At 43.9% G+C, this 116,376-nt stretch overlaps 1 protein-coding gene across 1 annotated transcript; it reads right to left on the reverse strand.

The window, feature by feature from the left end:
* Positions 1-2,286: 2,286 nt before the first annotated feature.
* Positions 2,287-108,350, reverse strand: PARD6G (par-6 family cell polarity regulator gamma). The gene is made up of 3 exons (XM_073331840.1): positions 108,059-108,350; positions 86,481-86,703; positions 2,287-4,579 (listed from the first exon to the last, which is right to left on the reverse strand). Exons 1-3 carry the CDS (start codon positions 108,128-108,130, stop codon positions 3,720-3,722), a joined length of 1,155 nt encoding a protein of 384 aa, XP_073187941.1. The 5' UTR covers positions 108,131-108,350; the 3' UTR covers positions 2,287-3,719.
* Between the last annotated feature and the right edge of the window lie 8,026 nt (positions 108,351-116,376).

The following is a 116,376-nucleotide window of genomic DNA, read 5'->3' on the forward strand; positions in this document are numbered from 1 at the left end:
ATAACTTCACATAGTCAGTTTCAGACTTCTTCTACACAGTCAAGAGATTTTCATTTGTGTGCATCTTTCCTGGACCAACAGTGGAAGAGAAAAGCTATTTTAAAAAGAGACCACGACAAACTACAGACATTGGTGATGGGGTGGAACTCTGAGTGGTAATACCTGAAACTGCTTTTAATTCCATTTTTGAAATGATTTCAAGCGGATAGTATCCCTCAGCTGTATGTGTTCACAGGCCAAAATGAGAATGACAGAGTCAGCTCCTAGAACCTTAATTTTAGCCCGTAATGAGGTAACATGGGCTAGGACTTTCCTTGTAAGAACTATGCACTACCTTCAACTAAGTTGATATGATTTTCCATCTGAGTCAATCTGGCTGGCTTCTGATACATCCAAATTTGTGGAAGCTTCTTTGAAGGAGAATGTAGTTATCTCTGTTACCTCAGTCACTCTTATTGTTAAATACTTCCATTTCAGAGGTAATATCCTTTAATGATGGAAGGCCACTTGCTGAAAAGTTTAAATTGAAACACACAGTCTTGGCTTGTCCACCTTCTCCACTTGCAGAAGTTTTTTCTGGAATCAGAACCATACCAACTCATTCATCTTGAAGTAGTATGTAAACGTAAGGTTTAGAGCAAATTGGGTACAATTAGTCCAAAGCTTTAGCACCATTCAGGGACAGGTGCCTAAAGTCCCATCTACACTAAAAATGCAAGAGTTTTGATCAAGTCAGAGAACACAGTGTCATATAATAACTGATGCAAATGAAGCACAGACCTGTAGATACTTCCCAGAAAAAAGAGTTAAGGTATCATTCATCTCATTGAGGTGTTTGCTTGAAAGCCTGATGACAATTTAGGTATCCATTGGTGCTAAGGATCCATTATAACAAAAGTATTCAGTTACTCTGCAGTTGTAACTGGACTTCAAATAAAAGTACCTCCACTCATGCCAATCACTCTGCATGGAAATGTGACTGAAGTTCCTGATGTAAGTTTTTATCTAATATATATTTTAACAAACAGAAATAATTGAGAGATTTGGGAAGATTTATCCTTTATTTTAGTATTTTGTAGACAGTGTAGTGAACTTTACTTATAGCATCATCTACCCGTGACAAAGTAGTGTTTTACTCAGAGGGGCTCCAAGACTCTTCAGATGTTTCTCCAAATGCACTTTATTTGTACTCTCATGAAGCAGTCTACACCATGGCATCATATAAGACATAAGTGTCGTAGGTGTTTTCTGGGAAGTCAGAGCAATCCCATTTCTCTAGGGAAAATATGTGACTTGAAAACAGACCTGTGGATGACAGAGCAAACTACTCTCCTTCCAGGGGAATCAGAACTGCAACAGTGGCATCCCTCAATAAAGGAAAGGTCATCTCTGAGGGAAAACCCAACCCAACAGAAATCAGAACAGTCTGCTGTGGACACATGAGCACAGAGGGTCCACTGAGGAACAGAGTAACAAACGTCCCCCCAACACAACACAAGTGTGACCAGAAACTAGAGTCCAACTGGTTTGACATGACTGAAGAGTCAAACTTTTCTACTGATAGATGTAGGAAGGGGGAGGAAAGAAGGGTGCAGTGCAAGTTACTAGAGTACGTGCCAGCCCCAGTGTTGATGACATTTAAATTGAAAGCCACGCAAAGAGCGATCCCAATTTGTAATCCATGACTAGTCACATTGCTCAACTTGCCATTATTCGCTGGAGAAAATAAAACTTCAGCCAGACAGAACCCTCTTACTCAGAGCACAGTATACCTTTAAATAAAACTACTTTTGTACTGATAAACTGGTCTGGTGACTGAAACATACAATGGTACAGTGAGGAAACTGTCTACTGCACCAATATCCGTCAGCTAAAATATGGCTACCTCTGCCAGCATACAAATAAAGTCATTGAAAGAGATGGTTGTCACAGGATCAATGTTCCATTCTTGCTGACCTGACCAAAATTGGTACACATCTCTCAAACTGACACAGCAAACAGGAGAGAATGTTAAAAAAAACATTAAAGAAGCTTTAAACTATCCAAAAAATTACAGATTTAATTCAATGTCCTCAAGCATATCTGGCAGAGAACAGTGTAACATTGTGTTAATAAAGTAACAGTTGCTCATTTGTATTTTTAAAAATTAGAGTGAGAATCCACATACACCTTCCAAGTCCAGAACTGCACCTTGTTAAAACCTAAGTGGTCCAAGTTTTCAAACCCAGTGTAATATTAAAAGAAATACCCATTCCACCACATTAAAAAAAAACAGAAAAGCTTTAATACACAATACTACAAAGTTAAAAAAAAAAGAAAATGACAGCTAAAAGTAGAAAAATACATTGTAAGATAATTATATTTGTTCCTTAAACTGTTGAAGATATCAAAAAATATTTTAGATTAGACCATTTTAACAATTTGTGGCATTTTCTGGAGATGAGAAACAATTGGGTGCAAAATGGTTTCCTTTGGGTAATAAGTCCAGGTATTGACTCCCAAGTTAGTAGCTCTTAAATCCCTACACAACATGGCAGATTCCGCTCTGATGCATCAGTGTCTGAAATATTGAACAAACTGTTCAGAGATAGGCTAGGAAGTCAGCCAGTATCCTTCAAATAGTGAACTGTAGACAGGCAGCCTTTTGCAGCTAAAGTCTTTGTGGATTCAAGTTGCCCCTAAAACACAGCAAAAAGCTCTTTCCATCAGTGATGTAGTCTAAGACATGGTGGTAATATGTATTTAAGTCATTCATATTTTGTTACCCTTCTGGCTTGTGTTCTCTAAATTCATACTACTTATGTTACCAAGAGATGGAGATGATGAAAACAGACAAGAAAATTACCAATTTTAGTGACTAATAAATATTTTTAAAAAATAATGCGCTTTTCACATGATGGTGCTGGAGTCAGTTAAAATTCCTCTAGGTAAATCTATTTTCCTTTTCACATACAGTAACCTAATATACAAAAATGTTATAATTCAGACAGTACTGCCACTGACCAGCAGGTGGTGCTGATCTAAAAGGAATGATGGTATCAACATCCTCCTCTATGACTCTTTCTTAGACTTTTTAAAAAAAATTACACATATATACACATCTCATCTCATTTGGTCAAAGTTTTGTTTGGAAAGTGTAAATGCAGCGCTTCCCCAACATTGCTACCACCAGAGTAGGAAATGGCTACTTTATATAGAGTTTGTCCAGATTAGACATAACACGGCAAATAATCTGTGTAAACAAAAGTTAATGGAAGACCAGTATGTAATAATAGGAGGACTGATCAATTGTCATGAACTTTTAATATTTTAAGAGAAAACTGTGTTTTTCTCTGACCAGTTTAAAAAAAAGACCCCACTCCAAACTGACATGTCCGTTACTATTCTCAAAATCCACGCGAACCCAAAAGAGCCGTTTCCTAGCCCGTGGGATTTTTTCTGAAGTTTGTGTCAACTGAAAGTAATTTTAGATTTGGTGCTTCCATTTGCTCTCTCATTTTAAAACTGGGACAAACTATACATTTATACTATTTTTCAGAATTTGCAGTAACAGTTTTATGTCTAATCCCCAAAACCATGTTTCCTAGAAAGTAACATTTTTCACACCCATGGGGTCTATACGAATGTAGCTTCTCTCATTCTGTGCGTCAGGGGTTGCAAGAGTCCAATTTGTTCCAATTGGCATTTAAGACTGAAAACACTAAGTACAGGAACTGCCACTAAAGTGTAATCACGGTTCCATCCTCTTCAATGCCTCCTCTGGGGATAACCAAACTATGTCGGGGATCAGTTTTTAAGGAGCTTAGTATTTTGTGGATGTTACCGTTGCTTTCTCGGCCAGAGTTACTGTTGAGAGCCAGGTCTCTCTGAAGTCTGTGGCTAAGACTGCTGCCATTGATTCGGGAGAGACTACTAGTGGGGAAGCTGTGCAATTTGGGAATGTGCTGCGGGTCCAGACCACCCTCAATGACAATGTCAGCTTCCTCATCACTCTCCATCTCATCAGGGTGGAAGTTTTGCAGCATGTGTGAAGAAGGCAAGCTGTGGTGACTAGCTGTGCTATCTGTGGACTGGCCTGAGCTGCCAGACATCCTACTGCTTCGGATAATATTGTTCCTTTGGTTTGCTGGCTTCACAGTGATAATAAGATTGTGGCTGTTGGCGATCATCATGTCCGTTACTTGGTCAAGAGTTTTCCCAGCCACTTCAATGCCATTAACTTCCAGGACCTCATCATTAACAGCCAGCAATCCTGTGCTCTCTGCTAAGCCACCAGGAACCATACGAGAGATGAAAATACCAGGTACTTTTTCCAGTCCATGAGGAGTTACTCTCACACTGGTCCCATCACGGATGTAAAATCCTAATGGTTTCTCACACCCGTGTCGATAGAGCCTCACTCTTCTGTGCGTTTCAGGAAGAATGTCCACATCAATGATGGAAGACACTGGTCTAAAATCATGAGGCATGCTGATATTAATGTGGGGACGCCTGCGAAGGTTGTCGTTGCGGAGAGTCACCAGAGCCTTCTTTTTCCTGGTTAGCGTGTTGGTCCCAAAGTTACTGTAGTCCACTTCATCTGGAAAAGAGAAGCTACTGTTATATATCAATTTTATGGATTATAGGTCAATCTGGAAGGTGCATCTAATAAGCAAATCTGGTTCAGTGAAGTGTCTCTCCCAATATATGAATGCCAATGAAGTCCGCTGCTTAGCTAAAAATCTCATTTAATTTTGTTTGTTACCACTTCACTCAGACAATTCACTGAATTACTATTAATACTTCCAATCACAATCATATTTTGCAAGATATCAGATGTTTGGTCTCATCTATTTTTTCTAACCTGAGAATACTTGCTATTGCAAGTCTGACACACGGTTCTACTCTTACGGACAGATTTTCAGTGATAGGGACTTGTATTTTATGCATACATCTCAGGTGTGCAAATACCAGACATCCATATGCAAATTATCCACACATGACTAACTCTGAAATCTTAATCTTGGAGTATTTTATGTCCAGGCTACAGATTTGTACGTTTGTGTTGGTACCTGGAATGAGTGTTCCTCTGTGTGAAGAGCGTGTTGTGTGTACATTTTAAAAAAGTGGTTAAATTCTCTTTGCAGAGTTTTATCCCAAGAATGCGTGTGACTGATTCCAATCAGCAATGAGATGCATAAACATGTGAGGTTATGGGAGTTATATATTCTATGAAAAGAGTTCATGTGGTGACTCTAAGAAATGCTCCAACCACCACAGAATAACAGATGTACCTAAAATTCTTATCCCTAGTTCCCAATACAAATATGGTATCATATATTAACATAAAACATACATTCATTGGAGAGATCTTTCATCAGAAGTTCAAGAGGGCTAGCACTTCAGACATAAGTATTAATAAAGTGTTGATTAATTCTACTGTTGGAAGACAAGCCTCTAAAGATACACAAGTGGTAAACAGTGAGACTAATATTTTCATTCTTTCCCTCCCACAGCACAAAGGGTTTGGGTGTATCAATGTGTATTTGAGAAGTGGTATCTCTCTCTGCTGGACTCCAAAAGTGTTGGAAAAAAACAAAGTTTAGACTCAAATGTTACAGAAATGCTTAATGCCTAATCCTTTTTGATCAGTTTTTCAAGAGGATTATGGAGATTTATATGATGAATAATTAGAAGATAATTTAAAATCATCCTGATAGTATAACTTGAAGACTAAGTTATCTAGCTGTTAAAGGAAAATGGAGTTCTTGGTCAGAGAAGCAGCATTTATGGTAATTTTCTTCTAGTTGCATAGAACACCCCATTAATGTCCAAATTCTCTGTTGCCCTACACCCCATTTGCACTGACTATGTTAGCACAAAGTGGCCACAAAGTAGCTGTAGGGTTCTCCCCCTCAAGAATATCTCCAGTGCAAGGGGCACCTCTTGGGCAGGTGTGCGAAATTTAAAGCTTGTCCCTGTTCTCTTTCATTACAGGTCCCTCAAAGCCACACCAGCTGCTCTGCTATATTACCTTAGCATGCACCATGCTGTGGCATCATAACTACTCCAGAGCCAACCCATACGATAGGCACAACCCTTCCCCCCCCCCCCAAATCAGTGTACACTGGCAAAGTTAATACTGAAATGTTTAAAATATCCAAATATAAAAGTCTGAAACATTGCCAGGAAGTGGCCACAGCCAGGATAATGCTAAAAGAAATTTTTGGTAGCAGAAATTAGACTTTTCTGCTTCCCTCATTGACAGAATTGTCAATTAAATTTCCATCACTGGTGAGCATTCATGAGCCAGAAAGACCTCAGATTGACTTCAGATCCCAGAAAGTTTCCAGGGCTCACTATAAACTTCTTGCAAACTGAAGAAATTTGATGTAGACCGTAATGACAAGCATAGACTCTCACTACCAAGCCCCACCTCAAAAGTCGACACTTGTCTCCCCCCAACTGCACCTTGCTGGTAAAATTGTTAGCAGTGCTTGAGGGAGAGGGGGTGGGTGGAAGAGATTTAAAATCAGAAGTTCTTCCTCAACCATAACTAAAGCATTGTGGTAGCAGCACTGTATTTTACTTTAATGAAAAACAATGAAAGCTTAAATGACTAAACTGTACAGATTTTGGTGAAACCCAAGATTAAATAGTAATGTTTTAATTTATATTTAAAATACATGAAAACCAGTTTAATTTAGAACTTCCCTCAGCAGTGTTAGAACCATCCCCGCATTATGCTAGTTCATGAGAACCAGAAAGAGATTCTGTTACACTTTGCCCATATTGCAATAAAACTACACTAGTCAGAGTCCCTAACCTTCCACTCACTCCCTCAAAATACCGACACAATATAAATGGTGAGAAGTAATGATTTGCGATGTGACGGAGAGACTGCCGAGACTCATCAAGCCCTCGGATCGCTACCCCTTCCTGCTTCTCCACGTGGGCACCAATGATACTGCCAAGAACGACCTTGAGCGGATCACTGTGGACTACGTGGCTCTGGGAAGAAGGATAAAGGAGTTTGAGGCGCAAGTGGTGTTCTCGTCCATCCTCCCCGTGGAAGGAAAAGGCCTGGGTAGGGACCATCGAATCATGGAAGTCAACGAATGGCTACGCAGGTGGTGTCGGAGAGAAGGCTTTGGATTCTTTGACCATGGGATGGTGTTCCATGAAGGAGGAGTGCTGGGCAGAGACGGGCTCCACCTTACGAAGAGAGGGAAGAGCATCTTTGCGAGCAGGCTGGCTAACCTAGTGAGGAGGGCTTTAAACTAGGTTCACCGGGGGAAGGAGACCAAAGCCCTGAGGTAAGTGGGAAAGCGGGATACCGGGAGGAAGCACAGGCAGCAATGTCTGTGAGGGGAGGGCTCCTGCCTCATACTGAGGATGAGGGGCGATCAGCAGGTTATCTCAAGTGCTTATATACGAATGCACAAAGCCTTGGAAACAAGCAGGGTGAACTGGAGGTCCTGGTGATGTCAAGGAATTATGACGTGATTGGAATAACAGAGACTTGGTGGGATAACTCACATGACTGGAGTACTGTCATGGATGGTTATAAACTGTTCAGGAAGGACAGGCAGGGCAGAAAAGGTGGGGGAGTAGCACTGTATGTAAAGGAGCAGTATGACTGCTCAGAGCTCCGGTACGAAACTGCAGAAAAACCTGAGTGTCTCTGGATTAAGTTTAGAAGTGTGAGCAACAAGAGTGATGTAGTGGTGGGAGTCTGCTATAGACCACCAGACCAGGGGGATGAGGTGGATGAGGCTTTCTTCCGGCAGCTCGCAGAAGCTACTAGATTGCACGCCCTGGTTCTCATGGGCGACTTTAATCATCCTGATATCTGCTGGGAGAGCAATACAGCGGTGCATAGACAATCCAGGAAGTTTTTGGAAAGCGTAGGGGACAATTTCCTGGTGCAAGTGCTAGAGGAGCCAACTAGGGGGGGAGCTTTTCTTGACCTGCTGCTCACAAACTGGGAAGAATCAGTGGGGGAAGCAAAAGTGGATGGGAATCTGGGAGGCAATGACCATGAGTTGGTTGAGTTCAGGATCCTGACACAGGGAAGAAAGGTAAGCAGCAGGATACGGACCCTGGACTTCAGGAAAGCAGACTTCGACTCCCTCAGGGAACAGATGGGTAGGATCCCCTGGGGGACTAACATGAAGGGGAAAGGAGTCCAGGAGAGCTGGCTGTATTTCAAGGAATCCCTGTTGAGGTTACAGGGACAAATCATCCTGATGTGTCGAAAGAATAGTAAATATGGCAGGCGACCAGCTTGGCTTAACGGTGAAATCCTAGCGGATCTTAAACATAAAAAAGAAGCTTACAAGAAGTGGAAGGTTGGACATATGACCAGGGAAGAGTATAAAAATATTGCTCGGGCATGTAGGAATGAAATCAGGAGGGCCAAATCGCACCTGGAGCTGCAGCTAGCAAGAGATGTCAAGAGTAACAAGAAGGGTTTCTTCAGGTATGTTGGCAACAAGAAGAAAGCCAAGGAAAGTGTGGGCCCCTTAATGAATGAGGGAGGCAACCTAGTGACAGAGGATGTGGAAAAAGCGAATGTGCTCAATGCTTTTTTTGCCTCTGACTTCACGAACAAGGTCAGCTCCCAGACTGCTGTGCTGAGCATCACAACATGCGGAATAGGTGGCCAGCCCTCTGTGGAGAAAGAGGTGGTTAGGGACTATTTAGAAAAGCTGGACATGCACAAGTCCATGGGGCCGGACGAGTTGCATCCGAGAGTGCTAAAGGAATTGGCGGCTGTGATTGCAGAGCCATTGGCCATTATCTCTGAAAACTCGTGGAGAACGGGGGAAGTCCCAGATGACTGGAAAAAGGCTAACATAGTGCTAATCTTTAAAAAAGGGAAGAAGGAGGATCCTGGGAACTACAGGCCAGTCAGCCTAACCTCAGTCCCCGGAAAAATCATGGAGCAGGTCCTCAAAGAATCAATCCTGAAGCACTTACATGAGAGGAAAGTGATCAGGAACAGTCAGCATGGATTCACCAAGGGAAGGTCATGCCTGACTAATCTAATCGCCTTCTATGATGAGATTACTGGTTTTGTGGATGAAGGGAAAGCAGTGGATGTATTGTTTCTTGACTTTAGCAAAGCTTTTGACACGGTCTCCCACAGTATTCTTGTCAGCAAGTTAAAGAAGTGTGGGCTGGATGAATGCACTGTAAGGTGGGTAGAAAGTTGGCTAGATTGTCGGGGTCAACGGGTAGTGATCAATGGCTCCATGTCTAGTTGGCAGCTGGTGTCAAGTGGAGTGCCCCAGGGGTCGGTCCTGGGGCCGGTTTTGTTCAATATCTTCATAAATGATCTGGAGGATGGTGTGGATTGCACTCTCAGCAAATTTGCAGATGATACTAAACTGGGAGGAGTGGTAGATACGCTGGAGGGCAGGGATAGGATACAGAGGGACCTAGACAAATTGGAGGATTGGACCAAAAGAAATCTGATGAGGTTCAATAAGGATAAGTGCAGGGTCCTGCACTCAGGATGGAAGAACCCAATGCACAGCTACAGACTAGGGACCGAATGGCTAGGCAGCAGTTCTGCGGAAAAGGACCTAGGGGTGACAGTGGACGAGAAGCTGGATATGAGTCAGCAGTGTGCCCTTGTTGCCAAGAAGGCCAATGGCATTTTGGGATGTATAAGTAGGGGCATAGCGAGCAGATCGAGGTACATGATCGTCCCCCTCTATTCGACATTGGTGAGGCCTCATCTGGAGTACTGTATCCAGTTTTGGGCCCCACACTACAAGAAGGATGTGGATAAATTGTAGAGAGTCCAGCGAAGGGCAACAAAAATGATTAGGGGTCTGGAACACATGACTTATGAGGAGAGGCTGAGGGAACTGAGATTGTTTAGTCTGCAGAAGAGAAGAATGAGGGGGGATTTGATAGCTGCTTTCAACTACCTGAGAGGTGGTTCCAGAGAGGATGGTTCTAGACTATTCTCAGTGGTAGAAGAGGACAGGACAAGGAGTAATGGTCTCAAGTTGCAATGGGGGAGGTTTAGGTTGGATATTAGGAAAAACTTTTTCACTAGGAGGGTGGTGAAACACTGAAATGGGTTACCTAGGGAGGTGGTAGAATCTCCTTCCTTGGAAGTTTTTAAGGTCAGGCTTGACAAAGCCCTGGCTGGGATGATTTAATTGGGGATTGGTCCTGCTTTGAGCAGGGGGTTGGACTAGATGACCTCCTGAGGTCCCTTCCAACCCTGATATTCTATGATTCTTTTCAAAATCACTCCGTTTTAATACTGCAAGGCAGACTTGCAAAATTCTACTCGTCCAGTTAGCTAAGAAGAGTCTGATACCTTAATTTTCTTTACACATCAGTGATTAGACCAGTGGTTCTCAACCTATTTATCTATATGTGGCCTGCATCCAGTATTACCTGTATGGCCATGAGGATGTCACATGGGCTGCAGTTCTGTGCTGACTGTGCCACAAGTGGCCCGTGGGCCACAGGCTGAGAACCACTGGAGTATACAGTGTATGGATTGATTAACATGACAATTTGCAAGATTGTTTTGAGGTAATATGAATGCCACAACTAAAGAAGAGTATACGAAGACACAGATATCCCAACATGTATAGTCATGATATCCATGCAACAAGTACCTTTAGTTCCACAACCATGGGGGAGGGGGAAGACAGAAACTTGAATTTGTTTTGCTCTTTTGACCTTCTCACATGCTCTCAGCCTACTAATCCATCTTCTGAGATGACTGCCCACATTCCTAACCTCTGAGCAGCTTTATACAGCTACCTTTTTTAATTAAAAGAGAACCTACCACAGAAATGGTTTTTCTTTTCCTCCAAACATGGATCAGACAGAAGTAGGCATTACATTGCAAATCACACAGGCTACATTCAGTGCAGGTCCACTGACTGTTTTAGGGGGTTAGTATTTCATGACCAGCTTGCACTAGAAACCAATCCAACGTCTCATCGACACAATGGGATTTCCATTTTTCTGGTAATGTCAAGCAGTAGTTTTAAGCCCTGGCCAGTCATGCAATATTAGTTTTTAAGACCATATCATTTTCATTTCTAGAGAACTCAAGTTTAATTTCTGGATGTTATTACCAAGTGTTGTCACTCCAAAGCCCCAGGAACTAAGGCAGCCACTTGACTTTGGAGAGAGAGAGAGAGATTAAAATTAAAGTTTTCTAGAAGAGCTCAAATACAAAATACATGATGGGTGATGACACAGCTTTTGCTGGGATGCCCTGCTCACTCGCCAACAACTATACATGCAACAATTGATCTCTGTACTGCAAAGAGGGAATATTCTTGCTTCATCCTACAGGGAAGTAGTTCCATTGAAATGTGACATCAGTTTCCATGACGACAGAATGAGGTAAATCACACAAGTGCAGGATGGAACAGAAACCCTGTGGTGAAGGTAGAGGAGGAGGAGAGTACTTATTGGCTAAGTAAGTTACTTTGCATATAAAAGTTCTCTCTTTTCCAGTTTGCCCTAGTGTGCAAGTCTCTGTCAAACTGTGGTTTATTACTGAAAGTCAGCAACAAAAACTGTTCAAAAGTCAAATTGTCTGTGACACTGCACTAATTACACAGGTACACAGTTAACAGGGGTTAATAATATAGTAGTGAATAAGTTCTTGGAGTTTCTTCATCATAAAATTTCAGGAAGTACAGTAATTCCATTTTACTTAATGGAGTGGATCATGTTTGATTACTGGTTCTTAATGGGGATGAACAATTACTGTGTGAAAACTTGTAATATTCCACACAAGGCAAGCTGGCAGAATTCTCCATCCTGCTTAATCATTCTGATGTGGAATAAAATTGATCCCTCTGTGGGTCAAAGATGTCAGTGTTTCTGCAAACTTCTGCACAATGCTGGGAACACTGTCCAGAGGTCCTGTATTTCAGTGAAAGTCAGATTACATAAATAAGAAAAAATGTGACCCCTGCCACAGTGTAAAGAATTAAAGTGTGACTGATGCTATTCACAGGTGACAGGAAGGAAGAACTAGACCAGCGGTTCTCAAACTGTGGGTTGTGACCCCAGGGCTGGCGTTAGATTGGCTGGGACCCAGAGCCAAACTGAAGCCCAAGCCCCACAACCGAGGGCAGCAGGGCTCAGTTTACAGGCCCCCCTGCCCAGGGATGAAGCCTTGGGGCTTTGGCTTTGGGACCCCCTGCTTGTGGTGGTGGGGCTCAGGCTTTGCCCGCCCCACCCCCACCTCGGAGCAGCAGGTTCATGCAGGCTCAGGCTTCAGTCCCCCTTCTTGAGGTCGTGTAGTAATTTTTTTAAAGATTTACAACCTATCCTGAAAAATGATCCCTCACTCTCACAGGTCCAGTCCTCACTTACAGACAGCCCCACAATCTGAAGCAAATACTCACCAGCAATCACCCACCACACAACAAAAACACTAACCTAGGAACCTATCCTTGCAACAAAGCCTGATACCAACGCTGTCCACATATTTATTCAAGTGACACCATCATAGGACCTAATCACATTAGCCACGCCATCAGGGGCTCGTTCACCTGCACATCTACTAATGTGATATATGCCATCATGTGCCAGCAATGCCCCTCTGCCACGTACATTGGTCAAACTGGACAGTCTCTACACAAAAGAATAAATGGACACAAATCTGACATCAGGAATCATAACATTCAAAAATCGGTAGGAGAACACTTCAACCTCTCTGGCCACTCAGTGAAAGATTAAGGGTGGCAATTTTGCAACAGAAAAGCTTCAAAAACAGACTCCAACGAGAAACTGCTGAGCTTGAATTAACATGCACACTAGATACCATTAACTTGGGTTTGAATAGAGACTGGGAGTGGCTGGGTCATTACACATATTGAATCTTATTTCCTTAAGTATCCTCACACCTTCTTGTCAACTGTCTAAATGGGCCATCTTGATTATCACTATAAAAGTTTTTTTTTCCTGCTGATAATAGCTCATCTTAACTAATTAGCCTCTCACAGTGTGTGTGGCAACTTCCAACTTATCTGTATGTATTGTGACAAAGTTCCTCCTCTGGTGGGTCCTGTGCTTATTGGCGGATTTGCTCGCCTCAGAGATTCACAGCAGCCCTCAGTTTGGCCACCTTCATGGCTCAAATCTGCCGTTCACTCAGTTAGCCTCATCACTGGCCAGCATGGGGAAAAAGAAGAAAAATAATCCCCGCAGTGTCTGCTGATCCACCTAGTGGATTGGGGAACAGGCCAGAGACCTTCCCTTCTGGTGGAACCCACAGTCCAGGTCAACTCCTCCAGTATCAAGTAGGGAGTCGGGAACCTGGACCTGCCCTCTACTTCGGGTTCCAGTCCAGGGCCCAGTGGATTGCAGCTGTCTACAGTGGCTCCTGTAACAGCTGTGTGACAGCTACAACTCCCTGGGCTACTTCCCCATGGCCTCCTCCCAACACCTTCTGTATCCTCACCACAGGACCTTCTTCCTGATGTCTGAGGATACTTGTACTTCTCAAAAAGAAAAGGAGTACTTGTGGCACCTTAGAGACTAACCAATTTATTTAAGCATAAGCTTTCGTGAGCTACAGCTCACTTCATCTTTTTGCGAATACAGACTAACACTGCTGTTACTCTGAAACCTGTCATTATGCAAAGCACTGCATTTAGCCGTATGGAGTGGAAATCTATCAACTGCATGAAAAAACTTGTACTTCTCAGTCTTCCAGCAGTACACCTTCTCACTCTCAGCTTCTTGCGCCTCCTGCTCCCAGCTCCTTGCATGCACCACAAACTGAAGTGAGCTCCTTTTTAAAACCCAGGTGCCCTGATTAGCCTGCCTGTCTTAATTGATTCTAGCAGCTTCTTGATTGGCTGCAGGTGTTCTAATCAGCCCATCTGCCTTAATTGTTTCCAGACAGTTCCTGGTTGTTCTGGAACCTTCCCTGTTACCTTACCCAGGGAAAAGGGACCTACTTAACCTGGGGCTAATATATCTGCCTATCACTCTCCTGTAGCGATCTGGCCTGACCCTGTTAGAGTGTGTGTGTGTGTGCGCGTGCAAGTGTGTGCGTATCTTCTTACTATACGTTCCATTCTATGTATCCGATGAAGTGGGCTGTAGCCCACGAAAGATTATGCTCTAATAAATTTGTTAGTCTCTAAGGTGCCACAAGTGCTCCTGTTTTTTTTTTTTTAGTAATTTGTTGTTGTCAGAAGGGCATTGCGGTGCAATGAATTTTGAGAGTCCCTGAACTAGACTTCTGGGTGCTGAATCTGAACACTGAATCGATTTCTTAATGAAGTATTACAAAGAGAATGCTTAAAGCTCTGTCAAGCATAAAATGCAGTGCTTACAGATTGTTAAGACAAGTGTCCATGATCTGACGGATCACACTGCTATCACTGAACTACAGAAGACTCAGACATGAGTTTTAAACTATGCTGACAATTTTATTTCCTGTAAAATTTTTAAATGTCAAAAAGAAGGGCTCCTGACCTTGTCAGTTCCATCCCATCTAACTTCCCAACATAATGCTGCACATACAGAAATACCTTCGAATTTTTTTTGTAGACACCTACTGTTACTGTTCCTCTTTCCCATAAGGCATTTACTTTTAGTGCATTTTGTGAAAAATTCCATTACTGAGCAGCCTGTTGGACAAACACTTGGAATATTTTTGTCTGCCTCCTCATTTAACAATATAGTGAGACCTTTTTTTTTAATAGTGAGACTTATCTCATTGTTAAAATGAAGACTTCTTTTTATTAGTGAAGAGAGAGCCTTGCACAGCAGCACCCTTCCTCAGGCATTTGAGATTACCAGGATTTGTTTACGTTGGTGGAACTACCTCTTCTTGTCCCACAATATTGAAACTTGGTAGGACAGCTCACTCCCAAGTCCGGAAACTTTTTCCGGCATAGCTTCTAAATTTCGTCAATGACTTCAAGCTAAAAATAAATTTTTAGCAAGGAAAGCATCATCCCAAAATACAGCAAGTGCGCAAATACCCGTGGTACCCATTAGTTACTCCTGTAACAAATTTGTATTCTGCCTCAGGCTGACTGCTTACAGAACATAAATATTTACCTTCCTAGTGGCCATTGGGAATATTACCCTGGAGTCATGTAATCAATTCACAAAAAAATAAATAAATGTATCACAGGGGAGCATATTTAAATAGCTATTTGTAAGGGAGAAGAAAACTGCTTAGAACATCTGGTTTTAGCCAAAAAAATATTGTATTTCCTTAATTTACATGAAACAAGAAATTACAGACCTTCTGAAGCAACACCAGGAGCACCACTCCCATTGCTTGGACAGCTGCTTTCCATAGGAACTGCCTGCCAGGCTGAATACCAAAGCTTAGCCAGATAAGATTATATAAACAAGCTGAATTCCACAGAGAAGCCGACTGCCAGTCTCCTATAGGAACAGTTCATTTTAGACTCTACATTTTCAGAGTGTGCATACTCTTGGCTTATTATTTCCTCTGGGAACTGTGGAACATTAGTTGACAGCTCTGGAAAGTACTTCAAAGACAAAATTACTTCCACTAGGGAGAGCAGCACTTCAAGCAGCTTGGGAATGAGGCCAATGACTCATTAATAGCAATGGGTTGCCCCTCAATCCAATAGATCTCCATTACTGAATGTTAAAATAAGCAGAGGTCCTAGAAGAGTTTGCGGGAGACATTATGTTTACCCCTTCAGCCCTCCTATACACCATCTACAAACACTAGTATATTTTACCATAATGTGGTTTATGTAAATACACTGACAATGTTGTTTTTAAACACATTTAGGTACACTTGCACCCTAAACTCTACAGAATGAGAGCAAGAGTACTGTGACATGATCAAGCAACACAGAGGTTGGCAGGAGAAACATCTTCAGCCAAATGAGATCTGGTACAGATAGCATTCAAAAGGATTAAAAGGAAACAGACATGAGGTGAAAGGGTTAGGTAAGTTCCTGGAACTAGATCAGTCATGAATGAGTAATTAGGGGGGAAAAAAGATTAAGCTAGTGTTCAAATGAACCTTTTAATTATTATGCTGAAGTTAAACATAAATAAATAAATAAATAAAAATCATTCCCCAGTAAGCCCCAGAGGAGCTGTTCTAAGTTTATGGTTTGATGAAGAACTGGTTGTACTTACTGTTCTATTTAAAGTAACTTCTCAATTTTTTCCCTTTGATAATACTGTACCAGGTGTTCAAAGAAACTGGACAGCATGGAGTCCTATTTTTCAGCTGAAGGAGTAACCTGGCTGTTTTAGCTGTGCCCCACACAGAGGAGTTTTCAAACAAAGAACAGGACAAAACACAAATACAATCTCATTAAGTTAATAAAACCGAAACAAATCACAGGAGAGTGTGTGGAAATTCTTGCGTTTCTCTTATACGCTCCCAATCTCAACACATCTTACATTTTATAGGATAAAAATTGAAAACCAATGTGTTTTAGTAGTAACAACAACTGCAAATCCTTCACTACGCATGTTCTACTGTGTAGAATGACAACAGAAAGGGGAAACTTTATACTTGAACAGTATGGCTGGTAGCCCCTACTGCTGATTCGGGTCAGCAGCAGTTTCTGTTAAAGACAACCTGTCATGGTGATGCAATATTAAAAAGGATTTATTCACCTTTCAAAACATGAAATGGACATTAACGTGTTTGTAGAGTTTAAAAATCTGACAAGCCACAAGTAGTGCATGTCTCTCTCCCCCACCCCCCCTCAAGCCCTGTGGAGCATTCTAGTCTTTCTTCAGCATGGCCATCATTTTGCTTCTTGGCCTACCAAGCTATAGAAGACAAAAATGTAACTATAACTCTGTTAGCCTCAAGGCTTCTCTTCCTTTTCAGCATCAGCAACAACTGTGATATTAATAATTTCACAAGACTGCTTGAGAATTTTCTTGGTTACAAGTTCTGGCTGGGCTGCCTGCTGTTGGTGCTGCTAGCCACCAGGTGCCACTCTTCTGCCTACTGAATAACCCTGTTTGCTGCTGCATGCAGGGCCCTGTGCTTCTTCAGACTTCTGGTCCCTGACTGCCCCTGTACACACCACTCCTCAGGGGCTGTTAAGAGTATGGCCACAGGCTGATTAAGTTGAATTAGCTTGCCCCATGAAATTGGAGGTTTGGGGACTATGAAAAGGATGCTGCCAGGTAGGTCCCTAGTCTTCGACTTCTCAAGCCTTCCTTACTTGCAGAGCCCAATGGCTGCAAACACTCCTCCAGCCCAGCAGTTTGGGACTCCCTAGGCAAGAGGAGGTATTTGATCCCTAATTTAAATTTGCTATCTGGAGAGGCAGGTGGCCAGCAGAGTGGACACTATGCAATACCTCCTCTCAATGAGTGCTCACACCCAGCTGTCAGAGGTGTGCAAAAAATGATTTTATGCAGTCTATTCTCTCCAGTTGTAAGAAGACATTTTCTCATTGGATAAATATTTGTCCAGAAAGCAGCTTCTGTTTAGGTTTCTCTCTCTTCTTGCAGTTTTTGCTATCTTTTTATGAAGCAAAGATACAAGAGTTGGTTGGTATTAATTTTGAATTCAAAGGGGTCTTTCCCTGGCCTGGATTCCACACTTCAATGATAAGTGCAAAGTAATGCACAGGGGAAAAAATAATCCCAACTACACATATACAATGATGGAGTCTAAATTAGCGGTTTCCATCCAAGAAGGAGATCTACGAGTCACTGTAGATAGTTCTCTGAAAACTTCCACTCAGTGAGCAGCAATAGTCAAAAAGAATGTTAGGAATTTTTTTTAATCCCTTTCCTAACAAGACAAAAAATCTTAATGCCACTTTCAAAATCCATGGTGCATCCAAACCTTGAATACTGTGTCCAATTCTGGTCACCCCATCTCAAAAAGGATATGGTGGAACTGGAAAAGTTTCAGAGGTGGGCAAAGATGATTAAATGTATGGAATGGCTTCCATACGAGGAGACATTAAAAAGATTAAGACTATTCAGTTTACAAAAGAGATGACTAAGGGAAGGTATTATAGAAGTCTATAAAATTATTTACCCTTTCCCACAACACCAGAACCAGGGATCACTTGATGAACTTAATAGGCAACAGGTTTAATACAAACAAGAGAAAGTACTTTTTCCAAACAAAGCACAACTAACATGTGGAACTCATTGCCATGGGATGTTGTGATGGTCAAAACTATAACTGGGTTCAAAAAAGAACTGGATAAGTTCATAGAGGATAGAGCCATCAATGACTATTAGCTAAGATGGTCAGGGATGCAACCCTATATTTGGAATGATCCTAACCCTCTACCAGAAGCTGGGTGTGAAAGATGGTTTCCTTAGAGGTTTTTAAGGCCTGGCTTGACAAAGCCTTGGCTAGGATGATTTAGTTGGTGTTGGTCCTGCTTTTGAGCAGGGGATTGGACTAGATGACCTCCTGAGGTCTCTTCCAACCCTAATCTTCTATGACAGGACAGATCATTCCATAATTGCCCTGCTCTGCACACACCCCCTGAAACTCTGGTATGGGCCACTGTCAGAGACAGGATACTGAGCAAGATGGGCCCTGGTCTAACCCAGTATGGCAGCTCCTACGTTCTCTGCTGATGTAAAATGTTTATTACAGTCAGTAACAACCATTCTCTTTTTATGGCTGTAAGATGGCCCATATAAGACCATTTTGTCAGACAACTCTAGGTTGCAACAACTGAAGCAGAGAAAGTATTTTCTAAATAAAAGCATTATTCCTGCCAGGAAAATGGAAAGTTTCAAGAGGTTATATTTCTCCTCACCTCTCCAAATACAGCCTTCACAAATTTGTTACTTCATTCACAACGGACACAGCCAGTGCAACAAGCTGATTGCTTTGGGGGAATCAGTCACCTGGTTAGCGAGAGCAGCAGGGTTCCCACACTCAGCAGCACGGAACTGACACCTGACTGGTACCAGTTGTAGGGCAGGGAGAATCACAGCTGCAGGCAGCTCTCCAGCTGGCCAGAGCCTGACAAATGAAATTCCATAGTACTCTGAATGCAGGCGGCCCACTGACATTCCAGAAGGAAAAAAAAAAATACATCCCACATAGTTGATGGAATTGAAGGGAGAGCAGGGTAGACTTGTAGTCATCAATTTCAAATCAAGGTGCATTAAAAAAACAAACCACCAGACCTATAATTAAGAGCAATCTCTTTTCAGTGTGTAAATAGTCAATATGGAAACTGTAGCTCTCATCTAGTCCCACCTTTAATTATTCTACGTCTCCCACTGAGTCTTGATCTGGAACACAAATATATGGTAAAAAACCCATCAACAGACGTACCATTTTATCTCCATCTGGACACATACAAGTGCTGCATTTCTATAAGAATCTACGCTTTTGAAGAAAAAGAGTGAGAGAGGATGGTATTACTATGCTGTGAAGCAAAGCTAAAGGAGGGATCAAACTTTAATGGTTCCCTACAACCAGCTCCAGTTGTAACAAAAATGTGAACCCTCTGTATTAATGACACAGTGAACTACATCAGTGTCCCTTTTGTGAACGAACATCCTGCATTACCTTTTGTTTTAAAAGCTACAATTAAGATTTTGTGAGAGGTAAATAATATTGTTTTCCCCAGTGTTTACAAACAGCAGCAAATACTTGTAACAACAATTCTGAAGTTTGGAAGATAACAATAAGAAGGGTAAACAGGATTGGTAGGTGCTGCCAGGGTACTGTTGGAATAATTAATTGTGATATCTGACATCATTCCATGATCTCGAGGGAAGGCATCTTTCTTAATTTATACTCAAACAGGGAACTTTTACTCCTTGGAGAAGGCTGATCTGGGAGAAAAACAAGATAATAGGATTTATTAATATCAGAGGGATTTTAAAGAAGCAATTCAAGATTTGCAAGGGGAGTAGAAGGGCATTGAACAGCATAGGAAGCAGGGAGAGGAAAAAAAGGTAGCTCATTTGAAGAGGATTTACAGTCCTCTGCAGAGGTTTAAACTGCCTCAAAGAGACAGTATTGGAATGAATCAGTACAATTTTTCTACAGACATCTACATGAAAAAGTTAAAAGTGGACCTTTTCCCCTTCTTTTAATCTTTTCAACTTTTCCCAGAACTGCAAAGGTTCATCTCAGTGAGAGCTGCCATTGTAGTGGTACTTGTCAGGAGGAAGAGCAGCATGCCAATATCAGGCCCAATCCTTCCAGATGGTGAGTCTCCCTCAATATCCATTCGCAACATGATCCATCTCAAGTAGATTTTTACTTTGTGGGACTGGGCTCCATAATTTGTCACAAAGTGCTAACCCATAGATAAATGGATGAGAAAAGTTATAGACTTTCACAGATGTTTTAAAGTTCTGTTATTTACTAGTAAAGTTTGTGTAGAATGTGATATTTACAAAGAAAGGCTGCTCCAGTGGGTAGGGCACTAACTTAGGTCTTGGGAGACCAAGATTAAGTCCTCTCCCTGCGTGACCTCAGGCAAGTCACTTGGCCCTTCTGTGCCTCAGCTCCTCATCCATAAAATGGACATAATAGTTCTTCCCTACCTAAAAAGGTGTTGTGAGGATTAAGGATTGTGAGGTGCTCAGATACCATGGTAGCGGGGCCCCACATAAGTACCAGAGACAGACACACTAAACCAGTGTTAAAGAGAGGTTCTGGTAAACAGTATTTCTCTTAGCACGGAAAGCTACCAGCCTCTCTGGTGCATTCCTCTACTGAGTAATGCTTCATTCATCATGAGCTAGTTCAGACAGGCAAGATCGCAGCTTCCTGTTCCTTCAGTAGTTACCGATTTAGAGAAAACACTATCTATACATTAAAAAATTGGACATTTGTATCTAACGAATCAATTAATACTTTAAAAAGATAAACTGCAGTTTTCCTTTTAAACATGCAAGATTACAGCTTCTAAAACCAAGCCTCACCTCTTTTCAGGATAAGACACATTTTCAGGTGGTTGTAAAAGACATCTTTAATGCCACATTTTACATTTTATTTTCTCTCTCTGTAAAGAATACCAACACTATAGAACAGATATGTTTCCAATAATGGTTTGGTCAATTTTAACTATTGTGCAAAGAAGCACCATATCTGAAAGAAACACCCAACATTTACATTGTTTACATACCCCTTATCTCAGAATTAAAAGGTTTCAAAATAAGTGTGGCATAAAACATTAATTACAGCATTCTTCTCTCAAGTCCTGACCTTTGGGAGCCTCCCAAACTTTGCCGGCTGAAATTAAATTAGTCACAAAATAAACACTTGTCATGGGTCAGCCTTCTAGCCTAATGGGTCTGCACAGCTGTATCGTCTCTCTAATCAGTTCTATGCCGTTGCTGTTCAGGATACTATAGGCCTTTTAAACTGGCAGGCTAACCCTTCCACCTGCACACCAGAGGATAAATAGCACTGCACTCCAAACTGGCAGAAAGGTTTTGATTCATTTATCATAAGCAAACAGGAACACACTGCAGTGACTTACAGGAGACAAATTCCATTTCCAATCCCTTGGCTCCCCGGATGACAGCATTACAAAGGCTGGTGGGAGTGCCCAGAATCATTCAAGAACAACCCCTCAGGCAGAATAAGGAGTGGCACTGATAAGTTCCAAGAGGGAGTCATACCCAGTCATCCGGAGTTAGGAGGATAGTTGGTAGGATCCAGTGCCTTGAAAACAGGTGTGTAGAGCGTGGGAAAACCAGCAGAGGAGGAAAGAATGCTGAGGACCAAAGAAACAGGGGGACTCCTGGGGGATGCCTGGAGGACTTAGGCGAAGTCCGAGGACCACAGAGAAGTTCTATTGCTGATCAATGCGCCACTTATTTAAACCGCAAGAGAAGCAGGAGTGCTTTCAGGAGGGGTATTAACATTTTTTGTAAAGTGGGTTTGGTGCCACCAAATCCAAGGCTAGTTCTCGTGGGTCTCTCCCCTGAAGAGGATGTGTATTCCTCTCACAGGCAGAAATTTCTTTTTTTGGGGTGCAACTTTTGTTTCACGCAGCAGAGGAAATCAGATGGTCCTGACTGACTTTACTGGTGTCATATTCTAAAGCTACTGAAGAACTCATTTACTTAATGAGAAATGAATCTCTTCCTGACTAAATACAGTCGTATAAAAATAGATTTTTTTATTTTCAGGGCTCAATTATTCCTCGAGAGGCACAGCCCTGTGATGGAGGCAGTGTGGAGCCCTCCCACTTCAGGGGGAGCACTGGATTGCACTCTCTTTAGTTCCTCAAATTGGAGGAGGACGAGGCAGGGCCATGACACCTCCACCATCACCCCCTTAGCCTAGAAGATCATGCTGCACCCAGTAAAGGGATGTAGCCGCAGGTACACGCTCCCTGTGTACTGGGGAGCTCCAGTAGGCATTCTGTCTCCAGAGACTGAAATGGTACCTAAACTTCATGAACAGTGCAGGGGACAGTTCGTTGCATGAGTACCTCTCACATCTCTGCATTAGGGACCAGGCACGACCTAGCCGTGTGTGTGTAAAATTGAAATCCTGCTGGATGTAGGTGGAAGCTGCATGATACACTCGTATGCCCATTTCAGAAGTGTTTTTCTTTAAACATGTTTAATAAAATATTTCCACACAGAAGCTGCTAGTGTCTCCCCATCCCTAAATGTATTTATGACTTGTCACCTCCTAAGGGATGTGACTGACAAGTTGCAAAGTACTACTCTTATCCTTTGCTATGACAACTGATGCATATGAGGGGTCTTGTGCATAAAGGGGAGGCATCAGAAACACACCCGTCTTTTCCTAAGGAGTTTCACAGAAGGCTCAAGTGCAATTTTTTCTCCTTTTAAATAAAGCAGCACTCCTCTTATAATGAACACTCCCTTGGGTCCTGGAGCTGGGAACAAAGTAAAAAATGTTTAACTACTTTCAAAACATTAGAATAGCAATATCCTTTCAGATTATTCACAAAAAGTTATTTCTTTACGTACAGAGAGCTTTCTAACTCCTCACCCAGTTCAGCTCTTTGGATTTTGTGTCATTTCTACATAAAATTTGTGCTAATCTAGCAGAATGATCAAATCTCATACTAGGTGGGTGAGATATGCCAATATTGTCTGAATGATTACTCTAAGATTTTGATACTGGAGATGAAAGGGTCTCTTTTAGAAAGCATCTGCAGCAGCATCATCTGCTTATGTTGGCACCCATCGTAGTATCTGAGCACTTTGAGGATAGATGACTGGTACTGCACATGCGAGACTATGATTTTTCGAACTCCCCACAACTGCTACAGTCACACTCATTGATCTGCGGTACAGCTGCTGTGGATATTTTGTGCTTAGAGCATATCCAGGCACTTCTCTTCATTCCCCACAACCTTCCGGTTTATCTTCCAAGGGACAACAGGCCATTTCAAAATTTGCCATCTAAACTGCTCTTTGCCCATCTTTCAGGAGTTCCACATACTTTAGGAAAATTTTTAGAAAACCCGAGATTACAGTTCTCCTGAACAACTCTCAGAGTAGTCCCACTGGCTACATGGCTCACCACTCACTTGTTTACATTTTCCACTTTTCTGGATGAGCAGACAAGTGGTCTTTTCAAGCTCTGATGTAGGCTCTCTAGAAAACGTTCAGAGCTTTATCTAAAGGCTGCAGAGTCAATACACTAGGCTAATGGAAAGGGTTCTGACCTGTCTCCAGTTTTATATGTATATTTTCCTTCGTTTTGTACAACAGACATTGCATTCATATATCTAGGCAAGGATCTAATGCTATCTCCTATTGTTAATCCAGAGCCTGAGCTTAGAAAAAGCATATTGGTCCAGAAAGTATAGACAGTTTTCTAATCAAGTGCTTCTATGTCCCGGCAAGTTGCAAACTATAGGTTTAAAAAGCATCTGTGTTTCCTAATTTAAGAACTGTTTCCATAGTATATATTCAATGATTCAGCAAGGATTGCTATGCAAAAGTTCAACAGTTTCACTAACAAATACTTGGTACCTCTACAGTAGTGCATTCTCCCCAAGAGTGAGAATCCATTGGAGCCCCAAGCTACTTGCTGTTGTTCAGGTCACTTGCTTATATCTATTGAGGTAGTACCTAGAATCCCCAGTCAAAGGTCAGGGATTCATTGAGCTAGGCTCTGTACCACAACAAAACAGTCCGTAACCAAGGGAGTCTAGGTGTCTGTCAAAAAGACATTGAGGGTGTATGTCTACACAGCAACTAGACACCCACAGCTGGCCTGTGCCAGCTGACTCGGGCTGTTTTATTGCTGTGGAGACTTCTGGGCTGGAGCTGGAGCCTGGACTCTGGGACCCTCCCATCTCACAGGGTTCAAGAGCTCAGGCTCCAGCTCAAACCCAGAAGTCCACACTGCAATGGAACAGCCCTGCAGCCCAAACCCCGCAAGCGTGAGTCAGCTGGCACAGGCCAGCGGCAGGTTTTTCTTTGCAGTGTAGACATACCCTAAGACGGCCTGACTGAGCCAAATGGAGAAACTGGACTTCACCCTTTCTCTAAATTTGATATTCGCTTTTGTCCAATGCACTGGGTTACTGTAGCTATGAAGAAAGAATAAAAAGGAGATCCCAGGGTTGCATGGCTTTGACAAGGGCTCAGGCATACCTGGAATTCTTGTCACCAGAAATTCTATTTCAGTCTTCATGCCTCTTCTATCCCAAGGGAGACAATACTTTAAGTCCCCAAAATTGGCTATAAATGAACTCTTTATGCTGGGGATCACCATACTGGTAAGGAAAAATATAATAACTTAAAAGTGTCTCCAAAGACTATATAATGCCCATTGACAAACAGATCCATCTATTCAAGGTAAGTACACAGACTATACGGAGACACTGCTGCCTCTTCATCACAATGGAGGGGGGTTGCGGGGGAAAGTCCAGCCAAACCACAAAATGTATAGATTTTGGGTGAAAAGTAAATGATTTATACTATGGTAAACTCTGTAAGGAGTCACTGTAAAGAAGCACAGCTGACACCAGGGGGATAATCATCTTATGTAGCGCTTTACATACGTAGATCTCCAAGTGCTGAAAAAAAAATTATTTACTGGGCACCAGGGATTAAGTTTGTATTGTAACAGATAAATTAGCTGAAAACTGAAGAATACACAAGTGACTGTCTGAGATCCAATAGCTTTGAATAATGGAGAGGACTGTGGGGTTTTAAAGGCAATGTAGTACTGAGGATATAGAATGTCACTGACAAATTTCCTGAATCCTCACAATCAAAGTATCTAAAATTAAAAAAAGGTAAGCACTACTGACAAAACTTAATTCAGACAAATTTCAGTATACAGTTACGTCCTGGTCTAAGGATATGGCTACAGAGCAATTAAACACCCGCAGCTGGCCCGTGTCAGCCTGGTCTGACTCAGGCTCACAGGACTTCAGCTGCGGGATTGTAAAATTGCTATATAGATGTTCGGGCTCAGGCTGGAGCCTAAGCTCTGGTACTCCATGAGCTGGGGAGGATCCCAGAGACCTGGCTCCAGCTCAGCCCAAATGTCTACACCACAATTTTACAGCACAGTACTCAAACCCTGTGAGCCTGAGTCAGCTGACACAGGCCAGCCACAAGTGTTTAATTGAAGCGTAGATATATCCCACAGGTCTTCAACTCCTATTGGTAATTTCAGGTCTTCACTACTTTCTCCCCTTCCTCTTCAACTTTCTACCTTGTGGGTCCTTCTGTGAACGTGTAAGTTTCTATCCTCCCATCCCTCTCCTCCCCCCCCACAAAAAAAAACCATCAACAAAAATTTTATTCCCTTCAGACAAAGCCAGTGTTCTTTGCCATGTCTGTCTTAACCTCACTTTCTAAATATTGTCTGACAATAATCAGGAACTGCAAAGATCTTTATTAAATAAGGCAGCATTACTAATTCCATGCTAAATTCCCCACAGTGGAAGCCAAATGGTGACAGATGCAAGATATTTTGTCTAATTACACACCTACCTTCAGCAAAATGAGCTTAAGAAACACCAAAGTTAGTGTATCCTGCAACTCATTTCTCCTTTTAAAATATTAAGAATATATATATGCTTGACTTTTTAGTGGTGTTTTAACATACATTACTTAACATATTAATTAACATGATAATATAGTCTAGTATGCCTGAGACAAACATTTGCTTCTGCGTGTCCGAGGAGAAGTATTTTGTGTAGTGTAGTTATCATATGTTAAAACACAACTAAAAATTGAAGTTTAGACACTCCCTTTGGGTGTCAGATGACTTTCAGAAATGAACTGGATTGTTCCAAGATGTGCAGAGGTTGCCCTACTCTGGGCACTTCCTCCCATCTTGAGCAACAGATGAAGACAGCATAAAAACCTGTAAAACCAGTCTCTTAAAAAGCTACCAAAACACTTGCCCTTGGCTGGGGGAGCCAACAACATGTAAATCCAGACAGCTGCAATGGGAAAAAGAAAGATAGGGAGAAGAGTTTTCTGGGCCTCCATTTGCTTGTAGATAAAATCCTTATTAATTTTTACACACTAATCCCCTGTAAATATCTGCATCTGTCCAGTTTTTCTTCTGGATGGGTACATCATAGCATCTAGAGCTTCCTGTTAAAGCTCCAATAGAAAAGTGTCTCTTTGTTCTGTCAGTTCATTTTAAATGGGTCTGGCCTTTGGCCAGGGCAATGCAAAAGCTGGGCTCAGTCGAAAGGAAACATTTTAAACTATTAACACTGCATTTACATGTCAAACACGAAGACTGCACTTTTAAATAAGAAAACAAAAAAGAAAAGGCTCCAGCTATGACTTATCTGCTTGTCTGGACAAGAAAGTTTTACAGAATGAATCTAGAAAATCCTGATTCTAGGAACTCCTGAAGTTTTTTGAACACCTGCATGGCTCTGCTTCACAGAGCATAGATTCTGAAAATATTTGGGGGGCATATTTACGCTGGGAGAAAACTCTTCAGTCCTTTGGAAAGCACTGATGTCCTGTTTTTATGCTTCTCCAGTCAGATCAGTCAAAGGCCACTGTAACATAAACATGCCAGACTTCACATCTACTACCTCCCCACATGACTTGGAAACTATTTTAGCTGAGCTCTGCTCTTTAGTTAATTTTGGATTTTTGCATTTGATTAAAACATGCCCTTGTATTACACAGCCCACAGGAAGTGAGGAGGAGATTCCTAGCCCTGTAATAATGTTAGTCAATAGCTCCCAGCACTCCCTCTCCAGTACTATGCACAGAATGAACATCACATTGTTAGTCTGACAAACTGTGGGAGGATACTGGGTTGGAGACTCCTCACATTGAGGAGTCAGCCATAATTCCTTCACAATGAGAGCTTTCTATAGCAGCTGGAGATCAAAAAACCCTCCCAAAAACTACAGAACAGAATAAGCAAGTTTCCTAAACAGAGGCCCAGCTCTGCCAACTCCATCGGATATAAAACACACACACAGGGGCTAGTGGCTAGAGTTACTGGAGATAGGTATGTCACCTTTAGTCTCTGCCCAGTTAGGACTCCTATCATAACCATCAAATGACACTTAAATGTTAGCATTGAGGTAAAATAGAAGGACTGCTATTTTGGAGGCATTATTTCAGAAGGCAAATGAATACAAGAAGATTTCAGAGTAGCAGCAGTGTTAGTCTGTATTCACAAAAAGAAAAAGGAGGACTTGTGGCACCTTAGAGACTAACACATTTATCTGAGCATAAGCTTTCGTGAGCTACAGCTCACCGATGAAGTGGGTTTTAGCTCACGAAAGCTTATGCTCAGATAAATGTGTTAGTCTCTAAGGTGCCACAAGTACTCCTTTTCTTTTTGCGAATACAAGAAGTGAGTCAATTTACCTATCTTGGTAGGAATGTGCAAGCCAATGGTGACGGCTAGAAGGAAATAATCACGAACAGGCAAAGTGGCAGCTCCATTTACCAGCTTAAACAAGTTTTGCTCATTGAAAATTTACAACTTAAAAGACCAGATTATGAAACTTCAACTCAAATGTTATTTCCACCCTAATATGTGGGTTAGAATGCTGGAAATCCACAGAAGTTGGACAGCAGACATCTAAATGCCTTTGAAAGCAAATGCCTTAGGAAAATACTAGATATTAAGTAGAACAAATTTATAACTACTGCAGAGTTCTGTCAGAGTTCAGCAACCCCTCACCTCTAAAGTTATCCAGAAAACATGGCAATATAATATTAATAGCTAGCTCTTACATTTTGCTCTTCATCAGTAGATCTCAAAGCACCGCACAGTCTTTAATATCCTCCCAACACCCCTATAAGGTAGGGAAGTATTATTACCTCTTTTTACAGATGGAGAACTGAGGCACAGAGAGGTTCAGTAACTGCCAAAGCTCACACATGAAGTGAGCAGAGCTGAAAAATGAACCCAGGTCTCCCAAGCCGCAGGCTTGAGCCATCCTTCCTCTAGGATGCGTGTTAAGAATGATGCTGATGTGTCTACCCTGGCAGGCATGTTACTGGGCAGCTAGAGGAACACACAAAAGGGGCTGACCAAAAGAATCTCTCCATTGCACGCTATTCCAAAAGGGAAAATTTATGGGTCTTGACACAGGACATGCCCAAAGTGGCCCCCTACAGAGAGGGATGGTGGAGTCTTGTTCGTGTGCTAAGCAATATCGGATGGTGAAGGCAGGATTCAGATTTGGAATGAGTATTGTCAAAAGCTCTTCATGCGAGGGCAAACTAAGTAAAACGAGACATTTTCTGGCAACAGTTACTCTTATCTACTGAATATAATGCAAATCAAACTGGGCTACTGGGAACATCATAGTAAACGGGACACTGAATAATTAACAGATATGCTGTACAACTATTTTGGGCAGATTCTGTGATCTGTTATACAGGAGATCAGCGGTTCTCGAACTGTGGGTCGGGACCCCAAAGTGGGTCACAACCCCCTTTGAATGGGGTCACCAGGGCTGACTTAGGCTTGCTGTAGCCTGCGGCTGAAGCCAGAGCCCCACTGCCCAGGGCTGAAGCCAAAGCCAGAGGGCTTCAGCCCTGGGTGGCAGGGCTCAGGTTGCAGGCCCCCTGCCTGCGGCTGAAGCCCTTGAGCTTCAGCTTTAGCGCCCCTGCCCAGAGCAGTGGGGCTTGGGCTTTGGCCCCACATCCAGGGCAGTGGGGCTCGGGCACGCTTCGGTCCCCCCTCCTGGCATTGTGAAGTAATTTTTTTGTCAGAAGGGGGTCGCGGTGCAATGAAGTTTGAGAATCCCTGGACTAGATGATCCCAGTGGTCCTTTCTGGCCTTAGAATCTATGCAAAAGAGGGGTAAACTGGTGGCAGTTCATATTGTACAAGAATAGCTAAAGCTGGGAACTATGAATCAGGAAATTTGGGTTCTATTCTCAGTGGAGTTAGGCTTACTATTTACCCTTGAGCAAGTCTCGTCCTCTGTACCTCACTTTTCCATCTGCAAAGCTTCTTATCTTTATGAAGAGCTTTGAGATCCTCTAATGAAAGGTGCTATAAAAGTACAAAACACATAAGGAGATTTTAACTGCTAGAAGAAACTTCACTTAGAAGAAAATTATGAAATAGTTGAGCTTAAAACATGTTTCCCATTTAAAGGAGCTCTAACAGAGTTGTGTAATATACAGTGAATCAAGAGTTAAAGGGACCAGCACAAAAATCAAAACAGTTGCATAGTGGGGTTAGTCTGAAGGTCCAAATTATATTTACAGGTGTGGACAAACTGTGGCTTTTACAGTTAAAGTGCGGTTCTCCAGCTGGGCAGCAGGGGAGCTCAGGGCTTCTGCTCTGCGGCAGGGTGGTGGGATTAGGGGCTTCTGCCCTGCGGGGGTGGGGGGCGGCATCAGGGCAGAAGCCCCGCACCCCATCAGGTACCACCCCGCAGGGCAGGTTGTGTATGTCTTTCAGCTCTCGAACTCCTGAAGATTATTGTATGCGGCTCGGAGGGTTGGTAAATTTGGTCACTCCTGTTATATTGGAAGCCGTGAGAATACTATAAAGCAGTTATTTAAGAGAAGCCTTGTTAATTAGATGTGGTCCTTCGGTTGAGTTTCACTCTGCTAATTTATGATGGATCTGTTATTCTGAGAGGATTTTAATATTTTTTGTACAGTTTGTGAAGTTCTTCGGAATCCTTCATTATAAAAGTGTAATATAAATGTAAATTCTGGGCAGTCTAACCAAGAAAAACGGTCTATGACAATTGCAGACTCCCGTAACAGATTTCCTAAAGGTGACATGCAAAGACAAGAGGGATTTTGTACCCTTTTTACTTCTTTGATGTATAAAAGAGACCCAATGTTCTTCCTCTTCTTCCCCATTCTAAAAAAGTTCTCCTCTCTCATATCCCGTTTGTTTTTACCTCAGGAATATCTGGGCTGGCCTTCCCTACCTGTATTGGAGAATTTGTTGGGAGTCTCTGATGTGGACTGGGAGTTCTCTCAGCCCTCCACTAAAGTGGAAGAGTTTATGAATCTTAACAAAGACTTCTCCGTTTTCTCCCCAAGCAGTCACAGAACTGAATTAAGTAGGTGTTAGAAACAAATTAGGGGATTAAACAGTCTTACTAAAAATCACTTTCTGTCTCAGTTAGGTTTTGATTCCTTAATAGCCTGATGTCTGAATTCTACCAGTGGCCCATAAAGTCATCCAAGGTAGATGAGACATACATTTCTAGTGCAGCAATCCAAGCACAATATATAGATCAAATTATCTCTCAGACTCTCTTTATAGATCAAAGATCAACACTAAGCTTTCCCACCCACTATACAAGTCACTTAATAAACACGCTTGATTCTCCAGGGAGCCAAAAAATCCTCCCTGTCATTCTCAATGCAAAGGAATTATTACAGTACTCCTTTTCTTTTTACAGAACCTGTGTTTACACTTCATAATCCTTTCTGGTCAGAGTTAACTAGTTGCCTGAAATTAGTTTAAAAATGCCAGGTTTTGAGGGGTCTGTGCATACAACTGCATGTAGAAAATGCGCTCATAATTGGTGTTTGCAATTACTGCAACTGTGCTAATTGATTTTACAAATACTCAGTTGCATAGCTATCTAGCTCTTTGTAGGCACAGTTATCCCAAAACACATGCAACTATTTGCCCAGATGCCCAAAAAAACCAACCCCAAAAAACAAAACAAAAACCCACACCTATCCTACTTTATTTGATAAAGAAAAATTCACCGTGCAAGAAGCTGTTCCCACTACAGTGGGAATAAAATGAATTTGAATTTAAATGTCTACCATTAGCGGTGGCCATCTTGCTAAAAAGTGACATTTACGAAAGCAGTACAAGATGGTAAGACTTAAGAACTTTCTTTACATCAAATGTTTACAGATGTTGTTCTTGGGATTATTAAACCAGCCTCAAGCCAGGGTGAAGATGTGAACTACACTTCCTCACAGTAGGCTCCAATACCACCAGTGTCAAATGGCACTTTTCAGCAACACAGCTCAGCAGCAGACCACTAAAAATAGCTTCCAGTTTGAAGATCTGCATCCAGGCCAGGAGTTTAGTGGCAGGGTAACAATGCGAGACAGAGGAACGGAGTTCAAATCCGTTTACCTTTACCAGGACTGGCTGTGCTACAGGAGTAAAGAAAGGAACATTTCTTATTTCTCTTTCTCCATTAATTTGCACTAATATAAGACTGCAGTAGGACCTTTTCCCTTATAATTATCTGTGAGGCCTCTGAGTTACTAAAATAAATCTATATTGTATCAACTGTTTCTTCGTGGACATGTATTTTTTCTTTCCATGTGTCTAATGGAGCCTGGAAGCAGAATGCTTCCATTTACTGTTTATTCATGCACCACCATCACAGCTGTCCCAGCAATACAAGAAATGGTTAACAGATTCTGCCTCTAGGATTTATACAGAGCTGCTCAGAGACCTGCTCTCTCCTCTAGATAATTTATCTCTGAGGAAACCATGCTGTTAGTTGGGTGGGGTTGACAGGGTGGGGGAGGAAATCATTCCTGTTTACTATTAAGCTCAGAAATTCAATTGGAAGTCCCCTCCCAACTAAAAGTAGCACCTGGATACCACAGTGATTGACACATCAAACGCCTAGACCGATAAATATGTTAAAGACTGGCCTAAAATTGGTTAAGAATAATTAAAGTATGTGCTAACGACCATTAATGTAAGAGGAATAGGATAGGTAGAAAATATTACCTAATATTCAGGCATATTTAAGGCAGGAAGAAACATGAGTCACCTAAATTGGTACTGGAAGATCAGCGTGTTTTTGTCTTGTTAACACCAACCTCCATCTTCCCAAATAAATCCACTTCGTGTCATATCCCACCAAAAACATCCTACAAAACATGACCCTACCAACCCCCAAACCCTCCTTCCACTCCCCAAAACCCCACATCCCTACCCCCCCGCCCCGCAAGCCCAATTCCTCAATTAACCCACCTCTTAAAACCTCCCCTACTCCCCACCACCCCCAAATCACTTCCCTTCCCCCAACCTGCCTCTTCACCCCTTTCCACTGCTGCAGCACCCCAAATCCATCTACCCTATAGATAAGCACAAATGGCCCCAACTCCTGGCTGTACCATCTCCCTCCCCACTTCTTCAGTTGTTCCAGTCCCCTGTCTCCCTCAGGGACTTCCCCACAGGACCTCTCACCCCTTTAAGCCTTGGTATTAACACTCCAAAATGGAGATGGGATGCTATGTGGGGCTGTGACCTTTTCCACCCTCCTCTCCACCTCATCTTCTTGGCGTAGTCAGACCACTAGTGCATCCCCCCATTCATTCGGAGGAGCTTGCCACATCAAATCTGTGAGTGGCAAGACCCAGCGGGCTGGAGTGGGGCCCAGGCCTGCAGAACAGGAACCACTGCTGTGGTAGAGTGCAGGGCAGTCTCACTCTCAAACTTTGAGTTGCAAACCACAACACAAGGTGGAAGAGAGTGGCCAAGAAAAGCCATAGCAAATGGGGGACTATGTTATAAACATATGTAAAAAAAAAAAAACCCAACCCTCCCTGTGGAACTAAGGGCTTGTCTACACTACAAAGTTAAGTCTACATAAGACAGCTTAGGTTGACATAACTGTGGAGGTGAACACAATGCAATGCTCCTCCTGCCGATTTAACTCTCCTGCTCTGCCCAGTATAATAAAACCACATTGTCGAGAGGCATCAAGCTTTTTGTGACGAAGTTAGAGAGACGCAGTATCGGCATAGACACCAAATTGCTTATGTCACCCAAAGTAGCCTCCAGGTGGTGTCCCACAATGCCCATCATTACTGCTCTGGTCACCAGTCTGAACTTCGCTGCCCTGCAGCCAGGTACACAGGCATGCACCCTTCCCCCTTTAAAGCCCCAGGAATTTTTGAAATTCTTCTTCCCATTTGCTCCGTGTGGGGAGCTCACATAGAAACTGCCCAGCTGACACTGCCGTCTCCCTGCCACAAATGCGCTCCTGCCTGGAGTACACTGGAGACGGCGGATCTGCTGGGACTGTGGGGAGAGGTCACAGCTCCACTGCAGCCGCAGGAATTTTGATACCTATGGGCAGATTGCACAGCACTGCTGCATGTCCCTATTGTACACCTTGCCCTCCATGCCATGAGCAAAAATCAAGGAGCCAAGGCAGGCGAAACAGAAGGCAAGGGAGGCCAATAGTCATTCTGTTGCGTAGCCAAAGGCATGCCACTTCTACAAGGAGCTGCATGCCATCCTTGGCAGCAACCCCACCTCTGCCACCAAGAGCCCCATGGATACTTCAGGAGAAGGGAAGGCTGGAGACAGCGACTAGTGATGTGAACCCGAAGGACGATGTGGTGGACAAGGAAGTAGAGTTGGAGGAGCATGGGGGACAAACGGGCATCTGGTGCCATGGTGGCACACCAGGACCTCTTTAATTCTGGAGGGGTTGAGCTAGTCCCAGCACTCCGGCTCTGGTGCGCTTGATGCAGGAGAGGAAAGCTCCGGTAAGCATTCATTGTGTTTTGATACTGCAAAGAGACATGAGGTAGTGCTCTTCTTTTTTTAAATCAGGGTAGAAGAAGGATTGAAATAACCAACACAGGCCGAGTTTGTATCTGCTTCTCATTCCCCTGTGCAGCTAGGCAGAGGGGGCCCTGCAGAAAAGTTTGTTTACGCACATCGGGATGTCCCGGGAATCATCCACAGAGATCTCTAGGAAACTTTCACGGAGGCACTCTACTATCCTCTGCTGCAGGTTTCTTGGGAGGGCTGCTTTGTTTCTTCCCCACAGTAGAAAACTTTGCCGTGCCAATCGGCAATTATCTCCTCACGGATTATAGCAGCACATAGGCAAGCAGCATATGGACCAGGTCTGCAGCAGCACGCATGCAGGAGCTGCACCCTTGCATCCTCAGTTACCCTCAGGAGTGAGGCATAAGCTGCTTATCACCCCACCTGTGGAAAATGGTGCCAATATTCAGAATAGTGGCCCTAGGCACTTAGTGATACCCCTCTGAAAACCCCCCACCCCTCATCCCATCTTGCCCTATTCCCCCCAGGGCCAAACTCACCATGGCAGAGGCTCTTGCCATGTTGCATGCTTGCCAATGGGAAGTGAGAAAGGGATATTTCTAACTTGTTTGGCTCAAGGTTACGAGTGCACTCACAACAGTGCCTCTATTGTTTCTTTAGCATCTGTAGATGTGTTCTTGAAGGTCTCCTCCCGCACAGCAGCTGACGAGGAGACAAAACAAGAGGAGTAAGGAAGACATGTTCCGGGACGTGCTGCAATCCTCTTGTGCTTCAGATTGCAAGCAGAGAGCATGGAGAGAGTTTCTCTATCAATGCGAAACTGCGAATGGATAGCCAGGATAAGAAACAGGCAGGAGTCAGTGAGACAGGATCAAACAGACATGCTGAAATCCCCAACTGAACTTCAAGCAGAACACATCCATGCTCGTCTCCCCCTGCAGCCCATGTAGAACTGCCTTCCATGCCCTCCCCACACTCCCCCGTCCACATTTCTCACATGTTTCCAGGCCGTCGCAGTACCCCATGCACTCCACCCAGAGGGACGTGTTTCATAATGGCAGCTGGACATACACCCAGCTCTGAGAACCTCATTGGCAAATGTGCTCTTCATTTTTATGTTCCTTCACAATAGAAATGTTTGCATCTGCATTTAATAAAAATGTACTTATGGAAAGAGACTGAATCTTTGTCTCCTTCATACGGTGGTTGTTGGTGAAATTCACAGACAATGGTAATCGGTGCATTTGTGTTGTAAAGTTAGCACTCACACACACAGCAATCATTGCAAGGTTCATACTACAATGCAAGAAAACAATGCCTGGCTCAATGCCTTACAGAAACCCACATTACTGTGGCTCATTGTCAAAATGCTCCTTTAAAGTCTCCCTGATTCAAATAGCTCCCCATTGAGCCCCTTTAACAGCCCTGGTATCTGGCTGCTCAAAAGCAGCAGCCACCCGATCCACCTCAACACTCCAACCCTTGAGGAAACATCTCCCCCTTAGTTTCACAAATGTTATGCAGAGCACTGCAGGCTTCTTTGACCATGGAAATATTTTCCTCACTGAGATCTAACCTGCCAAAAAGGCAGCACCCATGACCCTTTAGGTAGCAAAAGGCACATTCAACAGTTATTCTGCACGTGCTGAACAAGTTGAAGCACTCCTTGCTACAGTCAAGGTTGCCGGTGTAAGGCTTCATGACCCATTGGAGCAAGTGGTAGGCTGTGTCTCCAAAGATCACTATTGGCATTTCCATATCCCCCAGTTGGAATCTTCTGGTCTGGAAAGAAAGTCCCTGCTTAGAGCTTTTTGTACAGATCAGCGTTGCTGAAGATGCGTGCATCTTTCTTGACCACCTAGCATTTATGCTGGTGAAACAACCCCAGCGTTCCATCAGTACTTGCAATACCATCGGAAAACAGCCCTGTCTGTGGATGTCCTCTGTCCACCCTGTCACAAGGTGGTCTGGGGCCAAAAGGCGATATCCATTCTATGGCCCCACCGCAGTTAGGGAATCCCATGGCTGCAAAGCCATCCGCTATGACCTGCACATTTCCCAGTCACAGTTCTTCGTAGCAGGAGGCGATTAATGGCTCTGCATACTTGCATCACTGCAACCCCCATGGTGGGCTTCTACCCATCAGTCGAAACTAGTTTGGAGTGGGGAAGTCTGGAGTTGCCAACTTTCACACAGCGACTCCCACTTACTTCTCCACCAATTAGGACAGCTGTCACCAGAGGTACAACCAGAACTGACACGGTCACCTGGGTGCTCTTAGAATTGCTGTTGCTCTGTATTTCATGGAGAACGTGAGGTCCAAGGGAAATAGGAAGGAAGGCGTACATTAACAGTTCTGATCATGGGAGTAGGAAAGCATCCCCTCTGGAGTCTGGGCCCTGGCCATTACAAGAGCAAAAAGCTCGGCATTTCTTGGGGTTTTTGCATGGCAAAGAGATTGCAGAACAGGTACCTCCATCGTCATAAAATTGGTTGGACCACCGAAGAGTGGAGCTTCCATCATGGTCCTCTTGAATGCCTGCTACGCCTGTCTGCCAGGGAATTTATGACCCAGTGAAGATGTACTGCAGAGCGGGAAATATTGTAGGGGATGCACTAGTTCCATAGTCATATCATTCCCTGCATAGTGGTGTAGACCTTGCTCCCCTCTGCTTATTTACAGAACCAACAGAGGTCGGGGTGTCTGATCTGGACACGAGTGGATCAAATGATGGGTAGAAGTGTTTGCATGCCTTGGACAGCCTGTAAGAGACTAGCAGACTGATATGGGGATCCATGCGGCATCCATGAGCCTTATGCTATGTGTTCATCCAGGGGTGCTCTCCAACCTAAGAGAGATGCATGGGTAGTGAGTGGGTTTCTGGGGGGTGGGTATGGGATGCCTTCACATACACATGCATCTTTTCCCACCATGTGAGAGATGCTCAAATTTGAAGTGGGAAGGAGATTTTCTTCTCTAAGGATTCCATGTGTCCCACCAGCATCAGGCAGAAATGAACTGTGTCTGAGGTGGATTTGGGCAGAGGTCCCCGAAGGCTAGAAACCTGTCCAGTGGTAAGTATGCTCTGGCCAGGGTTGGGCCCAGAGCTGCTCCACTAAACTCTATATAGTCTGTGTAGGTGTGCATATTTCTTGGTGGCACCAACCAAGAGCCAGGCATACTCTCTGGGGGAGAGCTGGCTGGAGTCTGTGTCAGAATCGACAGTGGACGCTTAAGCGTGTGGTGTAATACTGCCGGCATGGAGGACGTGTGCATGTTACTGTCTTTGTGCCACTCAGGACTGTTTCAGAGCAACAGAAACTCCCGGTACCATCAGTGCTTGCTTGATCTCCTCATGAGCTTCATGTGAACCCTGTCCAGACTGTGGAGTCTCATCTGAATCTGAGGGAAGAGGCAAAGCCGCTCACTTCAAGGATTTATGAGCAGACTTCCGTGCCCTCTTGTACCTCTCCTTACTCTCATTGTGTATTCCATTTACTGGAGTAGCACTATTCAGTGGTTAAGGCCAATGAGTTGAGGAATGGGAGGGCCTTCATCTGATCTCAGTCTCATGGCTAGCTCCATAAGGTGTTGGCGGAGTCGGAACTTTCAAGCCTCCCTGGTGTGAGGGGGGAAACAAACAGCAAATCCCACACTTAAATGAAATCTGTGACACCGCTAACCAGCAGAGGCAGGTGTCATGAGGGTCACCCACCTGGAAGACCAGGAGTCAGATGAGGCATGGTTTGAAACCTGGAATCTTGGGCATAAGGTGCCAGAAAATCCCCCGAATTCCACAAACAGGACTTAAGTTAATTAACGATCTAAAAGTAAGAATGAAATAACTATTGACAATTATTTACAGGTAAACATTACGTGAAATATGAGAATACGGACACAGAAGAACAGGAAAATCCTGTCCCAGAGCCTGAGTGGTAGAAGAGGAACTGAAGAGGCGGTCGGTCCACACGACCATTTATGCCCTTGGATTGCTACACAAGGCGGCATAGCGCGCAGCCCGGCATGGACCAACAGACACTGCTATTGAAGAATTTCCGGTCCTGGGTGCCTGGAGCACATGTGCACCTAAAGCGAACACCCGTAGGGCGCGGGCACTCCAAGAACTAAAACACCCTAAAAAAAAAAATTGATAGATTTCTGTTGCAACCGAGCTCTAATTTGTGGCTGAATTTGTGCCAAGCTTTTCAGCTGGCTTCTCTGGCCTCCTGTGGCACAGCAGCAACCCATGCCCTGGCAAGCCCCTGCCTGATCCCAGCATGACAAGCAATGAAGCCAAGAAGCAGTCTAAAGGGAGACCTGGCTCCTCCTACATCTCTTCCTGGTGAGGATGATGGTTTTACGGCAAGCCCTTCCTGCCCACACCTGCTGAGTCAGGTGTAAACTGGGATGGAGAGCAGAGCAGGTGAAGTAGCAGTCCCAGGGTAGTTACTTCCCTCAAGGCACTAGCCTGAGCCTGGCCTTATCAGCCAATGCTGGCGACTGTGGCTCCAGCAGTGGATCCTTCTTTGTCGTCTAATGAAAAGCTACGATGGACAAAGATCCAGTGGATCAGTGAGGCGGTGGTGCCGAGCAACGTACCATTTACAGGGCTGGTCCCTCAAGCATTTCTCCGACTCCTTTGACAGCTCTGCTTCGATGAGATTGTAGCAAACCCTTTCCCTGGCTACCTTAGCATGGGATAGCACAAACTACTTTTAGTATGTAATTTCCCCACGAATACCCTCAACCAATACTGCAAGCCCTTTCTCCTCAGCACAGCCAGCAAGAATAAGAGGGTGTAGCATTTCCAGGCCAAGCCATTTTGGACATACGAGACCCCCCCGGCCCTTCTCCCCCAAATTAGAAAAGCTCTCCAGTGAAGCCAGGTACATTTCACAATACCATAACTTTAAAACTCCTTGTCCAATTTTCACCAATCTTCCTAGAAAAACGTTATGGGGTAAGAAGCAGCATGCACAAGTTTAAGAAAGATCTGTTTCTTTCAGGAAAATCTGGGGGTGGAAGCAGTTTGAAAGTCTGGCTGATAATGGAAAGTTAGCAAGTTAGGTTCAGCCTTATGTTTTGTAGCTAAGGTTGTAAATGGTATAAGAAGCTACTGTCACTCCAGAATACAAATCCCAAAAGGTAACAACATGGTAAAATATTTTGTGTGCTTGTCTTAACCCAATAACAAAGAATTCCAAAGGTCTGATCCTGCAGTCCTTTCATAATAAAGACTTCCTTAACCTGCAGTCCTGACTGGAGTTCAGTGGGAGGAGGATGTAGGGCTGCTCTGCATTAGTGTATGATTTCTATATATGCTTGCCTGACTGCTGTAAGGGATGTTACTGGCTAACTACACGGAGCTAAGCCAAAGGGGCTGTTAAGAAAAACAGGAAACAAAACTGTGATTAACAGTAAGATACCTTCATGGGTCGTACAGAAAACGATTGCTAGGCTATTATTGGGAAAGGCCCACCTGCCATGGCTCCAAAGTTTAAAGACTTAGGCCTGGTCTACACTAGAAAATTAGGTCAGTTTAATTATGTCAGTCAGGGGTGTGAAAAATCCACATCCCTTAAGTAGCATAGTTAAGCAGACCTAAGGCCCCATGGAGACAGTGCTATTCTTAGGATATATCTTCACTTAACCACTACAACAGCACAGTTGCAGTGCTTCAGTGTAGACACTACCTATGCCGACGGGAGGGGTTCTCCTGCCGGTGTAGTTAATCCACCTCCCTGAGAGGTGGTAGTTAGGCTGCTGAAAAAATTCTTCCATCAACCCAGCGTTGTCTACTTCATGGGTTAGGTCGGAATAGCTATGTCTCTCAGGGTTGTGGGTTTTTCACATGCTGATATAATTTCCTGGTATAGAGCAGCCCTTATTCTGCCAGGGTTGGGGTCCTAAAATCCAAAAGACCCTGAACTACTAAAAAGCTCCTGTCAGGTGAGGAAGGAAGGGAGGGGGTACAGTTGTCAGGGGAACAGGCTAAAACAGACATTTTGAAGAAGCTGAGCTACCTGGCTAACATCAGGGGGATGGTAAGCTCTAGGTAGATATGCCTACATATAAACTCTTGTGTTTTTCTTAAATCTTTGTTCTCTTACATCATACAGTGGTCCTACTGCTAATAAACAATATCTTGTTTAGGAAGGGCTGCATGCTTACAGTCTGTACCACTGGTCACAGCTCCCTGAGGGACAAGACTAGAAGTACTGAACCTGAAGTGGGCTCGTTGAAGTGATCACAGTTAGTACAAAAGGGGTCCGTAACCCAGGGACTAGTTTACAAGTGGAAGAATTGAAGGATTTCAAGCTTAGGGCTTGTCCTCTAGGGAGGTGCATTTGGAGAGATCCAGAGAGCACACAGCAGAGCAGCTTGCCTTGTAATTATGACGAAGATCCCATATCATTTTAAACCATATCCTCTGCAGATAGAAAGGACAACAGAGAGGTTCCAGAAGTCTGTCACTGGATGGATCAGTGCAACATACTGAAAAAAGGCAGGATATTTTGTGCTGCAGGCTTCTGTCCACTCAATCCTATTCCTCTATTGTTTCACAAAGTAGTTATCAGTTTGTTTCGGAGGGAGGAAAAAGACCTAAAATTTTTAAGAGATCTATACTTTCATTTGGCCAAGTTTCTGAATACATTTCACAAGTTTACACACAGAACTAGCCTGTGATGCTAGTTTAGTCTGTTAACAGGCATGTCTAAAAAATTCCTGATTTATTCATCTGAAAGTCATTTTGTTGTTTTTCATACCTCCCAAAAGCTTGGGAAAAAAGTGCCTCTCACTCCTCTTTTACATGGTCTGTTTTCATTTGGCTAACAGGGATTTTCTCCTGTAGTTTTGAGGGGAGCTCAAGTAAACAAATGGCTCTTTTGTTTAAGAGCTTCTCTAGACAAAACATCTTTGTGTTTCTGCACCAATATCATTGATTGATGCCAGCAGAGCGGAGGCAAGATAACTTTTGTCTTGTTCACACAGTAACTGCTACTGCAGATCCAGTAGAGGGAGCACAACGTTGGTTGACCCCACTAAGATAGTGGCTGTTTTTCAAACTCAAAGAACTTTCCCCTCGGATTTGAATGGTTAAAAAAAGTAGGTCAGGAAAGCTTGAATGATCCTCAGATTGGGCTCCACTACATAGCAGTGTCAAAAGCCCAAACACACAAGAATTCTTTGGAAGAACCCCTTCCTTCACTGCAGTAAATGTCTACACTACAGTGACAGCTGCAGTGCTGAGTCTGTGCCACTGTAGCATTTCCAGTGTAGACATACCCCGAGAAAGAGCTGAAGTCAAAGCATCACAGCACCCAAAAAAACAACCATTATTCCTCCAGACAGCGTGAACCTGCACAACACGAACAGGGGCCCGTGAATGATCATCTCCAATCGTGCAGACTTTGGCTCAAAGGATCTTTTTGTGCTGGTTGCCCAGTTCTATGTACTGATCAAGAGGGACTTAGTCTTGGCCTTTTCTTAGCTTTGCTATTACTTTGGCTTTAGCCTCTGCCACTTTCCCCTTTACAATCTTTTTACAAAGCGCATCTAGTATTGGACCCTAGTACTCAGCATCCAGGGTTAAGAAGCCGTAACAGCACAAAGGAGGACTGGTTGGATCACATGCCTTGATACTCAATTACAAGCATAAGCTAGAGAGAAAATTCCCTTTCTTGATATAGAATCTGCTAACATCCTCCAGCCACTCCACAGTTCAGCTCCTCTAGTTTCAGACAGCCATTCTCCACCGCCCACCTCTTCCTCCACAGTGCAGGGAGGCAGACACATCCTTCTCTCCACCCCAACCTTGCTGGCACTGAAAATCCCATTTCCTAGAAGACTGAAAACCTTAGCTTTCATCTTTAAATCAGTGTTCTCACCAGCCAACCGCTCTTACATGGTGTTTGGTTGCTGGGAAGTTGAAATGTTATCCATTTGTGAAAAAAATGGACTCGTCACAGTAACATATGTTAGTACTTTCTTTACGGTTTGTGGTGCCCAGCAAGACACTTGTGGATCTAGCTTTCGCTTCTGGACACATATCATCTCTCTGGTCTGACTGCAGTTACAGGGCCACATTCTCAGCTAGTGAAAGGTCACCAGAGCCCCACTGAAGTCAATTGAACTATACTGATTTACACCAGCTGAGGTTCTGGTTTGCAGACTTGCAGAGTTTTAATGTCAAAGTCAGATCTGCTGCCAAGTTGCTGAGCAATTTACTACCAGTATTTTAGAGATTTATCTACTTTTCACTAAGAAAAAGCTAATCCCGCTTTTTGCTTGTGTTAGAGTTCCAAATGTCAGAACCTGGTTTTTATCATCTCCTGCAATTGACTCCCTACTAACTCCACCCACAGCACATACCAAGGGAGTCCTTGGAGTTCCATTAGACTGTCCCCAAGCCACGGATTTCAGATCTCATCTGAAATTCTACTAATTCAGGGGTGTTTGGAGCAGAGCTCCATTGGCTCAGGCCAATGTCTTCCATGAAGTGACTTTATATGATAACTGGCCTGAGCAGGCTTCATAATGATCTTCCCACAAACTATAATCCCATGCTCACAAAAGTCACCAGCTACCTAGGTACAGAACAACAGGCTCACTCGCTCTGAGGTTAGGGTGCCAAGTCGTTTCTTAAAACCTCACCACCAGGCCATGAACAATAGCTTGAAGATGTGAAAAAAGCCTGCACTACCCCTACACTCAAACCTGCGTCTTGAGGAAGAGTACCTCATATCTGTGATGCTCCCTGCTGTCGCAGCCTAGGAAGTCTTAAAAAAAATGGGGTTCCCATCCCCTCTCAAAATAAAAAGTTTCACTCTCAAAGGAGGTTTGGAGCTAACTACCTCTTCCAGTTCTGCAAGGAAAAGGATTTTTAAGTTTCTGATGTCAGAGTTTGAATTAAGCCTTGGCAAGTGCAGCTTGCAATCACCACTGGGAAGTTATTTCCCTTCTTAGGGAAAGCACAACATCTAGACAATCCCTAGAGAGATGAATATCCCTCCATTGTTGGACAGGAAACATTCAGGTGGTAATTTACTACTCATACAGCAAGGCAAAAAGCAGACAGATTTTTTTGATGTAACAGAGGACTGTAGAATATCCTTTTCTAGTGGATCCACAACGCCACAGCCTGACTACATCCATGCACCAGGAAATGAGACCATACTGCTTCCACCTTTACAGACCTCAAAATAATTTGTGGACTCTTCATTCTTACTCCATAACCACTTATTGTCCATTCCCTATGCTCCTCCTGTCTCAACCACTTTACACTCCCTCTCTTGAGTATTTCTAGTTTTTGGTCATTTGTGTAGTACCCTAGTTTACATGAGCGAAAGGCATACCATAATGGGAATGATTCCTGGAAGAAACTGTGTGAAAGAGGAACTGAAGGATGACAAAAACAGGGGCTTGGTAGACGAGAAGAGGGAGACTGATCACCATGTAAGGGGTAACCCATGTGAAGGTACAAAGCAGAGAGAGTGGGAGAAGGAGAGGAAGACATGGCTTGGAGGAGAGGAAAGGAGAAGTGATGGCCAAGCACCACTCACTTATGCTGTGCCAGCTATGTGAGTTTTTTCTTGCTCCCCTTCCAGCTGAGCCATTGTCCCTTTAAGTCTCCCTTACACCTCACCTCACTCAAGTTTATGTCAACTCCTCTAAAGGCATCCATTTTCTATGATAGCACTTTCTTTTCAGGTTATGACAAAAAAAAAACAAGTAGTGTCCAATGGAAACCAGCACCCTTTTACCATTGGAATAGTTTTCTGTAAAAGTCTAATGAAGTCATACAACTCATCTGAAAAAAAAAAATGCCACAACACCTAACTCCTGACAGCCATGAAGAACAGTGGACCAAGTAAATTACTGGACATCAGTGTGTAATGCATATTGAGGTCAGCTTTATCTACACCAACCTGCGAGTCCTTGTTACCTTATTTTCTATAGGCAAGAGCAAGCATGCTCATTTCATGCTTGGTTACATATTTAATCCTACAAGATCAATACAGGTTTGCAAAAACATCTTCTAGCCTAAGCTTGTTTAAATCTAATTAAGTCAAAATATCTTACTGTAAAGATACAGTGGAAGATACTTCAGTAGACTGATACTCACCTGGCCTAAAACATGTCTGTTCAAGTTTGGAAACAAGATACAACCCACTCAAAGACAAAACAAAACCCTGCCATGTAATCTAAAAAAATAAAGTGCATGCCTTGTTAATAGTTACTAACCAGCTATTTTACCCCTCCTCCATCATCTTCATAGCCAAAGGCTGAAGCACGTCACTCTATAAATTAAGAGGCTTTCTTATTTGGTCACATGGATGTAACAGGTGAGTTTAACGATAACCCAAGATTCACACGAGGCTTGCACACAACAGTTAGCACAACTAGAACCACCAAACCCATGCAATTCAGGGGTACCTGAGAGGAGCTATATTTCTCTACAAACACAGATCCTACTATTTATTTGATGCAGAACTACTCCAGCCCCACATGAGCAGCACAGACAATCTCAACTGGTTATATTTCCAACACAGAATGGAGGCTTGTAAAATATTTCACACCTCCCAAAGAGAGACTGCCCGTCACCTGCTTGTGTGCAGAGACCCTGAACCAGTGGAACTAGTACGTTTCTGCTGTGGAATATTCCTTGTATGCAGGGGCTCTGGTCTACCAGCACTTCTTGCAACACAATGTCCAGGAAGCTTTGGGGGCCAGGCTGGTGGATCTGCAGTTAGCCAGATCAATGGACCATTTCCCCCTTGCAGAGATGGGGAGCACACCGGCCACCAGGGCTATTGCACTGCTAGGCTCCAGTAGCTATAGCAGAGCAGTCCTGCTCCCCTTGTCCCCAGAAACCAGCCCAGCCGACTGGATGGAACATAGGACTGGTGGGGTGTTTTGGTCAGAACTATTGTGACAAAAGATTAGGTTTTTGATTAAAAGCAAGTTTTTGAGTGAGGGGTCTTCTCTCAGCCAAAAACTTCTATGGAAAAAAGTTTTGGACCAGCTCAAGCAGTAAGCTAGTCAGACCGGTCTTTCTAGGACAATGGAAAGTCAACCTACGAACTCCAAAGTACACATGTTTTTAAAGCCGATTTAGTGTCCTTGATATGTGCTTGAATGAAATGCTTGCAACTGGTCCACAGGACAAGCAAGCATAGGCAGCGCAGCACAAGCCTTCCCCAGGATGACTCTCCCGTACATTAAAGAACCACCCCTAGAGGTGGGATATAAGCCACCAGACTGTTCTCTTTTTGACTTCTCACTGCGACAGCCAGTGAGAACGATCGGGACACCTGTCTGTATCTGCTAGGCACACCGGAAGGTGATCCAGCAAAGTGTTTTAGATTCTCAGTTCCATGATTCAACCTACATGGAAGCCAGAAGCTCACCACAATAGACTAAGAACCGGGGAACACATGTTTGGCCTATTTGGGTGTTTGAATGGGATGTTCTTCACAAAAGGGCAGTTGCGAGGTGAAATTATCAGGAATTCTCAGCCAGTTAGTTATCAAGAGAGCCAAAAATGGTGAGGATAGTGGGTTTAATCTCAATCCTCTACTTTCACGGAAGCAAGCTGAGCAAAATAAAAGCCTTTATTTACTATGCTTGTTTATGTTGATCAGCTCTTGGAAAATGGGCCTTTAATATCTGTTTTTGCTCCCCTTTGCTTGCCTGATGTTCTCTGGCATGTTGTTGGGCATGTCTACACTTATGGGTAGATTGTAACTGCTGCAATCGATGCAGCAAGTGTCGATTTAGCGGGTCTAGTAAAGACACGCTAAATCTACGGGAGAGCACTTTCCCATCGATTTGCGTACACTACCTCTGACCTCTTGTCTATACTACCTGCCAGATCGGCAGGCAGCGATTGATCCATTGCATCTAGCCTAGGCGCGATAAATCGACCCCCTCGACCGCTCTCCCATCAACTCCTGTACTCCACCGCTGCAAGGGGCGCAGGCAGAGTCGACGGGGGAGCAGCAGCACTCGACTCACCACAGTGAAGACACCGCGATAAGTAGGTCTAAGTACGTCGACTTCAGCTATGTTATTCATGTAGCTGAAGTTGCGTAACTTAGATCATTCCCTCCCCAGCGTACACCAGGCCTGAGAAGTGTAAGGAAAGTCGACAAGAGATGCTCTCCCATCGACACTGAGCAGCGTAGCCACTGAGGTAAGTGGATCCAACTACATCGACTTCAGAAACATTATTCACGTAACTGAAATTGTGTAACTTAAATTGATTTATCGCAGTCGTGTAGACCAGCCCTTAGAAGAGATAATGGAGAAGTCCAAAACACTGCTTCAGATGTTTTTAGTTGTGCTCAGTCAGCATTACCTCCCTCCTCACCACCAGCCAGCCACCTCCAACGGAGCTGTTTGCTGAACAAACAACAGCTGTCTAAGGCTTAGAGTTCATGCTTGCAACTGTCACGCTCTCTCCAATTAGAGAGCTTCATCTGCTCGTTTTTCAGGGTAGATTTGATTTAAATCAATTTGATTTAAAATCACTAGTCGGGAAGACTCAATATAATCATGGATTTCTACATAAAAGTGCATTCTTGTTGGTTGTTATAACCTTAATACATATTCTTCACAACTCAGAGATAGATGAGACCCAAACTGGGTATTTTATGGCCTGCTGCCATTATAGGTTTTCCCTTCTAGTGAGAGAATGGTACGGTAGATCTCAAATCAATGAAGGCTACACTCAGAAAGATCTCAAGACTTCTGGAATATGCTGCTCAAACAATTTCACTTTTGTTTCTTCTGCCTGTCCCTCCCTTCTCACATTTATCTCCAGACTTCTCCTTGTCCAGATCTATTCCGCCCCCAACCATCTTCTATTCACTGAACTTTTTGAAACTTTGCACTTTTAGAGAGAGAGAAGGGATTGACTGTGTACACAAATTTGCAGAGGGACAATAAGGTTGAGGTCTGTTATTTCTCACCTCTATACATTATTTATTTAAAAGCATTTTCGCTGTTAACAAGCATGTTACCTCTGGAGACACAAATCCACAGTTTGAGAACTGCAAAACTAAGCATCTTTGACGGTATCTTCTAGACTGAGCACTGAGTCCTATGGGGTAGATAGAAAGATTAACCTAAATAATCTATACAGAAGCCCCTGAAACTCCAGAAGATTGGGTTCCCTAATCCATGAACTATTGGAACTCATTTACAAAACTTTTTTTAAACATTACATGAATATATTGTCTCATATTATAGAATTAGAATTTATAATCCCTATTCCATGATGAGATATCTTTGAGCTATAATTTTTTTCCCCCTCAAAAAGCATTATATCAAAAACTATCTGATTTAAATAAAAAATCTGATTTTTGGACATCATTGTTTTGGTTTTTTTAAAATCATTAATTTTTTATCCACCCTATCGTTTTTATTTGCCAGAGACGCTCAATGCTGACATTCTTGTGAGACTGCAGGGAGGACCGGGACAACGGAGCTGCACAGCAGGGCCTCATCTCACTTCACTCACCTATCAGGACCAGCGTCTTGTTTGGGGATGGGGATTCACATGGATCCCTGCCATTAGCCTCATCTGGACTCCAGCTGGCTGCAATACTTCTGCAGCAAGGCCTGAATTTGTGCTTTCAATCCCCACCCCGCCTGACTTCTTTTCAGATAAACTCCAGTATTTCAGAAGACGTGCCCACATAATAGTTATTGTTAATATTTTACTCCACAAATCTTGACAGGATGACCAGTATCAAAGGCATTGTTCTAATGACACCTTTGACACGGATGCGCTTAGGGAAGGGGAGGAGAAGAGCAGTATGACCACACATACAGGGAGCAGCCACCCTCTAACAGCACTGGCAGAGCAAAAGAAACCCAACCATAACAGTTACCACAAAGGGAGTATCTCTCTGGGTGGGGCCAAGCTGGAGTGAGAAACCAATGGCAGAAACAGTGCAGCAAGTCCCACTGCTCAGCTTGCTCACACAGCACTTCTGCTCCTCTGAGCCCGTGTAAGTCAACGTGATTCCACTGAAGTCAATGGAGCTGCACTAATGCACATGGCTGAGAATCTGGCCCTTCAAGAAGTCTTAGCCATTTTCAACCTGTAGGTCTAGTCAATCCCTTAACCTGAACTAGATCAGAACTAGACCATTTGGACATTTTATAAGTGAAATAAAGAAGTTAAAACTTTAATCAAATTCCCTTCGCAGGTAAGAAAATGGATTATTTAAAGCTGTAAAGCATTTCTCTCTTTAGCTGGTAGATGTGGATAAGAAATACAGCTATAAAAAAAACAGTTTCAAAATAAGAGATCTAGAAAGGGTAGAGAGATTTCAGTGTCAGAAGACTTGTATGGAGAACTAAAGCAGAAGACTAAAAGCTATACACCAACACCTTTCCTAACCTGGATATCACCAGGCCTGTATAAACAGAAGCGTAGAAGAGATCACGGGACAAATTCAGCAGTGATGTAAGCACTGGTGTAAGGTTGAGGAAATGCTGCTCTTACACTCTCAGGTTATGTCTACGCTACCGCGGTAAGTCGACCTACGCTACGCAACTCCAGCTACGTGTACAACGTAGCTGGAGTCGACGCACCTTAGGTCGAGTTACCGTGGGGTCTACACTGCGGGGGGTCGACGGGAGAAACTCTCCTGTCGACTTACCTTACCTGTCTCATTGGGGATAGGAGTACAGAGGTCGACTGGAGAGTGATCTGCTGTCGATTTGGAGGGTCTTCACGAGACCTGCTAAATCGACCGCCGGTGGATCGATCTCAGAGCATTGATCCCAGCTGTAGTGTAGACATAGTTTTAGTTTTGTTTTTTTTGTGCATCCTATCTTTTGCCCCCTTGTTGTGTATGCTACACCTTTTGCACAGACCCTGGATGCCAATCCAATGCAAGTTTTACCTCTTTACTGCTTACACCATTTTTCTGACGGATTCGCATCTTCTTTCAAGCCATCATTTATATTAGCCCAGAGACTTCCACGGGAGTTGCACCCACTGACAGAGATAAGAAAGTAGCCCTTTGAATTTTGGTGACATCACAGACCTTATGAGGTTGCTGCGCAGAGAAACACACAAAAAACAAAACAATGATACTACCCAGCAACCTAAGGCAAAGAGAAACCAACAGTGGAAACCATGTGATAGCTTTCCACTTCCTTGCCACTTGGCAGGGGCGGCTCTACCAATTTTGCCGCCCCAAGCAGTTGCTGCTGAATTGCCACCGCCACAACAGCGGCGGAGCTGCTGCCGTGGCGGGAAAAGCAGCAGAGCTGCTGCTGAATTGCCACCGTGGGACACGGACTGCCGCCTCAAGCACCTGCTTGGAAGGCTGGTACCTGGAACCAGCCCTGCCACTTGATGGACTTTATATTAACACGATGTTCTATGGAAACTAAAACTGGGGCTGGAGAGTGGGCAATAGAACACGCCTTGTTGTACTGGGCTTGGTTAATCCTCAACAAGTTCCCCAGCCTGGAAGACTCCACTTTCCACTAACCAAGAACCTGGACGTAACATTAAAGGATCGAGAGTTTTTTTAGCCTGGGAAGCTCTTCCACCTTCCCAGCCTCAAAGTTTTCTGAACTCTTGCCTTTTCATCTACTGTGAAAGAGGAAAGTTACACTCTGGTTTCTGCATGGAAGGTCCCGGGTACGAAGGAGCATTGCAGCCCGGATCAGCAGCACAAAAACAACAGCAAAACTACTTGCTTGATCTCAATTTCCGCCGACCCGTGAAGCACAAGTAGTTGCAGCAGATGGGGAGGGAGGTGTACGACCACAGAACTAACTGAAATAGAGAAATGAACAGTTGGGCCAGGTTTGTTTTTTTTTATTATTATTATTAAAAGAGACTCATTAGTAGGAGACTACTAGACCTTGACCCCACTCCCCTTTCACTTCAAAAACATTCTTTAATAAAGTCACCTTGCAAGCGATTTCAGAGGGATTGGGAGGAGGGCATATTTAATAACAGGACATGCCTGGCGGGACTTTGTTCTAGCTATGTGGGGGGTGGGGAGAATCAATAGGGAGTACGTTTTCATTTAAAAAAACAAACCATAAAACCCCTTTTAGTTGTGGCTTTAATAAAACCTTATTCCTATTTATTTTGGAGAGAGGAAGGGAGGTGGTTCTCCTTTTACCCATTCCTGAATCCATTTTATTGCTCCCAGCACCACTGAATGGGGACTTTGCTGGTCTCTGAGCTGGTTTTGTTCCCAAAGACTGGTGGGGAACCAAGAAGTGCACTGGTTGAGGAGGGAAAACCCTCTTAATTTCTAGCAGTGTTTCAGAGATCAATCTTAACATCACAAAATTAAACTGAGAATGAGCAGAAACAGGTTTTTTTTTTTTTTTTTTCCCCCAGTAGCATTCAGACTCTCCCTCCTCCTCCATTTTCATTTCTTATGTTCCAGCTTTAAGAGAAACAGTTACCACATGCCTGACCTTTAGGAAAGGAAAAACCCACAAGCATTCTCCACCATGGTTTTTGATAGCAGATTTAAGAGAGAACAGCCATCCCAATAACACTAAATCCTGGTTTTGCATGGAAGGTTCACATTAATCCTTCAGATGCTTAGCCTCTCCAGGCGGTACCAGGCATCAGATCTCAACACTTCTGCTTTTTGTCAATTACCTAAAGTCTATTGGGACCTTAAGCAGAGATAACAATACCATATGCACTATGCGGGATTCTTTAGGAGAATGTACTGCTTTTAATAGGCTCCACACCACAATTATCTACAACTTGTATAAGATAGTTATACAATGCAACAGTCATTGTTTCTGCCCTCACTATGTTCACATCTTGGTATCAACATTTGTGTTCCCATTGTTCCAATGTGGATGGCAGTATTAGAGTGCACACAATTAAAAAAATGAACCAGAGGAAGCATGCTGTTGAATCTGTAGCCCAAAAGTGCAGCAACAAACCACCACTACCTCCTCTACTGATGAGCCAGACATCCAAAGAGAGTCTGGTTTTAAGAAACATTTAATGCCTTATCTTGAGAAAACCTGCCAGTGCAGAATTTATTGCAATTGCATTACCTGCTAGTTTAGATTGAGAGTGCTGCAGTGTGTTGTACTGAAACATGCTGCCATATGATTGTATCAGACATCAGAGATGGAAAAGATCCCCGAGGTCTGCTAGGCTACCCCTCTGCTAGACTGTCCAACAGCCATCCCCTTATATGCTGAACGGGAACCAGTGTGTATGTCACAAATGAGTTATGGAGCTAAATTAGTCCTATAAACTGCAAGCAGACCATCTGGTACACCTCAGATTCTAATTAGCAAGGCTGCATGTTTCTCATGTGCATGGCTTTTCAGTAATACGATTGTGAGACTCTCTTTTAAAGTAAGCAAAAACCCTGTGTCCTCCTGGCCAGTCCACAACAGAGCAAAATTCCATGACATTTTACGAGTTTGGCTCTATAGTATGTCCAGTGAATTGTGTGTTTTTAAAATGGTTTTTAAACTATAATTAAATAAAATTGTTTTTAAAAGTTTTATTATCCAAGTCTGAATTTCCACTGGTCACTAATACATAAAAAAAAAAAGCACACTACTGATTTTACAAGTAGCATATAGCTTGTATTTTACACGACACCATCACGGCAAAAAACCTCCCGCTAACACCCAAGCCTTACTAATCCTTTCATCCAGCTTGCTGGAACATGCATCTGCACCAAAGGCCACCTGCAACACTTGGTCCATGAGCTGAAAAGACATTTGTAGAGCAGGGTGAGCTACACTACTTTTCATCCCCTACCCACAAACAAACAGGCATCTCAGGCCAGATCCAACTGGCTCACGGATAAGGATTCATTTGTGGGTGAGAGGGAGATATATACATTTGTTTCTATACAAGGGGGGTGGCAGTGTAAAAGGGAAATGATGTACAGCCACCACAGGGATGTAAACACCAAAGCAATTTAAATGTGAGTATCCCATAGAGCATTGGTTCTCAACCTGCGGCCCAATCAGCACAGAGCTGACATCCTCAGGGCCATACAGGTAGTACTGGATGCGGCCCACAATAATAGGTTGAGAACCACTGCCATAGAATGACATACTGATGCTGAAGAGCTCTCCTGCTTAACCAAAGACGACTAAACAATCAGTCAAGAGAGTCTGCTTTGCATTTCTAAGGCCTTATGATCATTGATTTTGTTACACATGCCTAAGAGTTGAACTGCAGCTTCCACTATAGTCAAACTCCAGCACCATTCCCAAGTTAAAGAAATTGGACTGGACACCTAATATCTAAAACCAAGTACTATCAAGACAATCCTACGTTTCTGTGCTGCAACATGGCACATTTCAGTAGAATCAAGTTTATGTCTCTATCCAGGGAGATTTTCTTTCCCAGAACAGACCAATGTCCTGTTTCCCATTTGGAGATAAAGGCAGCAAAATTAAATCTTCTGAACTTAACTGGATCCAGCACTGCTGGCATCCAAGCACTGGTTAAAAGAGTTGGATGCAACAGGTTTCAATTGCATCTATGTTAGGTCTTAGGAAATGGATGATAGAAGTTTTATTATAAACTAGAGGGAAAATATTTTTCAGTTTGTGGATTGTTAAAGAAAGTACTCAAGATTTGCTGGAGATAAACCTGTCTCAGACATATTGCTTTATCAAAGGATGAAACCATCTCCGCTTGACAACCAGTCATGCCCCCAAAAGAGAGAAAGGCAGTCCCTCCTCCCACTCCATTTCATAGCAAAAACTTGCTCTCCTACTGGATCAAATCAGAGCAGAACCAACAAATAGTTGCCAAAATTACGGCAGGAGGCAAAACCCAAAGAAAACAAGAACTTGAAATGCTGAATTTACACTTGGTTTCCTTACGCAAGTGCCCTACAGCAGGCTAAGCTGCTGATCCAGGCAACCTTATCAGTTGCCACTGAGGCCAAAGCGTTGGAGAGCTGACACACACCAGTACAAGAGCTTCAAAACAGGAGGGTTTAAGTTACCCAAGAGCCACTAATGTATCACTCGCATGCTTTCAAGTTTAGTGTGCACATGTGTGGGTGAGGAGAGTTGAAATGTGGAGGTAAATGGACTGGCAGTAACATTCAGAATTGCTGGCTTCACTGTGATTCAAAATATACTAGGAAGGTGCTGAGCACTGTATAGGATTGAGAAAGACATGGCCCTGAACCTCATTAGACCTGACATTTTCAGACAAGTAATACACTTTGTATACAGAGAGACTGTTTAAAAAAAAAAAAAAAGTTTGGCAAAAGTGTAAACTCCTCAAATGAAACAACCTTCTTCCGCAAACGAATGCTGGCACAGTTCATACAAACCTATAAAACCCCAAATGCTCTAGGAAGTGACAGGGCTCTCGAGTGGCCCAACAAACCTACACTGAAAAAAGTAACAGTAAAAACACAAACCGAAAATATTGATACCCAAAGAAGTCGGAGCAAATTTGTTGGGTAATGGAAGATGGTAAAAACAGAGGGGTGGATTACATTATGGGCGTATACATGGTGACAAAATGGGCCGCATGCCACAGTTGTCACTGAGGACCTAATTTGCAGACAATGGTGTTGCATAAGTTACCTAGCATGATCTCCGAGAAAATAACACTGCTGGATTCAGAACCCAGAGCTGGAGTTTGCAGAGCTGGAAGTAACAATCTGCTTGTAGACTTAGGATCTCAATGCCATTCCCCATCCCTCAGAGTACAACAGCAGTGTAAACTCCACAAATTTCTGACAAAAGATACACGATGTGCCAGTACAGAACAAGTTACTCATCATGGGTAAATAAAGTGGAATCGGAGAGAAACCATTTGTCTGCCTGTGAGAGCCGTCACTGTTCTCCCCCAGGGATGGATTTTCCAGGTGTCAACGAATGGAGCAGAGAGAAGAGTCAATGCAGCTAAACACCTAACATGCTGCTCCCCAGTTACCAAGTGGGATAAATTTAACCATGCAGCCAACATCAAGGAAATCTGTGCACAGTCACACACAGCAATTGGCATATTCCTCCCCACCTCTGCAAACAACGAACTCAAATTAACAAATCTTCATGACCAAACTGATGCTTAACCATTAGTGGATCAAGCCCCTCCAGCAGAATGCACTCCAGTGATCTGAAAAGAAAGGCAACCAACTTTGTACAGTTAGGGCCCAATACTCCTCTGCCAATGCCCAGCATAGTCATTTACACCTGTGCAAAGTGAATGCAGAACAGTACAAAGACCGGAACAGTATCATTTTTACATGCTCTTTGTCTAAGTATGTGAGATTATGTAACAACACCACAAGCTGCAAAGCACTGGAGAATCAAGCCCCTAGTGTTTAAGACGGCACTAGCCAAATACCATTTTGCTAGTGACGAAAAATCAGTTTTGCCAACTCTCGTGAGTATATTGTGATTTGTGTGTGTGTTTTCTCTTAAAGCCTCAAATGTTGGTATCAACTGCATGAGAATATCAGCTTTCATTTAAAAAAAATGAATGATCTAGTCCTCATATTTGTGAAGAAAAACCTAAAAAGGCAATCCAAGTGCACCCTAAAGATAAAGTACCAAGAAAAGTCAAAGATAAGAACCCTATCTGATTTGGGGGCATGACTCATGATATATGAATGCTTGGGATGTGGCAGTGTTGAAATCAGAGAAAACCATCTGGTTAAAATACCCTGTGCTAAGAGCATGACACACACTTATCCAACTCTCACAAATTAAGATTTATTTTTCCCCAGGCTCCCTAAACACTAGATTTTTGGAAGTGTTAATTTTGGCAGGTACTGCATATCTTTGTCTTCCATAATATTTGCCCCAGTCACCCCAGTTTACAAAAAACACCGTTCCACTGGTTCTTAAATTTAAAAATAATTTCAATTCTAAATAAGATATTTAGTGAAACAAGTTACAACAGAAGCTACCTGAAAAGGTAGTTTACCATGGAGAGCCAACTCCATGGTGCCTTTTCAAATGCATTTTCAGTTGGGTATGATGAGATAAATACACCCTCTTTTCCTCTTATGAAAGAGATCCCCAAGAGTCTCTTGTATGACTTTAAATGGAAGGCTGGTTTTTGTACTCTTGTGAGGACTTCAAGAAAGTCATTCTCTCCCCCTAGAAAGCAGGAGCACTATTCTCTTACCTTCAGGTCCTACAGAAAGGCTTAAGATTTCCTTCAGATCTTTAGTAACTGTAAGACCCGTGTACAAGAAACCTTGCTCAAAGGCTGAGATTGTGTCCAGCCCCTGCATGTATGTACACAAGAGCACGGTGACAAGTGAGGTGGGGCTCACCTGAGCACAGCGACTGCTCCTGACTAGTGCTAAGGATGCTAGCCACCCCATGAGAACCAGGGAAAGGCCCTGTTGACCCTGTTCCCTCTCTTATTGTCCAGGAAAGCTAAGACGACTGAGAGCAGAGAGCACATTGCAGCTTCTGAAAGGGTGGGACATGAGGTGCAACACACCTCTCAGAGGTTTCAACACCTCAGAGCTCCAGCTGCGGATACATCCGGATACATGCGTCATGCACCATCTGACCAGAATTTCTCACTACCCCAACTTGGAGCAGGACAAGCATCTAAGTAAACCAGTAGGACCACCCCTGTGCTTAGTTAAAGTGCTTTGCTGATCAGGGTCTAAAAGTACAACTCAGGCCTTAATATTCTCTTTTCTTAAGAGAAAATTGCTATTTGATTAGAGGGAATTTTAACAAACATTTGTATTCCTTCCTCCCCTCCCCATCCACATTAATATGGCTTAGCCAAGAGTTCTGAAGTTTATTTAAAAGTTTTAAGGAGTTAGTCAAAATACTTCAAAGGTTTCAATTTCCAGCCTCAACCTTACATAGAAGCTTGTACTCTCTTTCCAAACCTCTGCTCCTTCACCTGGCAGACTTCACTAAAAAGGGACAACGATTGCCAGTTAGAGCAAGAACTCACTGCATTTCCCATTGCAGAGGGGCATTCTGAGAACAGATTAGATATAGTGTCTCACTATTTTATATTATATTATATAAATATAAAATCTAAAGAGACAATGTTTTTCCTTCTTAAGATTGTCTCCTAAAACAAAAATACTGAGTGGCAGGATCTTTGTGCATGTAGCAATTTCAAGAAAATATAAAAAAAAAGATTATTAGCCTACCATTAGGATTGTAATTCAGAAATCCTACATTTTTGTGCCAAAACAATGCAGAATGGATTACCACGCAAGGGATGTTATGTTGTATAATGTAATGGTGTAAACAGAAACATTCAGCAAGAAGCAATCCCTTTCTCCTCCACCCTCTCTTTATTGAATAGTTTTGTAGACACATTGGCATTTGACTTTCTCCCCCAAACATGCCCTACGATTCAGTCTCTGATACAGACAACCTGAAAGGACAATGATTGATTCTGTTGAGACACACTATGATAGATACACAATGAGCAACGACAATGGTTATTTGGTTTATATGCTATATAGGCAGATTGTTTGAATTACAGCTGCTGTGCACACAAATCTACCCGATTCTATTGAGGATTACTTTTCCCTTACTGAAACTAACTTCTGCACATGTAGAGGGTTAGATTTCAGGAACATCTCTGTATTGTTTTATTGGGAATTTCATCTCTAATTTTGGTCTCCATGTTCATGGAGTCATGATTAAGTACTGATGTTAGCCTACTGGAAACCATCAGTTTCTTCCTATAGGATATGCATGGTATGTCATTGAGTATTACGTTAAGCTTTATAGAGTTCTCCAGCACTGCAAGTCACATGCTTGTTAGCCAATCTTAAAGTAACAGAACCAGAGTCTTTGCTGTATAAATGACTGTATTAATATATAGTGGAAGAGTACGAGTGTGAATTTACAGTTTGCAACAAATGTGTAATACTGACAACCCCAAGTGTTCAAAAACAATCACTCCCCCCCCCCCCCAACAATTAGATGGCTTAAAAAAATTGAGATTTTGGGGTTCTGTTTGCCTTTTGTGTTTTAAGACACTGAAGATTCTCTGTTCATGTTTTCAAGTTTTCCCTCTGCACCCATGAAGGCCAGAAAAAACTTACTTTTTGTTTTTTTTAAATGAAAGCTGAAATTCTTCCAATCACAGGATTCCACAAGTTAGGGCTTTAAACAGAAGACACCCAGTATTGTGAGACTCAGAATCGTACTGCAAGTAGGTTATGCTTGATATATTTTCACTTTCTTGGGGAAACCTGCACTGTACCATTTCAATCTGCTGTTAGGAACAGCCAAAGGTCTGATGAATGGTGCATCTCCCTCCCTGTTCACTTCCTACTTCTTTGCGTTTCTTTCCTTGAAAGACTCCTCCACCTACATTCCACTCCCACCCCACCTCCCAAGCACTTACTTGGGACCAAATTAAGCTAAAAATTAAAGCCAGCTAATTATGTATTAGGTCTAAAGAACGTGCTTGACACTACAAGACAACATACAAGGGGTAACTGAAGAGCTTTACAATTTATTAAAACAAAGAATAGTTTAAATGTGAAAGTATTTCTCACACTTCAGAAGAGCACATTGAGTCCCTATGTTGGTTTAGCCCATCTTTCCCTAAAATGGGGTGGTGATTGGGGGTGTGGACTTGTAAAAGCTCTGAAAGCAAGCAATAGTAGCAAAACTCATAGGAGGCACCAGCTGTTATTATTGAGACTATTTGGGGTTCAAACTTCCCAGGGCTACACCACCCGAGTGCCACAAACCCCCTCTTTTCCCAATCAAGCATAGTTTTAACCAACTCACTCACTCCTGGTCAAGCCTGTCTCCTGCCTCTGTCCGCATGAGGAAGTGGCAAGAACAGGGGGAAAAGTCTGCTAAATTTCTGAAAGTTTCTATTGATGGGCCAAGTGCTGCATCAGGACACATCAGAAAAGGCCCATCTGGGCCATCCCTCATGTGCTGCAGATTTGATTTGTTCCTGTTTAAGTGAAAAAAGTCCACAGCCATCTAAATATAGAAAAGTCGAGTCACACAGTGTCTCAGGCAAATACTGGCCACTTAAGTCATCTCAGGGGAAGCTAACTGGAGAGCAGACTGAACTGGGTGCTCATGAACATATCAAATAAAATGGAATACAGTGATTTAACCCCCCCCCCCAGCCCCACCCATTGCAACTAATTGCATACATTCAAAAGCAACTCAAATCGTATTTGTTTTTATTAGAATCACACAAGACTGTAAAGAGAAGTCACATGAAAAAGTAAAGGCTAATTAGGTTCACAGATGGATACATATATCAATAATTAAGAGTTACTGAAAGAAGGATCTTAAACACTTGCAACAAGTTTGTTTTCTGTGAGATGGGAAACAGTTTAGTCTATCCCAAATGCAAGTCCATAATAAAATTGAATTAAGGAGTGTCAGTCATTTCTGGCTCAAACTGAAGTAGGACACTGAAAACAGTTGGCCATTCACAAGAGATGTATAAACATTCAGGCTGTCTCTATACTACAAATTACTTCGGTATAACTTATGTCACTTGGGGTGTGAATAATCTACACCCCAGAGCGACAAATTATACTGACCTAAATGCCAGTGTGGACAGCGCTGTGTCGGCAGGAGAGCTTCTCCTTCCGACATAGCTACTGCCTTTTGCGGAGGTGGAGTTATGAAGCTGACAGGAGAGCTCTCTCCTGTCGGCTTAGAGTGTCTTCACCAAAAGCAATATAGCGTAGACATAGCCTAAGTCTCATTGGAAGAGAAAGAACAAAATGGGGGCATGGAAGTTGTTCCTTACGGCAGGGGTTCCCAGTGGTCCACTGTTGCAACTGCATTCTCCAGTCAAGCCAGGGATGGAGATGGAGATTGGGGAGCAGGAGGCATGTGGAGAGTTGCCCCCCTCAACTATATCTTTCCACTCACCTCCCGACTTTGACCCCTCAGCACAGCTCCAGGGCACATAGCCCCGTCTACTTGCCCTGCCTGACAGAGCCTATGCAGGGAAAGCAGATGGGGCTGTGCTCAAGGGCTGGAATAAGCAAGGGGCTGAAAAGTGAATATGAGATCAGGTTGAGCCTCACTAACATATGTTCCCAGCTGGAAAAACTGTGCAAGTAGAAGCAGGCACTTCCATCCCATTAAGACGCCTCTTGGTAAGTTATTTTATATTTTTATTTACAATATTTGGTTCTTTTCTAATTATAAAGTGTAGGGTTGGGTCTTTACTTACATAGCACAGAAATAGATTTTTACACTAAAAAAACTGAACCCACAATAGAGTGTTCAAAGCTGGACAACTTTTTTCTTTTAAAAATCAAACACCGCAACGCTTTTTTGAATCAATTTTGTTAACGTTGTTGTGTTGCTTACTGTTCAGTTTTACACTTGTGTTTCCCCAGTTTGACCACCATATTTTGCTCACTTTTCTTAAAAAAAAAAAAAAAAAAGTAGTTTTACTAAAAGATCTTGAAGCATTTCTTTGAGTGCCTATTGCTAGGGATCTCTATCATTACAATTGTTTACATTAAAATGAAAAGAAAACATGTACATGCCTATTGCAGCTGCACAGGTGAGCCTTAGGGAAAAAAAGTTTGGGAGCCCCTGCCTTACAACGTACTAAATAAGTGCCTGAAAGCTCTTTTCCCTTCACCCATATACTTGCAGCCCATGCAATCTCTGTAGCTTCAGCAGACACTGATCACAGCTGGGTTCCAGCCATTCAAGAGTGCAGAACAAGGCAAATTCAGCATTAAATATGTTCATATTTTCCTTCTGAGACAAAGATTTAACCACCGTTCTGTCTCCTACACTGCATCTTCCAAGTTAAACTTCCTGTTACTGCTCTCAAGTTAAAACATCCCTAACCACTTCCCTGGATGTTTATATGAGGAAAGGATTCAGGGACATGGGGTGGGGGCGGGTGGGAGGGGGCAGAGACATCAAGAGAGGGGGAAGGAGAGAGAAAGCACACTGCTGTAGACGTGTCCACTCTTCAGATTTGGCTTATGTCTTCAGTGGCTTTCCTCCTGCGACTCAGTATACATTTACATGACACCAGTGTGGTTGCCAGAGAATGGAGGACTGTAATTGAAACCACCAAAAATAACCACTGGCAGAGACACCAGTTATTTAGCACAGACCCCCTTCAGCAGCTCTCATGGTCATGATTCAGCAGACACTCTGCCAGCACTCCAAAATAAGGGTTCTTTTTTCTCTCTTTCTCGAAAGGAAATCACAGAGCTGTACTTAACCTAGGAAAGGATCTCAGCACAGGGGCTTAACTGATTTACCACCACACTGCAGCCCAATGACAATAAAAATAAAGTGTAAGACAATGAACTGTTTGGTTATCAGTTAAATCTTAATAAAGCCTCTCCCAGAGAACACTTTCCCCATGGTGAAGATAATCTCAGTTCTTATTCCTATGAGTTGCTGAGTCAGGAGAACAGCTTAATAGTTACGAAATGCTTGCCTAAGTCATGCAGTTATTATTTGGGGCACGAGAGATGCCACCTCCTTAGGTAGCATGGTTTTAAAGGTTCTTGATAAAAATAAAACTTTTTCAAAAAATATTTTAAAGGTGATCTATGAAAGAGGGAAGAGTGTTCATGATTATTTTTGCTTCTTTATAATACACAAAGGTAATTTGAAAGTCTCCCTCCTCCCTATAAAGAGGGTGCTTTTGCCAATATATTTCTAGTGCAAAAACAGCGATATCAAGTTTCATCCTCTCTGCTTTGCTGGTGAACTCCTGGGAAGGCTGGAGAAGTAGGGTGGGATCTCTCTGCTCTAAACTGAAGCAGAATGGGTACAGTGCAGTCACAACTCTTTCGAAAACGTGTTTCTCAGGCATGGGAGTCAAAAAAGTGTTTAAAATTGCAGTTTTAAAAGCATTAGAATAAAAGTTGCTACCCCTCAATTGCTCAGGTTTAAGTTTGACACTTGTGATGTCAGAATCAAACTAGTTCTTCAGTTGATCGTAGATTCCTCCAGCAAAGACAGGTTTCTTTGTTGTTGCAGATGTCCTCAGACCTTCTTTGCAGCATCAAACAAACAAAGAAAAGAGAGGCACAAATAGCTTTCCCCCTTCATATGCGCTGACCTCAATCTATACACTAACAGTACGTGTTCTTTAAAGGGACTCTGAGTATTTGAATTTTTAAAAATTAATTTTTCACATAATTTCACATAATTTTCAGAAACCCCATCCTACAAATATTGTGGCTGGTGGGGTTTTTTTAAGTTTGGGGTTTTCTGCTTCTGTGCAATCTTGGTCAGAGTTTATTTGTATTGGGCCTGAGAGCACTACTTTTGAATCTGATTGGGCTAAACTTTTCCATAACCCCATCTGCTGCCTCCTCAGGTTGCTGTTCTTGCTAGAGCTCTGGAAGAGTGAGCACATGAGGTACCGCACAACAGTGCATGACAGCAACATCATTCATGCTAGTACATAAAGACAGGAAACCAACTGGTCATCAAAGCAGCAGTGAAATCAAGTACATGCAAAATGCTGTCAAAATGCACAAAGAAACCCAAATGAAAGAACAGTTTATTCTTAGGGGTTACTTATAACAGAAGTTAAATTGTCAGATGGCAATATGATTTCCAAGATGATGTACCTTTAAACATAGTGTTCACACTAGACAATGAACCAATGCAAAACAATTAAGTGACTTTCCCTCTCCATTACACCAACAAATAAAATATACAGTGCATTATAAAGCAGCTTTGCAGAACGGTCAAAAAAGTGCATCGCCCACCCTTTACTGGTATGCTAAAGAACTAGAGATTTAACTAGCATGTCACAAAAAGCTTACCTGCCTCAGGCAAATGAGAAAGTAAGATTTTGCAAGGCAGGTATAAAGTTTTTATAGGCATGGGTTTGAAATGATTGCATTACTCATAAGTTGCTAGTGGCAGTGGTTCTGTGCTTCCAGACTGGTGAATGTAGCATGCATGAAATGGAGACTGTGTGATAGGTTGTTTCTTTTTAAAAAGAAAACAGCAGTTGTTTGAAGCAGCTCAGCAACTCAGAGTATCAAAAGTTGTCCTCTGAGTAATGTTAGCAGGCAGATGAGGTGGCAAAAAGCTGCATGAGAAATGTAATTGTTCACATACATACCACCCCCACACATTGCAAAGTCCTGACCCCAAGCTCCCCCCTGGGGTGGGGTGGGGGGAGAGAAAGAGGGCAGCAGGATTTGGATTCAGGAGATAAGATCCAGGCCCAACTCACATGCATCCATCCACATTTTCATTCCTTCTTTTTCTTAGTTGCTGCTGATATAAGCACATGTAACAGTCAGTGATATCAACCAGTCAACTCAATTATTCATTGACAGAATTCCTCATCTAACCTCCCTGTTGTCTTTGACACTGGAGACAGGGGTTCACCTCAGAAAGTAGGTCCAACCAGGTGTCAGCCACAGTGCATGCCAATTTTCTGGGGATCTCATCACATAGCTGCTCAAAGAACAGTTTCCCTGTAAGGCTACTAAATTGCTTTAAGCATCACACAATCCTTGCACAATATTCTTCATGACAGCAGGCTGCCAAACGCTAAATGAAGTTTTTACTGAAAATAAGAAGTGATGCTTTTTATAAAGGGCTCAGCAGCAGGAAATAGCTACCAAACCTCACCTATGCAGTTCTGGAACGCCAGTCGCCATTGCATGTAGGCATCGGTCTTCAAAAAGCAGCAAGCGTAGAGTAAGAATGAGGAAGTACAACAGGAGATTTTGCTGGTTTCTCAATTCTCTCTCGCGCGCGCCCTCAATCCTCTCTGCCTCTCCCATGGGGCACCCACCAAGCTCTGTTCATTCTCTTTTCTTCCTCTAACTTCCTTATCAACCCTGAATTGTGCCAGCTCTCTTCCCAGACACAGAGATAGGTCAGTTCTGGAAGGAGCTATGTTGCTTTCAGTCCAGAGGGGCCACTTTTATCGAGGACTGACACACTGAGCTAGTTCGCAGCCTCAGCTAGGATGACCACCTAGCTTGCATTAGAAAGCAGTCCGTGCATGGATGAGGGATGGAGGAGGGTTACTTATGAGAAAGGTGCTGAAACACCACCGCTGGGAGATAAGAGTCTCCTTCTCCACTACATCCACGCGGATCGAATTGGCCCTGTCAACACCGGTTCTCCACTTGTAAGGTAACTCCCTTCTCTTCATGTGCCAGTATATTTATGTCTGCATCTGTAATTCATGTCACGCAGCTGAAGTGGGGTTTTTAACCATGAAAGCTTATGCTCAAATAAATCGGTTAGTCCTTATGGTGCCACCGGACTCCTTGTTATCCCTACCCAAAGGGGCAGTACAGCACAGTGAGCACCCATGCCCACACCCCCACACCACCCTAGCACCAGGGCTCTGCCCTGACATGTAAGTGCTGCCTCCCAGGGGGAAAATTATTCCACCTCCATGCTAACCAGTCCATGGCTTCTCTGCTAAGGCTGCAATATCCGCGCCAGTGGGTTTTTGTGAGGTGACACCTGATCACTGCTATCAGCAGCTGAACAGCCACAAGGTAGTAGTTACTGAAACTTACCAACCCAGGTGGTAACTGGGTAGCTACTAGCCTAAGCAGGACTTGAACCAACAGCCTAGAAGTAAAGAGGCTCTATTCCTCCTTACTGATCCCCTTGATCCATTCAGTCTCCTTAAGGTCTCTTAAATGGTGTTTTCTTCAGACTTTTTTTTGGGGGGGGGGTCCTTCAGTATCAAATGGACTTCCCAGGAAAACTAGAGGAAGGGCAGGGTGAGAGATGACACAGCTTTTGAACAAAGACAGTAGTTCCATCCCTCATCTGCTGTGGGAAGCAAACAAACCAGATGGGCAAGATTGAAGAGTAATCCTACCCACACATCATGTGATGCTCACCAGGCATTGGCCACCAGGGTAGGAAGGACAGTTGAGTGGATCCAGCACAGCGCTGGAACATGGGGCGTTGAGAGGATAAAACCCAAAAATGACCGAATTTGAGGTACTCAGATGCTAGAGTGAGGAGGCCCACTGAAGTACGGAGATAGGTGTCCTGATCTATCTAACTGGATCACTCTTTGCATGAGGACTTCTAAATCACCTCAAGCACATTGTCTGTAACTCGTGTAAATTCCAACTATTACCTGTGGCTAAGCATCCTAGTATGCACATTACACAGACTTAACAGCTTACCTCTATCAGAGTATGGAAGGCAAAGAGTCTTCAAAAAGGTACTAGACCAGCCAAGTTATCTCTGCACACTAGCCAGTGATTCACCACCTCTGGTGGATGCCCCTCTTGCAACATATTGGTGAACGCACGCTCTACATCCACAGCCCTTGCACTGCGTGTAAGCACCCAGTAGTTCTTTCCCTTCTGACTTCAGTTCTTCCCTCAACCCGTACTTCTCGCTGGTTTTCTTATTTGCTTTCAGTTTTGCTCTCATGGTTTGCTCCCCTCCTCTGGTTATTTCCTCTGCCTGCTCCCCCAAATATCTAACGCTGCTTGGTGAGAGCATGTGTTCCCCTCAAGGAGGCTCTGCGGTGCAGGGGCATGTGTTCTTGTAGCTGAGCTACCCATTGTCAGAGCAGAGATACAGAGTTTGCTTCGGTAAGCTGCTCCCTGTGTACCTGTATTTGGGAGCCACTGCTGTGGCTCAGCTGTATTAGGGATTGCTGTGGGGGGTGGGGTTGGGGGGAGATAGGTTTCAAGGAGGTGTCAAACCAGTTTACCCACAGCAGCATGTTTGCAATGGGGAATGAAAGTGGATCCACTTTGCAGCTTTCCTCACTGCTCCTTCTCTTCTCCTCCACTCCCCCAGACAAATCTAGCAAACCCTGGTATGGGAAACCCTGGCTTAATCTCTTCCCTCCATCCTTCAATTCTCTACCTCGGGACCTGCGGTCCATGAGTTTGTTGAAGTGTTGTAACAGAGCGGTCTGCCAGCCAACCAGCCAGCCCCTGTGCAGTGACATGACCTCTTTAAGGAAAGAGGTATTCAAGGGAGCAGCAGACAAGCTGGGAATGGGGCTGGATGTTAATCAGGTAGCTACCTCCTTAACATGATAAAACCCAGCTTTTTAGAGGACTGTGGGGTGAGTGGGGCAGTAAAGTCAGGAATGAGGCTAGTCGGCTGTGGAAGCCTGCTTGAATCACAGCCCCGCCCCAGGAAGGAGGGCTGTGCCAAAGAGAAGAAATTTGAGTCGAGGGACAAGGACCAGGAGGAGACCTGTGGGAAAAGCTCTCAAGAAAGGCCAGGGACTGTTCTGGGACTGGCAGAGCTCCCTGGCTCAGAGGGAACTGGAGGGAAACCAGAAATCTGAAGCGTTGTAACAAAGGGGAATTGGATCTGAAGCTACCTAGTGCCCAGAGACCCATTTTCAATGGAAAAAGACACCCTGCTAGATGGCTTTGTGCAAAGGAAAAGGAAGAATTGGTTGAACCGTCACATGATGGTGGACTCCAGCTCTCAAGTCCAGCAGAGTACGGCTCAGCAATGTTTGGCTGAGAAGGAGAGGAATTCAGCTTGTTATTGGACAGAGCTTTGAAATTTTTGATGCCCTTCAGAATAGTTTCTCTGCAACAATTGAATGATGATCAGGGCAGAAAAAACAAATAAAGTACAGGATGAACCTCAATGCAAAAACCAGTCTTTTGGTTGCAGGTCACCAATATCTCACCTGACAACGCTTCACAGAACATAGCTGCAAACAAACGCCTTCTCATTAATGGCCCTTTTAAAATTTTAAGAGCTCCCCCACCCAAAATTTAAAAAAAATAAAATAAAAAGCAAGCAAAGTGAAATTTGGCTCATGTTCAACAATAATCCATATATATTAGAAGGAACTTCAAATTTAAATAAAACCACTAAAAAGTCAAGCCACGTTCAGGGGCATACCACATATATATCAACATGTTGTGGATGACACTGAATTGTTTCCTGTAATTTGAGTAACAAGAGACATACATAATCACTGTTTCAACGCCTCCTTACACATTTGTTTTACTCGGAGTCTGGAAATACTTAAGCTAAGCCTATTAAGACCTAAAATAAATGTGCTTGAAAAGAGAAATCTGCATGTAGTACTTCAATTTTTTTTTTTTAAAGTGGAGGAATGCGAGCCAACTGTATTTGTACAGAGATACAAATACAGTACAGAGGTAGAAGAACTGAATCTGCACCACACTCTACAACCACTGAACTGTCACATGAAGCAACACCTGTCTGGCAATCTCCCCCTGCCCATTTCACCATGACACTTTATACACAATTGAAGCTTAGACACCTAAACAACACTCTTTGCTTAATATGCGATGCTGACAGCCGTTTCCCCCTTTTGCCGGCACACTGTACCTAAGCTGAGCTTTCACGTTTGTTTCCTTTACCCACGCCATCCGGTCTCAGGCCATCACACCCTGGACTGACAAGCTACTATCCTTGCACTGTCTATACTTGGGCTCCCACCTTTGCTACAGCTGGCATTACAACAGTGGGAAGCTGGAAGGAAACTGCTACTTTAGTTAAGGCCTGAAAATTAGCGCATTATCTCAAAAGCTTTCTGCTTGGCTTTCCACCCCCGTTTCGTTCTGCGCGCTGCTCCAACACAGAGGAAATCGTTCTGCTGACCTGGGGGACATGGAAAGCATTTCATGCCAACAACAGCATGTCGGTGCATTGAGAACCCCATCTGTTTCCTTTGAGCATGACTGTTAAACACACTATCCTCCACAGAACGCCGAGATTAGTAAAACATGTACAACATGTGATTTCCACTCAACCTGCAGCCCAGCTGTTTTCTCCTCATGTTAATGCTTCGTAGTGGACTCTCCTCATATTTACGATGTGTCCGTGTAAGGGCTCCGATCTTAAATATGTCACAAGAACAAAGTTCAGAAGCATTTTGGAGAAGTCAGTACATGAAAAGAAAGCTATTTCAGCTTGGTATCTCACACAGAGAGACACACCCTCCAAGATAGCATCAAAAGAAACAAATGTTTGCGTGTTAACAGAGTCAGCCCCAAAATCATGGGAACTAGGTGGTGATTAACCCAGACTGATCATACCAGTAATGATTTATCATCATCATCATCGGAGGAGACATCCAACAGTATAAAAGGGAGAGACGAAAGAAAATCCTGCTTAATCTTTTGCAAGAAGGAACAAGAAAGGGGGCATCGTAAGGAGACTCCGGCCAGTGCCTTTCTTCTAGATCAGAGCATCACAGCCGTTACACCTGTATAGTCCTTCTAACAGAAGTATTTCATTGACCTCAGATTTCATATTATGATGGGAGTCACCAGGTGGTGCAGTTACAAGTTCTTGTTGTCACAAGAAGACTGTTCAGCCTTTGAAGAAATGCTGCATGGTTAGCTTTGTGATACAGAGTTGATTTGTGGTGGAGCTGTTGCAAGCAGCAGGAGGGGTTTGCTCTCTGCCTAAATCTCTAGAGCCAATGCTTGGTTTTGAGCTGTACTCTGGAAAATGGCCATTGGCGTTTGGGCTGAGATTGCACATAGACTATTGTTATCTTTCTGCAGTTTGTGACCTCCTCTGTTCAAGGACAGAAGTATATATAGTGTAAAACCAACAAGATGTACTAAGAAGAAAAAAAACCCTGACTTCTTCTCCAGAAAGAAACTGCCCTGCAAGGCTTGAAATCTGCTACCACTTAGAGAGGCAACGGGATAGTTATTCAAACTGCTATATTGGGATTCATTGTAAAGGAGGGCCCGGATTCTGCAACTTCTTGTACTGCTTGATATCAGCAGAGATCCACATGGGCACAGCGGGTCAATCAGGATCAGGGGCTTATTATTTTATTTTATAGTCATACAAATCCCTTGGTATCCATTGGACAAACCCTGCAAGGAAAGCCATAAACCCTTTCTTCATAAGATCTGCATTTACAAGACTGCACATGTAGGAGCAGGCAGCGTCACAGCCCTCTCCTTAGAGATGAAAGGTAAAACACACCAACAAAGAACAAAACGGAGTATATGGTCCTTCCTACTTTTGAGGATTGCCTCTGCATTCAGGAGTCAACGGCAGAAGGGAACAAAAAACTGGAAACAGATTTCTTTAAGTTTCCTGTTTTTCCTATTTAGGACCAAGTGTGATGATAGATAAATTGAAGAGGTCACACAAAGCCAGGAGCCACACAGAATTATTAAGCTCATCAAAAACAAGAAAAAGTCAGACCAAGTGCCAGAGGCACATTTATTTATGCAAGAACAGATTAAGGGCAAAAAAAAAAGAGACAGACAATCCACTATGGTGACAAGTGTGACAGGAATTATTTCCAGTAATCACTGCAGATTCAGAGCCCACTAGTACACATCCGCACAGGGTTTTCACTGATTATTAACTGTGTAGGGGGAACCTTTAGGACATGCCCTTTCAGGTCCAATGAGCTGATCTGACAAAAGGAGACTTTGTGTGGTTAACCACATGAAAAAAAAGTCTCTCTCATGGAACTACTTAGCAGACGAAGAAGTGACCTTTCAACTATAGCATCATGGGATTCAAGTTCAGCATGACACTGGAAATTAAAGTCTGGCATTTCTGGTGAGCAGCTTAGGTCCATTAACTGTTCACTGTAATGTGTTATCTGTTTAGTTTTACAAGTAATGCCCACTCAGTTCTTGAATTAGAACTAAACAGTCATATTCCATGTCGTATACACAGTACAGCATTTCACCCCATTACTGAAATGCATCCACTTTTGCAGTGGTATGTAAAGTTAAACTAGGTTGTGTAGGTTTCCCAGGGCTAGCCTTGGAAAACGGCACCCTGGGAGAACTTTTATTTTGGGGTCCCCGCCCCATCACTCCTAGCCCCCACGGGCTCCCTGGGCTTCCCCCCCTCCATTACCTCTGAGCCCCACTGCCTCCCCCAGTATCTAAATTTGTATTGAAAGGAGATGCCAGAGGCTAGAGTTCAGCCCCTGCACAAATTAAGCACTGGCAGGGCGGCCTGACACTGGCGGGTGCTGGCCGGACATCCAGCTCTGAAGGCAACACCACTGCCAGGAGTAGCGCAGAAGTAAAGGTGGTACGGTATACGGTGTATTGCCACCTTCCTGCGCTGCTGCTGTGGCTTGTGGTGCCTGGTGCTCGGCATGTGGCTTCAGGCAGGCTTCGTGCTGTCACAAGGGGGCTGAACCTTGCCAGAGCCCACAGCCCTCCTGCAGCCACTGGCTCACCCAGGGCGCCATTTCAGATTTGGTGGGGAGGAAGGAAACTTTCACCATGATTCCAGGGACTACTTAGGCACTGAAAACTTGAAGGTTTTTGCAGAGAACTTAGGAATTAGCGGACAGGAGCACTGTATCTATTTGTTATATAAAGAAATTGAAATTATAATTATATATATATATACACACACACACACACACACTCCAATGAAAGCCATGTTTAAAGTTTATATGTAAATTTAGAACAATTAGGAGATTATACAGAAAATATTCCCAATCCCGAGCACTGAGATATCAGTTCTGGAGCTTTAACACAGATATCAGAAAGACACATTTGATATGTTGTACACTATCTTTAGTAGAGATAAATAAAAATAAATAAAATGTGCTTACCTTCTCTAACAGACACACTTACTGCCATTACCTACTTTATTTTAGTCAATTGTTTTTCACTAAAAACAATTTCAACATATGTGATTAAGGTTCTTCTTCTCTTATTAAGAAAGGGAATTTATTTTTCTAATTATTTTGGCATTTATGCTAACCAATCACAAACATGTATGTGATTCACAAACATCTGACTCCATCATTGCTATTGGTATCATAGTTGGAGCTGCATTTATTTTCATGCAAATTTTAAAGTTATTTTACAGATACAACTAAAAATAAAATTTGAAAATAAGCGACCGTCATCTGCCCGGTGTCTAAAGTTATATGTTAGCTAATGTTTTTAAACTGGCACTGCTAAGGTTAGTACACACTTAAGTTGCATTCTGGGAAGATACTATTATTTGATTGTACCACAATAATGAATTACAAAGCACAATATGATAAAAGCAATAATGATAATTACTCCAGCCAGGACAGGTTAGGCATTTTAGAACTCACTATTCAAAGAATTAAATGTCAGCATAAGAGAGAAATAAAATTATGAAATGCACAGACCAGTCAAAACCGAAAATAAATGCACTTTGAAAGAATAAAATTAGAGAATATATGTGCATTGCAGGAAGTACCAACAAGCGACAACAACAACAGAAGTATGTGTCAGGGGGTGAGCGTGAAAGAGACTGTGTGAGCTTAGGGAGTGTATGAGAGACCGCATGCTGCCCCTTTAAGAGAAGGCACTCACCAGTCTGAAGGAAAAGCTCCTTCAGACACAGCAGCAGCCACTACCAGCAGCTCCATCCCTTTCTCGGTGAGTCCTGTCCGCACCCCCAACCCTGCGGACTTGCAGTTCATTGGGGAAGCGGGGGGAACAGGGGACACCCTGACATCAGCGGCACCTCACTCCCCCACCCACAGCAGACAGGAAGCTCCAAGGAGCAGCTGCAGGGCCGGCTCCAAGGCAGCGGGCAGGAGCCACGGGGCTGCAGATGCCGGCAGAGCAGCAGCGGGAGGGGCACCCCTGCTCCAGACATGCCCCATTTATAACAGCGCTCCCAGCCTTGGCCCAGTTTGCCCCTATGTAAGGCCAGCCCTGAGGTTTCCTCTCAAGTAGCTAAAACTAATTACAGGAGTAGTTTAGGTAAACAGGATGCAGGTACACAAGCTGCTAACTTTATGAAGATGTTCCAGATTAGGGTGACCAGATGTCCCGATTTTAAAGGGACAGTCCCGATTTTTGGGTCTTTTTCTTATATAGGCTCCTATTACCCCCACCCTCTGTCCCACTTTTTCACACTCACTGTCTGGTCACCCCACTCCAGATTCTCCTCTGAAGGAGACCCATTCCAGCGGAACAGTGGCCTGGTATGCCAGGGGTTCTCAACCTTTTTCTTTCTGAGCCCACCCCCCTGCATGTAATAAAAATTCCATGGCCCACCTGTGCCACAACAACTCTTCTTCTCAATATAAAAACAAGGGGTAGCAAGCAGAGCAAAGCTAAGTTGCTCAGGCTTCAGCTTCAGCCCCAGGTTGCAGGGCTCAGGGCTTCAGCTTTCTGCCCTGAGCCCCCCGCAAGTCTAATGCAGGCCCTGCTTAGTGGCCCCCCTGAAACCTGCTTGCAGCCCCCCAGGGGGCCCCAGACTCCTGGTCGAGAACCACTGCTGTACGCTATGTAGCAGGCACTGGTTCAGTAGTGACTGAGAGGGAAGCACATCACCACCATCAGTTCCTGTAGTACACTCCACTTTCCTTTGGAGATCCCCATCCAAGTACTGACTAGACTGCAGTACTAGTCTGCAGACTGACTAGCCCTTCTTAGGCCTGGTCTACACTACGGGGTTAGGTCGAATTTAGCCATGTTAGGTTGATTTAAAAATGACTGCGTCCACACAACCAGCCCCATTCTGTCGACCTAAAGAGCTCTTAAAATCAACTTCTATACTCCTCCCCGATGAAGGGAGTAGTGCTAAAATCGACCTTGCTGGGTCGAATTTGGCGTAGTGCAGATGCAAATTGATGGTACTGGCCTCCAGGAGCTATCCCAGAGTGCTCCATTGGGACTGCTCTGGACAGCACTTTGAACTCCGATGCACTAGCCAGGTACACAGGAAAAGCCCCAGGAACTTTTGAATTTCATTTCCTGTTTGGTCAGCGTGGTGAACTCAGCAGCACAGATGACCATGCAGTCCCCCCAGAATTGTAGAGCGTAGAATGTTTCTACGCTTCCCCTATCATCTCCATCCCTGAGGTTATTGCAGATTAGAAGGTGGGGAAAAAAAAAACTGCACTTGCAATGACATGTTTTCTGAGCTCATGCAGTCCTCCCGCACTGACAGGGCACAGTCTAATGCATGGAGGCATTCAGTGGCAGAGGCCAGGAAAGAAGTGAGCACGAAGAGTGGAGGCAGGACGCGATGCTGAGGCTAATGGGGGAGCAAACGGAGATGATGAAGCGTCTGTTGGAGCTGTAGGAAAGCCCACAAGAGCTCAGCCCCCTGCTGCATCCACTGTATAACTGCCTACCCTCCTCCCCATGTTCCATAGCCTCCTCACCCAGATGCCCAAGAATGCTGGAGGTGAGGGATGGGGGAGTGGAAAGGCTCCAGGCACCCAGCCACTCCACTCCAGAGGATGATCCAAGCAACAGAAGGCTGTTATTCAAACAGTTTGATTTTTAGTGTGGCTACAATAAGCAATGTGGCCTTGTCCTTCCCTCCTCCCCCACCCCACCCAGTCTACCTTGTCCATTATCTCTCTCTCTCTCTTTTTTTTAACCACTTAATAAAGAAAGAATGCATGGTTTCAAAACAATAGTTACTTTATTTTGAAGGGGGGAGAGTAGTTGTCTTATAGGGAATTAAAATCAACAAAGGGGGTGGGTTTGCATCAAGGAGAAACACACACAACTGTCACACCTGGCCAGTCATGGCCAGTCACGAAGTCTGGCCAGTCATGAAGCTGGTTTTCAAACCTCTCTGATGTGCAGTGCACCTTGCTGTGCTCTAATCACCCTGGTGTCTGGCTGCTCAAAATCGGACGCCAGGCGATCTGCCTCAACCTCCCACCCCGCCATAAACGTCTCCCCCTTACTCTCAGATATTATGGAACACACAGCAAGCAGCAAGAACAGTGGGAATGTTGGCTGTGCTGAGTTCTGACCTAGTCAGCAAACAGCACCAGCGAGCTTTTAAACGTCCAAAGGCACATTCTGCCACCATTCTGCACTTGCTCAGCCTACAGTTGAACTGCTCCTTACTAGTGTCCAGGCTTCATGAGCCATGGGAGCAAGGGGTAGGCTGGGGTAGGTGCGACCGCACGGTGCTGCCAGCTGAGAGAGCAGCCTGAGGCAGAAGCCTCCAGCTCGCATGATATTCCAGGCAGGACTGAACCTCTGTGAGATGAAACTTAAAGAAGAGAATGACCTGGAGTCTCTGGCTACCATTTGGTGCTCTAAGAGGAGGATAGCCATGTCTGTCCAGGTGCCCCGATCAACCTCACCAAGGTCTGCCAGGAGACATATGACGGCTATCAATCCTACTGCACCATCTGCCGCAAAGGCAAGGAGCTGCTGCTGTGTAGCAATGCAGTACCGCATCTGCCAGCAGCACCCAGGAGACGTACAGTGATGGTAAGCTGAGCGGGCTCCATGCTTGCCATGGTATGGTGCCTGCACAGTAACCCAGGAAAAGAGGCGCAAAAAGATTGTCTGCCATTGCTTTTACCGGGGGGAAGAGGGAGGGAAAATGAGGTGACCGCATTGTTTTCAAGTTTTGATTTAAAGGTGCAGGATCAATACTACTGTAGACGGAGGGTAATATTTTTCAAAAATATGGAAATGACTTAAGTGCCTAAGTCACAATGGGATTTATGTGCTCATGGAAATTTTAAGATGAAATTTTATCTCTGTAAAATAAGTATAGTGGAAGCACCAGAAATGTCTCTACACTGCCTGACCTAGGTGCATTCATACCGAGTGAGAGAAACTCCTCAGAGGCACGACAATTCAGTGTCACTGTTCATTCAGTCCTTGACCTCTGCTAAAACTACCTACACAGATGCGGGTTTTGATAATGGCTTTTGGTGATACAAAATCCTGTCCATTGGGAACAGGGCCCCATCTCACAGTCATTAATAATTTTCCATTACAACTGTCTGACCTGATTTAGTTCTGAACTAGCAACTTAAAGGACTATCGATTCCACTAGCAGCCTCCCAAGCTAGCCAGTCCCTAAAGAGTGAACAAAGGAGGCAGCTCACTGCTACCCTGGAATCAGTCAGGACTAGGAACACTCTTTCCCCAGTACATCAGCTCCGTCACTGCTAAAAGTGCTATGCTACTGGAACCCAAGCCCCTTCCCAGTGACACAGCCAGGAACGCTCACTGGCTTTCACTGTGCAGGGGGTGCCTTGGAAAAGGAGCTTTTGCTCAGGGTGGTGGCAAAGAGTTTAACACAGCTTGTCAGCATGGTTCAAAGCTGCTTACAAGCAGCAGAAAGTAGAGACAGCCAAAATAGGGGAGAGAGGTTCTTAAGAGGAAAGAGATGCAGAGAAAACTGGAGGAGTAAGAGGAAAAGAAGGATGATCCATAAGCGTACTACACTTTGTTACAAAAACTGTTCCGCATGAGTTTTGTAGGTTACTAAGAAAGTTAATTTGTTCAAAGGGACAGAAAAGCAAGGAGGACAGAGAGGTTTTCTAGGTTAATGGTTTCCTTAATATTCCTGCTGGATTCTTTGCCCCTCTAAACATAGCACAGAGAAAAAAAAATAAAGATCCAGCTGGATCATCAGGAGCAGGTTCAAGAAACAGTTCTCTTGCCTCTCAATAGTTTTCGTTTTGGAACATATAAAGGGACACTGGACCCTTGCTGGTTATAACATTTAAACACTTATTTAAATCTGGAAAAATTAAATCCCTTCCAGTAATGTAGGCAGTTAGGAAGCAGAGTAGTAGTATTTGAGTCATTCAAAAATGTGGTTGTAAAAAAATCCAATGTGTAAATGCCTACTACTGATATACAATGCCTAGTACAAATATGCCTCACTGAGCATCCACTTTCAGTGACAGCTGTGTAGTGTGTCTATTAAGCTGTATTTCTTTCCGAATTTTGTTGAAGGTTAGCAGAGAGCCTGGAATCAGCGACAGCAGAACCTCGAGCTGCTGTATGCATCTGCTCCTCTCTAGTCTTCCCCATCACTACAGCAAGAGCTAATCTGAATTTGTGAGGACTCCTAGAAGCAAGTAGGAATGTGTTAGGAGTGATGTCTAGTGTTTCATTATGACCTGTATGCTGCATCACTTTCCATCAGTAAGAGAATGGAAATTGTAGCCATGCGGAACAGACAAAAGATAAATAACTAACTGTGAGGAGGAAGTAAATCCCTTGTTTTGATTGCTGGGAAAAAGGAAAAATAAATATTGTAGGAATGTTCTCTAATATTGGACCTTCATTAGGGTGGATTATTTGATAGATAAACCTTTCCCATTATCTGTTTTAAATGGACAGCATATTTGTTGGAGCTATTTCACCATCTTAATAAAAAGGGAAAAATGATCAGGTTTTGGGTTCCTCTTTCATTGCTAGTACTTTAAAAAAAAAAAAAGTCACGTCACTGTTGCCAAGATGTCCATACATTTGGGGGGAAAGAGAGGGGGAAAAAATGCAGAACAGTTGGGGGTGGAAGGACAACAGAAGTAGATTATTTTCTCCTTATTCTTATGTGGGTGTGAGTTATGCATAGATATTTTAAAATGGACTCATGGCATTGCAGTTGCAATTCCTTAATTCAAGCTGCAAGACTTTCCATCACAGCCAATTTTTAATGATATTTAGTTAGATTTCTAGCTGTAACACTAGACCTTTGTAATTTTTTTAAAGAGTGTATCTTGTGAACATCAATAAAGTAGTATTTTATAACACTGTTAAACTTAAAAATAAATCCTGGGTAACTGTAAAAAATCAAATCCACTCAAATCTTTTGCCCATGCAGAATAAGACATGACTTTTACATATGGTTACTTGAAAGTTTTGTTACAGGATCAAAAAAAAAAAAAAAAAAACAACCACAACAACAACAACGATAGTTTCAAAAAGTACCCAGTTCAGTAAGGCAGCCTCAGTGCACAAATATTAATTATAGACTTACATTAGTAATCTAGTTTGGTAACCGGCTCTTAATTTCCTCCTTCACTTAACATTTTAATTGGACCCATAACTGCTAGTAGTAAGAATGTAAACAAGAGTCCCAACTCTCCATACGGAAACACAAAATCCTTTCAGGGAGAAGGAGAAGAGAAGCAGCCCTCTCCTAGCTTTACTCTTCTGTTCTACTCAGCCACTAGAACAGAGGTATACCCTGAGCTATCCCAACCACAAAATCCAAAGCTGACCGACTGTTTTGTCTCTATGCCCGACAAGCAGCAAAGACAATGTTCTGTCTTCTACTGCTTAAAGACAATGATTATGTATTCCTTTTCTTTTACACAAGACCGGTAGAGCAAGGAAACTCACTGCAGTTTGTTGCCAGGTTTAAGACGAATGAACCGCCGTGTTATACCGATATCCAGCTCCCAACAGAGCTGAATGGTGCAAGGATTACTCACCTTGACAAACAAAGCAACCACCTGCTCAGTCACATGAAGACTTCGGATGAGAATTACTGTTGGTCTGGTGGCATATCTTAGCTCCTTAATTGTTATAGTAACCCCACACCTACCATCCTTGTCACAACTAAGGAAAAGGTGTTTCAGGGGGGTGGGGGAGGCTTTTTTGGAAACATGTTTTAAAACATGTATAGACAAGGCAAATTGTATTAGAACATGTTAGCTGGTAAAGTGAGCCCTAGTGAGCATAGGCACCAACTTCCACTGTTCCTGGTGGGTGCTTGACCCCACCCCCTGGCCCCACCCCTGCACTGCCCTCACCCCGCCCCCTTCTACGCTGTTTTGGGGAAGGGGTAGGGCAAAAAAAATTGGTCAGCTCTAGAACAGCCCTATTGCTCTCACCCTGAAGCTTTCTGTGAGAGCTCTTCTCAGCCACCTTGCTAGTATCCAATTCCAGTGCTCTACTCTCAGCCTCAAGTACACAGCACAAAGTCATTAGAAACGACCATATCAGATGATGCCTGGGGCCCAAGTAGCAAGGTACCTTTGTCTCAGACAGTGCCAGAGACAGCAATTCTAGCACCTTCCTTTTGAGTAGAGGTCGATTATTGACTGAACCTGCCCAGAGGGGGAAGTTTCACATGTTGTTAGTCTGCTCGTGCTCTGAATCATGAAGTTTTTAATCCTATCTGTTGTAACATTGGGTGCTCTCACTATCCAGAAAAAAAGAAAACACTAATTCTACAAAGCGCTTTGCCTCAATGATCATTTGTGGCAATGCGGTGCTACAAACTTATGCCATATAAAAATAGTGGGTTTTTGCATCAGTTAAAAGAAACGGAGTACTTGTGGCACCTTACAGACTAAGAGCTACAGCTCACGAAAGCTTATGCTCAAATAAATTGGTTAGTCTCTAAGGTGCCACAAGTACTCCTTTTCTTTTTGCGAACACAGACTAACACAGCTGCTACTCTGAAACCTTTGTATCAGTTCTAAGTTTGTTGCCTTTCAATTTGATTAACCATTTATTTCCCTGTTCTCGTATGAGAACAGATCGATGGAAGCATTCAATTTATCTTCTCTACACCATTAATCTTACCTCTATCCTATCCCTTCAAATTGCAAGAGAGCCCTTTTGAAATCTCCACAAAGCTCAATTCAGAAGCAGAATCTGAAGTAATTCAAGAGTAAAAAAGCCTATCAGCTGCTGCTATGGTATCAGGACTACAGTGTCCTTCATTACCCCATTAGGACCCTAACAATGCTCATCAAGGGAAATCACTCCTGCTTGCTCACTGCTCTGAAGCAGATCCATTTCAACTGCTATAGCCATTAAGCTACTAACACTGGTGGAGTTCTTAAATGTAGGGGGGGGTCACTCAGATGTCTGGAGGAACCACTGGCAGGACAAGCGACATTTCTCCCCTTAAACAGTTCCAGTTATACCTTATCTGCCCAGCTACCCAGTAAGCTAAATAACGCATTGGGTAGCTGGTTGTACATTTTACTTTGAAGCAGCAAGCAAAATTAAAGACCTGTTGTCTAACATATGGGGTTTGACCATTGCTGGGGATTATCTGCTTAAAACATGAAAGACTTTCAAAAGCCCACCAACAGTACTGTAGTCAGTCCTGGATTTATTTCCCATTAGATTTCTTACGTTATGAATCTGGGGATCATGCTAGCGAGATCATTTCAAAATAAAATAATGCTAAATACAGGAATTTGCTGTCAGGCACATTACAATGGCTAACATCGCAGAGGGTATGCGATAGCTTTTGTTGCAAGGCAGAGACAGCAGTTTAACACATTTTTCAATGTATATTGTTGCGGCAATGGAGTATTTTGAACAGTGTGTTAAATCAAGCCAATAATCCTGGACCTAGCCGAAAGCCTACTGAAGTCGTCAGAAGATGCTCATGGACATCAACTGAATTTGGATCAGGCCCCTAACCAACACTGATGTTGGATAGTACTCCAACCACTAAGTGAGGAAAACAACCAGTCATCTTTAGTGGATCAGTTTATCATTAGACCGGAGTGTTTTAAAAAAATAAATAAATAAAATTTGAAAGCTCTCTCAACTTTACAAAAAACAAAAATAAATGTGTATATATAAACAAAAATACAAATTGGTTTCTAACAATATGGTTTCACACATTAAGTACAAGTAGTTTTTCAGGTTCTTACAAAAATCCAAAACTAGTTGGCTGAAAGATAATGGTTCCAATACAGAGTCATTAACTTAAAAAATAAAACCTCCTAGTGTCAAGTTATGAAGTTATCTGAAGAGTCATCCAGTCATACTGCATCTCTGCAAACACACAGCAGCTGTGTCTTTGCAGCATTTCTCTTCGAAGGCTCCCTTGGGGCCCATTTCCCTGAAATTCATAGGGACTTGCGGCTGTTTGTTCTGATAGGATCTTCCTTGAATTTTTCCAGTGTCATTGCTTGCTCTCCCTGTGGGGAGTCTTTATAGGATGGATCAGAATTTGTTAACATTCTCCTCTCTCTGTTTCTCCCCACATCAACTGAGAGTGCAGCTCAGGGTGTACTCTTCAAGAGGAGTGGGACAAGTAAATGGTGGTTTTACAGAGAGCTGAAAGAAGTCTTATTAATTGATCCCAATGCTCGGTGCCTGGCACCATAATATTACTTGGAGAGGCTTCCATTACCCACACTTGCTGCCTTTTCAGCCCTTCCCCAAAGGCAATGCCTCTGGGGACAAACAATGTGTCTAGTTCCCAGCCAAGACAGTGGGAATGGGTGGAGCGCACATGGAGATGAAAGAGACAAAAAGGATACCGCCCCAGCAACCAGTATATCAAGCAAGAAGGGGACATCCCATTTTGGTCTCAGACATTTCACAGTGTCTCTGGTGTTTCTAAGGCACCTATCACCAGGCCAAATAACCTTATAGTTTAAAAGCTAAAATTACCAAGTGGGAAGATGATGAAATGTATCATGCTCCATACTTAAGGCTGTATGATAAGCCATTTGCCCCCACATATGATTCTTGACTCTCCTGTGCATATTGCTACTGAGCAACTCTCACCTCTTTTGTCTGCTTAATGGGGGTCTCAAGTGTATGTCAACCAGGCTACTCCACAACAGTTACATAGGTTTACCGCTCTTTTCCTGCCTTATTACATGGGCCAGGTTCCCTCACAGAGTTTCCGGAAGTCTTCTGTTGGAGGGAGCTTTCAGGGGAATGGGCCCTGGAACCCAAGATCCAGGCTGGATTGGAGATCTCTGCTGAAAGTCGGGCCCATCTACCCAAAGGTCCTGAGTCGTCAAACTGGCTGTAGGACATCCTGCTCTAACACAACTCCAATTCAGCTGTGACGCCAGGGACTCCCTCACGCAGGGATGGGCAAACTTTTTGGCCCAAGGGCCACATCTGTGTATAGAAATTGTATGGTGGGCAATGAATGCTCACGAAATTGGAGTTGGGGTCTGGGAGGGGGGTGAGGGCTCTGGCTGGGGTTGCAGGCTTTGGGGTGATGCCAGAAATGAGGAGTTCAGGGTGCGAGAGGGAGCTCTGGGCTGGGGCCAAGGGGTTCGGAGGGCGGGAAGGGGATCAGGGCTGGGTTAAGGGGTTGGGGCACAGGAGGGGCTCAGGGGTGCAGGCTCTGGGCGGCACTTACCTCAAGCGGCTCCCAGTAGCAGCAGCAGGTCCCGTCTGGCACTACGCAGAGGTGCAGCCAGGTGGCACTGCTGCACGTTGCCCCATCCACTGCCTCACAGATCCCATTGGCTGTGGTTCCAAGCCAATGGAAGCTGTGGGGGGCAGCACTTGGGGCAGGGATAGCATGCGGAGCAGAGCTCCCGGCTGCCCCTACGTGTAGGAGCCCAGAAGGGGGACATGCCGCTGCTTCTAGGAGCCACGCGGAACGGACCCTGACCCTGCTTCCCGGCTGGAGCGCCAGAGCAGGAGAAGCCCCAGACCCCGCTCCCCAGCAGGAGCTCAAGGGCCAGATTAAAATGGCCCATGGGCCAGATCTGGCCGGCAGATCATAGTTTGTCCACCCCACCTTAGCGCCTCTCTTCTTAAGGGGGTTCCTTAGTACAAAGGGGCTCTGTAGGAAAGTTAATTCAACCTCAAACTGAGACTGGAGCTGGAGGTAGGCTATTTGCATGCCACCCAGTCCTCCCCACATGACCCGTCCCTGAAAAGCGTTTTGTGCTAGCATAGGAACAAAAAGGGGGACTGCTTCAGAGGCAGCTGTTCCCCCTATCGCACCCAGGTCTCCTTTACGTATGGATAAGGCTATGTTTTAGTCACAGGTATTTTTAGTAAAAGTCACAGACAGGTCACGGGCAGTAAACAAAAATTCATGGCCCTTGACCTGCTCATGACTTTTCCTAAAAATACCCATGACTAAAACCTGAGGGGGGGTGGGCGACCTGGGGAAGCGCGGTTGGTGGGGCCAGAAGGCTCCCTACCTGGCTCCATGCTCCCCCACAGCAGCAGCAGAGTTTAGGTGTGGGAGGGGGCAGGGGCACAGACTGAGGGAGGCAGGCTCTGGGCAGTGCTTACCTAGGGGGCTCCCCGGAAGTGGCGACATCCCCCTCGCTCAGCTGCTAGGTGGCAGTGTAGCCAGGTAGCTCTGTGCGCTGCCTCCACTCTGGGCACCACCCCCACAGCTCCCATTGGCTCCCTCCCATACCCAAACTCTTCTGCCCCAGCAGTGGCCAGTGAGCCTGGTGCAGGGGCTGCCTGAGCTGCCTGAGTCAGGTACACTAGCTGCTGCAAAAGCCACAGAATCCGTGACTTCTGTGACAAACTCGCAGCCTTACGTATGGCTCACTGGGATCGGGAGAGATCTGGCCACCAGTTCTGAGTCTCACACACCCACAAAATCACAAGCACCTCCACTGAAGTCAATGGAATTACTCTGGATTTCCACTAGTTTAACAGTAGAATTAGGCCCAAGGTGCACTGAATTTACTGTGTTTTCATATAGTGTCTTGATTAAACAGATCATCCTGCACTCCCATGTTTATTTTATGCACTGTTTGTTCCAAGGATATATTTAGTGGGTGAATGATGTGGTAGTTGTCACTGCATTTCCTGTTTAGCATTTCTAATTGTAATTTCTTTGGTTAAAGAAAATCAGTGTATATTGCAACATCCCTAGCTACAGCTGCCTGCCAAGACATCCATTCAATCCCTGTGCCCCACTGAAAAAGTCAGGGAAGAGTTAGAGTGAGGCACTGGATTTATAACAGAGAAAATCCATAACTGCAGCTTCTTATTTATGGCATTATGTTAAATTTTAGGCGGCTGCCATTAGAGTAACAATGCAGCTTGTTCTTGTTTGAATATATAGTATATCAGCCAACTGTACCAAGCTATTTGCAGGGGCTGGTGTGTGGGCATGCGTATGTGGAAGACATAGTAACAAAACCTCATTTGAAAGTAATGTCCATTGTATTAATTTTTTTCTATGTTTGATCAAATGGAAGGGTAATATTTTTTAGAACAATTGAATAGTAATTGATGCACTTTTAAAAAGTTTTTACAGTGTCAACAAGATTGGTCTCTGCCTTACTTTGTAGCTTTATTCATTTTTATTGTATTCGAAAGTGTAACACAAACTACAGTATTTGGGATTTCAAATCACCCACACAATAGAGAAAGCTCTTATCTCTCACACATACCTCCTTTCAGGTATCTTTCTAGGGCAGAATAAGAGTTTATTTACTCTGCAATAATTGATGTCAAACATCTAAAACTCCCTGCATTGTTATATGATTGAGTTTTAGAGATATGTTTGACAATTATTGCTGAGTAAATAGACTCTTGGGACCAGATCCTCAGTTAGCAAAAAACAGCATCAAGCCACTGAAGTCAAGAGAGCTACATTGATTTACACCATCCTGAGGACCTGATTCTAATGCCTTCAGAAGGTAAGTCAAAAGAGAATTGATCAAGTTGTGTATTTGTAACAGTTTTCCAGTTTAAAACCTGCACTTGTATTAGTCAAGTACAAATCTTTTGTGGGTTGCTACAAAAAATCATACTAGTATCAAAATAAGATAAGTCTCAAGATAAGACTCGTCTAGGAACCTAGTGAACTAGAAGGAGGACTGGTACTGTCTGCCAGAATACATTACCCAAAGCCCTTTCTGCACTACTGTTCAAATCTTGAGTCCAATCCTGCATTCCGAATGCACCCCAAACTCCCTGTGACATGAGTGGGACCTTCAGCATGCCAAGAATGCTGACTGGGTGCCTTATTAGAAAGAATCTTTCTTGTTAACAAGGTGCTGACACTTGTTTCCCTGGTCAGGGACGAGCTATGTTAGCATGAGTTTGTAAAGTGACTGTAGAGCAAGTTGAGGGGGTGGAAAAGAATGAGCTGACGTAGCCTCAGCAGCCAAGTGAGAAGACTAACAATTACAACATATTTGTTTTTTTAATCTGACCTTATTCTTGCATTGAATTCTCATGGAAATCTAGTAGAGCTTGAAACTAGAATATTAGAAATATGAAGTCCCTCTGCCCACACAAATAATTAAGTTGTTTTCATGTATTAAACATCCACTTGTCAGGGGAATGGGGATAGCGGAGTTGTAAATGAGGAAAACAGATAAACACAAAAGAAAAAAAGCTGTGTGTCACTGATATAGTGTATTAAACTTTTCACTTGGCTAGAAAAGGAAGGATGCTGAGCTTCTAATGAATTAGGAAATCCAATTTGCTGTCATATGTCCCCCCCCCCCACCACTTCAGACTAATATTTTCTTCTCAGGCCTCAACCGAACAAACTTCTATCTCCCAGTCAATTAAGCAGAAGTAGTAGTGATCAGCACCAAGTGGAGTCCTGATGTGGGAAAGCTGAAGTGTGGGTCCTACACTGTTAGTGCAAAAGGGGAAGAAAAAGGACCGCCCCACTGCTCCCTCCTCCCCTCCCCCACCCCCCAAATCAAGTTTGGGTCCTGAGCTGGGAGTGCTGAAGAAGGAGCAGAAGGATGGAGGGGTTCTGCACTGCACTGCGGGCCTCCATCCGAAAAAGCAGCATTGCTCTAAAGATAAGCATATCCAGCCACTCCTCAGACAGAGTGAGGAAAGGCCACCAAAAGCAGGGTGTGAAAGACAGTAAGAGATAATTGAGGTAACCAAGAAAAACACCACCAAAAAGGGACCTGATGACAGTCTTCAGATACTTAAAGGCTGTTAAGAAGAGAGCAGCGATCAATTGTTCAAGTCCACTGAAGGTAGGACAAGAAGTAATGGGCTTCATCTGCAGCAAGGGAAATTTAGGTGACATATTAGGAAAAGTTTTCTAACTGTAATGATAATTAAGCTCTGGAACAGGCTTCCAAGGGAGGTTGTGGAATCCTGCCACTGGAGGTTTTTTAAGAATAGGCTGGACAAACACGTCAGGGATGGTCTAGGTATCATCCTTGGTCCTGCCTCAGCACAGGGGGTTGGATTAGAGGACCTCTCAGGGTCCCTTCCAAGCCTACATTTCTATGATTCTAGGATTAAGAGGTGGTGTCAAGAACAGTAAAAAGACATTTCAGGAGATGCCTTAAGTATTGGCTGACATAGGGTTTCTCAAGGCTCTATCCTGGGGGGAAAAAAAAAAGATAAACTGCTTACTTGCACACAAGCAAGTAGTAAATTTCCACAAATACCAAATATCTATTATTTTATTATTAAAATATCAATATTTTAAGGTTAAAATCCCTCTATATTACATTCTCATGTATGAAAAGGCTAAGCCAGAGTTCTCTGTGCTCACCTTAGCTTCAGTGAAAATGCACATAGAGCAAACTTTCAGGTGTGGCTAAATGGTAAGACCTTATAGTCAATTTCCTGTTTCCCCTGCAGAGTCAATTTCCTCTTTTGTTAAGTGTGGCTCTTTCACATAACAGGGGAGAGAAACACATTTAAACAAGAAAGTGCAACCGTAAAGCTACCAAAACTGGCAGAGGACTCAGAAGCAGGTGTAGAAACTGAAAGGACTTAATTCTTTACCAACTACACTTCCAGTTGATGGTGTCCCTTCAATAAAAGCACCCACTCACATCCCTTTGGAAGAGACAATTGACTAAGACAGGGGAGACAAACTGAGCCTGAGAAGGACACACAATATAACAATGTACATTGCCAAAGAGCCACAGTAATATATCAGCAGCCCCCCGCCTCCCCATCAGCTCCCCCACCCTGCTCCCAGCGACTCCCACCCACTGGCAGCCCCCCCAATCAGCACCTCCCCCTCTTTCCCTGCATCGCCTGATCAGCTGTTTCATGGTGTGCAGGAGGCAGGGCCTGGGGCAGAGCCAGGGGTTGAGCAGTGAGCACCCCCTTGCACATTGGAAAGGGGATGCCTGTAGCTCCAGGCCCGGAGTCGGTGCTTATACAAGGAGCCGCATATTAACTTCTGAAGAGCCGCATGTGGCTCCGGAGCCACAGGTTGGCCACCCCTGGACTAAGAGGTTAGCACAGCCGGAGACTTTGCTTTTACACTGAAGAGCAGAAGTTGAGGCATCATTTTCCCCACTTGACTACTTTTTTGATTAATAAATCACTGGAGCAGTGATGCCCTACAGATCTACTGATGCAATGACCAAGTTCAGTTAAACACAGTGCTTTCAGCAGCATATATCTAAGCTAAGCACGGACTGCTGCTCTTTGAACAGGACTGATCTAGAGATGTGTGAATAAACTTGAACTGACATAGGCATGACAAAGCCACAGAAGTGGTTTCTTATGACTTGGCCCACCAGTGGTGTTCACATGACCACACAGATCTAACAGCCTAGGAACCAAATGTGCATTGTAGAAGGAAGATGTAACAGATCTCCCGTCCAGCTTCAGTGATGGGGGGGGGGCAGGAGGGGGAGAGGGAAGGTAAGCAACAATCAAGAGCTTTCACACTCATCCCTTCCCCACACACTCTTATTTTACACATGTATGAACTGAAGAAACCACTCTGGGCTTGCCACTGCTTGGCTTCTAGTGTATTTATTTACATCCATGTGAGTGAGTGTAAGTGAATATACAAGATCCTAGGTAGTGGAGAATCTGGCCCAGAGTGACCTGAAGTCACAGAGCAAGTCAGCGACAAAGCCAGCAACAAGTCACAGAAGTTTTGACTTCCAACCTTGTGCTCTACACTACTACCTGCAATTAAACTATGGGGGAGGAGGGTGGCAGTCTGTTAAACTATTAAATTGCCAGATCTGAGCAAACAATGAAATCATGTGTTGCAGCTCACAACATTTAAAGCAAGATTTAAAACTGAAGTAGAGAAGAAGGGTTGAAGTCATACTGCTCTTGAGTTACTGGCAAAAACTGAATCTTTAAAGAACTGCTTTGATTTCAGTTATGCAATTCTCTTGTTTTCACTTAAAATACTGAAAACTTCAGTATTTTTAATATTCATTTCCCCATCAAAAAACTTGGATGAATAAAGTGCTGTGTCACATTAGACTAATCTTACTCAAACATATGAAAACCATTGAGAATAACCCTGACATCATCCCGATGTTTACGCATCTCTGCGTCCAGCTTGCTTGACCTCTAGTAAGAGGTTAGTAAAAACACCACATCTGAAGACACACAGCAGATCACCTTAATTCAGTGATCTGCCCTTAAAGCCACGCCTACACACTAAGCAAGCCTCCAATTAGCGTCAGAACTCAATCTTTCCAAAAAAGAGATTGATGCGCATGTACCCCTGTTCAATAAGGGCATGAAACAGTCGGCTACAGCTAAGTCTTGAAGACATATCTGAAGATGAAGACTTAGGCATGGTACAACATTTGGGTTTCCTTTTAAGTCACAGGAGAGTGATACAAGTAGTACATTGGCACAAGATTCTGTGCCACACCCCCAAGACATGCAATACTAAACTCGCAGCCCAGGGAGAGAGAGAAGGCTCAGGGGACTTTTAAACCATCTTTGCACCCTCCCATTCCTGTGATGTTCTGGGTACTAGAGAAGTCCCTGGAGTAACTTTGAGGAGACAGACTCCCCTCCCCAGGCCTGCCTAAGGTTACAGCCATCTTCCCAGACTGCCCTATGGGCCACAGTGCTGTGGTCTTTCCCCCAGCATGCTCCTCCCACCTCTGACCTTCCCACATACCATGGCTTTTGAGGGGGAGGCTGCCTTATGGCCATCTCCACCATTCCTGTGCCTGGGGAAGTCATGTAGGGGAGACTTTAGGGTCCTTGTACACTACTCTGACCCTTTTACACCACCCAGCAGGGCGGAGCGTCTCACCCTTGGTGCAGGTATATCCCCATCACAGGCTCTTTGTCTGTTTTAAATCTCTGAGATCACAAGAACCTCTGGCGTAGGGATTGTCTCCTCTACGTATGTGCAGACCCCATCCCTCCGCAGCCATTGGGCATTACTGCAATGTGATTACTAGCACTAATAAAGGATTAGATAACCCAGGGCTCTGAAGACTTAATAAATGTGAAGATTTTACCTTGTCTTTGTATAAAAACTCTGAGCAGCGGGTTTGCACTCGAAACAGCCTTGAAGAAGTTATCATCATTATTAATAGGAAGAAGGTCCCCATGAACATCAGCATATCCAATCATCACCTCCATGCTGGATATGTGGTGGATGTGAAGAATGAGCTTGTAGAAGTCTTCAAACTTTCCCGGCTTGTAACGATCCAGAGAGAATCTTCGGAATTCTGCCCCAAACTACAACGGGAAACAGAAAGGACGTGAGTGGACAATGCTACAATTAAATAATCAGGTTGTGCAATTTAATAGAGCGTTTGTTGTTTTCCTCTCCCCTACACTGAACATGGCTGGACTGTGTCCTTCCAAGTCTACAGTTCCCAGATTATACTCTTGCAACCAGATTTGTATTATGCTAGAACAGACTACTTTGTAAAAATGTTATCCCTATTACAAATCAATGCTTGTTTACAAGCTTCTTAAAAGAGTCAGTTTAAAAAATGTTACTTTTTGTAAAAAAATAATACATTTCCACTAGAGCTAATAAAGCAAGATTTTACTAGAACTGACATTTAAGTTCAACTGTTCAACAGCAGCATCTCTGGTGTCCCTAAAATTACTCTTCTCAAACCAAAGTAGAGAAACATTCTTCACATCCAACTTCAAAAATAGCTAGTCAGCTGTTTGAAGTCATTTAAAAAAATCCTTGACATTTCCCCATCAACAGCACAATGAATTTAAACAACAAAAACAAACAAACCCCACACAAGACGTGTAGAGGTAAGTGTTGTACAGAGTACAGTCTTTCATTAAAAAGGGACATCATCAATTTCTACATGCTCTATAGCAGGGGTTCTCATACTGGGGGTTGGGACCCCACATGGGGTTGTGAGGTTATTACATCAGGGGTCACAAGCTGTCAGCCTCCACCCCAAACCCCGCTTTGCCTCCAGCATTTATAATGGTGTTAAATACATAAAAGTGTTTTTAAATTTATGGGGGGGTCGCACTCAGAGGCTTGCTGTGTGAAAGGCGTCACCAGCACAAAACTGAGAACCACTGCACTATAGTTTCTTGGTATTCAAGTCCCAGGAGTAAAAGTTCTTCAGATTCCAAGTGAGTCGTTACAGGGTTTTGAATTCTGCCACTCCATTAAATCAATTTTTATGGCTGGCTAAGGAGCTACAATTTTTGTGGGACATACAAAGTTTCACATGTTCTCACCCTGATCCACGGCAGCAGTTGAAAGGAATACTGTTAATTTAAGTTTGACCCAAAACAATTGTATAAAGAACAGCTGTTATAAGACTTAAGGCCCCAGCAGAAAATTTTCCACACTTGCTTCCTAAATACCAATGAAAACAACCCTTACACAAATAAATACTCCTCGGCAACATCAGAAATGAAGACATTGTTAAGAACATAAAAGGGGAACTGACCAAACAGAAGTGAAACTAGTCTCACTGATTGTGAAACTGGACATCCAATATACTTTCACTTTTATGTATCTATCTATGGGGTTGTTACATAGTTTAAAAAATTTTAAGTGGGATTCTTACCCTTGTACCTGCACAGTGGGTAAAGGGGCCAGAGTGGCATAAAGGGGTTTTAAAAGTCATATCCAGCAGGCAAAAATTCCTCAGAGCCTGAACTGCAGACTGCCTTTGGAGGACTCCTCACAAGCCCTGGTGTAGAGGGTGTCCTCTGGCAGGAAGGGCATGGCCACAGCATGAGGCTATTCCAGTCAGTTTTACTGCCTCTGGGCAGCTGGTTACAGGCTGCTATAACGTAGTTCTGTAGGACTGCATAAGTTACACTGGCAGCCATTCTAGCTCTTGAACCAGTTCAGGATTGGGAAGGCACAAGGGAGGCTTAAGATTCGACTAAAAATTCTGCACAAAGATATCAATCTCTAGAATTCTAAATGAGGATTTTCCACTGCATTTTATGGGGCGGGGGGGGGGGGGGGGGTTGTGGTTTTTGTTTTTAAGAGTAATTTCTGTAGAGCTTGATTGGTTTCATCACTATTCAAATTCTATTGGATTTTTCCACAAGGATTTAAATACCAGCAGAGTGCTATTGCATTCAATGTTTAGAGAGAGGCCAAATGGATGTCCTGGTATAGAAGACAACCTAACTTGAAGCTGTAAGCATGAACAATCACTTCAGGCCCACTTGCAGATTCATCCCTTCTCTGCCACCCCAAGAAATATCTGACAGAGCCCTAAGGATTTACCCTCATCTTCCCTCCCGTTGCCCGCCAGGCCCACTGAAACCAGACTCTCTCTTTGTAACATAGGTTGATCAGTAAAGCTGGCCAGAGGACAATTCCAAAGTTTCCAAGTGTTTCTGTTCCCCACTGGAACGAATACAAAAAACTTTTCCAATGTTTTTGCATAAGCGGAATTGTGTCAAAATGTCGGGTTTCAGATCAAAACCTGAGCTTTTCAATTGGGGAAGGAGGGCATGAGCACGTATGTAGCCTGGTGGGGAGGGCACCGCCTGGGATGTGGGAGATCCACATTCAAATCCCTGCTCTGCCTGACTGAGCAGAGCTTTTCATTCCTGATCACTCTGGATCAGACAGAACAGAGACTGAACCTGGTCTCCTACTATCCCAGGCCAGTGCCCTAACCGCTAAGCTAAGGAGAGAGATTTCAACAGAGTTTTTGTCAACATGGCTCCTTGAAACATTTTGGCTTCACCAAAACAGCACAGTTCAACTAGACTTCAGTTTCAAAAAATGAAAGTGTGTCTCCAGGCTTCTAAGGGAGTATGGTAAAACAGACACTCAAGAAAGCATCTGCCCATTTTAGTTCTGTAGGCGTTAAAAAGAGCCTCAACCCTGAACTTCGGGGGAAGTTTTGATCTGTACTCAAACTCAAGCCCATCTCTAATAAGTCAAGGTTTTTCAGTCAAGTTTCTTTTTGACTATGACTGTCAACCAGAATCACAGTCAATCAGTACAGGCTCAAAAAACACCCACTGAATCAGGGGTCTCAAACTCAATTTACCTTAGGGCCAGTGCCAGTCCTCAAATACTCCCAGCTGGCCAATAACGTCACTGAAGATGGTGTTCATGCCACCTCCCAGCCCGTTTCCCACCCTTTTCCCTCGCTCCCTTGGCCTCATGCCACCCCCCGCTGACTCTGACCGGGGACTAGTGATGGTTTCTCTGTCCCTCTCCCCCAGCCAATAGGAGCTGTGGGAGGCAGTGCCTGCAGCAGACAGCCGGCAGCCTGGGTCGCTCCTCCGCAACAGCAGGGATAGGGAACCGCTTCCAGGGAGCTGAGCTGCCCAGGGTGAATGACACATTGCAGAGTGCAACCCCTGGGAGGGTCCCAGGAGCAGCAGCAGGATGGAGCAACGTTGGGGGGAGGGGCACGTGAATCTCTCCTGCGGGCTCCCCTCCGGCCCCCACTTCAGCCGGTAGCCACAAGGGCTGGATGAAAGAACTTTAAAAAGTTTCCGCGGGCCGCAGTGGGGAGGTTCTCGGGCCGCAGGTGGCCCGCAGGCCAGGACTTTGAGACCCCTGCAATAAAGGGTCCTCCCCTACCCCACACACAATTGGTTCTTCAAAATCCAAGAATTCTTTTTGTTTAATTAAATGAAGCTCCTGGTTAAGACAACTTGCTCTGTACAAGTCACTCCAACTCAAATGTCTTTGTTCTATAGTTAAGACAGCCCAATGATAACGTTAACGCAGGTCTGAAATAATATTGTTGATCCTGAAGCAGGGGAAATGAACAACTTTGGTAGGGACTGTGCTCCTAAAATTACTTAAGTGCTTTTGAAAAATCCTGTCCTTTGATCACGGCCTAGCCCCAATGCTAATTTAAATGCTTATTTAGTCCAAAAAACAACAACAAATTAAGCTGCTTGTTTAGAATATGAACAGCTAGGTCTAGTTTAGATTTCAATTCAGACTACCCATCCAAATGCACAAAAGCCAAAACAAAATAGATCCAATTTCAATGGAGTCAAAAATGCTGTTCAAGTTTCCAAGTTTGAGTGGCATGTTACTTCCACTGATGCGTAGTTTAAAATGTTACTCACACTAATGCAGGTTAATACAAATGAGTACATGGCAGTGTTTTTAGTGGAAAGAAGCTGACTGCACATTCTTTTCTGCTAGATTCAGATGAGTATTACATGCCACCAGTTTAGGTGGAACCGATTACCGACATGTTAAACTCAAGTGACAAGAACAAAACATTTTCCGATTGCAATTAGAGTTAGCCACACCTTCTATTCCACAAATTCAGGATTATTTGAATCCAAAAATAGCAGCGTTGTGGACCAACATATTGTTGATTAAGTGTCAATTGATCCAGATTTGTTTCACTACTACTTGTTAGGCACCATGTACGTTTATGGTGCTATAGAGATAAATGCAGATTTCCTACTCTAAACAGATTATTGTCTAAGGTCACGATCCCACAAGCTGATCCACGCATGTAGATCTTTGTGTGTATGCAAAGCCCTGCTGATTTCAATGGAACATCAATGGAACATCATGCTTTTGAAGTACACAGAGCTCTTCTTCAGGCAGCTGGATGTAGCTCGAAAGCTTGTCTCTTTCACCAACAGAAGTTGGTCCAATAAAAGACATTCCCCTCGCCCACCTTGCCTCTCAAGCCCTGGGACCAACATGGCTACAGCTACACTGCAGTAAGCGTAAGTCTAAATTCAGACAACACCACTATAAGGGGACACCACAGGAAGCAGTAAGAGAAGGGAAGTTGCTGAGGAGAACTCCACAAATTTTAAGAGGTAATGAAGGGTTTGTTTTTTAAAAGGTTAGTGGTAAGTATTGTAGTAATTTGGTAGATTAAGTTACACTGGGATATACAAAGACTGCAGCACTACTGCCAAAGGGTTCCTTTCAGAGAAAAAAGCTTCTGCAGATGACAGACTATTCATCCTCCCTAATGAAGCTGATAAACAGTATCACTGTAATAATAGATTTCACAGTAGCGCACAACTTGAAGACTGAATACTTCATTGTATTCAACCATGAAGACTTTTTCCAGATAGCCTCCCTTTCCCCCTGTATCTTCCAGGAACTTGAATTCTAACTGCTTTTAAAGATAGCAAAGCAGATAGTTCAAGATGACTAAGATAAAAGCAAATGTTAGAGTTAGCACATCAGACAAAGAGAAACTAGAACTGAGACTCCACTGAGAGCCACCACCAGAACAATCCTTCGTTAGAGAAAACTAATCTATTTATTAGAATTGTTAGTTTATTGAACAATGAATTACAGTAATGTACTTTGACCTACTTACCTAGTGCAAGTATTCCAACTGATATTGCAGAAGTTGAAGTGGGAGGAGGAACAAAGGGGATTAAAGATAATTTAGTCTGACAGGGCTACCAATGACTAACAAAACAGAGAGAATTGCAAATGTTTGCTTTTCAAACAATGTATCCTGTCCTAAGATCCTTCTAAAGATCAGCCAGCCATTAGCTTGACTATCTGCAATTACAAACAGCAAAAAGTACCCAAACTAAGCTACATAGGAACTCTGGTCCATTTCCATAATAAAGGAATGCCAAGAACAATAAAATAGCCACCAAAGTGGAAAAGGCCAAGAGCTCTGAAAATGTGTGTAGTTTATGGACAGAGAAATGAAAGCTCTGTTTCTGACTCACAGCTTCTTGACCCAAACGTAGCTTATTTCTCACCATGAGCAACATAGGCTGCAAAAGCAAGCAACCAACCAACACAAACACACACTAGTTTAAAATGCTCCACTCAAAACATTTATGGGAGAGTGAAAAAAATGAAGCACTAAGTGCTATTTCCCTGCCTGACCTTAAAGGTTTATTGCTAGCTGTGAGTTTGGACAATTCTCTCTAATAAGACTTACAACCCCTTCAAAGACCAACATTTAGCAATAAACATGAATTACGTTAACCGCCTACTTCTCATGAAGCAGGATCTCAGATACAGAAAGAAAAACAACCTGGGCTTCAGCTTATGCTGTACACTGCACAGACAACAGCTAGTCAGTCAGTGATGGCCTAATTCTGCCCCCGTTAAAGTCAAAGGGAGTTTTATTGTGGACTTGAATGGGAGTCTGCACCCACTGACTTGAATGAGGGCAGAAGCCGGCCATTACTGAGCATTCTTGAAAGTCCTACTCTTATTCATATCAGAAATTAGTCCAGAGTTCAGTTTTTAAATACGCTGAACTTCACATTACCAACAGTAATGAATAGGCCCCTAAATGGTATGTGTGCCATGATGGGCATCATCTCTCCATGTTGAGAGAAACAGAAGAGTAACACCGTAAAGGGTTATTTTTCAAACTGTGTTCCATTCTATGAATGTTCAGAATGCTGCTTCATTCCTTAATGACCACCTGCAATGGTGACTCTCAAATGCTATGGTGGAACTAATCCTTTAGCTCAGGGGTTCTCAAATTGGGGGTCGGGACCCCTCGGGGGGGGTCACAAGGTTCTTACACGAGGGTTATGAACTGTCAGCCTCCATCCCAAGCCCTGCTTCGCCTCCAGCATTTATAATGGTATTAAAAATATTTTAAAGTGTTTTTAATTTATAAGGGGGGGGGCGCACTAGGAGGCTCTCTGTGTGAAAGGAGTCACCAGTACAAAAGTTTGAGAACCCCTGCATTAGCTCAAGCAGTCGTGGCTCATGCGTTTGGAGGCAGCATGGTTTAGTGCACAGGACCATAGAGTAGGAGTCAGGAGACTGGGTTCTATTTCCAGCTGCTCTGCCCCTAATCTGCTGGATGACCCTGGGTAAGTCACTGCACCGGTTTTCTTTCCCAATGTCTGTCTACTTAGGCTGTATGCTCGTCAAGGCAGGGCCAGTCTCACTGTGTCTGTGTGCAGTGCCTACGACAATGGGAGCCCCCAAACTTCTTTGGTTCCCTCTAGGAGCTACTGAAATACAAACACATTGAAATACAAAGCCACTCCCCTCCCGTCTACACACAAAATATTTAAGAAGTTTTCCTTCTCCCCCCATCCATACAAACATCAGAAATATGAGGCTTTCACTTCCCTCTTTAGCAAAGGACCTGAAGAATAAGGTCACATAAGGTACTTGAACTCCAGCTCTGTCAGCCTTCAGCTGAGCAAGGAAAGAATGCTGAGAAGACTGACTTTTCCCCTTCCTTCCTCCTTGGGAGCGCTTCTTTGGCTCTGTCTCCCCAAACAGAATAAAGGAACATGAACTTACACAAAAATCAAAACAAAAACAAGACACCACACCCCTACCACACGCTCTACATGGCCAAGTCTCCTTAATTTTCTCCTTATTTGACTTAACACTGGAAGGTACGCAGATACCATGGAGACGGATACAGCATGGGAATATAAATAAGGAGGAGACTGGTTTTCTTCATGTGTGAGAATTTTTAGTCTGAGTATTTCAACTATGCATTTGCATGGTCTAAGTTGATCATGTAGAAGTGGCAGCCTCATCCAAATAATTGATTGTGGCCATAAAAATCTATCCATCTATTACCTAATAAATTACACTTACCATATTGTGGAGCTAGTGGCAAAAATCAGCTTTCAGCAAATGGATATTTAGTGGAACGAGTGGGAGGGGCTAATGATTTTGTAGTGTCTAGTAAAAAGTCTGGTAGAAATGAATACATTATAATTGGGTACTGGGTAAAGCCAAACCTCATGTATCCTGAGACCACTGCCTATCATGCTGACCAGTACTGCCTGATTGTTTACTTGTACTCCCCCCATCTTGTGTGTATCCATCTCTTGCCTTCTACTTAGACTGTAAGCTCTTTGGGGGCAGGGACTGTATTTCTGATCTATGTTTGTACAGCGCCTAGCACAACAGGTTCCTGGTCCATGACTGGGACTCTTAGGCTCAATCAATAAGTTACACTGAATGAAAGCCTTCACTTTTGCTAACAGTTCTATTTATTGTTGCATCAAGGTGGAATGTAGGCCCTGTCGACACCAGAAGTTCAACTCAGCTTTTGTAACCAGTCTGAGTTGTGTTCTCATAGCAGCTCCTCTCTTTCAAGTGTGGCTGAACTAAGCCCAGAAAGCACTGAAACAAACAGTTTGGCAACACAAGCATGAACAGCTATGCCACACTGCTTCAGCGTGGAACAGAGCAGCAGGAGGACATACTCATAGCATGGTGCAAGAAGCATGTGGGGCGATACACTCTAGAAGTCCTGCTACACAGACAGCTCTGATGAAGAGGGCCAGCCATAAACCACATACACAGTTAGTGTTTTATCACCAATGCCGAAAGCAAATAAACGCCAGTTCACCAAACCGATTGCAGGAAAGCAACCAAACTAGCTTAGGCCTCAAGCAGCAGCAAGAACTTAACTGACATTTACTAACAGATTGAACCATATGGATATAAGCCACCTTTACAGCCAACCATGCCACTTGGGGTATGTCTTCATTGCACAGCTAACCCAGCTGATTGGCACCCAGGCCTGAGCACTGGAATAAGCTTAGCCTGAGTGTGAAGGTTGCCTCTTATGGGTGTATCTGGGTGCATACCCTATGGTTCTTTGTGCTGAGATGTTCTAGGATTCTTTCCCAGTCAATTGCAAGGGAACTTGTCTGTCCTTTAGGGGCGAGGGGAATTGTGGGAAAGCACTGGAGGAGTCTGCATCCTCATTGCAAAATGGGTGGGATTCAGCCTGAGTTAAAGTGAAGCCTGGACTCTAAGCTGTCCTAGCCCCCTGGCAGCTATCACAGCTAGCCAGATTTAAACCATCTTCAAATCTGGATCAGAGGTTTTTCTGTGTGGATGGTAGGGAGATTTGAGATAAAACCCAGGTGAGAGCCTGAGTTAAGTCTCCAGTGAAGACACACCCTAACTGGTTACAAACTCAATTAAACCCTCTCTTACACTCTACCAGAGCCTTTTTAATCCTATGTTTATAGCACAAATAACTGCCAGTCATTTGAGGCTCACATCTGACCAAACCTGACTGGTAATTGGGAACAACTGTGTAGGGTGGAAGCAGGAGAGATGTCTTCAGGCAGGATAGCTATGGGATTTGAGTGCCACACCCACCTTCTCTTACACATTCCTAACGAAGTGAGCCTGAAGAAATTCTGCAGGGATCAGGTTTAACCCTGTATTCTGAGGTTTGCATTCAGTAGGGGTAGGAAGCATGGAAGGTCTTTAGCCTGGTTGTCCTTAATTATATTCCTAGGGAAGAATTTACATTTTTTGTTTTTTAAACCACAGGCTAGATGTGAGAGAGACACACCAAGTCTATTAAAAAGGAATTACAAGGGACCACTGAGGAAGGCAAGTGGTAACTGCATGCATGAAATAAATTATCTTTGGGGCCTGTGCTGAAGAAGAGCCTTGTGTAGCTTGAAAGCTTCTCTCTGTCACCAAGAGAAGTTGGTCCAATAGAAGATACTACCTCACCCACCTTGTGTCTCTAATATCCTGGGACAAACAAACACAAACACTGAAGTCCCTCCATCAGTTTCAGTTCTATTTAGGCTGTAAGCAAGTCCTCAGTATTAGTTTTCAGGGGCATTCTTAAAAGGTCCCGCTGTTGAAGGTCCTCACTAAAGAGGTTTGTCCCAGTTTTGCAGGAAGGAGACCAAAGACTGAAAAAAGATGAGTAGTGATGTGCAAGATTACCAGATTGGGCTCTAGATACATGCTAGTATAGCCCAATGGTTCTCAACTTTTCTAGACTACTGTACCCCTCTCAAGAGACTGATCTGTCTTGCGTACCAAGTTTCACCTCAATTAAAGACTGCTTACTTACAAAATCAGACATAAAAATACAAAAGTTTCACAGCACACAGTTACTGAAAAATTGCTCTCATTTTATCATATAATTATAAAATAAACCAAACCCTCCCCCCACCCCCTCCCCAGGTTGAGAAACACTGATATGACACAAAGAGCAGGACATAAACAAGTTATTGTGTGTATGAGATTTTAGTTTGTATTGACTTTGCTAGTGCTTTTCATGTAGCCTGTTGTAAAACTAGGCAAATATGTAGATCGTAGAATATCAGGGTTGGAAGGGACCTCAGGAGGCCATCTAGTCCAACCCCCTGCTCAAAGCAGGACCAATCCCCAACTAAATCATCCCAGCCAGGGCTTTGTCAAGGAAGGAGATTCCACCACCTCCCTAGGTAACCCATTCCAGTGCTTCACCACCCTCCTAGTGAAAAAGTTTTTCCTAACATCCAACCTAAACCTCCCCCACTGCAACTTGAGACCATTACTCCTCGTTCGGTCATCTGCTACCACTGAGAACAGGCTAGATCAGTGGTTCCCAAACTGGGGTTCATCAGAAAAATTTCACTAATGGCGGCCAGAGGACCCCGGGCATTGGAGGCAGCAGGTGGGACCCGGTTGCAGGGCAGACAGCCCGAGCCCCAGGGAGAGCGGGGCCGGGCAGTTGGGGCTGGCAGCCCAAGCCTCAGCAGTTAGCGGGGCCTGCAGCCCAAGCTCAGTGGAGCTCAGTTGACCGGGGCGGTCAACAGGGTCCAGCAGCAGGAGCCTCACGGAGTGCAGAGGAAATTTAAACTTAAATCCCTGGAAATATTAATTTTTAGGAGGGGGTTAATGAGATTTCACGATTTAGTGAAAGGGCTTCACAGGCTGTTAAAGTTTGGGAACCACTGGTCTAGATCCATCCTCTTTAGAACCCCCCTTCAGGTAGTTGAAAGCAGCTATCAAATCCCCCCTCATTCTTCTCTTTTGCAGACTAAACAATCCCAGTTCCCTCAGCCTCTCCTCTTAAGTCATGTGCTCCAGTCCCCTAATCATTTTTGTTGCCTTCCGCTGGACTCTCTCCAATTCATCCACATCCTTTTTGTAGCATGGGGCACAAAACTGGACACAGTACTCCAGATGAGACCTCACCAATGTCAAATAGAGGGGAATGATCACGTCCCTCTATCTGTTGGCAATGCCACTACTTACACAGCCCAAAATGACATTACCCTTCTTGGCAACAAGGAAACTCTATTGACTCCTATCCAGCTTCTCATCTACTGTAACCCCTAGGTCCTTTTCTGCAGAACTGCTGCCCAGCCATTCGGTCCCTAGTCTGTAGCAATGCATGGGGATTCTTCCATCCTAAGTGCAGGGCTCTGCACTTGTCCTTGTTGAACCTCATCAGGTTTCTTTTGGCTCAATCCTCTAATTTGTCTAGGTCCCTCTGTATCCTATCCCTGCCCTCCAGCATATCTACCTCTCCTCCCAGTTTAGTGTCATCTACAAACTTGCTGAGGGTGCAATCCACACAATCCTCCAGATCATTGAAGATATTGAACAAAACTGGCCCCAGGACCAACCCTTGGGGCGCTCCGCTTGATACCAGCTACCAACTAGATGTGGAGCCATTGATCCAGACCCTTTGAGCCCGACGATCTAGCCAGCTTTCTATCCACCTTATAGTCCATTCATCCAGCCTGTACTTCTTTAACTTGCTGGCAAGAATACTGTGGGAGACCGTATCAAAAGCTTTGCTAAAGGTCAATGAATAACATGTCCACTGCTTTCCCCTCATCCACAGAGCCAGTTATCTCGTCATAGAAGGCAATTAGGTTGGTCAGGCATAACTTGCCCTTGATGAATCCATGCTGACTGTTCTGATCACTTTCCTCTCCTCTAAGTGCTTCAGAATGGATTCCTTGAGGACCTGCTCCATGATTTTTCCAGGGACTGAGGTGAGGCTGACTGGCCTGTAGTTCCCTGGATCCTCCTCCTTCCCTTTTTTAAAGATGGGCCCTACATTCGCCTTTTTCCAGTCTTCCAGGACCTCTCCCGATTGCCATGAGTTTTCAAAGATAATGGCCAATGGTTCTGCAATCACATCCGCCAACTCCTTTAGCACCCTCAGATGCAGTGCATCCGGTCACATGAACTTGTGCTCGTCCAGCTTTTCTAAATAGTGGTGAACCACTTCTTTCTCCACAGAGGGCTGGTTACCTCCTCCTCATGCTGTGCTGCCCAGTGCAGCAGTCTGGGAGCTGACCTTGTTTGTGAAGACACAGGCAAAAAAAAAAAAAAAAAAAAGCATGGAGTACATTAGCTTTTTCCACATCCTCTGTCATTAGGTTGCCTCCCCCACATGTTCCTTGACCTTCTTCTTGTTGCTAACATACCTGAAGAAACCTTTCTTGTTACTCTTAACATCTCTTGCTAGCTGCAACTCCAGGTGCGATTTGGCCTTCCTGATTTCACTCCTGCGTGGCTGAGCAATAATTTTATACTCCTCCCTGGTCATTTGTCCCATCTTCCACTTCTTGTAAGCTTCTTTTTTGTGTTTAAGATCAGCAAGGATTTCACTGTTAAGCCAAGTTGATAGCCTGCCATATTTACTATTCTTTCTACACATCGGGATGGTTTGTTCCTGCAACCTCAGTAAGGATTCTTTAAAATACAGCCAGTTGTCCTGGACTCCTTTCCCCCTCATGTTATTCTCCCAGGGGATCCTGCCCATCAGTTCCCTGAGGGAGCCAAAGTCTGCTTTTCTGAAGTCCAGGGTCCATATTCTGCCGCTCTCCTTTCTTCCTTGTGTCAGGATCCTGAACTCGACCATCTCGTGGTCACTGCCTCCCAGGTTCCCATCCACTTTCGATTCCCCTACTAATTCTTCTTTGTGTGTGAGCAGTAAGTCAAGAAGAGCTCTGCCCCTAGTTGGTTCCTCCAGCACTTGCACCCCTGGCACGTGTAGCCCTGGTTGAGAAACACTGTTCTAGCCAATGGGTGTCTGGCAAAAATTGCAGAAACTGTATTTAACATGGTAACCACATGAATAACAATGTGCTGCCTTCATCAGCAACAGGCTGGCACATGGCCATCTTCCAGCAACTAAATTTTCCAGTATGTACTTTCCAGGTTAGACAGGACCCCATAGCAGTTTGTCTAAACGATATGGCAGGTACTCCATCACATATCCTGGGATGTTGCCTCATGTGCATTTCCTGCAGGCTGCCCAGGTTCTCCCGGAAAACACAGTTACACAGTGGTGTAAGAAACGCTGCTGCATGGACAATTCAACTGTGCTTGCTGTAGCCAGGTCACAGAAGCGGATCATGACCCAATTACAAACAACACTGTACTTGGTGCTGCCCCCATTGTAGGCCCTGTACATGCGTGGAAGATGGAATCTTAACAAATCTTTCAGAGTAGGAAGGGTTTGAACCCATAAGTTTCATAGACGTTACCACTTAAAGGAGCCTTCCCAGGATCAGAACGAATGCTTACAATAAAACAGGGAAGACATTACCCTATTTGCTTGGCACGGATAGTGTAGTAGGTGCTGTATAATACACAAAGACAGATAGTACCTGCCCTGAAGTGCTCAAGTGTTTTTGGGGGACAAGCCTATTGAACCAGTTACATAAACTGCTATTTCAGCTCACATGAAAGATTAATCTTTTGGGGTTTTTTTTGTTTGACCCTGCAACTGGAATTTGTGGAAATCCAGAAATAAAATACAGCTAATCCAGAATGACTGAAGTCAATCTTGCTTTGGCATTCTGTCTTAATTTAAGATGGCAGCAACACATTGTGGTTTTCTCCAAGACCCTACTACATTTGGTTTGGATACAATCACTTCTGTTTTGAAACTTAGAACAAGAAGTTAAATCAACGTATTCTTAGTCACATTGTTTTTGACAAAGTTCATTTTAGTCTGACTCTAGTTACCAGAGATACGATCTGGCTTCAGGAAGAATTCCAAAACATTTGCATAAAATCTGTGTTAACGTCCTGCAGGTTCAAAGCATCACATTTTTTGCAGTGTACCTGAATACAGCTTTAAAAGGTACAGCTTATTCTTTTAAAGACCAAGATTTTCAAGGAGCTCTCAACTGTAGAAGGACATTATAATCTACCATAGGCTGAGCACCCACAGAAAAAAAATAAAGTGAGTGCTCAGTACCCACCAGCCACAGCTGTTTGACGGCATGCCCAATGAGCTAATCGGGGGCACTGCCAAAGAACTGATCGGCAGCCACTGCCAAACAGCTGTTTGGTGGCTCTGGGAGGGGCTTGCGGCAGGCACCTCAGGGGAGGGGGTGGAGCAACTCCCCCGTTCCTCCAGGAAAACTAGAAGTCAGCACTTATGTAATTTAGGATAAGGCTACAATCGATCAATCAGGCTACTGAGGATTGACCAGCACCAATTTACATACCTATCTTACTCCCATGGAAGTCAAAAGGGAGTAAGAGCAGTCCTCTAAAGTTTTCACTCTCTTTAAAGGGGACTGGTAAAGGCAAATCTGTTTTTACTGGAATGCTAAAGGTTATAAGATACTACTACATTTTACACCTGCAATAAAAAAGTGTGTTCAATTTCAAAATGCTTATGTGGGCACATCATATTTCAGTTGCTAAGGTGTTTGTACAGTAGTGACATTGATTTTTGCAAAAAAGCTTTTTTTGCAGTGAGTGTCTTTTGCCCAGGCACCCGTTCCCATAACAAGCAGCAATGTTAGCAGGACAAACCACAAGTTGTCTGAGTGTTTCACCACCCTAGCAATTGTTTTTAATAGGGCAGAATTGCTGGAGGACGATTTGACTTCTGCACGTGTCAGAGATCCAAAACATGCTCTTTAATCCACGGTGTTCATTGGGCAGGAGAAGAGCACTGTTTCTAAAGAGCTGTGCTCTGTATTGGAAGGCCTGACTCTATCTGAGCTTTATTTTTTGTGCACTGGACATATCAGAATGTCAATCTTAGAAGCATATTAAAAATCTGACTACTACATTTAATAGAACACTGAGTAACTGAATATTGGATTTGGATGAAGTGGAATAGTAGATATAACAGTAATAAACACAGTCGTTCTATTTATATTTAAATTTTACAGTTGCCTGTAATAAGTGTGACTGTTTATCGTAGCAGGATGTTAGTCAGTATTGGTTTTTAATAAAAAGGTCAATCAACTTCACAAAACAGAACATTGAGGAAAAGTGACATATTGTTAGTAACTTGTCATTGCACATGACATGCCTGACTGCGGTGCTGTTTGCAAGGGGGTGTTATCACATCCCTAACCATAATTTTAAAATATGCCAAATCCTCTTATCAGAAAATAAGAAATTAAGCATCTCCTGAAGAGGTTTTTCTTTTAGTCACTTCAAAAAACACAAAAAACACACAAAGTGGATCTATATCCACTCTAGAAAGACTGAAGACCCTTCTCCAGTTACTTTTCTGCTTGTACCTTTAGTCAAGAGGAAATAAGGTAAGGCTATGGCTACACTACAATTTAAAATTGATATAAATTATGTTGCTCAGGGGTGTGAATTAGCCACCCCCCGGAGAGACACAACTTATGCCAACTTAAACGCTAGTGTGGAGAGTGCTATGTCAGCAGGAGAGCTTCTCCCACCGACATAGCTACAGCCACTCATTAATTAAGCCAACGCTTAGAGCGGCTACACTAGAGAGTTTACAGCAGCGCAGCTGCGTCTGTGCAGCTGTAAGCTCTCTAGTGTAGCCATAGCCTTGGAGTGTGAGGACAATACAAGTTTCTGCCCCTTTTAAACAGAATTTGGCAAGAGACAAACTTAACGTATTAGAAATCTTAAAACCAGAACCTTCAAGAGTGACAACTGAGTCAAGTAACAGGTTTCAGAGTAACAGCCCTGTTAGTCTCTATTCGCAAAAAGAAAAGGAGTACTTGTGGCACCTTAGAGACTAACCAATTTATTTGAGCATGAGCTTTCGTGAGCCACAGCTCACTTCATCGGATGCATACCGTGGAAAAGTCAAGTAACTTCCTCCAGGTTATTACAGACTTTAAAAAAAAAAAAAAAAAAAACTTACAATATTCCAGAATGTCCTGCTAGATGGAAAAGAAATGGACACTTGTGTTCTCCATACGTATCCTTCCATTTAGGTCCGCGTTTGAAAAAGATCCCAAAATAATTTTCTGATTCGGTTTTGAAAAAAACTCTTATTTTAAGAAGTCTTCAGTTTTCACCCTTTAAGTGGTAATGGTGAATGAATATCTCATCGCAGATGTACGGATTTCTCTCCAAAAGTTTGTTTTGTTTCTAGAGCACCATAGCTATGCACAGGGTTTCACACAAGAATAAGATAATAGGAGGGATTTTAAAATCTGAATGGAGAGGAAATGCATTAAGAGTAAGATGTATGTTTATTTTCTAAGATGGGACCTACCAGCAAGCTGGAGTTTTTAAAAGCTTAGGGAAGAGGTTGGGGAAGAAGTTGGGGGGGGGGGGGGGCACAGTCCTTTTAGAATTGTTTCCAGAAGCCAGTAATCTGAGACAGCGTCTTCAAAAGGGGAAAAGATATTCCGCTTGCCACCAACCTGACAGAGTAGTGGATATAGAATGTTAGATGCAGAAAGGAACAGTAGTTATGATCTGGCAAGATTACTACCGATTATGAATTTGAAAATCCTGCCTAACCCTGGAGCTCAGAAGTTTATCTTGAGCTACAGATGCAGATACTATCTGCCTCAATAGGCTGTGGGTATTTTGGTTTTTAATCCTTTAGAGAAAACCATACAAGAACAAAAAGACTCAAAAATTAATTCATACTTCCATATCTATCTAGGGAAAGATATTAACAGGTTCCCCTTCCCCCAGTATCCCATCCAACAACAGGATATAAAGCCCCTATTAGTTTTTTTTTTTGGGAGAGGTGGAGGGGGATAAGGAAGAGAGAACTCAGGCAGAACTATTAAAGATTTCAGAAAATCAAACTCATCTGAGAATGAGAGTGTATAAAGACAGCTTGCTTGTTGTTTTGCCTTATTTAGCCTTTGAAAAGACATTAGATCACCACACTATGGCAAACCACTTGCACTAGGAAATCAGTTCTGACTTGTTTTATGAGTACTTCTCCGCATTCACAACATCATTCATTTTGTTAAGGGCTTTTAACCAGAGAATCTATAGCTTTGAATATTCCCCATGGACAAACATAGGATATTAAATATTCAGGGAATCAAGTGGCAGATGTTGAAAAATGCTCTAGGGCCAGATTCTCAGATGGCGTAAGTCAGCATAGTGCCCACTGAAGTCAAAGGAGCTAAAATGAGTTACACCAGCTGAAAATCTGACCACTTAAATTTTCCATGAAGCTTAGAGGTCGCCAACACTGAGAAGACACATGGGTCTATTTTTTTAATATCACTCATTTCTGATACTGATAAGGCAGGAATAGTGTCTGAGAATCAGACCACTTGCTCTCTGGGGATATGAAGGATGTCAAGCTGGGGGTCAAGATTGTTTGTTTCCTCAGAGGGCAACCACGGAAATAAGCAACTTTCTCCAGGGTTTGAGATCCTTCCTTTAGAGTTAAACTTAAATCCAGATTCAGGTTTAGATGAGTCTTAACTAGTCTGGAGCAATTCTGCCCTTAGTTTTCAATCAGGACTAAATCTGAATCATAAAGGTTGCAATATACTAGATTGCTGGGTGTTTACGTAAACAGATGATTATCTGCTTCAGGATAATAGGGGATGGGTCCAGAGGAAGCATAATTAAAGTTGTCAGGTGTTCCATGGCAATTTTTTTGGAGCTCTTGCACATCTTGGTCAGTAAAAGCCAAAGAAAATGGTTTCAGGAACTTACACAAAGGCACCTCCCTTCTGCTTACCTTCTCCATTAACAGATTCCACCCTTCCACGATCTGCCACTGGGAACTCCTGGATCCCAAACCAATTACACACTCTAGTTTAAGACACTGTACCTTATGCACCTGACTCGCTCTCTTTGACAAGCCATATCATTAGAAGATAGCTAAGAAAACAGGAGTTCTCATACTCAACTTTCTAGTTCTCAGACATGTTTTGACAAGCTTCATGCTTACAAAATAAAGGTGACTAGATTCTAAATATTTAAAAGGCTGGCACCACACAGCTGCCAGGAACAGTTGCACTGACTAGATGGTATTTAACTTGTCTTTTTTAGCAATAAGAGTCCAGCCAAACTGGAGAGTAGCTAGTAGCTAGCATTTCCAGTCAGGTCAGAGGAATTGTCATACCAGGACAAACCAACCTAGCCTGGTATCCCATCTCCAACAACTGTGGATCATAGATGATTCACTGAAAGATAGAAAAGTCTGCATAAATATAATGTACCTTGCCTGGTGTGCAATATTATATGTTGGGAAACAGTTTCTTCTTGACCCTGGCTGATCAACCCCTGAAGTATCAGAATTAGCTACCCCCTTCTAATATACCTAAGAGCTCTGTAAAGTATTTAAGAGAAACTTGTTTCAACAGTTTCAGAGTAGCAGCCGTGTTAGTCTGTATTCGCAAAAAGAAAAGGAGGACATGTGGTACCTTAGAGACTAACAAATTTATTTGAGCATAAGCTATCATGAGCTACAGCTCACTTCATCGTGAGCTGTAGCTCACAAAAGCTTATGCTCAAATAAACTGGTTAGTCTCTAAGGTGCCACAAGTACTCCTTTTCTTTTTGTTTCAACAGTGATCTCCCTACATAAACTAATCACAAGAACTTGCTACATAATTAACACTCAGTTTTACTACAAACAATGGATAACAGTTAGGCTAATGCAACATTAAGGCTGAAAATTTAAACACACAAAAGTTAGGAAATTCAAGAATTAAGGTATCCATCATAACATTAACCCAGATGCACTGCATGTGTAGTATTTTGGACCACTGATGGATGTGTATATATATTGGGGGGGGTGGGTTTTTTTTCAAGTTTGTGTAACATTTAAAGAGTCTACCTTAAGAATGAAGTAATGTGGTTTTCTGCATTTCATTTCCTTGGCTTAAAAATAACCTCTTGACATCAGTAGTGAGACACCCCACACACACACACCTTACCCCAAAGCCTTTAAAGCCCTTCCAGAAAACCCCTCCTCCCCACAAATATTCTCACTATATCTACCCCCCCTCCAGAAATCTACAATCATTAAATCACACATGCAAGTGTTAGGTGGGCTGATGGGATACATCTGGAGGGTTTCTGCAGCTGAGAAAGAAGCTGTCAGGTGCTTACTAGTAGTGAGATTTAAAAAAACAAAAAACAAAAAACCAACCACCAAAGGAAACAAACATAGAAAACTAGCTTACTGCATACTAAAATGGAGAATGGGAGTATTAACTTGGCCAATCTGCAGATGTTAGACATGTGTTTAACAGCAGAAGGCTGAAAATGTGGGTCAAGTGCACTGTATGTAGGACTTGGTAAGCAAGCATTCATCTAACTGGGTCTGGAGGGTTTCTTGGGGGTACGCAGAGCACTTCTGAATGCATTATGCTTTCACAGCAAGCACACCTGGAAATAGGCTGCGGGGGGGGGGGGGGGTAAGGAGATAGACAAAAAAGTTTTTCAAGCCTGATGACACCTTTCCACTCCCACCATACAGGTTGGAGGGTAGAAAATAAAGGGTTCTAAACCTGCATTTGAGAGGACACCTCCAATCATAAATACCCCAGAAATTAAGACAGCTTCTCAGCTCAACCCATTACACATTTTGTACTTTCTCAAGGGCAGAGGTATGTGCTGTCTGAATTGAATCAAACTGTCCCATTAACAACTGTGGTAGATGGAGACCAGGACACATAACCAGGTTTATCATCATCTTAACCTATTTACATGGTTTTTCAGTGAATCTGGAATGCTGCATGAAGTTTTACAAGGCACTCATTTTATTCCTTGTATTTTTTTTTTCAGACTTGCATTGTGACTAGTCACTGAGGACGAGTCACATGGTATGAACTTTTAAAATCAGACAGCTAGAGCTTTAAAAAATAAATATTGAACAAGTACAAAACATTTTTCCACTCAAAAGGGCCTGGCTGGATTTTGATCAAGTTTTGAACAGAAACAAATTCACCTCTTCTTGCTGAGACTAAATGGTAGGCATTTCAACCCAAAAGGATTGTTTGAGAAAGTTACCGACACTTGAAAACAGGATTTTAAAAGCTGGATATTCAACTCAAGCTTTGACATGGCTGCTTTGCAACATTCTAATTTTGTATGCTATGGTCTAATTGACAATTCATTCTCTAACAATAATATTTAGCATTTATAGAATCCATAGATCTCAAAGTGATTTATAATGGTGTACACATATTATCCCCATTTTACAGATGGTGAAATTGAGGTACAGATTGCGACTTATCCAAAGTCACATAGCATGTCAGTGGGAGAGCTGGGAATAGAAGCCCGTTTTCTTACTCTCAGTACTGTGGCCCTGTTTGCTAGTCTAAAGGTTCTGAGCTACCACTAGGCGTTCAATGGAAGTGTATTTGGCATCATGCACAAGACAGAAACTTATTAAATTATTTCAATGGAATTTTTTATTTTATTTATTTGGCTGTTACAGTAATTTACTACTATTAGTTGGGAACCGGAAGCATTTGGAATTCCGCCTCAGTTCTCTCAAGCGTATACTTAAGATGTATGTAATTTATGTCTCATTACAAACACATGCCCTATCACTAGTCAGGCTTGGTCCTAAAGCAAGACAGTCAGGCTTGCTCAAGTTCAATATTCCCTAGGGGACTCTTCAGAAAGCCATCAAGCTAACACAGGTACACACACAAAGTGCAACAGATCAGGATGCACTTAGCCAGGGTCTCATCTTTGTGAAAGAAGGATCACCAGACAAAGTACTTTTTTAGCAGAATCCTTAGGAGCTGAGCCTTCCCCCCAACAAAGAGAAAAAAATTCACTAGATAATCAGATGATTACAAAAACCCAAACAAGTTTAAACAGGATCACAGAGTTGAAGACGTGCATCAAACATTACAGCACTGACTCAGGCTGAGATCTGTAAAGGAGACCAAAAGCGTATTAGCCGTTCCGAAGCTAAAGGGGGAGGTAGGACTGAATTCAGATTTAATTCATATGGGGGGTGGGGCAGAGAAAGACGGGGAGGGGTTTTCCTCTTTTCACAGCTACATTTACCAACTTCCGAACAGGTCTATAAAGCGAGACAATGGATCGTTTTTTCCTAAAACAAACGAACCACAACCTTCCAAACGTTGTGCTCTTTCTTGATTCAAACCGAAGCAACGAAAGATCACGTTTAAACCAAGTGGGTTTTCAAACTGCAGCACCACCCCCACGTCCCTTCGGGATTAAGCCGAGACTGATTGAACTAACGGGCTTTTCACCCTGTTAAAAACCTCGGCTTTTGTATAAACAGCCCATCGCAGCTGGGGGAGGGGGGTGCAGTTACTGACTCACAGCGAGCCAGAAATGTGCAACCCAAAATAAAGAGTTTACAGTGGCCGCAAACTTGCCTGGCGAAGTCCTCCTCATGGCAAGTGCCCTAGATCTCCAGACAAGCTGCTGTGTGAGCCCCCTTGCTCACTGTGGGCACAGGGATTGGGGGGGGGGGATGTGAATTTCCCTACATTTCCAGCTCAATCCAGACGGAAAAAAAATACGAGAGCTAGAGAGTCTGAGCCATGTGATCGCAGCTACATACCGAACGCAGCTCAGCCTTTCAAAGAGTTGCTACCTATCCTTTGCTGCAACTTAGAAAATATGCTCAATTGCAAAGAGGGGGAAGGGGGGGTATCCATTCATTTGCAAAATAATCCGGCGGGGGAGGAAAGCACCAGGCTGCTTCCAGATTGTGTCCTGCCGCAGTCTCCTTACCTTACTCTTCACTTCCACCGCGCTGCAATCGAAATACCGCAGAGTCTGAGATTTATTAAAACTCCGATTCATCTTCTCGGTCCCCAGTTTATCCCCCCCTTCCTCCTCCTCTTCGCCCTCGCTCAACAAGGGCTGCAGGATCCGCTGCCTCCGACTGTGGGAAAGTTTCCCCCGGGCTGCGTGTTGTCGCCGCTGCTCCGACCCTGGAATGTATCTTTCTTTGGAACGTTCAGGCGCCGGAGGTTCTTTTACTTTGTCCCAACGCTCGAATCAGAGCGCCCGCCCAGCTCGCTCTCCGGGCTTCTGTTTGTAACAATCGCTCCTCCAGCAGGGCTCGCAACGCCTCCGTGACTCAATGAGAGGAGGCGGGACGTACTAGACCCCGCCTCTGGCCGAACCTTCCTCCGTCCCTCCTCGCCGCTTTCATTTCCAGGAGAGAAAAGCTCCTCCCGCTCCGGAGGGTGTGCTTTCTGGGCTGTGATTTGCTACTGAAATCCCTAGTTAGTTAGAGGAAGTCGCACAAAAGAGTGGGAGCTGCGGACAGAAGTAATTACGGAGTCCGCGTATTAGAGAAGGATACAAACCAAAACGCGGATGGCCAGATATTGCCTCCTCTTCTCCCTCTCCCACAAATTTGGAGAAATATGGATACAAATCTGATCGCTGTGGTGCAAACCCATATCTGTGTAATGTATTTACAAATGATAAGGCAAACTACTAACAGGTACAATTGCCATGAAAGTTTAGCAGCCCCGGTACAATATCTAGTTACCAGCCCGAGACTATAATAACTATCATCAATAATATTGCCAGTCCTAAGGTTTTGATCCTGCAAACATTTATGCATGTGCTTAATATTACTACCATGAATATTTCAACTGATTTCGATTGAAATTCAATATAACTACTCACAATAGTAAAGTTAAGCACTTGTGTAAAGTGTTTGCAGGGTTGGGGCACAAGTGCTCAAAAATTATGACTGGGATTTTTTTTAAATTACCTTCTAGTTTTGGAGCCTGTAGGGTTCATGTTTTCAAGCTTTTCTTTGCAACCATGAGGCTTAAAAATGTACTTGATTTTAAAATGAAAGTTGATAGTCTTATCACATAACTCAAAAAGAAAAGGAGTACTTGTGGCACCTTAGAGACTAAGAAATATATTTGAGCCTAAGCTTTCGTGAGCTACAGCTCACTTCATCGGATGCATTCAGTGGAATGTACCTCACAAAAGCTTAGGCTCAAATAAATTTGTTAGGCTCTAAGGTGCCACAAGAACTCCTTTTCTTTTTGCGGATACAGACTAACATGGCTGCTACTCTGAAACCTGTCACATAACTCAAGGAACTGGCCCGTTAAAGAAAACACCAAATATGAAAATTGTGATAAAAATCACAAGATTTGGCAACACTTTAAAAATAATAGGAAAGTAATGATAATTTTCCTTAATATTAAAAATCACTCCAGGCAGTAGAGTCAGTAGAATTTTCTTAGTTTAAATATTTTTCTATCCCATTGCATGAAAAACCCACAGAAAAAAGATAAACTGACTGATTTTACAGGGGAAATCGTTAAAAAGACCATACACAAAATGCTGGCAACTCTGTAAAGTAAACAAACTTGAAAAGAAAGCAATTTCTTTTCTCTCTCTCTCTCTCTCTCATAGTATTTTAGGCCTGAGTCATGTAAAGATTTGTGCACATGTTTAACTTTACACACTATGTGAGCATTCCCAGTGTCTTCAATTGAACTACGCACAGTGCATAAAGTTAAGCACACTTGTACATCTTGACAGGACTTTTGCACCCTTGTAGAGTCATAGGGTATGTCTACACAGCAAGTAGCAGCCCACGGCAGTGTCAATCTCAGAGTCCAGGTCAACAGACTTGGTCTTGAGGGGTTCATGCACCCCCATCTTAGGCTTCAGAGCCAGAGCTCCAGTCCAAGCCTGAATGCTTTTGCAGGGTGTGTGAACATATCCATTGAAATATAAGGCCCTGATCCTACAAGGTGTTCTGTGGATGTGCAGGGGTGGACCACAAGGAACTCTTTGCAGGTTCAGAGCTAGTGTTTACAAAGTGCATTGGGATCTTTTGAGGTAAAACATTTCTATATAAATGTAAGATTATGATGATTATCATGATTTAGAGTCTGAGAACAGAAAGTTTAGATGGGAAAATTTCCCTCACTTCCTCCTGCAAATCAGTGCTTATTGGTCTTTCTCCCTCTCTTGTCACCAGTTATTGCTAATTATCATAATTATGTGTATTACAATAGCACCCAGGAACCCGCAGTCATGGACCAGGACCCAGTGATGAGCTGGAGCCGGTTCACAATGGTTTGCTAGAACCGGTTGTTAAATTTAGAAGCCCTTTTAGAACCGGTTGCTCCGCAAGGGACAACCGGTTCTAAAAGGGCTTCTAAATTTAACTGGCCAAAACTGGCGCCTTAGGCGGCGACTCCACGGGTGCTCCAGCCCTGGAGCATCCAAGGGGAAAATTTGGTGGGTGCAGAGCACCCACCAGCAGCTCCCACCCCACCCGTAGCCCCAGCTCACCTCCGCTCCTCCTCCACCTCCGCCCCTGAATGCGCCGCCCTGCGCTGCTTCTCCGCTGTTCATGCAGGAAGCTGGGGCGGGCTGAGAAGCAGTGGCGGCTTTGCACTCAGGCCCAGGGAGGCAGAAGTGAGCTGGGCCCAGGGGTCAAGAGGAGGGCCGTCTGCGCCGCAGCAGGTAACCTGGGGGGGGGTGGCAGCGCAGGGGAACCGCTCCCCGCCCCAGCTCGCCTCCGCAACCCTCGGCCTGAGTGGGCAGCAGCTGCCTGCTTCTCAGCCCTCCCAGGCTTCCCACTGAACAGCTGATTCGCGGAAAGCTGGCCGGGGGGGGGCGGGTGCGGAGAAGCAGAGCGGGGAGGCGCATTCAGGGGAGGAGGCGGAGGTGAGGTGAGCTGGGACTGGGGGTGGGGTGGGGCGAGGAGCTGCCGGTGGGTGCTCTGCACCCACCAAATTTTCCCTGTGGGTGCTCCAGCCTAAGGCACCACTTTTGATGTGATCAGTGGTGGGAGCAGCCGCTCCCCCTGCTCCCCCCCTAGCTACGATCCCCCACCCCTAGGAGCCAGAGGGACCTGCCAGATGCTTCCTGGGAGCTCCCCACCTCACCCCCGGCAGGTCCCTCTGGCTCTTAGGGGTGGGGTGGGCACCCACTGCAGTGGCCCACGAGACCCTCCTGCCCGGTTCTGGGGGCATTCAGGGGACGGGGGGGGATGGGTCAGGGGTCCTGGGGGGGCATCAAGGAACGTGGGGGGTTGGATGGGGCAGGAGTCCCGGGGGGCAGAGGTGGGCAACGACCCACTCGTGGGGTGAGGAGGGAACCAGTTGTTAAGATTTTGGCAGCTCATCACTGCCAGGACCCCATTGTGTGAGGCACTGCACAAATGTAGGTCAAAGGACAGTCCCTTCCCCAACAAATTTACAGTCTAAGAAATCGCTTAGAACTTGTTCATTCAATCTACATTGATGGAAACATAAAATCGGTAAGAATGGAATGTCTCTTTTTACTCAAAAAGTGTTATGCAATAGACAGCATTTTGAAGATCCAGGATGGTGTTTCTCCTCCAAAGTCCTACCAAAAAATGTCAATATGAGGAAAGGCACCTGAGGGTAAAAAAAAACATATTCTGAAAATTACTAACTGTGGACCTGATTCTTCACTGTCTTGCACCATTACAGTTATTTACACCTGTGTAAAGTGAGTGTAATAAATCACCAGATCTGAACATTTTACACCTATTTTGCATTTACTTTACACAGGTATAAGTGACTTTCTAAAGAGTCTGATTTTCTACTGCCTTGCCCTGTGTCTTTCTTCCAGAATTTTAGGGGCAAGAAGGGAATGAGACAACACAGATTAATGAAATTAATTGAAATTAATGAAACAAGAGCCTTCATTCATTTTTACTGGAAAAATGCATGAAACTAACATTTACTAAATGTATTGGTGTTTTACTGTATTGGAAGTGCAAGTTTAACTGTAACAAATAAACCAATGGTGGTTTGAAAAAATGAAACCTTTTCATGAACACAAGATTTCCCCCCCCCCCTTTTTTTTTTTCTTTAAAAGAGCTTCACTTTTATACCTTGAATGAGATGGGTCAGTTGCTAAGATTAGGAGCATTTCCATCAATGCCTTGGGTATCTGTAAAATTATTCTGGTCTGTTTCGGCATTCAAAATAGATGTTTAAGGATTCCACAACAATCATACAGCTGGATTCACATTGGGTAGTGGTTTAATATCTGGAGAAAAAGGGGCTCCCCCTCCTTTAATAACTGCTGCCTACCACCTTGACTATATAAAGTCATATCTGTCAGCTAATAGCCAGACACATTAGAACGCATTTAATCAATTATCAGTGTCTAGTCTAGTCAGGCAGCTCATGGGGGATGAAATCCTGACTTTATTGAAGTCAAGGGGAGGTTTCCCATAGATTTCAGTGGAGCCATGTTTTCACTTTGGGTGCATCCTGCACATACATAAGATGAGGCTCAAAACTAGTCCATTGTATTCCCAAGGCTGCAACATTACCATGTAGGCCACAAAAAGGAAACTCCTGATCAAGGCAGTAGGAACTGGGCTATCAGTCTCAGTTGAAAGTAGTTCTCTACATCTTACATGTAAGGTGAGAAAGCATACAGCCAGGACAAATCTGAGAGGGAGTTATTTGTGGCCTGATGATAGCACTACTTCTCAATTGCGTAGAGCTCTCTGCACCGGGGCTACAGCACCACAGTGCCAGTGTAGAGACCCTGGTCGATTACAGCACTGCGACTGGCCTCCGGGAGGTGTCCCCCAATGCCTGTTCTCACCTCTCTGGTCATTGGTTAGAAACTCTACTGCCCTGCCCTCAGGTGACCAACTGTCATCCCCACCCCGTAAATTCCTTGGGAATTTTGAAAGTCCCCTTCCTGTTTGCTCGGTGATGGTGATCTTTCCAGGTGGCCATGCCTGCTCCACGCACCAGGTGATCCCCCGCTTGGAGCAATGCCGAGCTGCTGGACCTCATCGGCATTTGGGGTAGAGGAGGCTGTCCAGTCCCAGCTGCGCTCCAGCCGTAGGAATTATGATACCTACAGACAGATTTCACGATGCATGACAGAAAGGGGCCATGACTGGGACACACTGCAGTGCAGGGTCAAAGTGAAGGAGCTGCAGAATGCCTACCACAAGGCGCGGGAAGCACCCATGAGCTGCCGGTTCTGCAAAGAGCTGGACGCGATACTCAGCAGCGACCCCATCTCCACTGCAAAGTCCCCTGTGGATACTTCGGTGGTTTGCGTGCTAGTCGAGAGTGGACCGAGTCAGGAGGAGGAAATCTTGGATGAGGATGTGGAGGGGGAGGGGGACTCAGAGGCAGAGGATGACTTGGAGGTCAGAGATGCATGCAGCCAGGAGCCCTTCTCTACCCTGGAGGGGGCTAGCCAGTCACAGCTGTCGGAGGTTGGCAAACTGGAGAGGAGGCCCCTGGTAAGTAGCTTTGATTTTGGGAATCGCTGAAGTGAGTTGTTGGGGGCAGGAGGGTTGCAGAAAGCAGGCTTCTGTCTGTGTGACGCAGGTACCACCACATGCCTAGTCTGAGCGGTGGAACAGGCTGTCGATTGACTCCCTCACATTACGGGGATCTGCCTCAGAGATCTTCAAGAAACTCTCATGGAGTTACTGGACAATCCGCTGCCACAGGTTCTTTGGCAGAGTTGCTTTGTTTCTTGCCCCTTTAAGGGTAACTTTCCTGTGCCACTCTGCTGTCACTTGGGGAGTGGGGAGGACCACTGCTGCACACAGGCGAGCCGCATAAGGGCCAGGGCCGAAGTCACTGTCTCGGAGAAGACCCTCCCTTGATTCCCTGCTCACCCTCAGCAGAGAGATAGCTTCCATAATGAATACAGCCTGTGGAAAATGTAGGGACAGGAATGATTATAAGGCCCCTTCTACAGTGCTGGCTCTCCCCAAGAGCCACATCCCCAGTGTACAGTATGGTTCTGGAACACTGATTTCCCCTGTCCCTGTGGTTACTCACCATTTTGGGGGTCTTGTGGCTCATGTGTGCTTGCCTGGGGTCAGCCAGTTAGTGACAGGTATGTGAATAGTGGCTATGTTTTAAATCAGTGGTCTGTGTGTTGCAAACACACATTTTGTAAAATGAGGCATTTTGGCTTCACAGATATGACCCTAGGAGCCCAGCCTCTCTCTTTGTTATCGCCAGCTGAATGGCTGCACAGAATTAGAAAGTGGCCACGAAGAACTAAAGAGGACTTTCTGCATGAGGTCATGATGCACTGCGCAGCCAAAAAACAAGACTTGAAGGAGTGGTGGGACAGCGAGAAGAGGGACCGAAAGGAGAACACGGCACACCAGAACAAAGCCATGGAGTGGCTCTTAGATGTTATGGAGTGCCAAGCGGACACGCTCCAGGTGATACTAGCTCTTCAAACCAAGCAGCTCTGCGCCCGCCCTCTCCTGCAGCCGAAGTTGCAAAACTCTTTCCCATGTGCCCCCCAGACACCGCCAACACACTCCTATTAACCTCCTGGCTCCAGTCTGTACCTGCTGCATTCCACTCCTGCCCCGTCACAGTCCTGCCCTGAGAACTCCCAGTACCCACTGCACTCAATACCCATCCCTCTGCAGTTTAGCCCTGCTGAAGTACAGTACCCGCCACTGCACTGTACTCAAAGGAGAAGGTTGGATAGGATACCTGGACATACACAAATCTTTAACCACCTCCTCCTGGGACCCTCCCTTCCCCCATCCCCCTCAGTGCTGATGTGTTTTTTTGTTTGTCTCTCTCCTCTCGTTATTGTTTTTTAATAAAAGAATTGTGTTGGTTTGAAAGCAATCAGAGGCCTGCAAAGCAATGGTCAATTCTTTTACACCTTCATAGTGCATCGTCTGCACCAATCACAATCACCTCCTAACATTACAAGCACTGCACTCCTGAGCATAGCAACAAATATTAGTGGCTTTCAGTTTCAAATTGCTACCTCAAGGCATCTCTTATCCTTATGGCCCTGTGCTGAGCCCCTCTAATAGCCCTGGTCTCTGGCTGTTCAAATTCAGCCTCCCGGCGCTGAGCCTCAGCGGTCCAGCCCTGAGTGAAGCTTTCACCCTTCCCTTCACAAATATTATGGAGCATACAGCACTCGGCTATAAGCATAGGAATATTGTCATTGGCCAGGTCCAGCCTCCCATATAAGCAGTGCCAGTGGGTACTCAACAGTCACACTCTGCACTTGCTCAGCCTGTTGTTGAACCGCTCCTTGCTGCTGTCAACTTGCTCCATGTATGGCTTCATGAGCCATGACATTAAGGGGTAGGCGGGGTCTCCCAGGATCACAATGGGCATTTTGACTTCCCCTACAGTGATCTTCTGGTCCAGGATGAAAGTCCCTGCTTGCAGCTTCCTGAACAGGCCAGTGTTCCTAAAGATGCGTGTGTCATGCACATTTCTGGACCTGCCTGTGTTAATGTCCATGAAATGCCCATGGTGATCCACAAGCACCTGGAGAACCATAGAGAAATACCCCTTCCATTTTATGTACTCGGTGGCTAGGTGGTCTGGTGCTAGAATTGGAATATGCATGCCATCTATTGCCTCTCCGCAGTTAGGGAAGCCTATTTGTGCAGTCATCCATAATGTCATGCACGTTGCCCAGTGTCACGGTCTCTTGGAGTAGGATGCAATTAATGGCCCTGCACACTTCCGTCAACACGCATCCAATGGTCAACTTTCCCACTCTGAACTGGTTAGCGACCGATCGGTAGGAGTCTGGGGTAGCCAGCTTCTACAGTGCTATCGCCACATGCTTCTCCAATGGCAGGGCAGCTCTCATTCTCATGTCCTTGCGCCGCAGGGCTGGGCAGGCAAGCTCATCACACAGTCCCATGAATGTGGCTTTTCTTATCTGAAAGTTCTGCAGCCACTGCTCGTCATCCCAGACGTGCATGACGATGTGATCCCACCACACAGTGCTTGTTTCCTGAGCCCAAAAGTGACGTTCCACTGTGGTCAGCACCTCTGTGAATGCCACAAGCAATCACATGTCGTAGCTACTATGTGTGGCGAGATCAATGTCACACTCCTCTTGCCTTTGTAGTTTAAGGAATAACTCCACTGCCCCTCGTGACGTGCTAGCGAGAGTGAGCAGCATATTGGTCAACAGTTCGGGATCCATTCCTGCAGCCCGAAGAGGCAGGGTGCGCAGTACACAAACCATTGAAAGATGGCACCAAATGCGGACGGAAGCACAGGGATTGCTGGGATGCGAAGCAA

Source organism: Lepidochelys kempii, chromosome 2 (genome assembly GCF_965140285.1).
Source record: "Lepidochelys kempii isolate rLepKem1 chromosome 2, rLepKem1.hap1, whole genome shotgun sequence".
In the NCBI taxonomy this organism is placed as follows: domain Eukaryota; kingdom Metazoa; phylum Chordata; order Testudines; family Cheloniidae; genus Lepidochelys; species Lepidochelys kempii.

Coding starts and splice junctions, on each gene's coding strand:
- PARD6G (XM_073331840.1), bottom strand. CDS start 108,130: ATGAATCGGAGTTTTAATAAATCTCAGACTCTGCGGTATTTCGATTGC. Junction 86,704..108,058: donor CGGTGGAAGTGAAGAGTAAG/GTAAGGAGACTG, acceptor TTCCCGTTGTAG/TTTGGGGCAGAATTCCGAAG. Junction 4,580..86,480: donor AGTTTTTATACAAAGACAAG/GTAAAATCTTCA, acceptor TCTCTTTTCCAG/ATGAAGTGGACTACAGTAAC.